Source organism: Pseudophryne corroboree, unplaced genomic scaffold (genome assembly GCF_028390025.1).
Source record: "Pseudophryne corroboree isolate aPseCor3 unplaced genomic scaffold, aPseCor3.hap2 scaffold_350, whole genome shotgun sequence".
Lineage (NCBI taxonomy): Eukaryota > Metazoa > Chordata > Amphibia > Anura > Myobatrachidae > Pseudophryne > Pseudophryne corroboree.
Genome location: NW_026970011.1, coordinates 48,563 through 170,458, shown reverse-complemented (window position 1 = coordinate 170,458; position 121,896 = coordinate 48,563). Strand labels below are relative to the sequence as shown.

Sequence of the window (121,896 nt, the reverse complement as noted above, 5' to 3'; positions counted from 1 at the left end):
TTGTACCTTTGCATTTTTCTCCCAAACGAAAGACACTAGAATGAAAATTTTAAAGCCTCCTGTTAGTGCTTCATCTACACGTTATTGCCCTGAATTTTCCAATGCCTAGCTCTTTGCAAAAGAGAGATATTGGCAAGGAAAAGCTGTATTGTACCTTTGCATTTTTCTCCCAAACGAAAGACACTAGAATGAAAATTTTAAAGCCTCCTGTTAGTGCTTCATCTACACGTTATAGCCCTGAATTTTCCAATGCCTATCTCTTTGCAAAAGAGAGATATCGGCAAGGAAAAACTGTATTGTACCTTTGCATTTTTCTCCCAAACGAAAGACACTAGAATGAAAATTTTAAAGCCTCCTGTTAGTGCTTCATCTACACGTTATAGCCCTGAATTTTCCAATGCCTATCTCTTTGCAAAAGAGAGATATCGGCAAGGAAAAGCTGTATTGTACCTTTGCATTTTTCTCCCAAACGAAGGACACTAGAATGAAAATTCTAAAGCCTCCTATTAGTGCTTCATCTACACGTTATTGCCCTGAATTTTCCAATGCCTAGCTCTTTGCAAAAGAGAGATATTGGCAAGGAAAAGCTGTATTGTACCTTTGCATTTTTCTCCCAAACGAAAGACACTAGAATGAAAATTTTAAAGCCTCCTGTTAGTGCTTCATCTACACGTTATAGCCCTGAATTTTCCAATGCCTATCTCTTTGCAAAAGAGAGATATCGGCAAGGAAAAACTGTATTGTACCTTTGCATTTTTCTCCCAAACGAAAGACACTAGAATGAAAATTTTAAAGCCTCCTGTTAGTGCTTCATCTACACGTTATAGCCCTGAATTTTCCAATGCCTATCTCTTTGCAAAAGAGAGATATCGGCAAGGAAAAGCTGTATTGTACCTTTGCATTTTTCTCCCAAACGAAGGACACTAGAATGAAAATTCTAAAGCCTCCTATTAGTGCTTCATCTACACGTTATAGCCCTGAATTTTCCAATGCCTATCTCTTTGCAAAAGAGAGATATCGGCAAGGAAAAGCTGTATTGTACCTTTGCATTTTTCTCCCAAACGAAGTACACTAGAATGAAAATGTTAAAGCCTCCTGTTAGTGCTTCATCTACACGTTATAGCCCTGAATTTTCCAATGCCTATCTCTTTGCAAAAGAGAGATATCGGCAAGGAAAAGCTGTATTGTACCTTTGCATTTTTCTCCCAAACGAAGTACACTAGAATGAAAATGTTAAAGCCTCCTGTTAGTGCTTCATCTACACGTTATAGCCCTGAATTTTCCAATGCCTATCTCTTTGCAAAAGAGAGATATCGGCAAGGAAAAGCTGTATTGTACCTTTGCATTTTTCTCCCAAACGAAAGACACTAGAATGAAAATTTTAAAGCCTCCTGTTAGTGCTTCATCTACACGTTATAGCCCTGAATTTTCCAATGCCTATCTCTTTGCAAAAGAGAGATATCGGCAAGGAAATGCTGTATTGTACCTTTGCATTTTTCTCCCAAACGAAAGACACTAGAATGAAAATTTTAAAGCCTCCTGTTAGTGCTTCATCTACACGTTATAGCCCTGCGTTTTCCAATGCCTATCTCTTTGCAAAAGAGAGATATCGGCAAGGAAAAGCTGCATTGTACTTTTGCATTTTTCTCCCAAACGAAAGACACTAGAATGAAAATTTTAAAGCCTCCTGTTAGTGCTTCATCTACACGTTATAGCCCTGAATTTTCCAATGCCTAGCTCTTTGCAAAAGAGAGATATTGGCAAGGAAAAGCTGTATTGTACCTTTGCATTTTTCTCCCAAACGAAAGACACTAGAATGAAAATTTTAAAGCTTCCTGTTAGTGCTTCATCTACACGATATAGCCCTGAATTTTCCAATGCCTATCTCTTTGCAAAAGAGAGATATCGGCAAGGAAAAGCTGTATTGTACCTTTGCATTTTTCTCCCAAACGAAGGACACTAGAATGAAAATTTTAAAGCCTCCTGTTAGTGCTTCATCTACACGTTATAGCCCTGAATTTTCCAATGCCTATTTCTTTGCAAAAGAGAGATATCGGCAAGGAAAAGCTGTATTGTACCTTTGCATTTTTCTCCCAAACGAAAGACACTAGAATGAAAATTTTAAAGCCTACTGTTAGTGCTTCATCTACACGTTATAGCCCTGAATTTTCCAATGCCTAGCTCTTTGCAAAAGAGAGATATCGGCAAGGAAAAGCTGTATTGTACCTTTGCATTTTTCTCCCAAACGAAAGACACTAGAATGAAAATTTTAAAGCCTCCTGTTAGTGCTTCATCTACACGTTATAGCCCTGAATTTTCCAATGCCTATCTCTTTGCAAAAGAGAGATATCGGCAAGGAAAAGCTGTATTGTACCTTTGCTTTTTTCTCCCAAACGAAAGACACTAGAATGAAAATTTTAAAGCCTCCTATTAGTGCTTCATCTACACGTTATAGCCCTGAATTTTCCAATGCCTATCTCTTTGCAAAAGAGAGATATCGGCAAGGAAAAGCTGCATTGTACTTTTGCATTTTTCTCCCAAACGAAAGACACTAGAATGAAAATTTTAAAGCCTCCTGTTAGTGCTTCATCTACACGTTATAGCCCTGAATTTTCCAATGCCTAGCTCTTTGCAAAAGAGAGATATTGGCAAGGAAAAGCTGTATTGTACCTTTGCATTTTTCTCCCAAACGAAAGACACTAGAATGAAAATTTAAAAGCCTCCTGTTAGTGCTTCATCTACACGGTATAGCCCTGAATTTTCCAATGCCTAGCTCTTTGCAAAAGAGAGATATCGGCAAGGAAAAGCTGTATTGTACCTTTGCATTTTTCTCCCAAACGAAAGACACTAGAATGAAAATGTTAAAGCCTCCTGTTAGTGCTTCATCTACACGTTATAGCCCTGAATTTTCCAATGCCTATCTCTTTGCAAAAGAGAGATATCGGCAAGGAAATGCTGTATTGTACCTTTGCATTTTTCTCCCAAACGAAAGACACTAGAATGAAAATTTTAAAGCCTCCTGTTAGTGCTTCATCTACACGTTATAGCCCTGCATTTTCCAATGCCTATCTCTTTGCAAAAGAGAGATATCGGCAAGGAAAAGCTGCATTGTACTTTTGCATTTTTCTCCCAAACGAAAGACACTAGAATGAAAATTTGAAAGCCTCCTGTTAGTGCTTCATCTACACGTTATTGCCCTGAATTTTCCAATGCCTAGCTCTTTGCAAAAGAGAGATATTGGCAAGGAAAAGCTGTATTGTACCTTTGCATTTTTCTCCCAAACGAAAGACACTAGAATGAAAATTTTAAAGCCTCCTGTTAGTGCTTCATCTACACGTTATAGCCCTGAATTTTCCAATGCCTATCTCTTTGCAAAAGAGAGATATCGGCAAGGAAAAACTGTATTGTACCTTAGCATTTTTCTCCCAAACGAAAGACACTAGAATGAAAATTTTAAAGCCTCCTGTTAGTGCTTCATCTACACGTTATAGCCCTGAATTTCCCAATGCCTATCTCTTTGCAAAAGAGAGATATCGGCAAGGAAAAGCTGTATTGTACCTTTGCATTTTTCTCCCAAACGAAGGACACTAGAATGAAAATTTTAAAGCCTCCTATTAGTGCTTCATCTACACGTTATAGCCCTGAATTTTCCAATGCCTATCTCTTTGCAAAAGAGAGATATCGGCAAGGAAAAGCTGTATTGTACCTTTGCATTTTTCTCCCAAACGAAGTACACTAGAATGAAAATGTTAAAGCCTCCTGTTAGTGCTTCATCTACACGTTATAGCCCTGAATTTTCCAATGCCTATCTCTTTGCAAAAGAGAGATATCGGCAAGGAAAAGCTGTATTGTACCTTTGCATTTTTCTCCCAAACGAAAGACACTAGAATGAAAATTTTAAAGCCTCCTGTTAGTGCTTCATCTACACGTTATAGCCCTGAATTTTCCAATGCCTATCTCTTTGCAAAAGAGAGATATCGGCAAGGAAATGCTGTATTGTACCTTTGCATTTTTCTCCCAAACGAAAGACACTAGAATGAAAATTTTAAAGCCTCCTGTTAGTGCTTCATCTACACGTTATAGCCCTGCATTTTCAAATGCCTATCTCTTTGCAAAAGAGAGATATCGGCAAGGAAAAGCTGCATTGTACTTTTGCATTTTTCTCCCAAACGAAAGACACTAGAATGAAAATTTTAAAGCCTCCTGTTAGTGCTTCATCTACACGTTATAGCCCTGAATTTTCCAATGCCTAGCTCTTTGCAAAAGAGAGATATTGGCAAGGAAAAGCTGTATTGTACCTTTGCATTTTTCTCCCAAACGAAAGACACTAGAATGAAAATTTTAAAGCCTCCTGTTAGTGCTTCATCTACACGATATAGCCCTGAATTTTCCAATGCCTATCTCTTTGCAAAAGAGAGATATCGGCAAGGAAAAGCTGTATTGTACCTTTGCATTTTTCTCCCAAACGAAGGACACTAGAATGAAAATTTTAAAGCCTCCTGTTAGTGCTTCATCTACACGTTATAGCCCTGAATTTTCCAATGCCTATTTCTTTGCAAAAGAGAGATATCGGCAAGGAAAAGCTGTATTGTACCTTTGCATTTTTCTCCCAAACGAAAGACACTAGAATGAAAATTTTAAAGCCTACTGTTAGTGCTTCATCTACACGTTATAGCCCTGAATTTTCCAATGCCTAGCTCTTTGCAAAAGAGAGATATCGGCAAGGAAAAGCTGTATTGTACCTTTGCATTTTTCTCCCAAACGAAAGACACTAGAATGAAAATTTTAAAGCCTCCTGTTAGTGCTTCATCTACACGTTATAGCCCTGAATTTTCCAATGCCTATCTCTTTGCAAAAGAGAGATATCGGCAAGGAAAAGCTGTATTGTACCTTTGCATTTTTCTCCCAAACGAAGGACACTAGAATGAAAATTTTAAAGCCTCCTATTAGTGTTTCATCTACACGTTATAGCCCTGAATTTTCCAATGCCTATCTCTTTGCAAAAGAGAGATATCGGCAAGGAAAAGCTGTATTGTACCTTTGCATTTTTCTCCCAAACGAAGTACACTAGAATGAAAATGTTAAAGCCTCCTGTTAGTGCTTCATCTACACGTTATAGCCCTGAATTTTCCAATGCCTATCTCTTTGCAAAAGAGAGATATCGGCAAGGAAAAGCTGTATTGTACCTTTGCATTTTTCTCCCAAACGAAAGACACTAGAATGAAAATTTTAAAGTCTCCTGTTAGTGCTTCATCTACACGTTATAGCCCTGAATTTTCCAATGCCTATCTCTTTGCAAAAGAGAGATATCGGCAAGGAAATGCTGTATTGTACCTTTGCATTTTTCTCCCAAACGAAAGACACTAGAATGAAAATTTTAAAGCCTCCTGTTAGTGCTTCATCTACACGTTATAGCCCTGCATTTTCAAATGCCTATCTCTTTGCAAAAGAGAGATATCGGCAAGGAAAAGCTGCATTGTACTTTTGCATTTTTCTCCCAAACGAAAGACACTAGAATGAAAATTTTAAAGCCTCCTGTTAGTGCTTCATCTACACGTTATAGACCTGAATTTTCCAATGCCTAGCTCTTTGCAAAAGAGAGATATTGGCAAGGAAAAGCTGTATTGTACCTTTGCATTTTTCTCCCAAACGAAAGACACTAGAATGAAAATTTTAAAGCCTCCTGTTAGTGCTTCATCTACACGATATAGCCCTGAATTTTCCAATGCCTATCTCTTTGCAAAAGAGAGATATCGGCAAGGAAAAGCTGTATTGTACCTTTGCATTTTTCTCCCAAACGAAGGACACTAGAATGAAAATTTTAAAGCCTCCTGTTAGTGCTTCATCTACACGTTATAGCCCTGAATTTTCCAATGCCTATTTCTTTGCAAAAGAGAGATATCGGCAAGGAAAAGCTGTATTGTACCTTTGCATTTTTCTCCCAAACAAAAGACACTAGAATGAAAATTTTAAAGCCTACTGTTAGTGCTTCATCTACACGTTATAGCCCTGAATTTTCCAATGCCTAGCTCTTTGCAAAAGAGAGATATCGGCAAGGAAAAGCTGTATTGTACCTTTGCATTATTCTCCCAAACGAAAGACACTAGAATGAAAATTTTAAAGCCTCCTGTTAGTGCTTCATCTACACGTTATAGCCCTGAATTTTCCAATGCCTATCTCTTTGCAAAAGAGAGATATCGGCAAGGAAAAGCTGTATTGTACCTTTGCTTTTTTCTCCCAAACGAAAGACACTAGAATGAAAATTTTAAAGCCTCCTATTAGTGCTTCATCTACACGTTATAGCCCTGAATTTTCCAATGCCTATCTCTTTGCAAAAGAGAGATATCGGCAAGGAAAAGCTGCATTGTACTTTTGCATTTTTCTCCCAAACGAAAGACACTAGAATGAAAATTTTAAAGCCTCCTGTTAGTGCTTCATCTACACGTTATAGCCCTGAATTTTCCAATGCCTAGCTCTTTGCAAAAGAGAGATATTGGCAAGGAAAAGCTGTATTGTACCTTTGCATTTTTCTCCCAAACGAAAGACACTAGAATGAAAATTTAAAAGCCTCCTGTTAGTGCTTCATCTACACGGTATAGCCCTGAATTTTCCAATGCCTAGCTCTTTGCAAAAGAGAGATATCGGCAAGGAAAAGCTGTATTGTACCTTTGCATTTTTCTCCCAAACGAAAGACACTAGAATGAAAATTTTAAAGCCTCCTGTTAGTGCTTCATCTACACGTTATAGCCCTGAATTTTCCAATGCCTATCTCTTTGCAAAAGAGAGATATCGGCAAGGAAATGCTGTATTGTACCTTTGCATTTTTCTCCCAAACGAAAGACACTAGAATGAAAATTTTAAAGCCTCCTGTTAGTGCTTCATCTACACGTTATAGCCCTGCATTTTCCAATGCCTATCTCTTTGCAAAAGAGAGATATCGGCAAGGAAAAGCTGCATTGTACTTTTGCATTTTTCTCCCAAACGAAAGACACTAGAATGAAAATTTTAAAGCCTCCTGTTAGTGCTTCATCTACACGTTATTGCCCTGAATTTTCCAATGCCTAGCTCTTTGCAAAAGAGAGATATTGGCAAGGAAAAGCTGTATTGTACCTTTGCATTTTTCTCCCAAACGAAAGACACTAGAATGAAAATTTTAAAGCCTCCTGTTAGTGCTTCATCTACACGTTATAGCCCTGAATTTTCCAATGCCTATCTCTTTGCAAAAGAGAGATATCGGCAAGGAAAAACTGTATTGTACCTTTGCATTTTTCTCCCAAACGAAAGACACTAGAATGAAAATTTTAAAGCCTCCTGTTAGTGCTTCATCTACACGTTATAGCCCTGAATTTTCCAATGCCTATCTCTTTGCAAAAGAGAGATATCGGCAAGGAAAAGCTGTATTGTACCTTTGCATTTTTCTCCCAAACGAAGGACACTAGAATGAAAATTTAAAAGCCTCCTGTTAGTGCTTCATCTACACGTTATAGCCCTGAATTTTCCAATGCCTAGCTCTTTGCAAAAGAGAGATATTGGCAAGGAAAAGCTGTATTGTACCTTTGCATTTTTCTCCCAAACGAAAGACACTAGAATGAAAATTTAAAAGCCTCCTGTTAGTGCTTCATCTACACGGTATAGCCCTGAATTTTCCAATGCCTAGCTCTTTGCAAAAGAGAGATATCGGCAAGGAAAAGCTGTATTGTACCTTTGCATTTTTCTCCCAAACGAAAGACACTAGAATGAAAATTTTAAAGCCTCCTGTTAGTGCTTCATCTACACGTTATAGCCCTGAATTTTCCAATGCCTATCTCTTTGCAAAAGAGAGATATCGGCAAGGAAATGCTGTATTGTACCTTTGCATTTTTCTCCCAAACGAAAGACACTAGAATGAAAATTTTAAAGCCTCCTGTTAGTGCTTCATCTACACGTTATAGCCCTGCATTTTCCAATGCCTATCTCTTTGCAAAAGAGAGATATCGGCAAGGAAAAGCTGCATTGTACTTTTGCATTTTTCTCCCAAACGAAAGACACTAGAATGAAAATTTTAAAGCCTCCTGTTAGTGCTTCATCTACACGTTATTGCCCTGAATTTTCCAATGCCTAGCTCTTTGCAAAAGAGAGATATTGGCAAGGAAAAGCTGTATTGTACCTTTGCATTTTTCTCCCAAACGAAAGACACTAGAATGAAAATTTTAAAGCCTCCTGTTAGTGCTTCATCTACACGTTATAGCCCTGAATTTTCCAATGCCTATCTCTTTGCAAAAGAGAGATATCGGCAAGGAAAAACTGTATTGTACCTTTGCATTTTTCTCCCAAACGAAAGACACTAGAATGAAAATTTTAAAGCCTCCTGTTAGTGCTTCATCTACACGTTATAGCCCTGAATTTTCCAATGCCTAGCTCTTTGCAAAAGAGAGATATTGTGCTTCCTAGCTGTTTTTTATAAAATCACTTAATTAAATCTAACTCTGATTACGTCAGAGAAGGCCAGGTACCCTACACCATAAGAGGGGGTTTGAAATTTTGACTTGTCTACTTAAAGATCACCAAAATCTGATGACAAGGTCAATTACATCCCTGGGTGGGATTGAACCTCCAACCTTTTGGTTAATAGCCCATGTAAGTGCAAGAAATCCTGAAGCACTCACTCATCATGGGAAAGTACCAATGTGTATCTTGATTATTGACTTTTTAAAGTTTTTCTAGGAAACGTTCTAGATGAATGATTATTAGCCTTTGTCAGTATTGACTTTTGCAAGGTGTCTCTGTGGCGCAATCAGTTAGTGTGTAAGGCTATTAACCAAAAGGTTGGTGGTTCAATCCCACCCAGGGACTTAATTGACCTTGTTATCAGATTTTGGTGATCTTTAAGTAGACAAGTCAAAATTTCAAACCCACTGTTATGGTGTAGGGTACCTGGCCTTCTCTGATGTTTAGATTTGATTCAGTGATTTTATAAAAACAGCTAGGAAGCACAATTTAGCAGTGGGTTGCAGAGAAAAAGAAATATGCTGGCAGAAAAATCCAATTGAGTGATTAAACAGCTCTTCATTTTCTGGCTTTATTTTTATACTAACAAATTTGTTCTCTGAAAAGTGTCCACAAAGCCAAGTCTCTGATTAACACCTTTGTAGGGATGGTTTTTCACCTATTACTAAATTAAACTTGCTTCATTGGAAAGGCAGCAAGATGCATCCTCATTTCAATGTCTACTGAAATAATACAGGTTGACACCAGGAAACATTAACGCCACTGCATCCTTGCTGCTTTCGCATGTGGAAGTCTGTTTAATGTGAAAACAAGGTGATATCTAATTAGCACACAGGTAAGGAATTAAGAAAATCTTTATTTAAGGGTGAAGATGTTTCTCACAAAATCGTTGCCCCAATGCATCATTGAAATTCAAGCTGGAAAGATGATTTTAATATATCACTTGTACATTTTGCATTGCTCTTCTGGTGACAATGTAGTTTGTTTTTGTCAATTACCATTTTAATAATCGGGTAAAGAAAATTAATTGGATTTTTGAAAGAAAACAATACTGTCAATATACTATTAAAACAAATTAAAATGGTAAAAGTTATTGTACTTTAAGTAAAAATAAAAGAGCAAAAATATCAATCCCAGTTTTTGATTACTTTAATTAACAAAAAAAAATGCACATAGCAGAGGATAGTTTCGATCAATCAACCTCTGGGTTATGGGCCCAGCATGCTTCCATTGCACTACTCTGCTGCTCATGGAAGTGTAAGAGATCCTGAAGACTAAATTGATTAAAGGCCTAAAAGTACTGGACTATAAGGAAAGACTTACTAGGCTGAATATTTATACACTAGAAAAGAGGTGCCTAAGAGGAGATATTATTAATATCTTCAAATATGTAAAGATACATAACAAAGAGTTATCAGAGGAATTATTTATTAAACGAACACGTGGTCACTCGCTGCGACTGGAGGAAAGTTCAGAACGCAATGGAGGAAAGGTTTCTTCACTGTTAGGGCAATCAGGATGTGGAATTCCCTGCCAGGGAAGGTGGTAATGGCGGACTCTGTAATTGGATTTAAAAAAGGAATGGATACATTTCTGAATGAAAAAGCTATCCAAGGTTATAATACTTAAAATATCAACATGGTTAATCCGGGGGTAACATGAGTTATAGTAGCTAACTAGTCATAAAACATTATTCAGCAAGTATGTAGAATCATCACAACTTAAAACAGGTTGAACACGATGGGCAATTTGCCTCTATTCAACCTCAAAAACTATGTTACTATATTACTATGTTATTGTAGTATACAGAACACCACAATGCAATGAGCAGTGATAGTGAGCACTGATGAGGATACTAGAACTGACACTGAGCAGCAAGATGCAGCACTGGACTATTAGTAATGTACTGTAGTATGCTGAGCACCACAATGCAGCACAAGACAATGAGCAGTGATACTGAGCACTGATGAGGATACTACTGAGAACTGACACTGAGCAGGAGAGACACACTACTAGTATTACTGAGCAGCAATAAGTAACCACTGATACTGAGCACTGATATTGAGATTTCCACTGAGAGAACATAGCCACGTCCTCTCCGCTCTCTCTTCAATGCACGAGTAAAAATGGCAGCAACGCGCAGCTCTTTATATGGAATCCGAATCTCGCGAGAATCCGACAGCGGGATGATGACATTTTCCCTTGTTCAGGTTTTCCGAGTCAGGCGGGAACAACCGAGCCTGCCTCGGACCAGTGTAAACAACGTGGAGTTCGTGGGGAATTCGGTTCTCGGAGAACCGAACCCGCTCCTCTCTACCTTATACCCATCAATTTTTTTATTTTCAATCTAAGCCCCTGCAGTTTTCTGTAAGCATCTGCTTCGCTATGATGATCAACAAGTCACAAGGGCAAACACTCAGGGTTTGAGGCGTAGATCTTAGGACCAGCTGCTACAAGCATGGCAGAGGTGTCACTATCACTGGTGACACCCAGAGAGGTGGCGAGGGAGATTGTAATGCAGTGCGCGCAGATAAGCAGCGCAATGGTAAAAAGGAGGCATGGTTTCATAGGTAGGGGCGTGGCCTGGTGGCCTGAATCTACATTTTGTTGCTCCGGGTGTCCCGGGGGTTGGGGGCTGCACCCGGGGACAAGTGTGTGAGCGGTGCTGGCTCCTGCACAGTGACAGGGCATGGCCACCCAGCATGACGCCTCCCTTCTTGACCATGCTGTAATTGCAGTCGCACTGCAGTTCAGCGTGATCATAAAAAATGGTGTAGGCTCCTGCTGGTGCAGACTGTATGTGCGCGCAGGAAGCCGCCACCATTTTTGTGATCACAGCGGCTGAATGTGATGTCATACAGCCGCTGTGACCACGCCCCCTGTGTCTCCTCCGTTGCAGACCCCATTTTGAAGCCTTGCCCCCGCACCGCTCCATCCCTGACTTGGAAATGGAGTGTTGCTGACCCACCTCTCCCCCCCTTCCCCGCCCCGATTGACAGGCAGAGGCGATCACATTCTCTGCGGGGTGCCGCAGAAAATGCAGGCACATGCGTATGCTCTTAGCAATTTTTGCAGTTGGATCGCTTATTGTGATTGCAATCCAACCTGAATCAGGCCCTATTACCTATCACAATGCGCTGCGGGCAGTACAAAATTGGGTTAATATAGGAGAAAAACCCCCAGACCTGTGCTCCTTAACTGTACCTGGTGGCTAGTGGAGCGGCTGCCCAGTAATCAGTGTCCACCGCAGTGCGCACACGGCCCACCCCCTACGGCCTCGCTCCCCTTCATCAGCGGCCTCGTGATCCGGAAGGGTGGTGTGTGTGTGACTGACCTTAGGATGAAACCAGAGCCTCCGCTGCAGTGACCCAGCAACCAGGGCACGGGAGTATACAGCGCCGCTGGGAGTGATGAAGCTGCAGTAAAGATGTCTATTAGACCTAGCCTGCTGCAGCCCTTGTAGATTCTCATAAAACAAGTTCTTCTTTTCTTGTCAAAATTAATAGCTAAGAATAGGCTGCCTGAGGCAGGCCCCTGTTAATTGGCCTGCTACTGAAGGCACCAACTACAAACTGAGCTCCCTGTTCATGGAAGCGGGGTTATAGAGGAGAATGCACTGAGCTTCTTGGGAACAGTCAAAAGCTTTGAGCCGGTTGGTGCCTCAGATCAAGATCCTACTCTACACCCCAATGTGAATCCTTGTGGAGTCCAGTGTACCCCACAGAAGAAATTAATGTGTCACACCCATTGGCAGCAACCTTAGAATAGCTGCTGACGGGCACAATTGAGAAAGGAAGGGGGGGGGGACATTTGAATCCAGCACATAGATGCAATTCAAATATGTAATTTGTACCTTCCTATTTTAAAATATAATGGATGAGCCTCACCCTGTGAGAACAATCTTCATGATCAAGAGATCTAATATGTAAAATAAGTATGAGTTGGGATAGGGCTGGGGAGGGTGGCAGCTCGGGCAGCCCCTCCCCCGTCAAGTTAAGGAGATTCAACTGAGGAAGCACAAGGGAACTCTCGTCTGGGGACAACAACTGCAGGGAGACCACATCTTTTCAGATGAACATGGGAGGGCGGAAGGCTGCCTAATACTGAAGCACCATCAAATATCAAACCATATCCAACAACTAGTACAAGCATTCCTGGGGGAAGGTCTGCAGCAGACGGATTTGCATACGGTGATGTCATCCAAGCAGTGGGCCAAAGTTGGCTGGAACCCTCATCTGCATATAAAAAGAGAAAAGGGGCATGCAGGGCATGGCGGCCTTTTGCAGTGCTTGGATGACCCCTAGTTCGCATTAAACACCCCCACCCTCCTTTGGTGTGGGGCTCATGTTGGCCATGCCCCATCCCCTGAAGCATTCATGCTGATTTCTTGCAGCAGCTGGGCACTGTAACAGCTCCAGAGCTGCTCTGTAAGGCAAGTAAAAGGGTGTGGGCCCTGCAGCACCACCTGTAGTTCGCATTGTGCGTTGGAAGGCACAAAGTAAGCAGACGGGAGGAGAAGTCAGGATAGTACACAAGGGCATCCTTTTCTCTTAGTCCGTAGAGGATGCTGGGGTCACATTAAGAACCATGGGGTATAGACGGGATCTGCAAGAGACATGGGCACTTTAAGACTTTCAAAGGGTGTGAACTGGCTCCTCCCTCTATGCCCCTCCTCCAGACTCCAGTTATAGGAACTGTGCCCAGGGAGACGGACATTTCGAGGAAAGGATTTATTGTTAAACTAAGGTGAGCATCTTACCAGCTCACACCTTAAGCATGCCGCAGAACGTGGCATTCAACAGAACACAAGCCAACGGCATGAACAATTGCAGCAAAAAGCTGACCAGAACCGTAACACAACATGTGTATAACCACAAGTAATAACTGCAGACACCGTATGGACTGGGACGGGTGCCCAGCATCCTCTACGTACTAAGAGAAAAGGATTTACCGGTAGGTATTAAAATCCTATTTTCTCATACGACCTAGAGGATGCTGGGGTCACATTAAGAACCATGGGGTTATACCAAAGCTCTTGAACGGGTGGGAGAGTGCGTACGACTCTGCAGCACCGAATGACCCAACTTGAGGTTATCATCAGCCAAGGTATCAAACTTGTAAAACTTAGCAAAAGTGTTTACTAAATAGCTGCTCGGCAAAGTTGCAATGCCGAGACTCCCCGACCAGCTGCCCAGGATGAACCCACCTTTCTAGTAGAATGGGTCTTCACCTAATTCAGTAACGGCAATCCTGCCGTGGAATGAGCATGCTGAATCTTACCACAGATCCAGCGCATAATGGTCTGCATGGAAGCAGGACACCCAATCATGTTGGGAGCATACAGGACAAACAGAGCCTCTGTTTTCCTAATCTGAACCGTTCTGGTGACATAAATTTTCAAAGTTCTGACCACAGCCAGAGACTTTGACTCAACGAAGGTGTCAGTGGCCAAAGGCACCATGTGGAAAGATGAACCACCTTCGGCAGAAATTGTTGACGTGTCCTCAATTCTGCTCTATCTTCATGAAAGATCAAATAAAGGCTCTTGTGATACTGCATGGTTTGTACTGTTTTCCATGTGCTCCCAGATCTTTCAAGCAAGTAGCATGGTCAAGAAAGTTCTGTTTGAAAAGAAACAAACATTTACTGTCATTGTTATGCAAATAAACTTACATTAAAGCTAACAAGAAAGCACACTCGTTCTGTCTTTAAACTGATAAAAGAAACCCCAATAATATGGGGCATGCAAAAATTGAGATAAAACTCAGTTTTGCTCCTCTCCACGGAAATCTTTAATAAAAGGCGAAATATTTGTTAGTTCTGAAGAGAAACCAGAGCATGACCAAGATTCCACCTGTCGCCTGAGTGCCATGCCAGCAGTTCTCATTCAGCTCAAAGTGAGCACCCAATTTGAATGAAAGAAAGCAGATTTCTCACCAGGCTTCCCCTTGCTATAAACATGGTTTGTACTCTTTTCCATGTGCTCCCAGATCTTTCAAACAATTAGTGTGGTCAAGAAAGTTCTGTTTGAAAAGAAACAAACATTTACTGTCATTTCTATGCAAATGAGCTTACATTAAAGCACACTCGTTCTATCTTTAAACCAATAAAATAAAACCCCAATAAGATGGGGCATGCAAAAATTGAGATAAAACTCAGTTTTGCTCCTCTCCACGGAAATCTTTAGTAAAAGGCGAAAGATTTGTTCGTTCTGAAGAGAAACCACAGCATGACCAAGATTCTACCTGTCGCCTGAGTGCCATGCCAGCAGTCCTCATTCAGCTCAAAGTGAGCACCCAATTTGAAAGAAAGAAAGAAAGCAGATTTCTCACCAGGCTTCCCCTTGCTATAAACATGGTTTGTACTCTTTTCCATGTGCTCCCAGATCTTTCAAGCAATTAGTATAGTCAAGAAAGTTCTGTTTGAAAAGAAACAAACATTTACTGTCATTTCTACGCAAATGAGCTTACATTAAAGCACACTCGTTCTATCTTTAAACTGATAAAAGAAACCCCAATAAGACGGGGCATGCAAAAATTGAGATAAAACTCAGTTTTGCTCCTCTCCATGGAAATCTTTAGTAAAAGGCGAAAGATTTGTTCGTTCTGAAGAGAAACCAGAGCATGACCAAGATTCCACCTGTCGCCTGAGTGCCATGCCAGCAGTCCTCATTCAGCTCAAAGTGAGCACCCAATTTGAAAGAAAGAAAGCAGATTTCTCACCAGGCTTCCCCTTGCTATAAGCATGGTTTGTACTCTTTTCCATGTGCTCCCAGATCTTTCAAGCAATTAGTATGGTCAAGAAAGTTCTGCTTGAAAAGAAACAGACATTTATTGTCATTGTTATGCAAGTAAACTTACATTAAAGCTAACAAGAAAGCACACTCGTTCTGTCTTTAATCCGATAAAAGAAACCCCAATAATATGGGGCATGCAAAAATTGAGATAAAACTCAGTTTTGCTCCTCTCCACGGAAATCTTTAGTAAAAGGCGAAAGATTTGTTCGTTCTGAAGAGAAACCAGAGCATGACCAAGATTCCACCTGTCGCCTGAGTGCCGTGCCAGCAGTCCTTATTCAGATCAAAGTGAGCGCCCAATTTGAAAGAAAGCAGATTTCTCACCTGTCTTCTCCTTGCTATAAGCATGGTTTGTACTGTATTCCATGTGCTCCCAGATCTTTCAAGCAAGTAGCATGGTCAAGAAAGTTCTGTTTGAAAAGAAACAAACATTTACTGTCATTTCTATGCAAATGAGCTTACATTAAAGCACACTCATTCTATCTTTAAACCGATAAAAGAAACCCCAAAAAGATGGGGCATGCAAAAATTGAGATAAAACTCGGTTTTGCTCCTCTCCACGGAAATCTTTAGTAAAAGGCGAAAGATTTGTTCGTTCTGAAGAGAAACCAGAGCATGACCAAGATTTTTATCTGAAAATATGTGTTCTCCCTGCAGTTGTTGTCCCCAGATGAGAGTTCCCTTGTGCTGCCTCAGTTGAATCTCCTTTACTTGACAGGGGGATGCTCGAGCAGCGACCCTCCCCAGCTCTAGCCCAACTCCTACTTACCTGCCAGGTGAGATACTATGATCATGAAGGTGCTTCTCCCAGGGCAAGGCTCACCCATTGCACTCTGGGTGTGCTGCTTCTGCGATTTCCCCAAATGTGGGAAACTTGACTGCATAATTTGTGTTTCCCCTGGTCGGCTCTCGTATAATTCAGATCTCTTTGTCTCAGGTCTCTCTCCAGCCTAGTTTGCTGTCTGTTTCTACTTCTCTTTTCTTGAGCAGCTCCCTTCTATGCCCTTGCGCACTATCCTGACTTCTCCCGTCTGCTTACTTCGTGCCTTCCAACGCACAATGCAAACTACAGGTAGTGCTGCAGGACCCACACCCTTTTACTTGCCTTACAGAGCGTCTCTGGAGCAGTTACAGTGCCCAGCTGCTGCAAGAAATCAGCTTGAATGCTTCAGGGGCTGGGGAATAGCCAACATGAGCCCCACACCGAAGGAGGGTGGAGGTGTGTAATGCGAACTAGGGGTCATCCAAGCGCCGCAAAAGGCCGCCATGCCCTGCACGCCCCTTGTCTCTTTTCATATGCAGACGAGGGTTGAAGCCAACTTTGACCCACTGTTTGGATGACATCACCATATGCAAATCCATCTGCTGCAGGCCTTCCCCCAGGAATGCTTGCACTAGTTGTTGCATTTGGTTTGTTGTTTGGGGGTGCTTCAGTATTAGGCAGCCTTCTGCCCTCCCATGTTCATCTGAAAATATGTGTTCTCCCTGCAGTTGTTGTCCCCAGATGAGAGTTCCCTTGTGCTGCCTCAGTTGAATCTCCTTTACTTGACAGAGATGTGCCTGAGCAGCGGCCCTCCCCAGCCCTATCCCAAATCATACTTATTTTGCATAGGCGATACCATGGTCATGAAGATTGTTCTCCCAGGGTGAGGTTCATTCATTGCATTCTGGGTATGCTGACCCCTGTGATTTCCCCAAATGTGGGAAACTCGACTGCATTATTTGTGGTAGTGGGGGACTGTGTTTGTGCTTTCCTCTGGTCAGCTCTGGTAAAAATCAGATTTCTTTATCTCAGATCTTCCTCTAGCCTTGTTCTTCTTTCGAGAGTTCCCTTGTGCTGCCTCAGTTGGATCTCTTTCACTTGACAGGGGGGTGCCCGAGCAGCGACCCTCCCCAGCTCTAGCCCAACTCCTACTTACCTGCCAGGTGAGATACTATGATCATGAAGGTGCTTCTCCCAGGGCAAGGCTCACCCATTGCACTCTGGTTGTGCTGCCCCTGTGATTTCCCCAAATGTGGGAAACTTGACTGCATAATTTGTGTTTCCCTTGGTCGGCTCTAGTATAATTCAGATCTCTTTGTCTCAGGTCTCTCTCCAGCCTAGTTTGCTGTCTGTTTCCACTTCTCTTTTCTTGAGCCGCTCCCTTCTATGCCCTTGCGCACTATCCTGACTTCTCCCGTCTGCTTACTTCGTGCCTTCCAACGCACAATGCAAACTACAGGTAGTGCTGCAGGGCCCACACCCTTTTACTTGCCTTACAGAGCAGCTCTGGAGCAGTTACAGTGCCCAGCTGCTGCAAGAAATCAGCTTGAATGCTTCAGGGGCTGGGGCATAGCCAACATGAGCCCCACACCGAAGGAGGGTGGAGGTGTGTAATGCGAACTAGGGGTCATCCAAGCACCGCAAAAGGCCGCCATGCCCTGCACGCCCCTTTTCTCTTTTCATATGCAGACGAGGGTTGAAGCCAACTTTGACCCACTGCTTGGATGGCATCACCATATGCAAATCCATCTGCTGCAGGCCTTCCCCCAGGAATGCTTGCACTAGTTGTTGCATTTGGTTTGTTGTTTGGGGGTGCTTCAGTATTAGGCAGCCTTCTGCCCTCCCATGTTCATCTGAAAATATGTGTTCTCCCTGCAGTTGTTGTCCCCAGATGAGAGTTCCCTTGTGCTGCCTCAGTTGAATCTCCTTTACTTGACAGAGATGTGCCTGAGCAGCGGCCCTCCCCAGCCCTATCCCAAATCATACTTATTTTGCATAGGAGAGACCATGGTCTTGAAGATTGTTCTCCCAGGGTGAGGTTCATTCATTGCATTCTGGGTATGCTGACCCCTGTGATTTCCCCAAATGTGGGAAACTCAACTGCATTATTTGTGGTAGTGGGGGACTGTGTTTGTGCTTTCCTCTGGTCAGCTCTAGTAAAAGTCAGATTTCTTTGTTTCAGTTCTTCCTCTAGCCTTGTTCTTCTTTCGAGAGTTCCCTTGTGCTGCCTCAGTGTGTATGGTTATTAATCAAAAGGTTGGTGGTTCAATCCCACTAAGGGACGTAATTGACCTTGTTATCAGATTTTGGTGATATTTAAGTAGACAAGTCAAAATTTCAAACCCCCTGTTATGGTGTAGGGTACCTGGCCTTCTCTGATGTAATCAGAGTTAGATTTGATTCAGTGATTTTATAAAAACAGCTAGGAAGCACAATTTAGCAGTGGGTTGCAGAGAAAAAGAAATATGCTGGCAAAAAAATCCAATTGAGTGATTAAACAGCTCTTCATTTTCTGGCTTTATTTTTATGCTAACAAATTTGTTCTCTGAAAAGTGTCCACAAAGCCAAGTCTCTGATTAACACCTTTGTAGGGATGGTTTTTCACCTATTACTAAATTAAACTTGCTTCATTGGAAAGGCAGCAAGATGCATCCTCATTTCAATATCTACGGAAATAATACAGGTTGACACCAGGAAACATTAACGCCACTGCATCTTTGCTGTTTTCTCATGTGGAAGTCTGTTTAATGTGAAAACAAGGTGATATCTAATTAGCACACAGGTAAGGAATTAAGAACATCTTTATTTAAGGGTGAAGATGTTTCTCACAAAATCGTTGCCCCAATGCATCATTGAAATTCAAGCTGGAAAGATGATTTTAATATATCACTTGTACATTTTGTATTGCTCTTCTGGTGACAATGTAGTTTGTTTTTGTCAATTACCATTTTAATAATCGGGTAAAGAAAATTAATTGGATTTTTGAAAGAAAACAATACTGTCAATATACTATTAAAACAAATTAAAATGGTAAAAGTTATTGTACTTTAAGTAAAAATAAAAGAGCAAAAATATCAATCCCAGTTTTGGATTACTTTAATTAACAAAAAAAAATGCATATAGCAGAGGATAGTTTCAATCTGCCTACCTCTGGGTTATGGACCCAGCATGCTTCCATTACAGTACTCTGTTGCACATGTAAGTGCAAGAGGTCCTGAAGCACTCACTTATCATGGGAAAGTACCAATGTGTTTCTTCATTGGTTGATGGAAGAAACATCTTACAAAAACTCTCCACATTATTGACTTTTTAAAATGTTTCTAGGAAACGTTCTAGATGAATGCTTATTAGCCTTTGTCAGTATGTACTTTTGCAAAGTGTCACTGTGGCGCAATCAGTTAGTGTGTATGGTTATTAACCAAAAGGTTGGTGGTTCAATCCCACCCAGGGACGTAATTGACCTTGTTATCAGATTTTGGTGATCTTTAAGTAGACAAGTCAAAATTTCAAACCCCCTGTTATGGTGTAGGGTACCTGGCCTTCTCTGATGTAATCAGAGTTAGATTTGATTCAGTGATTTTATAAAAACAGCTAGGAAGCACAATTTAGCAGTGGGTTGCAGAGAAAAAGAAATATGCTGGCAAAAAAATCCAATTGAGTGATTAAACAGCTCTTCATTTTCTGGCTTTATTTTTATGCTAACAAATTTGTTCTCTGAAAAGTGTCCACAAAGCTAAGTCTCTGATTAACACCTTTGTAGGGATGGTTTTTCACCTATTACTAAATTAAACTTGCTTCATTGGAAAGGCAGCAAGATGCATCCTCATTTCAATGTCTACTGAAATAATACAGGTTGACACCAGGAAACATTAACGCCACTGCATCCTTGCTGCTTTCGCATGTGGAAGTCTGTTTAATGTGAAAACAAGGTGATATCTAATTAGCACACAGGTAAGGAATTAAGAAAATCTTTATTTAAGGGTGAAGATGTTTCTCACAAAATCGTTGCCCCAATGCATCATTGAAATTCAAGCTGGAAAGATGATTTTAATATATCACTTGTACATTTTGTATTGCTCTTCTGGTGACAATGTAGTTTGTTTTTGTCAATTACCATTTTAATAATCGGGTAAAGAAAATTAATTGGATTTTTGAAAGAAAACAATACTGTCAATATACTATTAAAACAAATTAAAATGGTAAAAGTTATTGTACTTTAAGTAAAAATAAAAGAGCAAAAATATCAATCCCAGTTTTGGATTACTTTAATTAACAAAAAAAAAATGCATATAGCAGAGGATAGTTTCAATCTGCCTACCTCTGGGTTATGGACCCAGCATGCTTCCATTACAGTACTCTGCTGCACATGTAAGTGCAAGAGGTCCTGAAGCACTCACTTATCATGGGAAAGTACCAATGTGTTTCTTCATTGGTTGATGGAAGAAACATCTTACAAAAACTCTCCACATTATTGACTTTTTAAAATGTTTCTAGGAAACGTTCTAGATGAATGCTTATTAGCCTTTGTCAGTATGTACTTTTGCAAAGTGTCGCTGTGGTGCAATCAGTTAGTGTGTATGGTTATTAACCAAAAGGTTGGTGGTTCAATCCCACCCAGGGACGTAATTGACCTTGTTATCAGATTTTGGTGATCTTTAAGTAGACAAGTCAAAATTTCAAACCCCCTGTTATGGTGTAGGGTACCTGGCCTTCTCTGATGTAATCAGAGTTAGATTTGATTCAGTGATTTTATAAAAACAGCTAGGAAGCACAATTTAGCAGTGGGTTGCAGAGAAAAAGAAATATGCTGGCAAAAAAATCCAATTGAGTGATTAAACAGCTCTTCATTTTCTGGCTTTATTTTTATGCTAACAAATTTGTTCTCTGAAAAGTGTCCACAAAGCCAAGTCTCTGATTAACACCTTTGTAGGGATGGTTTTTCACCTATTACTAAATTAAACTTGCTTCATTGGAAAGGCAGCAAGATGCATCCTCATTTCAATGTCTACTGAAATAATACAGGTTGACACCAGGAAACATTAACGCCACTGCATCCTTGCTGCTTTCGCATGTGGAAGTCTGTTTAATGTGAAAACAAGGTGATATCTAATTAGCACACAGGTAAGGAATTAAGAAAATCTTTATTTAAGGGTGAAGGTGTTTCTCACAAAATCGTTGCCCCAATGCATCATTGAAATTCAAGCTGGAAAGATGATTTTAATATATCACTTGTACATTTTGTATTGCTCTTCTGGTGACAATGTAGTTTGTTTTTGTCAATTACCATTTTAATAATAGGGTAAAGAAAATTAAGTGGATTTTTGAAAGAAAACAATACTGTCAATATACTATTAAAACAAATTAAAATGGTAAAAGTTATTGTACTTTAAGTAAAAATAAAAGAGCAAAAATATCAATCCCAGTTTTGGATTACTTTAATTAACAAAAAAAAATGCATATAGCAGAGGATAGTTTCAATCTGCCTACCTCTGGGTTATGGGCCCAGCATTTTTCCATTGCAGTACTCTGCTGCACATGTAAGTGCAAGAGATCCTGAAGCACTCACTCATCATAGGAAAGTACCAATGTGTTTCTTCGTTGGTTGATGGAAGAAACATCTTACAAAAACTCTCCAGATTATTGACTTTTTAAAGTTTTTCTAGGAAACGTTCTAGATGAATGCTTATTAGCCTTTGTCAGTATGTACGTTTGTAAAGTGTCTCTGTGGCGCAATCTGTTAGTGTGTTTGGTTATTAATCAAAGGGTTGGTGGTTCAATCCCACCCAGGGATGTAATTGACCTTGTTATCAGATTTTGGTGATCTTTAAGTAGACAAGTCAAAATTTCAAACCCCCTTCTTATGGTGTAGGGTACCTGGCCTACTCTGATGTAATCAGAGTTAGATTTGAATCAGTGATTTTATAAATAAAACAGCTAGGAAGCACAATTTAGCAGTGGGTTGCAGAGAAAAAGAAATATGCTGGCAGAAAAATCCAATTGAGTGATTAAACAGCTCTTCATTTTCTGGCTTTATTTTTATGCTAACGAATTTGTTCTCTGAAAAGTGTCCACAAAGCCAAGTATCTGATTAACATATTTGTAGGGATGGTTTTTCACCTATTACTAAATTAAACTTGCTTCATTGGAAAGGCAGCAAGATGCATCCTCATTTCAATATCTACGGAAATAATACAGGTTGACACCCGGAAACATTAACGCCACTGCATCCTTGCTGCTTTCTCATGTGGAAGTCTGTTTAATGTGAAAACAAGGTGATATCTAATTAGCACACAGGTAAGGAATTAAGAAAATCTTTATTTAAGGGTGAAGATGTTTCTCACAAAATCGTTGCCCCAATGCATCATTGAAATTCAAGCTGGAAAGATGATTTTAATATATCACTTGTACATTTTGTATTGCTCTTCTGGTGACACTGTAGTTTGTTTTTGTCAATTACCATTTTAATAATCGGGTAAAGAAAATTAATTGGATTTTTGAAAGAAAACAATACTGTCAATATACTATTAAAACAAATTAAAATGGTAAAAGTTATTGTACTTTAAGTAAAAATAAAAGCTAAAATATCAATCCCAGTTTTGGATTATTTTAATGAACAAAAAAAAAATGCATATAGCAAAGGATAGTTTCAATCTGCCTACCTCTGGGTAATGGGCCCAGCATGCTTCCATTGCTGTACTCTGCTGCACATGTAAGTGCAAGAGATCCTGAAGCACTCACTCATCATGCGAAAGTAACAATGTGTTTCTTCATTGGTTGCTGGAAGAAACATCTTACAAAAACTCTCCACATTATTGACTTTTTAAAATGTTTCTAGGAATCATTCTAGATGAATGCTTATTAGCCTTTGTCAGTAAGTACTTTTGCAAAGTGTCGCTGTGGCGCAATCAGTTAGTGTGTAAGGCTATTAACCAAAAGGTTGGTGGTTCAATCCCACCCAGGGACTTAATTGACCTTGTTATCAGATTTTGGTGATCTTTAAGTAGACAAGTCAAAATTTCAAACCCACTGTTATGGTGTAGGGTACCTGGCCTTCTCTGATGTTTAGATTTGATTCAGTGATTTTATAAAAACAGCTAGGAAGCACAATTTAGCAGTGGGTTGCAGAGAAAAAGAAATATGCTGGCAGAAAAATCCAATTGAGTGATTAAACAGCTCTTCATTTTCTGGCTTTATTTTTATACTAACAAATTTGTTCTCTGAAAAGTGTCCACAAAGCCAAGTCTCTGATTAACACCTTTGTAGGGATGGTTTTTCACCTATTACTAAATTAAACTTGCTTCATTGGAAAGGCAGCAAGATGCATCCTCATTTCAATGTCTACTGAAATAATACAGGTTGACACCAGGAAACATTAACGCCACTGCATCCTTGCTGCTTTCGCATGTGGAAGTCTGTTTAATGTGAAAACAAGGTGATATCTAATTAGCACACAGGTAAGGAATTAAGAAAATTTTTATTTAAGGGTGAAGATGTTTCTCACAAAATCGTTGCCCCAATGCATCATTGAAATTCAAGCTGGAAAGATGATTTTAATATATCACTTGTACATTTTGTATTGCTCTTCTGGTGACAATGTAGTTTGTTTTTGTCAATTACCATTTTAATAATCGGGTAAAGAAAATTAATTGGATTTTTGAAAGAAAACAATACTGTCAATATACTATTAAAACAAATTAAAATGGTAAAAGTTATTGTACTTTAAGTAAAAATAAAAGAGCAAAAATATCAATCCCAGTTTTGGATTACTTTAATTAACAAAAAAAAATGCATATAGCAGAGGATAGTTTCAATCTGCCTACCTCTGGGTTATGGACCCAGCATGCTTCCATTACAGTACTCTGTTGCACATGTAAGTGCAAGAGGTCCTGAAGCACTCACTTATCATGGGAAAGTACCAATGTGTTTCTTCATTGGTTGATGGAAGAAACATCTTACAAAAACTCTCCACATTATTGACTTTTTAAAATGTTTCTAGGAAGCGTTCTAGATGAATGCTTATTAGCCTTTGTCAGTATGTTCTTTTGCAAAGTGTTGTTTTGGCGCAATCAGTTAGTGTGTAAGGCTATTAACCAAAAGGTTGGTGGTTCAATCCCACCCAGGGACTTAATTGACCTTGTTATCAGATTTTGGTGATCTTTAAGTAGACAAGTCAAAATTTCAAACCCCCTGTTATGGTGTAGGGTACCTGGCCTTCTCTAATGTAATCAGAGTTAGATTTGATTCAGTGATTTTATAAAAACAGCTAGGAAGAACAATTTAGCAGTGGGTTGCAGAGAAAAGGAAATATGCTGGCAGAAAAATCCAATTGAGTGATTAAACAGCTCTTCATTTTCTGGCTTTATTTTTATACTAACAAATTTGTTCTCTGAAAAGTGTCCACAAAGCCAAGTCTCTGATTAACACCTTTGTAGGGATGGTTTTTCACCTATTACTAAATTAAACTTGCTTCATTGGAAAGGCAGCAAGATGCATCCTCATTTCAATATCTACGGAAATAATACAGGTTGACACCAGGAAACATTAACGCCACTGCATCCTTGCTGCTTTCGCATGTGGAAGTCTGTTTAATGTGAAAACAAGGTGATATCTAATTAGCACACAGGTAAGGAATTAAGAAAATCTTTATTTAAGGGTGAAGCTGTTTCTCACAAAATCGTTGCCCCAATGCATCATTGAAATTCAAGCTGGAAAGATGATTTTAATATATCACTTGTACATTTTGTATTGCTCTTCTGGTGACAATGTAGTTTGTTTTTGTCAATTACCATTTTAATAATCGGGTAAAGAAAATTAAGTGGATTTTTGAAAGAAAACAATACTGTCAATATACTATTAAAACAAATTAAAATGGTAAAAGTTATTGTACTTTAAGTAAAAATAAAAGAGCAAAAATATCAATCCCAGTTTTGGATTACTTTAATTAACAAAAAAAAATGCATATAGCAGAGGATAGTTTCAATCTGCCTACCTCTGGGTTATGGACCCAGCATGCTTCCATTACAGTACTCTGCTGCACATGTAAGTGCAAGAGGTCCTGAAGCACTCACTTATCATGGGAAAGTACCAATGTGTTTCTTCATTGGTTGATGGAAGAAACATCTTACAAAAACTCTCCACATTATTGACTTTTTAAAATGTTTCTAGGAATCGTTCTAGATGAATGCTTATTAGCCTTTGTCAGTATGTACTTTTGCTAAGTGTAGCTGTGGTGCAATCAGTTAGTGTGTAAGGCTATTAACCAAAAGGTTGGTTGTTCAATCCCACCCAGGGATTTAATTGACCTTGTTATCAGATTTTGGTGATCTTTAAGTAGACAAGTCAAAATTTCAAACCCCCTGTTATGGTGTAGGGTACCTGGCCTTCTCTGATGTAATCAGAGTTAGATTTGATTCAGTGATTTTATAAAAACAGCTAGGAAGCACAATTTGGCAGTGGGTTGCAGAGAAAAAGAAATATGCTGGCAGAAAAATCCAATTGAGTGTTTAAACAGCTCTTCATTTTCTGGCTTTATTTTTATGCTAACTAATTTGTTCTCTGAAAAGTGTCCACAAAGCCAAGTATCTGATTAACATATTTGTAGGGATGGTTTTTCACCTATTACTAAATTAAACTTGCTTCATTGGAAAGGCAGCAAGATGTATCCTCATTTCAATATCTACTGAAATAATACAGGTTGACACCAGGAAACATTAACGCCACTGCATCCTTGCTGCTTCCTCATGTGGAAGTCTGTTTAATGTGAAAACAAGGTGATATCTAATTAGCACACAGGTAAGGAATTAAGAAAATCTTTATTTAAGGGTGAAGCTGTTTCTCACAAAATCGTTGCCCCAATGCATCATTGAAATTCAAGCTGGAAAGATGATTTTAATATATCACTTGTACATTTTGTATTGCTCTTATGGTGACAATGTAGTTTGTTTTTGTCAATTACCATTTTAATAATAGGGTAAAGAAAATTAAGTGGATTTTTGAAAGAAAACAATACTGTCAATATACTATTAAAACAAATTAAAATGGTAAAAGTTATTGTACTTTAAGTAAAAATAAAAGCGAAAATATCAATCCCAGTTTTGGATTACTTTAATGAACAAAAAAAAAAATTCATATAGCAAAGGATAGTTTCAATCTGCCTACCTCTGGGTTATGGGCCCAGCATGCTTCCATTGCAGTACTCTGCTGCACATGTAAGTGCAAGAGATCCTGAAGCACTCACTCATCATGCGAAAGTACTAATGTGTTTCTTCATTGGTTGCTGGAAGAAACATCTTACAAAAACTCTCCAGATTATTGACTTTTTAAAGTTTTTCTAGGAAACGTTCTAGATGAATGCTTATTAGTCTTTGTCAGTATGTGCTTTTTGCAAAGTGTCGCTGTGGCGCAATCAGTTAGTGTGTATGGTTATTAACCAAAAGGTTGGTGGTTCAATCCCACCCAGGGACGTAATTGACCTTGTTATCAGATTTTGGTGATCTTTAAGTAGACAAGTCAAAATTTCAAACCCCCTGTTATGGTGTAGGGTACCTGGCCTTCTCTGATATAATCAGAGTTAGATTTGATTCAGTGATTTTATAAAAACAGCTAGGAAGCACAATTTAGCAGTGGGTTGCAGAGAAAAAGAAATATGCTGGCAAAAAAATCCAATTGAGTGATTAAACAGCTCTTCATTTTCTGGCTTTATTTTTATGCTAACAAATTTGTTCTCTGAAAAGTGTCCACAAAGCCAAGTCTCTGATTAACACCTTTGTAGGGATGGTTTTTCACCTATTACTAAATTAAACTTGCTTCATTGGAAAGGCAGCAAGATGCATCCTCATTTTAATGTCTACTGAAATAATACAGGTTGACACCAGGAAACATTAACGCCACTGCATCCTTGCTGCTTTCGCATGTGGAAGTCTGTTTAATGTGAAAACAAGGTGATATCTAATTAGCACACAGGTAAGGAATTAAGAAAATCTTTATTTAAGGGTGAAGGTGTTTCTCACAAAATCGTTGCCCCAATGCATCATTGAAATTAAAGCTGGAAAGATGATTTTAATATATCACTTGTACATTTTGTATTGCTCTTCTGGTGACAATGTAGTTTGTTTTTGTCAATTACCATTTTAATAATAGGGTAAAGAAAATTAAGTGGATTTTTGAAAGAAAACAATACTGTCAATATACTATTAAAACAAATTAAAATGGTAAAAGTTATTGTACTTTAAGTAAAAATAAAAGAGCAAAAATATCAATCCCAGTTCTGGATTACTTTAATTAACAAAAAAAATGCATATAGCAGAGGATAGTTTCAATCTGCCTTCCTCTGGGTTATGGGCCCAGCATTTTTCCATTGCAGTACTCTGCTGCACATGTAAGTGCAAGAGATCCTGAAGCACTCACTCATCATGGGAAAGTACCAATGTGTTTCTTCGTTGGTTGATGGAAGAAACATCTTACAAAAACTCTCCAGTTTATTGACTTTTTAAAGTTTTTTCTAGGAAACGTTCTAGATGAATGCTTATTAGCCTTTGTCAGTATGTACGTTTGTAAAGTGTCTCTGTGGCGCAATCTGTTAGTGTGTTTGGTTATTAATCAAAGGGTTGGTGGTTCAATCCCACCCAGGGATGTAATTGACCTTGTTATCAGATTTTGGTGATCTTTAAGTAGACAAGTCAAAATTGCAAACCCCCTTCTTATGGTGTAGGGTACCTGGCCTACTCTGATGTAATCAGAGTTAGATTTGAATCAGTGATTTTATAAAAAAAACAGCTAGGAAGCACAATTTAGCAGTGGGTTGCGAGAAAAAGAAATATGCTGGCAGAAAAATCCAATTGAGTGATTAAACAGCTCTTCATTTTCTGGCTTTATTTTTATGCTAACAAATTTGTTCTCTGAAAAGTGTCCACAAAGCCAAGTATCTGATTAACATATTTGTAGGGATGGTTTTTCACCTATTACTAAATTAAACTTGCTTCATTGGAAAGGCAGCAAGATGCATCCTCATTTCAATATCTACTGAAATAATACAGGTTGACACCAGGAAACATTAACGCCACTGCATCCTTGCTGCTTTCTCATGTGGAAGTCTGTTTAATGTGAAAACAAGGTGATATCTAATTAGCACACAGGTAAGGAATTAAGAAAATCTTTATTTAAAGGTGAAGATGTTTCTCACAAAATCGTTGCCCCAATGCATCATTGAAATTCAAGCTGGAAAGATGATTTTAATATATCACTTGTACATTTTGTATTGCTCTTCTGGTGACAATGTAGTTTGTTTTTGTCAATTACCATTTTAATAATCGGGTAAAGAAAATTAATTGGATTTTTGAAAGAAAACAATACTGTCAATATACTATTAAAACAAATTAAAATGGTAAAAGTTATTGTACTTTAAGTAAAAATAAAAGCTAAAATATCAATCCCAGTTTTGGATTACTTTAATGAACAAAAAAAAAATGCATATAGCAAAGGATAGTTTCAATCTGCCTACCTCTGGGTTATGGGCCCACCATGCTTCCATTGCAGTACTCTGCTGCACATGTAAGTGCAAGAGATCCTGAAGCACTCACTGATCATGCGAAAGTAACAATGTGTTTCTTCATTGGTTGCTGGAAGAAACATCTTACAAAAACTCTCCAGATTATTGACTTTTTAAAGTTTTTCTAGGAAACGTTCTAGATGAATGCTTATTAGTCTTTGTCAGTGTGTACTTTTCGCAAAGTGTCTCTGTGGCGCAATCGGTTAGTGTGTTCAGCTATTAATCAAAAGGTTGGTGGTTCAATCCCATCCAGGGACGTAATTGACCTTGTGATCAGATTTTGGTAATATTTAAGTAGACAAGTCAAAATTGCAAACCCTCTCTTATGGTGTAGGGTACCTGGCCTTCTCTGATGTAATCAGAGTTAGATTTGATTAAGTGATTTTATAAAAAAAACAGCTAGGAAGCACAATTTAGCAGTGGGTTGCAGAGAAAAAGAAAAATGCTGGCAGAAAAATCCAATTGAGTGATTAAACAGCTCTTCATTTTCTGGCTTTATTTTTATGATAACAAATTTGTTCTCTGAAAAGTGTCCACAAAGCCAAGTATCTGATTAACATCTTTGTAGGGATGGTTTTTCACCTATTACTAAATTAAACTTGCTTCATTGGAAAGGCAGCAAGATGCATCCTCATTTCAATATCTACGGAAATAATACAGGTTGACACCAGGAAACATTAACGCCACTGCATCTTTGCTGTTTTCTCATGTGGAAGTCTGTTTAATGTGAAAACAAGGTGATATCTAATTAGCACACAGGTAAGGAATTAAGAACATCTTTATTTAAGGGTGAAGATGTTTCTCACAAAATCGTTGCCCCAATGCATCATTGAAATTCAAGCTGGAAAGATGATTTTAATATATCACTTGTACATTTTGTATTGCTCTTCTGGTGACAATGTAGTTTGTTTTTGTCAATTACCATTTTAATAATCGGGTAAAGAAAATTAATAGGATTTTTGAAAGAAAACAATACTATTAAAACAAATTAAAATGGTAAAAGTTATTGTACTTTAAGTAAAAATAAAAGAGCAAAAATATCAATCCCAGTTTTGGATTACTTTAATTAACAAAAAAAATGCATATAGCAGAGGATAGTTTCAATCTGCCTACCTCTGGGTTATGGACCCAGCATGCTTCCATTACAGTACTCTGCTGCACATGTAAGTGCAAGAGATCCTGAAGCACTCACTCATCATGGGAAAGTACCAATGTGTTTCTTCATTGGTTGATGGAAGAAACATCTTACAAAAACTCTCCACATTATTGACTTTTTAAAATGTTTCTAGGAATCATTCTAGATGAATGCTTATTAGCCTTTGTCAGTAAGTACTTTCGCAAAGTGTCGCTGTGGCGCAATCAGTTAGTGTGTAAGGCTATTAACCAAAAGGTTGGTGGATCAATCCCACCCAGGGACTTAATTGACCTTGTTATCAGATTTTGGTGATCTTTAAGTAGACAAGTCAAAATTTCAAACCCACTGTTATGGTGTAGGGTACCTGGCCTTCTCTGATGTTTAGATTTGATTCAGTGATTTTATAAAAACAGCTAGGAAGCACAATTTAGCAGTGGGTTGCAGAGAAAAAGAAATATGCTGGCAGAAAAATCCAATTGAGTGATTAAACAGCTCTTCATTTTCTGGCTTTATTTTTATACTAACAAATTTGTTCTCTGAAAAGTGTCCACAAAGCAAAGTCTCTGATTAACACCTTTGTAGGGATGGTTTTTCACCTATTACTAAATTAAACTTGCTTCATTGGAAAGGCAGCAAGATGCATCCTCATTTCAATGTCTACTGAAATAATACAGGTTGACACCAGGAAACATTAACGCCACTGCATCCTTGCTGCTTTCGCATGTGGAAGTCTGTTTAATGTGAAAACAAGGTGATATCTAATTAGCACACAGGTAAGGAATTAAGAAAATCTTTATTTAAGGGTGAAGATGTTTCTCACAAAATCGTTGCCCCAATGCATCATTGAAATTCAAGCTGGAAAGATGATTTTAATATATCACTTGTACATTTTGTATTGCTCTTCTGGTGACAATGTAGTTTGTTTTTGTCAATTACCATTTTAATAATCGGGTAAAGAAAATTAATTGGATTTTTGAAAGAAAACAATACTGTCAATATACTATTAAAACAAATTAAAATGGTAAAAGTTATTGTACTTTAAGTAAAAATAAAAGAGCAAAAATATCAATCCCAGTTTTGGATTACTTTAATTAACAAAAAAAAATGCATATAGCAGAGGATAGTTTCAATCTGCCTACCTCTGGGTTATGGACCCAGCATGCTTCCATTACAGTACTCTGCTGCACATGTAAGTGCAAGAGATCCTGAAGCACTTACTCATCATGGGAAAGTACCAATGTGTTTCTTCATTGGTTGATGGAAGAAACATCTTACAAAAACTCTCCACATTATTGACTTTTTAAAATGTTTCTAGGAATCGTTCTAGATGAATGCTTATTAGCCTTTGTCAGTATGTTCTTTTGCAAAGTGTCGTTTTGGCGCAATCAGTTAGTGTGTAAGGCTATTAACCAAAAGGTTGGTGGTTCAATCCCACCCAGGGACTTAATTGACCTTGTTATCAGATTTTGGTGATCTTTAAGTAGACAAGTCAAAATTTCAAACCCCCTGTTATGGTGTAGGGTACCTGGCCTTCTCTAATGTAATCAGAGTTAGATTTGATTCAGTGATTTTATAAAAACAGCTAGGAAGCACAATTTAGCAGTGGGTTGCAGAGAAAAAGAAATATGCTGGCAGAAAAATCCAATTGAGTGATTAAACAGCTCTTCATTTTCTGGCTTTATTTTTATACTAACAAATTTGTTCTCTGAAAAGTGTCCACAAAGCCAAGTCTCTGATTAACACCTTTGTAGGGATGGTTTTTCACCTATTACTAAATTAAACTTGCTTCATTGGAAAGGCAGCAAGATGCATCCTCATTTCAATGTCTACTGAAATAATACAGGTTGACACCAGGAAACATTAACGCCACTGCATCCTTGCTGCTTTCGCATGTGGAAGTCTGTTTAATGTGAAAACAAGGTGATATCTAATTAGCACACAGGTAAGGAATTAAGAAAATCTTTATTTAAGGGTGAAGATGTTTCTCACAAAATCGTTGCCCCAATGCATCATTGAAATTCAAGCTGGAAAGATGATTTTAATATATCACTTGTACATTTTGTATTGCTCTTCTGGTGACAATGTAGTTTGTTTTTGTCAATTACCATTTTAATAATCGGGTAAAGAAAATTAATTGGATTTTTGAAAGAAAACAATACTGTCAATATACTATTAAAACAAATTAAAATGGTAAAAGTTATTGTACTTTAAGTAAAAATAAAAGAGCAAAAATATCAATCCCAGTTTTGGATTACTTTAATTAACAAAAAAAAATGCATATAGCAGAGGATAGTTTCAATCTGCCTACCTCTGGGTTATGGACCCAGCATGCTTCCATTACAGTACTCTGCTGCACATGTAAGTGCAAGAGATCCTGAAGCACTTACTCATCATGGGAAAGTACCAATGTGTTTCTTCATTGGTTGATGGAAGAAACATCTTACAAAAACTCTCCACATTATTGACTTTTTAAAATGTTTCTAGGAATCGTTCTAGATGAATGCTTATTAGCCTTTGTCAGTATGTTCTTTTGCAAAGTGTCGTTTTGGCGCAATCAGTTAGTGTGTAAGGCTATTAACCAAAAGGTTGGTGGTTCAATCCCACCCAGGGACTTAATTGACCTTGTTATCAGATTTTGGTGATCTTTAAGTAGACAAGTCAAAATTTCAAACCCCCTGTTATGGTGTAGGGTACCTGGCCTTCTCTAATGTAATCAGAGTTAGATTTGATTCAGTGATTTTATAAAAACAGCTAGGAAGAACAATTTAGCAGTGGGTTGCAGAGAAAAAGAAATATGCTGGCAGAAAAATCCAATTGAGTGATTAAACAGCTCTTCATTTTCTGGCTTTATTTTTATACTAACAAATTTGTTCTCTGAAAAGTGTCCACAAAGCCAAGTCTCTGATTAACACCTTTGTAGGGATGGTTTTTCACCTATTACTAAATTAAACTTGCTTCATTGGAAAGGCAGCAAGATGCATCTTCATTTCAATGTCTACTGAAATAATACAGGTTGACACCAGGAAACATTAACGCCACTGCATCCTTGCTGCTTTCGCATGTGGAAGTCTGTTTAATGTGAAAACAAGGTGATATCTAATTAGCACACAGGTAAGGAATTAAGAAAATCTTTATTTAAGGGTGAAGATGTTTCTCACAAAATCGTTGCCCCAATGCATCATTGAAATTCAAGCTGGAAAGATGATTTTAATATATCACTTGTACATTTTGTATTGCTCTTCTGGTGACAATGTAGTTTGTTTTTGTCAATTACCATTTTAATAATCGGGTAAAGAAAATTAAGTGGATTTTTGAAAGAAAACAATACTGTCAATATACTATTAAAACAAATTAAAATGGTAAAAGTTATTGTACTTTAAGTAAAAATAAAAGAGCAAAAATATCAATCCCAGTTTTGGATTACTTTAATTAACAAAAAAAAAATGCATATAGCAGAGGATAGTTTCAATCTGCCTACCTCTGGGTTATGGACCCAGCATGCTTCCATTACAGTACTCTGCTGCACATGTAAGTGCAAGAGGTCCTGAAGCACTCACTTATCATGGGAAAGTACCAATGTGTTTCTTCATTGGTTGATGGAAGAAACATCTTACAAAAACTCTCCACATTATTGACTTTTTAAAATGTTTCTAGGAATCGTTCTAGATGAATGCTTATTAGCCTTTGTCAGTATGTACTTTTGCTAAGTGTAGCTGTGGCGCAATCAGTTAGTGTGTAAGGCTATTAACCAAAAGGTTGGTTGTTTAATCCCACCCAGGGATTTAATTGACCTTGTTATCAGATTTTGGTGATCTTTAAGTAGACAAGTCAAAATTTCAAACCCCCTGTTATGGTGTAGGGTACCTGGCCTTCTCTGATGTAATCAGAGTTAGATTTGATTCAGTGATTTTATAAAAACAGCTAGGAAGCACAATTTGGCAGTGGGTTGCAGAGAAAAAGAAATATGCTGGCAGAAAAATCCAATTGAGTGATTAAACAGCTCTTCATTTTCTGGCTTTATTTTTATGCTAACTAATTTGTTCTCTGAAAAGTGTCCACAAAGCCAAGTATCTGATTAACATATTTGTAGGGATGGTTTTTCACCTATTACTAAATTAAACTTGCTTCATTGGAAAGGCAGCAAGATGCATCCTCATTTCAATATCTACTGAAATAATACAGGTTGACACCAGGAAACATTAACGCCACTGCATCCTTGCTGCTTTCTCATGTGGAAGTCTGTTTAATGTGAAAACAAGGTGATATCTAATTAGCACACAGGTAAGGAATTAAGAAAATCTTTATTTAAGGGTGAAGATGTTTCTCACAAAATCGTTGCCCCAATGCATCATTGAAATTCAAGCTGGAAAGATGATTTTAATATATCACTTGTACATTTTGTATTGCTCTTCTGGTGACAATGTAGTTTGTTTTTGTCAATTACCATTTTAATAATAGGGTAAAGAAAATTAAGTGGATTTTTGAAAGAAAACAATACTGTCAATATACTATTAAAACAAATTAAAATGGTAAAAGTTATTGTACTTTAAGTAAAAATAAAAGCTAAAATATCAATCCCAGTTTTGGATTACTTTAATGAACAAAAAAAAAATTCATATAGCAAAGGATAGTTTCAATCTGCCTACCTCTGGGTTATGGGCCCAGCATGCTTCCATTGCAGTACTCTGCTGCACATGTAAGTGCAAGAGATCCTGAAGCACTCACTCATCATGCGAAAGTACTAATGTGTTTCTTCATTGGTTGCTGGAAGAAACATCTTACAAAAACTCTCCAGATTATTGACTTTTTAAAGTTTTTCTAGGAAACGTTCTAGATGAATGCTTATTAGTCTTTGTCAGTATGTGCTTTTTGCAAAGTGTCTCTGTGGCGCAATCGGTTAGTGTGTTCAGCTATTTATCAAAAGGTTGGTGGTTCAATCCCACCCAGGGACGTAATTGACCTTGTGATCACATTTTGGTGATATTTAAGTAGACAAGTCAAAATTGCAAACCCCCTCTTATGGTATAGGGTACCTGGCCTTCTCTGATGTAATCAGAGTTAGATTTGATTAAGTGATTTTATAAAAAAACAGCTAGGAAGCACAATTTAGCAGTGGGTTGCAGAGAAAAGAAAAATGCTGGCAGAAAAATCCAATTGAGTGATTAAACAGCTCTTCATTTTCTGGCTTTATTTTTATGATTACAAATTTGTTCTCTGAAAAGTGTCCACAAAGCCAAGTATCTGATTAACATCTTTGTAGGGATGGTTTTTCACCTATTACTAAATTAAACTTGCTTCATTGGAAAGGCAGCAAGATGCATCCTCATTTCAATATCTACGGAAATAATACATGTTGACACCAGGAAACATTAACGCCACTGCATCTTTGCTGTTTTCTCATGTGGAAGTCTGTTTAATGTGAAAACAAGGTGATATCTAATTAGCACACAGGTAAGGAATTAAGAAAATCTTTATTTAAGGGTGAAGATGTTTCTCACAAAATCGTTGCCCCAATGCATCATTGAAATTCAAGCTGGAAAGATGATTTTAATATATCACTTGTACATTTTGTATTGCTCTTCTGGTGACAATGTAGTTTGTTTTTGTCAATTACCATTTTAATAATCGGGTAAAGAAAATTAATTGGATTTTTGAAAGAAAACAATACTGTCAATATACTATTAAAACAAATTAAAATGGTAAAAGTTATTGTACTTTAAGTAAAAATAAAAGAGCAAAAATATCAATCCCAGTTTTGGATTACTTTAATTAACAAAAAAAAATGCATATAGCAGAGGATAGTTTCAATATGCCTACCTCTGGGTTATGGACCCAGCATGCTTCCATTACAGTACTCTGCTGCACATGTAAGTGCAAAAGATCCTGAAGCACTCACTCATCATGGGAAAGTACCAATGTGTTTCTTCATTGGTTGATGGAAGAAACATCTTACAAAAACTCTCCACATTATTGACTTTTTAAAATGTTTCTAGGAATCGTTCTAGATGAATGCTTATTAGCCTTTGTCAGTATGTACTTTTGCAAAGTGTCGCTGTGGCGCAATCAGTTAGTGTGTAAGGCTATTAACCAAAAGGTTGGTGGTTCAATCCCACCCAGGGACTTAATTGACTTTGTTATCAGATTTTGGTGATCTTTAAGTAGACAAGTCAAAATTTCAAACCCCCTGTTATGGTGTAGGGTACCTGGCCTTCTCTGATGTAATCAGAGTTAGATTTGATTCAGTGATTTTATAAAAACAGCTAGGAAGCACAATTTAGCAGTGGGTTGCAGAGAAAAAGAAATATGCTGGCAGAAAAATCCAATTGAGTGATTAAACAGCTCTTCATTTTCTGGCTTTATTTTTATGCTAACAAATTTGTGCTCTGAAAAGTGTCCACAAAGCCAAGTATCTGATTAACACCTTTGTAGGGATGGTTTTTCACCTATTATTAAATTAAACTTGCTTCATTGGAAAGGCAGCAAGTGATGTCATCCAAGCATTGGGTCAAAGTTGGCTTCAAACCTCGTCTGCTTATGAAAAGAGAAAAGGGGTATGCAGGGCATGGCGGCCTTTTGCGGTGCTTGGATGACCCCTAGTTCGCATTAAATAATGCAGTCGAGTTTCCCACATTTGGGGAAATCACAGAGGTCAGCATACCCAGAATGCAATGAATGAACCGCACCCTGGGAGAACAGTCTTCATGACCATGGTATCTCCTATGCAAAATAAGTATGATTTGGGATAGGGCTGGGGAGGGCCGCTGCTCAGGCACATCTCTGTCAAGTAAAGGAGATTCAACTGAGGCAGCACAAGGGAACTCTCATCTGGGGACAACAACTGCAGGGAGAACACATATTTTCAGATGAACATGGGAGGGCAGAAGGCTGCCTAATACTGAAGCACCCCCAAACAACAAACCAAATGCAACAACTAGTGCAAGCATTCCTGGGGGAAGGCCTGCAGCAGATGGATTTGCATATGGCGATGTCATCCAAGCAGTGGGTCAAAGTTGGCTTCAACCCTCGTCTGCATATGAAAAGAGAAAAGGGGTGTGCAGGGCATGGCGGCCTTTTGCGGCACTTGGATGACCCCTAGTTCGCATTAAACACCTCCACCCTCCGTCGGTGTGGGGCTCATGTTGGCTATGCCCCAGCCCCTGAAGGATTCAAGCTGATTTCTTGCAGCAGCTGGGCACTGTAACAGCTCCAGAGCTGCTCTGTAAGGCAAGTAAAAGGGTGTGGGCCCTGCAGCACTACCTGTAGTTCGCATTGTGCGAGACCCCTAGTTCGCATTAAACACCCCCACCCTCCTTCGGTGTGGGGCTCATGTTGGCCATGCCCCAGCCCCTGAAGCATTCACGCTGATTTCTTGCAGCAGCTGGGCACTGTAACAGCTCAAGAGCTGCTCTGTAAGGCAAGTAAAAGGGTGTGGGCCCTGCAGCACTACCTGTAGTTTGCATTGTGCATTGGAAGGCACAAAGTAAGCAGACGGGAGGAGAAGTCAGGATAGTGCACAAGGGTATAGACGGGAGGGGCTCAAGAAAAAAGAAGTGGAAACAGACAGCAAACTAGGCTTCCAATGCACAATGCAAACTACAGGTAGTGCTGCAGGGCCCACACCCTTTTACTTGCCTTACAGAGCAGCTCTGGAGCTGTTTAATCACTCAATTGGATTTTTCTGCCAGCATAATTTTTCTCTTACGTCCTAGAGGATGCTGGGGACTCCGTAAGGACCATGGGGGATAGACGGGCTCCGCAGGAGACATGGGCACTTTAAGAAAGACTTTAGATCTGGGTGTGCACTGGCTCATTCTGTCCAGTGCGTCAACAGTGCAGATTTCTTCTTGTTTTTTCTCCCAAATTCTATAACAATGACAGTAAATGTTGTTTCTTTTCAAACAGAACTTTCTTGACCATGCTTCTTTCTTGAAAGATCTGGGAGCACATGGAAAACAGTACAAACCATGCAGTATCACAAGAGCCTTTATTTGATCTTTCATGAAGATAGAGCAGAATTGAGGACACGTCAACAATTTCTGCCGAAGGTGGTTCATCTTTCCACATGGTGCCTTTGGCCACTGACACCTTCGTTGAGTCAAAGTCTCTGGCTGTGGTCAGAACTTTGAAAATTTATGTCACCAGAACGGTTCAGATTAGGAAAACAGAGGCTCTGTTTGTCCTGTATGCTCCCAACAGGATTGGGTGTCCTGCTTCCATGTAGACCATTATGCGCTGGATCTGTGGTAAGATTCAGCATGCTCATTCCACGGCAGGATTGCCGTTACTGAATTAGGTGAAGACCCATTCTACTAGAAAGGTGGGTTCATCCTGGGCAGCTGGTCAGGGAGTCTCGGCATTGCAACTTTGCCGAGCAGCTATTTAGTAAACACTTTTGCTAAGTTTTAAAAGTTTTAGAGTAAAGGAGATTCAACTGAGGCAGAACAAGGGAACTCCCATCTGGGGACAACAACTGCAGTGAGAACACATATTTTCAGATGAATATGGGAGGGCAGAAGGCTGCCTAATACTGAAGCACCCCCAAACGACAAACCAAATGCAACAACTAGTACAAGCATTCCTGGGGGAAGGTCTGCAGAAGACGGATTTGCATACAGTGATGTCATCCAAGCAGTGGGCCAAAGTTGGCTGGAACCCTCATCTGCATATGAAAAGAGAAAAGGGGTATGCAGGGCATGGCGGCCTTTTGCGGCGCTTGGATGACCCTTAGTTCGCATTAAACACCCCCACCCTCCGTCGGTGTGGGGCTCATGTTGGCCATGCCCCAGCCCCTGAAGCACTCAAGCTGATTTCTTGCAGCAGCTTGGCACTGTAACAGCTCCAGAGCTGCTCTGAAAGGCAAGTAAAAGGGTGTGGGCCCTGCAGCACTACCTGTAGTTTGCATTGTGCGTTGGAAGGCACAAAGTAAGCAGACAGGAGAAGTCAGGAGAGTGCACAAGGGCATAGAAGGCAGCGGCTCAAGAAAAGAGAAGTGGAAACAGACAGCAAACTAGGCTGGAGAGAGACCTGAGACAAAGAGATCTGAATTATACGAGAGCCGACCAGGGGAAACACAAATTATGCAGTCAAGTTTCCCACATTTGGGGAAATCGCAGGAGCAGCACACCCAGAGTGCAATGGGTGAGCCTTGCCCTGGGAGAAGCACCTTCATGATCATAGTATCTCACCTGGCAGGTATGTAGGAGTTGGGCTAGAGCTGGGGAGGGTCGCTGCTCGGGTACCCCCCTGTCAAGTGAAGGAGATCAAACTGAGGCAGCACAATGGAACTCTCGAAAGAAGAACAAGGCTAGAGGAAGATCTGAGACAAAGAAATCTGACTTTTACCAGAGCTGACCAGAGGAAAACACAAACACAGTCCCCCACTACCACAAATAATGCAGTTGAGTTTCCCACATTTGGGGAAATCACAGGGGTCAGCATACCCAGAATGCAATGAATGAACCTAACCCTGGGAGAACAATCTTTATGACCATGGTATCTCCTATGCAAAATAAGTATGATTTGGGATAGGGCTGGGGAGGGCCGCTGCTCAGGCACATCTCTGTCAAGTAAAGGAGATTCAACTGAGGCAGCACAAGGGAACTCTCATCTGGGGACAACAACTGCAGGGAGAACACATATTTTCAGATGAACATGGGAGGGCAGAAGGCTGCCTAATACTGAAGCACCCCCAAACAACAAACCAAATGCAACAACTAGTGCAAGCATTCCTGGGGGAAGGTCTGCAGAAGACGGATTTGCATACAGTGATGTCATCCAAGCAGTGGGCCAAAGTTGGCTGGAACCCTCATCTGCATATGAAAAGAGAAAAGGGGTATGCAGGGCATGGCGGCCTTTTGCGGCGCTTGGATGACCCTTAGTTCGCATTAAACACCCCCACCCTCCTTCGGTGTGGGGCTCATGTTGGCCATGCCCCAGCCCCTGAAGCATTCAAGCTGATTTCTTGCAGCAGCTTGGCACTGTAACAGCTCCAGAGCTGCTCTGTAAGGCAAGTAAAAGGGTGTGGGCCCTGCAGCACTACCTGTAGTTTGCATTGTGCATCGGAAGGCACAAAGTAAGCAGACAGGAGGAGAAGTCAGGATAGTGCACAAGGGTGTAGAAGGGAGGGGCTCAAGAAAAAAGAAGTGGAAACAGACAGCAAACTAGGCTGGAGAGAGACCTGAGACAAAGAGATCTGAATTATATGAGAGCCGACTAGGGGAAACACAAATTATGCAGTCAAGTTTCCCACATTTGGGGAAATCGCAGGGGCAGCACACCCAGAGTGCAATGGGTGAGCCTTGCCCTGGGAGAAGCAACTTCATGATCATAGTATCTCACCTGGCAGGTAAGTAGGAGTTGGGCTAGAGCTGGGGAGGGTCGCTGCTCGGGCACCCCCCTGTCAAGTGAAGGAGATCCAACTGAGGCAGCACAATGGAACTCTTGAAAGAAGAACAAGGCTAGAGGAAGATCTGAGACAAAGAAATCTGACTTTTACCCGAGCTGACCAGAGGAAAGCACAAACACAGTCCCCCACTACCACAAATAATGCAGTCGAGTTTCCCACATTTGGGGAAATCACAGAGGTCAGCATACCCAGAACGCAATGAATGAACCTAACCCTGGGAGAACAATCTTCATGACCATGGTATCTCCTATGCAAAATAAGTATGATTTGGGATAGGGCTGGGGAGGGCCGCTGCTCAGGCACATCTCTGTCAAGTAAAGGAGATTCAACTGAGGCAGCACAAGGGAACTCTCATCTGGGGACAACAACTGCAGGGAGAACACATATTTTCAGATGAACATGGGAGGGCAGAAGGCTGCCTAATACTGAAGCACCCCCAAACAACAAACCAAATGCAACAACTAGTGCAAGCATTCCTGGGGGAAGGCCTGCCGCAGATGGATTTGCATATGGTGATGTCATCCAAGCAGTGGGTCAAAGTTGGCTTCAACCCTCGTCTGCATATGAAAAGAGAAAAGGGGCATGCAGGGCATGGCGGCCTTTTGCGGCGCTTGGCTGACCCCTAGTTCGCATTAAACACCTCCACCCTCCGTCGGTGTGGGGCTCATGTTGGCTATGCCCCAGCCCCTGAAGCATTCAAGCTGATTTCTTGCTGCAGCTGGGCACTGTAACAGCTCCAGAGCTGCTCTGTAAGGCAAGTAAAAGGGTGTGGGCCCTGCAGCACTACCTGTAGTTTGCATTGTGCGTTGGAAGGCACAAAGTAAGCAGACAGGAGAAGTCAGGAGAGTGCACAAGGGCATAGAAGGCAGCGGCTCAAGAAAAGAGAAGTGGAAACAGACAGCAAACTAGGCTGGAGAGAGACCTGAGACAAAGAGATCTGAATTATACGAGAGCCGACCAGGGGAAACACAAATTATGCAGTCAAGTTTCCCACAGGAGTATATAGGATACGACCCAGTGGTACCTGACGACATAGATACTAACAGCTATTTAATAACATTACGCTAGAAAGTGATTATTAGCAACATATATATCTATATAAACAACCCCGCCAGGGTTGTGCCTTCAAAAATAATCACACACGGACACGCTTTTTAAACCTTTTTTTCACATCTCTTTATTCTTCTTATGCACATGTATGTTAGTTCTGTGATTTTAACCTTTATGTTTCACTGCAGTTTGGGATAATAATATTAATATTTATCCAATTTTAATACATACTTAATAAAGGTTATATTTTATGATTCATTCATTCTGTCCAGTGCGTCAACAGTGCAGATTTCTTCTTGTTTTTTCTCCCAAATTCTATAACAATGACAGTAAATGTTGTTTCTTTTCAAACAGAACTTTCTTGACCATGCTTCTTTCTTGAAAGATCTGGGAGCACATGGAAAACAGTACAAACCATGCAGTATCACAAGAGCCTTTATTTGATCTTTCATGAAGATAGAGCAGAATTGAGGACACGTCAACAATTTCTGCCGAAGGTGGTTCATCTTTCCACATGGTGCCTTTGGCCACTGACACCTTCGTTGAGTCAAAGTCTCTGGCTGTGGTCAGAACTTTGAAAATTTATGTCACCAGAACGGTTCAGATTAGGAAAACAGAGGCTCTGTTTGTCCTGTATGCTCCCAACAGGATTGGGTGTCCTGCTTCCATGTAGACCATTATGCGCTGGATCTGTGGTAAGATTCAGCATGCTCATTCCACGGCAGGATTGCCGTTACTGAATTAGGTGAAGACCCATTCTACTAGAAAGGTGGGTTCATCCTGGGCAGCTGGTCGGGGAGTCTCGGCATTGCAACTTTGCCGAGCAGCTATTTAGTAAACACTTTTGCTAAGTTTTAAAAGTTTTAGAGTAAAGGAGATTCAACTGAGGCAGCACAAGGGAACTCCCATCTGGGGACAACAACTGCAGTGAGAACACATATTTTCAGATGAACATGGGAGGGCAGAAGGCTGCCTAATACTGAAGCACCCCCAAACGACAAACCAAATGCAACAACTAGTACAAGCATTCCTGGGGGAAGGTCTGCAGACGACGGATTTGCATACAGTGATGTCATCCAAGCAGTGGGCCAAAGTTGGCTGGAACCCTCATCTGCATATGAAAAGAGAAAAGGGGTATGCAGGGCATGGCGGCCTTTTGCGGCGCTTGGATGACCCTTAGTTCGCATTAAACACCCCCACCCTCCTTCGGTGTGGGGCTCATGTTGGCCATGCCCCAGCCCCTAAAGCACTCAAGCTGATTTCTTGCAGCAGCTTGGCACTGTAACAGCTCCAGAGCTGCTCTGTAAGGCAAGTAAAAGGGTGTGGGCCCTGCAGCACTACCTGTAGTTTGCATTGTGCATTGGAAGGCACAAAGTAAGCAGACAGGAGGAGAAGTCAGGATAGTCCACAAGGGTATAGAAGGGAGGGGCTCAAGAAAAAAGAAGTGGAAACAGACAGCAAACTAGGCTGGAAAGAGACCTGAGACAAAGAGATCTGAATTATATGAGAGCCGACCAGGGGAAACACAAATTATGCAGTCAAGTTTCCCACATTTGGGGAAATCGCAGGGGCAGCACACCCAGGTGAGATACTATAATCAGGACGGTGCTTCTCCCAGGGCAAGGCTCACCCATTGCACTCTGGGTGTGCTGCTCCTACGATTTCCCCAAATGTGGGACACTTGACTGCATAATTTGTGTTTCCTCTGGTCGGCTCTCGTATAATTCAGATCTCTTTGTCTCAGGTCTCTCTCCAGCCTAGTTTGCTGTCTGTTTCCACTTCTTTTTTCTTGAGCCCCTCCCTTCTATACCCTTGTGCACTATCCTGACTTCTCCTCCCGTCTGCTTACTTTGTGCCTTCCAATGCACAATGCAAACTACAGGTAGTGCTGCAGGGCCCACACCCTTTTACTTGCCTTACAGAGCAGCTCTGGAGCTGTTACAGTGCCCAGCTGCTGCAAGAAATCAGCTTGAATGCTTCATGGGATGGGGCATGGCCAACATGAGCCCCACACCAAAGGAGGGTGGGGGTGTTTAATGCGATCTAGGGGTCATCCAAGCACCGCAAAAGGCTGCCATGTCCTGCACGCCCCTTTTCTCTTTTCATATGCAGATGAGGGTTGAAGCCAACTTTGACCCACTGCTTGGATAACATCACCATATGCAAATCCATCTGCTGCAGGCCTTCCCCCAGGAATGCTTGCACTAGTTGTTGCATTTGGTTTGTTGTTTGGGGGTGCTTCAGTATTAGGCAGCCTTCTGCCCTCCCATGTTCATCTGAAAATATGTGTTCTCCCTGCAGTTGTTGTCCCCAGATGAGAGTTCCCTTGTGCTGCCTCAGTTGAATCTCCTTTACTTGACAGAGATGTGCCTGAGCAGCGGCCCTCCCCAGCCCTATCCCAAATCATACTTATTTTGCATAGGAGACACCATGGTCATGAAAATTGTTCACCCAGGGTGAGGTTCATTCATTGCATTCTGGGTATGCTGACCCCTGTGATTTCCCCAAATGTGGGAAACTCGCCTGCATTATTTGTGGTAGTGGTGGACTGTGTTTGTGTTTTCCGCTGGTCAGCTCTGGTAAAAGTCAGATTTCTTTGTCTCAGATCTTCCTCTAGCCTTGTTCTTCTTTCGAGAGTTCCATTGTGCTGCCTCAGTTGGATCTCCTTCACTTGACAGGGGGGTGCCCGAGCAGCGACCCTCCCCTGCTCTAGCCCAACTCCTACTTACCTGCCAGGTGAGATACTATGATCTTGAAGGTGCTTCTCCCAGGGCAAGGCTCACCCATTGCACTCTGGGTGTGCTGCCCCTGCGATTTCCCCAAATGTGGGAAACTTGACTGCATAATTTGTGTTTCCCCTGGTCGACTCTCGTATAATTCAGATCTCTTTGTCTCAGGTCTCTCTCCAGCCTAGTTTGCTGTCTGTTTCCACTTCTCTTTTCTTGAGCCGCTCCCTTCTATGCCCTTGCGCACTATCCTGACTTCTCCAGTCTGCTTACTTTGTGCCTTCCAACGCACAATGCGAACTACAGGTAGTGCTGCAGGGCCCACACCCTTTTATTTGCCTTACAGAGCAGCTCTGGAGCTGTTACAGTGCCCAGCTGCTGCAAGAAATCAGCTTGAATGCTTCAGGGGCTGGGGCATAGCCAACATGAGCCCCACACCGAAGGAGGGTGGAGGTGTTTAATGCGAACTAGGGGTCATCCAAGCGCCGCAAAAGGCCGCCATGCACTGCATAACCCTTTTCTCTTTTCAAATGCAGATGAGGGTTCCAGCCAACTTTGGCCCACTGCTTGGATGACATCACCGTATGCAAATTCGTCTCCTGCATACCTTCCCCCAGGAATGCTTGTACTAGTTATTGCATATGGTTTGATATTTGATGGTGCTTCAGTATTAGGCAGCCTTCCGCCCTCCCATGTTCATCTGAAAAGATGTGGTCTCCCTGCAGTTGTTGTCCCCAGACGAGAGTTCCCTTGTGCCTCCTCAGTTGAATCTCCTTAACTTGACGGGGGAGGGGCTTTCCCGAGCAGCCACCCTCCCCAGCCCTATCCCAACTCATACTTATTTTGCATATGAGATCTCTATATCATGAAGATTGTTCTCACAGTGTGAGGTTCATCCATTATATTTTAAAATAGGAAGGTTCAAATTACATATTTGAATTGCATCTATGTGCTGGATTCAAATGTCCCCCCCCCTTCCTTTCTCAATTGTGCCCGTCAGCAGCTATTCTAAGGTTGCTGCCAATGGGTGTGACACATTAATTTCTTCTGTGGGGTACACTGGACTCCACAAGGATTCACATTGGGGTGTAGAGTAGGATCTTGATCTGAGGCACCAACCGGCTCAAAGCTTTTGAATGTTCCCAAGATGCTCAGCGCATTCTCCTCTATAACCCCGCTTCCATGAACAGGGAGCTCAGTTTGTAGTTGGTGCCTTCAGTAGCAGGCCACTTAACAGGGGCCTGCCTCAGGCAGCCTATTCTTAGCTATTAATTTTGACAAGAAAATAAGAACTTTTTTTATGAGAATCTGCAAGGGCTGCAGCAGGCTAGGTCTAATAGACATCTTTACTGCAGCTTCATCACTCCCAGCGGCGCTGTATACTCCCGTGCCCTGGTTGCTGGATCACTGCAGCGGAGGCTCCGGTTTCTTCCTAAGGTCAGTCACACACACACCGCCCTTCCGGATCACGAGGCCGCTGATGAAGGGGAGAGTGGCCGTAGGGGGTGGACCGTGTGCGCACTGGCGTGGACACTGATTACTGGGCAGCCGCTCCACAAGCCACCAGGTACAGTTAAGGAGCACAGGTCTGGGGGTTTTTCTCCCATATTAAACCAATTTTGTACTGCCCGCAGCGCATTGTGATAGGTAATAGGGCCTGATTCAGGTTGGGTTGCAATCACAATAAGCGATCCAACTGCAAAAATTGCTAAGAGCATACGCATGTGCCTGCATTTTCTGCGGCACCCCGCAGAGAATGCGATCGCCTCTGCCTGTCAATCGGGGCAGGGGGGGGTCAGCAACACTCCATTTCCAAGTCAGGGATGGAGCGGTGCGGGGGCAAGGCTTCAAAATGGGGTCTGCAACGGAGGAGACACAGGGGGCGTGGTCACAGCGGCTGTATGACATCACATTCAGCCGCTGTGATCACAAAAATGGTGGCGGCTTCCTGCGCGCACATACAGTCTGCACCAGCAGAAGGCTACACCATTGTTTATGATCACGCTGAACTGCAGTGCGACTGCAATTACAGCATGGTCAAGAAGGGAGGCGTCATGCTGGGTGGCCATGTCCTGTCACTGTGCAGGAGCCAGCACCGCTCACACACTAGTCCCCGGGTGCAGCCCCCAACCCCCGGGACACCCGGAGCAACAAAATGTAGATTCAGGCCACCAGGCCACGCCCCTACCTATGAAACCATGCCTCCTTTTTACCATTGCGCTGCTTATCTGCGCGCACTGCATTACAATCTCTACGCCACCTCTCTGGGTGTCACCAGTGATAGTGACACCTCTGCCATGCTTGTAGCAGCTGGTCCTAAGATCTACGCCTCAAGCCCTGAGTGTTTGCCCTTGTGACTTGTTGATCATCATAGCGAAGCAGATGCTTACAGAAAACTGCAGGGGCTTAGATTGAAAATAAAAAAAATTATGGGTATAAGGTAGAGAGGAGCGGGTTCGCTTCTCCGAGAACCGAATTCCCCACGAACTCCACGTGGTTTACACTGGTCCGAGGCAGGCTCGGTTGTTCCCGCCTGACTCGGAAAACCTGAACAAGGGAAAATGTCATCATCCCGCTGTCGGATTCTCGCGAGATTCGGATTTCATATAAAGAGCTGCGCGTTGCCGCCATTTTTACTCGTGCATTGAAGAGAGAGTGGAGAGGACGTGGCTATGTTCTCTCAGTGAAAATCTCAATATCAGTGCTCAGTATCAGTGGTTACTTATTGCTGCTCAGTAATACTAGTAGTGTGTCTCTCCTGCTCAGTGTCAGTTCTCAGTAGTATCCTCATCAGTGCTCAGTATCACTGCTCATTGTCTTGTGCTGCATTGTGGTGCTCAGCATACTACAGTACATTACTATTAGTCCAGTGCTGCATCTTGCTGCTCAGTGTCAGTTCTAGTATCCTCATCAGTGTTCACTATCACTGCTCATTACATTGTGGTGTTCTGTATACTACAGTAACATAGTAATATAGTAACATATAGTAATTTAGTTTTTGAGGTTGAAAAGAGGCAAATTGCCCATCGTGTTAAACCTGTTTTAAGTTGTGATGATTCTACATACTTGCTGAATAATGTTTTATGACTAGTTAACTACTACAACTCATGTTACCCCCGGATTAACCATGTTGATATTTTAAGTATTATAACCTTGGATAGCTATTTCATTCAGAAATGTATCCATTCCTTTTTTAAATCCAATTACAGAGTCCACCATTACCACCTTCCCTGGCAGGGAATTCCACATCCTGATTGCCCTAACAGTGAAGATCATAGTATCTCACCTGGCAGGTAACTAGGAGTTGGGCTAGAGCTGTGGAGGATTGCTGCTTGGGCACCCCCTGTCAAGTGAAGGAGATCCAACTGAGGCAGCACAAGGGAACTCTCGAAAGAAGAACAAGGCTAGAGGAAGATCTGAGACAAAGAAATCTGACTTTTACCAGAGCTGACCAGAGGAAAGCACAAACACAGTCCCCCACTACCACAAATAATGCAGTCGAGTTTCCCACATTTGGGGAAATCACAGGGGTCAGCATACCCAGAATGCAATGAATGAACCTCACCCTGGGAGAACAATCTTCATGACCATGGTATCTCCTATGCAAAATAAGTATGATTTGGGATAGGGCTGGGGAGGGCCGCTGCTCAGGCACATCTCTGTCAAGTAAAGGAGATTCAACTGAGGCAGCACAAGTGAACTCTCATCTGGGGACAACAACTGCAGGGAGAACACATATTTTCAGATGAACATGGGAGGGCAGAAGGCTGCCTAAAACTGAAGCACCCCCAAACAACAAACCAAATGCAACTACTAGTGCAAGCATTCCTGGGGGAAGGCCTGCAGCAGATGGATTTGCATATGGTGATGTCATCCAAGCAGTGGGTCAAAGTTGGCTTCAACCCTCGTCTGCATATGAAAAGAAAAAAGGGGTGTGCAGGGCATGGCGGTCTTTTGCGGCGCTTGGATGACCCCTAGTTCGCATTAAACACCTCCACCCTCCTTCGGTGTGGGGCTCATGTTGGCTATGCCCCAGCCCCTGAAGCATTCAAGCTGATTTCTTGCAGCAGCTGGGCACTGTAACAGCTCCAGAACTGCTCTGTAAAGCAAGTAAAAGGGTGTGGGCCCTGCAGCACTACCTGTAGTTTGCATTGTGCGTTGGAAGGCACAAAGTAAGCAGACGGGAGAAGTCAGGATAGTGCACAAGGGTATAGAAGGAGGGGCTCAAGAAAAAAGAAGTGGAAACAGACAGCAAACTAGGCTGGAGAGAGACCTGAGACAAAGAGATCTGAATTATATGAGAGCCGACCAGGGGAAACACAAATTATGCAGTCAAGTTTCCCACATTTGGGGAAATCGCAGGGGCAGCACACCCAGAGTGCAATGGGTGAGCCTTGCCCTGGGAGAAGCATCTTCATGATCATAGTATCTCACCTGGCAGGTAAGTAGGAGTTGGGCTAGAGCTGGGGAGGGTCGCTGCTCGGGCACCCCCCTGTCAAGTGAAGGAGATCCAACTGAGGCAGCACAAGGGAACTCTCGAAAGAAGATCAAGGCTAGAGGAAGATCTGAGACAAAGAAATCTGACTTTTACCCGAGCTGACCAGAGGAAAGCACAAACACAGTCCCCCACTACCACAAATAATGCAGTTGAGTTTCCCACATTTGGGGAAATCACAGGGGTCAGCATACCCAGAATGCAATGAATGAACCTAACCCTGGGAGAACAATCTTCATGACCATGGTATCTCCTATGCAAAATAAGTATGATTTGGGATAGGGCTGGGGAGGGCCGCTGCTCAGGCACATCTCTGTCAAGTAAAGGAGATTCAACTGAGGCAGCACAAGGGAACTCTCATCTGGGGACAACAACTGCAGGGAGAACACATATTTTCAGATGAACATGGGAGGGCAGAAGGCTGCCTAATACTGAAGCACCCCCAAACAACAAACCAAATGCAACAACTAGTGCAAGCATTCCTGGGGGAAGGCCTGCAGCAGATGGATTTGAATATAGTGATGTCCTCCAAGCAGTGGGTCAAAGTTGGCTTCAACCCTCGTCTGCATATGAAAAGAATAAAGGGGTGTGCAGGGCATGGCGGCCTTTTGCGGCGCTTGGATGACCCCTAGTTCGCATTAAACACCTCCACCCTCCTTCGGTGTGGGGCTCATGTTGGCTATGCCCCAGCCCCTGAAGCATTCAAGCTGATTTCTTGCAGCAGCTGGGCACTGTAACAGCTCCAGAGCTGCTCTGTAAAGCAAGTAAAAGGGTGTGGGCCCTGCAGCACTACCTGTAGTTTGCATTGTGCGTTGGAAGGCACAAAGTAAGCAGACGGGAGAAGTCAGGATAGTGCACAAGGGTATAGAAGGGAGGGGCTCAAGAAAAAAGAAGTGGAAACAGACAGCAAACTAGGCTGGAGAGAGACCTGAGACAAAGAGATCTGAATTATATGAGAGCCGACCAGGGGAAACACAAATTATGCAGTCAAGTTTCCCACATTTGGGGAAATCGCAGGGGCAGCACACCCAGAGTGCAATGGGTGAGCCTTGCCCTGGGAGAAGCATCTTCATGATCATAGTATCTCACCTGGCAGGTAAGTAGGAGTTGGGCTAGAGCTGGGGAGAGTCGCTGCTCGGGCACCCCCCTGTCAAGTGAAGGAGATCCAACTGAGGCAGCACAAGGGAACTCTCGAAAGAAGAACAAGGCTAGAGGAAGATCTGAGACAAAGAAATCTGACTTTTACCCGAGCTGACCAGAGGAAAGCACAAACACAGTCCCCCACTACCACAAATAATGCAGTTGAGTTTCCCACATTTGGGGAAATCACAGGGGTCAGCATACCCAGAATGCAATGAATGAACCTAACCCTGGGAGAACAATCTTCATGACCATGGTATCTCCTATGCAAAATAAGTATGATTTGGGATAGGGCTGGGGAGGGCCGCTGCTCAGGCACATCTCTGTCAAGTAAAGGAGATTCAACTGAGGCAGCACAAGGGAACTCTCATCTGGGGACAACAACTGCAGGGAGAACACATATTTTCAGATGAACATGGGAGGGCAGAAGGCTGCCTAATACTGAAGCACCCCCAAACAACAAACCAAATGCAACAACTAGTGCAAGCATTCCTGGGGGAAGGCCTGCAGCAGATGGATTTGAATATGGTGATGTCCTCCAAGCAGTGGGTCAAAGTTGGCTTCAACCCTCGTCTGCATATGAAAAGAATAAAGGGGTGTGCAGGGCATGGCGGCCTTTTGCGGCGCTTGGATGACCCCTAGTTCGCATTAAACACCTCCACCCTCCTTCGGTGTGGGGCTCATGTTGGCTATGCCCCAGCCCCTGAAGCATTCAAGCTGATTTCTTGCAGCAGCTGGGCACTGTAACAGCTCCAGAACTGCTCTGTAAAGCAAGTAAAAGGGTGTGGGCCCTGCAGCACTACTTGTAGTTTGCATTGTGCGTTGGAAGGCACAAAGTAAGCAGACGGGAGAAGTCAGGATAGTGCACAAGGGTATAGAAGGGAGGGGCTCAAGAAAAAAGAAGTGGAAACAGACAGCAAACTAGGCTGGAGAGAGACCTGAGACAAAGAGATCTGAATTATATGAGAGCCAACCAGGGGAAACACAAATTATGCAGTCAAGTTTCCCACATTTGGGGAAATCGCAGGGGCAGCACACCCAGAGTGCAATGGGTGAGCCTTGCCCTGGGAGAAGCATCTTCATGATCATAGTATCTCACCTGGCAGGTAAGTAGGAGTTGGGCTAGAGCTGGGGAGGGTCGCTGCTCGGGCACCCCCCTGTCAAGTGAAGGAGATCCAACTGAGGCAGCACAAGGGAACTCTCGAAAGAAGAACAAGGCTAGAGGAAGATCTGAGACAAAGAAATCTGACTTTTACCAGAGCTGACCAGAGGAAAGCACAAACACAGTCCCCCACTACCACAAATAATGCAGTTGAGTTTCCCACATTTGGGGAAATCACAGGGGTCAGCATACCCAGAATGCAATGAATGAACCTAACCCTGGGAGAACAATCTTCATGACCATGGTATCTCCTATGCAAAATAAGTATGATTTGGGATAGGGCTGGGGAGGGCCGCTGCTCAGGCACATCTCTGTCAAGTTAAAGAGATTCAACTGAGGCAGCACAAGGGAACTCTCATCTGGGGACAACAACTGCAGGGAGAACACATATTTTCAGATGAACATGGGAGGGCAGAAGGCTGCCTAAAACTGAAGCACCCCCAAACAACAAACCAAATGCAACTACTAGTGCAAGCATTCCTGGGGGAAGGCCTGCAGCAGATGGATTTGCATATGGTGATGTCATCCAAGCAGTGGGTCAAAGTTGGCTTCAACCCTCGTCTGCATATGAAAAGAAAAAAGGGGTGTGCAGGGCATGGCGGCCTTTTGCGGCGCTTGGATGACCCCTAGTTCGCATTAAACACCTCCACCCTCCTTCGGTGTGGGGCTCATGTTGGCTATGTCCCAGCCCCTGAAGCATTCAAGCTGATTTCTTGCAGCAGCTGGGCACTGTAACAGCTCCAGAGCTGCTCTGTAAAGCAAGTAAAAGGGTGTGGGCCCTGCAGCACTACCTGTAGTTTGCATTGTGCGTTGGAAGGCACAAAGTAAGCAGACGGGAGAAGTCAGGATAGTGCACAAGGGTATAGAAGGGAGGGGCTCAAGAAAAAAGAAGTGGAAACAGACAGCAAACTAGGCTGGAGAGAGACCTGAGACAAAGAGATCTGAATTATATGAGAGCCGACCAGGGGAAACACAAATTATGCAGTCAAGTTTCCCACATTTGGGGAAATCGCAGGGGCAGCACACCCAGAGTGCAATGGGTGAGCCTTGCCCCGGGAGAAGCATCTTCATGATCATAGTATCTCACCTGGCAGGTAAGTAGGAGTTGGGCTAGAGCTGGGGAGGGTCGCTGCTCGGGCACCCCCCTGTCAAGTGAAGGAGATCCAACTGAGGCAGCACAAGGGAACTCTCGAAAGAAGAACAAGGCTAGAGGAAGATCTGAGACAAAGAAATCTGACTTTTACCCGAGCTGACCAGAGGAAAGCACAAACACAGTCCCCCACTACCACAAATAATGCAGTTGAGTTTCCCACATTTGGGGAAATCACAGGGGTCAGCATACCCAGAATGCAATGAATGAACCTAACCCTGGGAGAACAATCTTCATGACCATGGTATCTCCTATGCAAAATAAGTATGATTTGGGATAGGGCTGGGGAGGGCCGCTGCTCAGGCACATCTCTGTCAAGTAAAGGAGATTCAACTGAGGCAGCACAAGGGAACTCTCATCTGGGGACAACAACTGCAGGGAGAACACATATTTTCAGATGAACATGGGAGGGCAGAAGGCTGCCTAATACTGAAGCACCCCCAAACAACAAACCAAATGCAACAACTAGTGCAAGCATTCCTGGGGGAAGGCCTGCAGCAGATGGATTTGAATATGGTGATGTCATCCAAGCAGTGGGTCAAAGTTGGCTTCAACCCTCGTCTGCATATGAAAAGAATAAAGGGGTGTGCAGGGCATGGCGGCCTTTTGCGGCGCTTGGATGACCCCTAGTTCACATTAAACACCTCCACCCTCCTTCGGTGTGGGGCTCATGTTGGCTATGCCCCAGCCCCTGGAGCATTCAAGCTGATTTCTTGCAGCAGCTGGGCACTGTAACAGCTCCAGAGCTGCTCTGTAAAGCAAGTAAAAGGGTGTGGGCCCTGCAGCACTACCTGTAGTTTGCATTGTGCGTTGGAAGGCACAAAGTAAGCAGACGGGAGAAGTCAGGATAGTGCACAAGGGTATAGAAGGGAGGGGCTCAAGAAAAAGTAGTGGAAACAGACAGCAAACTAGGCTGGAGAGAGACCTGAGACAAAGAGATCTGAATTATATGAGAGCCGACCAGGGGAAACACAAATTATGCAGTCAAGTTTCCCACATTTGGGGAAATCGCAGGGGCAGCACACCCAGAGTGCAATGGGTGAGCCTTGCCCTGGGAGAAGCATCTTCATGATCATAGTATCTCACCTGGCAGGTAAGTAGGAGTTGGGCTAGAGCTGGGGAGGGTCGCTGCTCGGGCACCCCCCTGTCAAGTGAAGGAGATCCAACTGAGGCAGCACAAGGGAACTCTCGAAAGAAGAACAAGGCTAGAGGAAGATCTGAGACAAAGAAATCTGACTTTTACCAGAGCTGACCAGAGGAAAGCACAAACACAGTCCCCCACTACCACAAATAATGCAGTTGAGTTTCCCACATTTGGGGAAATCACAGGGGTCAGCATACCCAGAATGCAATGAATGAACCTAACCCTGGGAGAACAATCTTCATGACCATGGTATCTCCTATGCAAAATAAGTATGATTTGGGATAGGGCTGGGGAGGGCCGCTGCTCAGGCACATCTCTCTTTTGCAAAGAGCTAGGCATTGGAAAATTCAGGGCTATAACGTGCAGATGAAGAACTAACAGTAGGATTTAAAATTTTCATTCTAGTATCTTTCGTTTGGGAGAAAAATGCAAAGGTACAATACAGCTTTTCCTTGCCGATATCTCTCTTTTGCAAAGAGATAGGCATTGGAAAATTCAGGGCTATAACGTGTAGATGAAGCACTAACAGGAGGCTTTAAAATTTTCATTCTAGTGTCTTTCGTTTGGGAGAAAAATGCAAAGGTACAATACAGTTTTTCCTTGCCGATATCTCTCTTTTGCAAAGAGATAGGCATTGGAAAATTCAGGGCTATAACGTGTAGATGAAGCACTAATAGGAGGCTTTAAAATTTTCATTCTAGTGTCCTTCGTTTGGGAGAAAAATGCAAAGGTACAATACAGCTTTTCCTTGCTGATATCTCTCTTTTGCAAAGAGATAGGCATTGGAAAATTCAGGGCTATAACGTGTAGATGAAGCACTAACAGGAGGCTTTAAATTTTTCATTCTAGTGTCCTTCGTTTGGGAGAAAAATGCAAAGGTACAATACAGCTTTTCCTTGCCGATATCTCTCTTTTGCAAAGATATAGGCATTGGAAAATTCAGGGCTATAACGTGTAGATGAAGCACTAACAGGAGGCTTTAAAATTTTCATTCTAGTGTCTTTCGTTTGGGAGAAAAATGCAAAGGTACAATACAGCTTTTCCTTGCCGATATCTCTCTTTTGCAAAGAGATAGGCATTGGAAAATTCAGGGCTATAACGTGTAGATGAAGCACTAACAGTAGGCTTTAACATTTTCATTCTAGTGTCTTTCGTTTGGGAGAAAAATGCAAAGGTACAATACAGCTTTTCCTTGCCGATATCTCTCTTTTGCAAAGAGCTAGGCATTGGAAAATTCAGGGCTATAACGTGTAGATGAAGCACTAACAGTAGGCTTTAACATTTTCATTCTAGTGTCTTTCGTTTGGGAGAAAAATGCAAAGGTACAATACAGCTTTTCCTTGCCGATATCTCTCTTTTGCAAAGAGATAGGCATTGGAAATTTCAGGGCTATAACGTGTAGATGAAGCACTAACAGGAGGCTTTAAAATTTTCATTCTAGTGTCTTTCGTTTGGGAGAAAAATGCAAAAGTACAATGCAGCTTTTCCTTGCCGATATCTCTCTTTTGCAAAGAGATAGGCATTGGAAAATGCAGGGCTATAACGTGTAGATGAAGCACTATCAGGAGGCTTTAAAATTTTCATTCTAGTGTCTTTCGTTTGGGAGAAAAATGCAAAAGTACATTACACTTTTCCTTGCCGATATCTGTCTTTTGCAAAGAGATAGGCATTGGAAAATTCAGGGCTATAACGTGTAGATGAAGCACTAATAGGAGGCTTTAAAATTTTCATTCTAGTGTCCTTCGTTTGGGAGAAAAATGCAAAGGTACAATACAGCTTTTCCTTGCCGATATCTCTCTTTTGCAAAGAGATAGGCATTGAAAAATTCAGGGCTATAACGTGTAGATGAAGCACTAATAGGAGGCTTTAAAATTTTCATTCTAGTGTCTTTCGTTTGGGAGAAAAATGCAAAGGTACAATACAGCTTTTCCTTGCCGATATCTCTCTTTTGCAAAGAGCTAGGCATTGGAAAATTCAGGGTTATAACGTGTAGATGAAGCACTAACAGGAGGCTTTAAAATTTTCATTCTAGTGTCTTTCGTTTGGGAGAAAAATGCAAAGGTACAATACAGCATTTCCTTGCCGATATCTCTCTTTTGCAAAGAGATAGGCATTGGAAAATTCAGGGCTATAACGTGTAGATGAAGCACTAACAGGAGGCTTTAAAATTTTCATTCTAGTGTCTTTCGTTTGGGAGAAAAATGCAAAAGTACAATGCAGCTTTTCCTTGCCGATATCTCTCTTTTGCAAAGAGATAGGCATTGGAAAATGCAGGGCTATAACGTGTAGATGAAGCACTAACAGGAGGCTTTAAAATTTTCATTCTAGTGTCTTTCGTTTGGGAGAAAAATGCAAAGGTACAATACAGCATTTCCTTGCCGATATCTCTCTTTTGCAAAGAGATAGGCATTGGAAAATTCAGGGCTATTACGTGTAGATGAAGCACTAACAGGAGGCTTTAAAATTTTCATTCTAGTGTCTTTCGTTTGGGAGAAAAATGCAAAAGTACAATGCAGCTTTTCCTTGCCGATATCTCTCTTTTGCAAAGAGATAGGCATTGGAAAATGCAGGGCTATAACGTGTAGATGAAGCACTAACAGGAGGCTTTAAAATTTTCATTCTAGTGTCTTTCGTTTGGGAGAAAAATGCAAAGGTACAATACAGCATTTCCTTGCCGATATCTCTCTTTTGCAAAGAGATAGGCATTGGAAAATTCAGGGCTATAACGTGTAGATGAAGCACTAACAGGAGGCTTTAAAATTTTCATTCTAGTGTCCTTCGTTTGGGAGAAAAATGCAAAGGTACAATACAGCTTTTCCTTGCCGATATCTCTCTTTTGCAAAGAGATAGGCATTGGAAAATTCAGGGCTATAACGTGTAGATGAAGCACTAACAGGAGGCTTTAACATTTTCATTCTAGTGTCTTTCGTTTGGGAGAAAAATGCAAAAGTACAATACACTTTTCCTTGCCGATATCTCTCTTTTGCAAAGAGATAGGCATTGGAAAATTCAGGGCTATAACGTGTAGATGAAGCACTAATAGGAGGCTTTAAAATTTTCATTCTAGTGTCCTTCGTTTGGGAGAAAAATGCAAAGGTACAATACAGCTTTTCCTTGCCGATATCTCTCTTTTGCAAAGAGATAGGCATTGGAAAATTCAGGGCTATAACGTGTAGATGAAGCACTAACAGGAGGCTTTAAAATTTTCATTCTAGTGTCTTTCGTTTGGGAGAAAAATGCAAAGGTACAATACAGCTTTTCCTTGCCGATATCTCTCTTTTGCAAAGAGCTAGGCATTGGAAAATTCAGGGCTATAACGTGTAGATGAAGCACTAACAGTAGGCTTTAAAATTTTCATTCTAGTGTCTTTCGTTTGGGAGAAAAATGCAAAGGTACAATACAGTTTTTCCTTGCCGATATCTCTCTTTTGCAAAGAGATAGGCATTGGAAAATTCAGGGCTATAACGTGTAGATGAAGCACTAATAGGAGGCTTTAAAATTTTCATTCTAGTGTCCTTCGTTTGGGAGAAAAATGCAAAGGTACAATACAGCTTTTCCTTGCCGATATCTCTCTTTTGCAAAGAGCTAGGCATTGGAAAATTCAGGGCTATAACGTGTAGATGAAGCACTAACAGGAGGCTTTAAAATTTTCATTCTAGTGTCTTTCGTTTGGGAGAAAAATGCAAAGGTACAATACAGCTTTTCCTTGCCGATATCTCTCTTTTGCAAAGAGCTAGGCATTGGAAAATTCAGGGCTATAACGTGTAGATGAAGCACTAACAGTAGGCTTTAACATTTTCATTCTAGTGTCTTTCGTTTGGGAGAAAAATGCAAAGGTACAATACAGTTTTTCCTTGCCGATATCTCTCTTTTGCAAAGAGATAGGCATTGGAAATTTCAGGGCTAAAACGTGTAGATGAAGCACTAACAGGAGGCTTTAAAATTTTCATTCTAGTGTCTTTCGTTTGGGAGAAAAATGCAAAAGTACAATGCAGCTTTTCCTTGCCGATATCTCTCTTTTGCAAAGAGATAGGCATTGGAAAATGCAGGGCTATAACGTGTAGATGAAGCACTAACAGTAGGCTTTAAAATTTTCATTCTAGTGTCTTTCGTTTGGGAGAAAAATGCAAAAGTACAATGCAGCTTTTCCTTGCCGATATCTCTCTTTTGCAAAGAGATAGGCATTGGAAAATGCAGGGCTATAACGTGTAGATGAAGCACTAACAGGAGGCTTTAAAATTTTCATTCTAGTGTCTTTCGTTTGGGAGAAAAATGCAAAGGTACAATACAGCATTTCCTTGCCGATATCTCTCTTTTGCAAAGAGATAGGCATTGGAAAATTCAGGGCTATTACGTGTAGATGAAGCACTAACAGGAGGCTTTAAAATTTTCATTCTAGTGTCTTTCGTTTGGGAGAAAAATGCAAAAGTACAATGCAGCTTTTCCTTGCCGATATCTCTCTTTTGCAAAGAGATAGGCATTGGAAAATGCAGGGCTATAACGTGTAGATGAAGCACTAACAGAAGGCTTTAAAATTTTCATTCTAGTGTCTTTCGTTTGGGAGAAAAATGCAAAGGTACAATACAGCATTTCCTTGCCGATATCTCTCTTTTGCAAAGAGATAGGCATTGGAAAATTCAGGGCTATAACGTGTAGATGAAGCACTAACAGGAGGCTTTAAAATTTTCATTCTAGTGTCTTTCGTTTGGGAGAAAAATGCAAAGGTACAATACAGTTTTTCCTTGCCGATATCTCTCTTTTGCAAAGAGATAGGCATTGGAAAATTCAGGGCTATAACGTGTAGATGAAGCGCTAACAGGAGGCTTTAAAATTTTCATTCTAGTGTCCTTCGTTTGGGAGAAAAATGCAAAGGTACAATACAGCTTTTCCTTGCCAATATCTCTCTTTTGCAAAGAGCTAGGCATTGGAAAATTCAGGGCTATACCGTGTAGATGAAGCACTAACAGGAGGCTTTTAAATCTTCATTCTAGTGTCCATCGTTTGGGAGAAAAATGCAAAGGTACAATACAGCTTTTCCTTGCCGATATCTCTCTTTTGCAAAGAGATAGGCATTGGAAAATTCAGGGCTATAACGTGTAGATGAAGCACTAACAGGAGGCTTTAACATTTTCATTCTAGTGTCTTTCGTTTGGGAGAAAAATGCAAAGGTACAATACAGCATTTCCTTGCCGATATCTCTCTTTTGCAAAGAGATAGGCATTGGAAAATTCAGGGCTATAACGTGTAGATGAAGCACTAACAGGAGGCTTTAAAATTTTCATTCTAGTGTCTTTCGTTTGGGAGAAAAATGCAAAGGTACAATACAGTTTTTCCTTGCCGATATCTCTCTTTTGCAAAGAGCTAGGCATTGGAAAATTAAGGGCTATAACGTGTAGATGAAGCACTAACAGGAGGCTTTAAAATTTTCATTCTAGTGTCTTTCGTTTGGGAGAAAAATGCAAAGGTACAATACAGCTTTTCCTTGCCGATATCTCTCTTTTGCAAAGAGATAGGCATTGGAAAATTCAGGGCTATAACGTGTAGATGAAGCACTAACAGGAGGCTTTAAAATTTTCATTCTAGTGTCTTTCGTTTGGGAGAAAAATGCAAAAGTACAATGCAGCTTTTCCTTGCCGATATCTCTCTTTTGCAAAGAGATAGGCATTGGAAAATGCAGGGCTATAACGTGTAGATGAAGCACTAACAGGAGGCTTTAAAATTTTCATTCTAGTGTCTTTCGTTTGGGAGAAAAATGCAAAAGTACAATGCAGCTTTTCCTTGCCGATATCTCTCTTTTGCAAAGAGATAGGCATTGGAAAATGCAGGGCTATAACGTGTAGATGAAGCACTAACAGGAGGCTTTAAAATTTTCATTCTAGTGTCTTTCGTTTGGGAGAAAAATGCAAAGGTACAATACAGCATTTCCTTGCCGATATCTCTCTTTTGCAAAGAGATAGGCATTGGAAAATTCAGGGCTATTACGTGTAGATGAAGCACTAACAGGAGGCTTTAAAATTTTCATTCTAGTGTCTTTCGTTTGGGAGAAAAATGCAAAAGTACAATGCAGCTTTTCCTTGCCGATATCTCTCTTTTGCAAAGAGATAGGCATTGGAAAATGCAGGGCTATAACGTGTAGATGAAGCACTAACAGAAGGCTTTAAAATTTTCATTCTAGTGTCTTTCGTTTGAGAGAAAAATGCAAAGGTACAATACAGCATTTCCTTGCCGATATCTCTCTTTTGCAAAGAGATAGGCATTGGAAAATTCAGGGCTATAACGTGTAGATGAAGCACTAACAGGAGGCTTTAAAATTTTCATTCTAGTGTCTTTCGTTTGGGAGAAAAATGCAAAGGTACAATACAGTTTTTCCTTGCCGATATCTCTCTTTTGCAAAGAGATAGGCATTGGAAAATTCAGGGCTATAACGTGTAGATGAAGCACTAACAGGAGGCTTTAAAATTTTCATTCTAGTGTCCTTCGTTTGGGAGAAAAATGCAAAGGTACAATACAGCTTTTCCTTGCCAATATCTCTCTTTTGCAAAGAGCTAGGCATTGGAAAATTCAGGGCTATACCGTGTAGATGAAGCACTAACAGGAGGCTTTTAAATCTTCATTCTAGTGTCCATCGTTTGGGAGAAAAATGCAAAGGTACAATACAGCTTTTCCTTGCCGATATCTCTCTTTTGCAAAGAGATAGGCATTGGAAAATTCAGGGCTATAACGTGTAGATGAAGCACTAACAGGAGGCTTTAAAATTTTCATTCTAGTGTCTTTCGTTTGGGAGAAAAATGCAAAGGTACAATACAGTTTTTCCTTGCCGATATCTCTCTTTTGCAAAGAGATAGGCATTGGAAAATTCAGGGCTATAACGTGTAGATGAAGCACTAATAGGAGGCTTTAAAATTTTCATTCTATTGTCCTTCGTTTGGGAGAAAAATGCAAAGGTACAATACAGCTTTTCCTTGCCGATATCTCTCTTTTGCAAAGAGATAGGCATTGGAAAATTCAGGGCTATAACGTGTAGATGAAGCACTAACAGGAGGCTTTAAAATTTTCATTCTAGTGTCTTTCGTTTGGGAGAAAAATGCAAAGGTACAATACAGCTTTTGCTTGCCGATATCTCTCTTTTGCAAAGAGCTAGGCATTGGAAAATTCAGGGCTATAACGTGTAGATGAAGCACTAACAGTAGGCTTTAACATTTTCATTCTAGTGTCTTTCGTTTGGGAGAAAAATGCAAAGGCACAATACAGCTTTTCCTTGCCGATATCTCTCTTTTGCAAAGAGATAGGCATTGGAAAATTCAGGGCTATAACGTGTAGATGAAGCACTAACAGGAGGCTTTAAAATTTTCATTCTAGTGTCTTTCGTTTGGGAGAAAAATGCAAAAGTACAATGCAGCTTTTCCTTGCCGATATCTCTCTTTTGCAAAGAGATAGGCATTGGAAAATGCAGGGCTATAACGTGTAGATGAAGCACTAACAGGAGGCTTTAAAATTTTCATTCTAGTGTCTTTCGTTTGGGAGAAAAATGCAAAAGTACAATGCAGCTTTTCCTTGCCGATATCTCTCTTTTGCAAAGAGATAGGCATTGGAAAATGCAGGGCTATAACGTGTAGATGAAGCACTAACAGGAGGCTTTAAAATTTTCATTCTAGTGTCTTTCGTTTGGGAGAAAAATGCAAAGGTACAATACAGCATTTCCTTGCCGATATCTCTCTTTTGCAAAGAGATAGGCATTGGAAAATTCAGGGCTATTACGTGTAGATGAAGCACTAACAGGAGGCTTTAAAATTTTCATTCTAGTGTCTTTCGTTTGGGAGAAAAATGCAAAAGTACAATGCAGCTTTTCCTTGCCGATATCTCTCTTTTGCAAAGAGATAGGCATTGGAAAATGCAGGGCTATAACGTGTAGATGAAGCACTAACAGAAGGCTTTAAAATTTTCATTCTAGTGTCTTTCGTTTGGGAGAAAAATGCAAAGGTACAATACAGCATTTCCTTGCCGATATCTCTCTTTTGCAAAGAGATAGGCATTGGAAAATTCAGGGCTATAACGTGTAGATGAAGCACTAACAGGAGGCTTTAAAATTTTCATTCTAGTGTCTTTCGTTTGGGAGAAAAATGCAAAGGTACAATACAGTTTTTCCTTGCCGATATCTCTCTTTTGCAAAGAGATAGGCATTGGAAAATTCAGGGCTATAACGTGTAGATGAAGCACTAACAGGAGGCTTTAAAATTTTCATTCTAGTGTCCTTCGTTTGGGAGAAAAATGCAAAGGTACAATACAGCTTTTCCTTGCCAATATCTCTCTTTTGCAAAGAGCTAGGCATTGGAAAATTCAGGGATATACCGTGTAGATGAAGCACTAACAGGAGGCTTTTAAATCTTCATTCTAGTGTCTTTCGTTTGGGAGAAAAATGCAAAGGTACAATACAGTTTTTCCTTGCCGATATCTCTCTTTTGCAAAGAGATAGGCATTGGAAAATTCAGGGCTATAACGTGTAGATGAAGCACTAATAGGAGGCTTTAAAATTTTCATTCTATTGTCCTTCGTTTGGGAGAAAAATGCAAAGGTACAATACAGCTTTTCCTTGCCGATATCTCTCTTTTGCAAAGAGATAGGCATTGGAAAATTCAGGGCTATAACGTGTAGATGAAGCACTAACAGGAGGCTTTAAAATTTTCATTCTAGTGTCTTTCGTTTGGGAGAAAAATGCAAAGGTACAATACAGCTTTTCCTTGCCGATATCTCTCTTTTGCAAAGAGCTAGGCATTGGAAAATTCAGGGATATAACGTGTAGATGAAGCACTAACAGTAGGCTTTAACATTGTCATTCTAGTGTCTTTCGTTTGGGAGAAAAATGCAAAAGTACAATGCAGCTTTTCCTTGCCGATATCTCTCTTTTGCAAAGAGATAGGCATTGGAAAATTCAGGGCTATAACGTGTAGATGAAGCACTAACAGGAGGCTTTAAAATTTTCATTCTAGTGTCTTTCGTTTGGGAGAAAAATGCAAAAGTACAATGCAGCTTTTCCTTGCCGATATCTCTCTTTTGCAAAGAGATAGGCATTGGAAAATGCAGGGCTATAACGTGTAGATGAAGCACTAACAGGAGGCTTTAAAATTTTCATTCTAGTGTCTTTCGTTTGGGAGAAAAATGCAAAAGTACAATACACTTTTCCTTGCCGATATCTCTCTTTTGCAAAGAGATAGGCATTGGAAAATTCAGGGCTATAACGTGTAGATGAAGCACTAACAGGAGGCTTTAAAATTTTAATTCTAGTGTCCTTCGTTTGGGAGAAAAATGCAAAGGTACAATACAGCTTTTCCTTGCCAATATCTCTCTTTTGCAAAGAGCTAGGCATTGGAAAATTCAGGGCTATACCGTGTAGATGAAGCACTAACAGGAGGCTTTTAAATTTTCATTCTATGCCCCAGCCCCTGAAGCATTCAAGCTGATTTCTTGCAGCAGCTGGGCACTGTAACAGCTCCAGAGCTGCTCTGTAAGGCAAGTAAAAGGGTGTGGGCCCTGCAGCACTACCTGTAGTTTGCATTGTGCATTGGAAGGCACAAAGTAAGCAGACGGGAGGAGAAGTCAGGATAGTGCACAAGGGTATAGAAGGGAGCGGCTGAAGAAAAGAGAAGTGGAAACAGACAGCAAACTAGGCTGGAGAGAGACCTGAGACAAAGAGATCTGAATTATACGAGAGCCGACCAGGGGAAACACAAATAATGCAGTCAAGTTTCCCACATTTGGGGAAATCGCAGGAGCAGCACACCCAGAGTACAATGGGTGAGCCTTGCCCTGGGAGAAGCACCTTCATGATCATAGTATCTCACCTGGCAGGTAAGTAGGAGTTGGGCTAGAGCTGGGGAGGGTCGCTGCTCGGGTACCCCCCTGTAAAGTGAAGGAGATCCAACTGAGGCAGCACAAGGGAACTCTCGAAAGAAGAACAAGGCTAAAGGAAAATCTGAGACAAAGAAATCTGACTTTTACCAGAGCTGACCAGAGAAAAGCACAAACACAGTCTCCCACTACCACAAATAATGCAGTCAAGTTTCCCACATTTGGGGAAATCACAGGGGTCAGCATACCCAAAATGCAATGAATGAACCTCACCCTGGGAGAAAAATCTTCATGACCATGGTATCTCCTATGCAAAATAAGTATGATTTGGAATAGGGCTGGGGAGGGCCGCTGCTCATGCACATCTCTGTCAAGTAAAGGAGATTCAACTGAGGCAGCAAAAGGGAACTCTCATCTGGGGACAACAACTGCAGGGAGAACATATATTTTCAGATGAACATGGGAGGGCAGAAGGCTGCCTAATACTGAAGCACCCCCAAACAACAAACCAAATGCAACAACTAGTGCAAGCATTCCTGGGGGAAGGCCTGCCGCAGATGGATTTGCATATGGTGATGTCATCCAAGCAGTGGGTCAAAGTTGGCTTCAACCCTCGTCTGCATATGAAAAGAGAAAAGGGGCGTGCAGGGCATGGTGGCCTTTTGCGGCGCTTGGCTGACCCCTAGTTTGCATTAAACACCTCCACCCTCCTTTGGTGTGGGGCTCATGTTGGCTATGCCCCAGCCCCTGAAGCATTCAAGCTGATTTCTTGCAGCAGCTGGGCACTGTAACAGCTCCAGAGCTGCTCTGTAAGGCAAGTAAAAGGGTGTGGGCCCTGCAGCACTACCTGTAGTTCGCATTGTGCGTTGGAAGGCACAAAGTAAGCAGACAGGAGGAGAAGTCAGGATAGTGCGCAAGGGCATAGAAGGGAGCGGCTCAAGAAAAGAGAAGTGGAAACAGACAGCAAACTAGGCTGGAGAGAGACCTGAGACAAAGAGATCTGAATTATACGAGAGCCGACCAGGGGAAACACAAATTATGCAGTCAAGTTTCCCACATTTGGGGAAATCGCAGGAGCAGCACACCCAGAGTGCAATGGGTGAGCCTTGCCCTGGGAGAAGCACCTTCATGATCATAGTATCTCACCTGGCAGGTAAGTAGGAGTTGGGCTAGAGCTGGGGAGGGTCGCTGCTCGGGTACCCCCCTGTAAAGTGAAGGAGATCCAACTGAGGCAGCACAAGGGAACTCTCGAAAGAAGAACAAGGCAATAGGAAAATCTGAGACAAAGAAATCTGACTTTTACCAGAGCTGACCAGAGGAAAGCACAAACACAGTCCCCCACTACCACAAATAATGCAGTTGAGTTTCCCACATTTGGGGAAATCACAGGGGTCAGCATACCCAAAATGCAATGAATGAACCTCACCCTGGGAGAACAATCTTCATGACCATGGTATCTCCTATGCAAAATAAGTATGATTTGGAATAGGGCTGGGGAGGGCCGCTGCTCATGCACATCTCTGTCAAGTAAAGGAGATTCAACTGAGGCAGCACAAGGGAACTCTCATCTGGGGACAACAACTGCAGGGAGAACACATATTTTCAGATGAACATGGGAGGGCAGAAGGCTGCCTAATACTGAAGCACCCCCAAACAACAAACCAAATGCAACAACTAGTGCAAGCATTCCTGGGGGAAGTTCTGCAGAAGACGGATTTGCATACGGTGATGTCATCCAAGCAGTGGGTCAAAGTTGGCTTCAACCCTCATCTGCATATGAAAAGAGAAAAGGGGCGTGCAGGGCATGGCGGCCTTTTGCGGTGCTTGGATGACCCCTAGTTCGCATTAAACACCTCCACCCTCCTTTGGTGTGGGGCTCATGTTGGCCATGCCCCATCCCCTGAAGCATTCAAGCAGATTTCTTGCAGCAGCTGGGCACTGTAACAGCTCCAGAGCTGCTCTGTAAGGCAAGTAAAAGGGTGTGGGCCCTGCAGCACTACCTGTAGTTTGCATTGTGCATTGGAAGGCACAAAGTAAGCAGACGGGATGAGAAGTCAGGATAGTGCACAAGGGTATAGAAGGGAGCGGCTGAAGAAAAGAGAAGTGGAAACAGACAGCAAACTAGGCTGGAGAGAGACCTGAGACAAAGAGATCTGAATTATACGAGAGCCGACGAGGGGAAACACAAATTATGCAGTCAAGTTTCCCACATTTGGGGAAATCGCAGGGGCAGCACACCCAGAGTGCAATGGGTGAGCCTTGCCCTGGGAGAAGCACCTTCATGATCATAGTATCTCACCTGGCAGGTAAGTAGGAGTTGGGCTAGAGCTGGGGAGGGTCTCTGCTCGGGCACCCCCCTGTCAAGTGAAGGAGATCCAACTGAGGCAGCACAAGGGAACTCTCAAAAGAAGAACAAGGCTCTGAAACAAAGAAATCTGACTTTTACCAGAGCTGACCAGAGGAAAACACAAACACAGTCCCCCACTACCACAAATAAAGCAGTCGAGTTTCCCACATTTGGGGAAATCACAGGGGTCAGCATACCCAGAATGCAATGAATGAACCTCACCCTGGGAGAATAATCTTCATGACCATGGTATCTCCTATGCAAAATAAGTATGATTTGGGATAGAGCTGGGGAGGGCCGCTGCTCAGGCACATCTCTGTCAAGTTAAGGAGATTCAACTGAGGCAGCACAAGGGAACTCTCATCTGGGGACAACAACTGCAGGGAGAACACATATTTTCAGATGAACATGGGAGGGCAGAAGGCTGCCTAATACTGAAGCACCCCCAAACAACAAACCAAATGCAACAACTAGTGCAAGCATTCCTGGGGGAAGGCCTGCCGCAGATGGATTTGCATATGGTGATGTCATCCAAGCAGTGGGTCAAAGTTGGCTTCAACCCTCGTCTGCATATGAAAACAGAAAAGGGGAGTGCAGGGCATGGTGGCCTTTTGCGGCGCTTGTCTGACCCCTAGTTTGCATTAAACACCTCCACCCTCCTTCGGTGTGGGGCTCATGTTGGCTATGCCCCAGCCCCTGAAGCATTCAAGCTGATTTCTTGCAGCAGCTTGGCACTGTAACAGCTCCAGAGCTGCTCTGTAAGGCAAGTAAAAGGGTGTGGGCCCTGCAGCACTACCTGTAGTTTGCATTGTGCATTGGAAGGCACAAAGTAAGCAGACGGGAGGAGAAGTCAGGATAGTGCACAAGGGTATAGAAGGGAGCGGCTGAAGAAAAGAGAAGTGGAAACAGACAGCAAACTAGGCTGGAGAGAGACCTGAGACAAAGAGATCTGAATTATACGAGAGCCGACCAGGGGAAACACAAATTATGCAGTCAAGTTTCCCACATTTGGGGAAATCGCAGGAGCAGCACACCCAGAGTACAATGGGTGAGCCTTGCCCTGGGAGAAGCACCTTCATGATCATAGTATCTCACCTGGCAGGTAAGTAGGAGTTGGGCTAGAGCTGGGGAGGGTCGCTGCTCGGGTACCCCCCTGTAAAGTGAAGGAGATCCAACTGAGGCAGCACAAGGGAACTCTCGAAAGAAGAACAAGGCTAAAGGAAAATCTGAGACAAAGAAATCTGACTTTTACCAGAGCTAACAAGAGGAAAGCACAAACACAGTCTCCCACTACCACAAATAATGCAGTCAAGTTTCCCACATTTGGGGAAATCACAGGGGTCAGCATACCCAAAATGCAATGAATGAACCTCACCCTGGGAGAAAAATCTTCATGACCATGGTATCTCCTATGCAAAATAAGTATGATTTGGAATAGGGCTGGGGAGGGCCGCTGCTCATGCACATCTCTGTCAAGTAAAGGAGATTCAACTGAGGCAGCACAAGGGAACTCTCATCTTGGGACAACAACTGCAGGGAGAACATATATTTTCAGATGAACATGGGAGGGCAGAAGGCTGCCTAATACTGAAGCACCCCCAAACAACAAACCAAATGCAACAACTAGTGCAAGCATTCCTGGGGGAAGGCCTGCCGCAGATGGATTTGCATATGGTGATGTCATCCAAGCAGTGGGTCAAAGTTGGCTTCAACCCTCGTCTGCATATGAAAAGAGAAAAGGGGCATGCAGGGCATGGTGGCCTTTTGCGGCGCTTGGCTGACCCCTAGTTTGCATTAAACACCTCCACCCTCCTTTGGTGTGGGGCTCATGTTGGCTATGCCCCAGCCCCTGAAGCATTCAAGCTGATTTCTTGCAGCAGCTGGGCACTGTAACAGCTCCAGAGCTGCTCTGTAAGGCAAGTAAAAGGGTCTGGGCCCTGCAGCACTACCTGTAGATCGCATTGTGCGTTGGAAGGCACAAAGTAAGCAGACAGGAGGAGAAGTCAGGATAGTGCGCAAGGGCATAGAAGGGAGCGGCTCAAGAAAAGAGAAGTGGAAACAGACAGCAAACTAGGCTGGAGAGAGACCTGAGACAAAGAGATCTGAATTATACGAGAGCCGACCAGGGGAAACACAAATTATACAGTCAAGTTTCCCACATTTGGGGAAATCGCAGGAGCAGCACACCCAGAGTGCAATGGGTGAGCCTTGCCCTGGGAGAAGCACCTTCATGATCATAGTATCTCACCTGGCAGGTAAGTAGGAGTTGGGCTAGAGCTGGGGAGGGTCGCTGCTCGGGTACCCCCCTGTAAAGTGAAGGAGATCCAACTAAGGCAGCACAAGGGAACTCTCGAAAGAAGAACAAGGCTAGAGGAAAATCTGAGACAAAGAAATCTGACTTTTACCAGAGCTGACCAGAGGAAAGCACAAACACAGTCCCCCACTACCACAAATAATGCAGTTGAGTTTCCCACATTTGGGGAAATCACAGGGGTCAGCATTCCCAAAATGCAATGAATGAACCTCACCCTGGGAGAAAAATCTTCATGACCATGGTATCTCCTATGCAAAATAAGTATGATTTGGAATAGGGATGGGGAGGGCCGCTGCTCATGCACATCTCTGTCAAGTAAAGGAGATTTAACTGAGGCAGCACAAGGGAACTCTCATCTGGGGACAACAACTGCAGGGAGAACACATATTTTCAGATGAACATGGGAGGGCAGAAGGCTGCCTAATACTGAAGCACCCCCAAACAACAAACCAAATGCAACAACTAGTGCAAGCATTCCTGGGGGAAGTTCTGCAGAAGACGGATTTGCATACGTTGATGTCATCCAAGCAGTGGGTCAAAGTTGGCTTCAACCCTCATCTGCATATGAAAAGAGAAAAGGGGCGTGCAGGGCATGGCGGCCTTTTGCGGTGCTTGGATGACCCCTAGTTCGCATTAAACACCTCCACCCTCCTTTGGTGTGGGGCTCATGTTGGCCATGCCCCTTCCCCTGAAGCATTCAAGCTGATTTCTTGCAGCAGCTGGGCACTGTAACAGCTCCAGAGCTGCTCTGTAAGGCAAGTAAAAGGGTGTGGGCCCTGCAGCACTACCTGTAGTTTGCATTGTGCATTGGAAGGCACAAAGTAAGCAGACGGGAGGAGAAGTCAGGATAGTGCACAAGGGTATAGAAGGGAGCGGCTGAAGAAAAGAGAAGTGGAAACAGACAGCAAACTAGGCTGGAGAGAGACCTGAGACAAAGAGATCTGAATTATACGAGAGCCGACCAGGGGAAACACAAATTATGCAGTCAAGTTTCCCACATTTGGGGAAATCGCAGGGGCAGCACACCCAGAGTGCAATGGGTGAGCCTTGCCCTGGGAGAAGCACCTTCATGATCATAGTATCTCACCTGGCAGGTAAGTAGGAGTTGGGCTAGAGCTGGGGAGGGTCGCTGCTCGGGTTCCCCCCTGTGAAGTGAAGGAGATCCAACTGAGGCAGCACCAGGGAACTCTCGAAAGAAGAACAAGGCTAGAGGAAGATCTGAGACAAAGAAATCTGACTTTTACCAGAGCTGACCAGAGGAAAGCACAAACACAGTCTCCCACTACCACAAATAATGCAGTCAAGTTTCCCACATTTGGGGAAATCACAGGGGTCAGCATACTCAAAATGCAATGAATGAACCTCACCCTGGGAGAAAAATCTTCATGACCATGGTATCTCCTATGCAAAATAAGTATGATTTGGAATAGGGCTGGGGAGGGCCGCTGCTCATGCACATCTCTGTCAAGTAAAGGAGATTCAACTGAGGCAGCACAAGGGAACTCTCATCTTGGGACAACAACTGCAGGGAGAACATATATTTTCAGATGAACATGGGAGGGCAGAAGACTGCCTAATACTGAAGCACCCCCAAACAACAAACCAAATGCAACAACTAGTGCAAGCATTCCTGGGGGAAGGCCTGCCGCAGATGGATTTGCATATGGTGATGTCATCCAAGCAGTGGGTCAAAGTTGGCTTCAACCCTCGTCTGCATATGAAAAGAGAAAAGGGGCGTGCAGGGCATGGTGGCCTTTTGGGGCGCTTGGCTGACCCCTAGTTTGCATTAAACACCTCCACCCTCCTTTGGTGTGGGGCTCATGTTGGCTATGCCCCAGCCCCTGAAGCATTCAAGCTGATTTCTTGCAGCAGCTGGGCACTGTAACAGCTCCAGAGCTGCTCTGTAAGGCAAGTAAAAGGGTGTGGGCCCTGCAGCACTACCTGTAGTTCGCATTGTGCGTTGGAAGGCACAAAGTAAGCAGACAGGAGGAGAAGTCAGGATAGTGCGCAAGGGTATAGAAGGGAGCGGCTCAAGAAAAGAGAAGTGGAAACAGACAGCAAACTAGGCTGGAGAGAGACCTGAGACAAAGAGATCTGAATTATACGAGAGCCGACCAGGGGAAACACAAATTATACAGTCAAGTTTCCCACATTTGGGGAAATCGCAGGAGCAGCACACCCAGAGTGCAATGGGTGAGCCTTGCCCTGGGAGAAGCACCTTCATGATCATAGTATCTCACCTGGCAGGTAAGTAGGAGTTGGGCTAGAGCTGGGGAGGGTCGCTGCTCGGGTACCCCCCTGTAAAGTGAAGGAGATCCAACTAAGGCAGCACAAGGGAACTCTCGAAAGAAGAACAAGGCTAGAGGAAAATCTGAGACAAAGAAATCTGACTTTTACCAGAGCTGACCAGAGGAAAGCACAAACACAGTCCCCCACTACCACAAATAATGCAGTTGAGTTTCCCACATTTGGGGAAATCACAGGGGTCAGCATACCCAAAATGCAATGAATGAACCTCACCCTGGGAGAAAAATCTTCATGACCATGGTATCTCCTATGCAAAATAAGTATGATTTGGAAAAGGCCTGGGGAGGGCCGCTGCTCATGCACATCTCTGTCAAGTAAAGGAGATTTAACTGAGGCAGCACAAGGGAACTCTCATCTGGGGACAACAACTGCAGGGAGAACACATATTTTCAGATGAACATGGGAGGGCAGAAGGCTGCCTAATACTGAAGCACCCCCAAACAACAAACCAAATGCAACAACTAGTGCAAGCATTCCTGGGGGAAGTTCTGCAGAAGACGGATTTGCATACGGTGATGTCATCCAAGCAGTGGGTCAAAGTTGGCTTCAACCCTCATCTGCATATGAAAAGAGAAAAGGGGCGTGCAGGGCATGGTGGCCTTTTGCGGTGCTTGGATGACCCCTAGTTCGCATTAAACACCTCCACCCTCCTTTGGTGTGGGGCTCATGTTGGCCATGCCCCATCCCCTGAAGCATTCAAGCTGATTTCTTGCAGCAGCTGGGCACTGTAACAGCTCCAGAGCTGCTCTGTAAGGCAAGTAAAAGGGTGTTGGCCCTGCAGCACTACCTGTAGTTTGCATTGTGCATTGGAAGGCACAAAGTAAGCAGACGGGAGGAGAAGTCAGGATAGTGCACAAGGGTATAGAAGGGAGCGGCTGAAGAAAAGAGAAGTGGAAACAGACAGCAAACTAGGCTGGAGAGAGACCTCAGACAAAGAGATCTGAATTATACGAGAGCCGACCAAGGGAAACACAAATTATGCAGTCAAGTTTCCCACATTTGGGGAAATTGCAGGGGCAGCACACCCAGAGTGCAATGGGTGAGCCTTGCCCTGGGAGAAGCACCTTCATGATCATAGTATCTCACCTGGCAGGTAAGTAGGAGTTGGGCTAGAGCTGGGGAGGGTCGCTGTTCGGGCACCCCCCTGTCAAGTGAAAGAGATCCAACTGAGGCAGCACAAGGGAACTCTCGAAAGAAGAACAAGGCTAGAGGAAGAGCTGAGACAAAGAAATCTGACTTTTTCCAGAGCTGGCCAGAGGAAAGCACAAACACAGTCCCCCACTACCACAAATAATGCAGTCGAGTTTCCCACATTTGGGGAAATCACAGGGGTCAGCATACCCAGAATGCAATGAATGAACCTCACCCTGGGAGAACAATCTTCATGACCACGGTATCGCCTATGCAAAATAAGTATGATTTGGGATAGGGCTGGGGAGGGCCGCTGCTCAGGCACATCTCTGTCAAGTAAAGGAGATTCAACTGAGGCAGCACAAGGGAACTCTCATCTGGGGACAACAACTGCAGGGAGAACACATATTTTCAGATGAACATGTGAGGGCAGAAGGCTGCCTAATACTGAAGCACCCCCAAACAACAAACCAAATGCAACAACTAGTGCAAGCATTCCTGGGGGAAGGCCTGCAGCAGATGGATTTGCATATGGTGATGTCATCCAAGCAGTGGGTCAAAGTTGGCTTCAACCCTCGTCTGCATATGAAAACAGAAAAGGGGCGTGCAGGGCATGGCGGCCTTTTGCAGCGCTTGGATGACCCCTAGTTTGCATTACACACCTCCTCCCTCCTTCGGTGTGGGGCTCATGTTGGCTATGCCCCAGCCCCTGAAGCATTCAAGCTGATTTCTTGCAGCAGCTGGGCACTGTAACTGCTCCAGAGCTACTCTGTAAGGCAAGTAAAAGGGTGTGGGCCCTGCAGCACTACCTGTAGTTCGCATTGTGCGTTGGAAGGCACGAAGTAAGCAGACGTGAGAAGTCAGGATAGTGCGCAAGGGCATAGAAGGGAGCGGCTCAAGAAAAGAGAAGTGGAAACAGACAGCAAACTAGGCTGGAGAGAGACCTGAGACAAAGAGATCTGAATTATACGAGAGCCGACGAGGGGAAACACAAATTATGCAGTCAAGTTTCCCACATTTGGGGAAATCGCAGGAGCAGCACACCCAGAGTGCAATGGTTGAGCCTTGCCCTGGGAGAAGCACCTTCATGATCATAGTATCTCACCTGGCAGGTAAGTAGGAGTTGGGCTAGAGCTGGGGAGGGTCGCTGCTCGGGTTCCCCCTGTGAAGTGAAGGAGATCCAACTGAAGCAGCACAAGGGAACTCTCGAAAGAAGAACAAGGCTAGAGGAAGATCTGAGACAAAGAAATCTGACTTTTACCAGAGCTGACCAGAGGAAAGCACAAACACAGTCCCCCACTACCACAAATAATGCAGTCGAGTTTCCCACATTTGGGAAAATCACAGGGGTCAGCATACCCAGAATGCAATGAATGAACCTCACCCTGGGAGAACAATCTTCATGACCATGGTATCTCCTATGCAAAATAAGTATGATTTGGGATAGGGCTGGTGAGGGCCGCTGCTCAGGCACATCTCTGTCAAGTAAAGGAGATTCAACTGAGGCAGCACAAGGGAACTCTCATCTGGGGACAACAACTGCAGGGAGACCACATCTTTTCAGATGAACATCGGAGGGCGGAAGGCTGCCTAATACTGAAGCACCATCAAATATCAAACCATGGCCCTCATTCCGAGTTGATCGCTCGCAAGGCGATTTTAGCAGAGTTACACACGCTAAGCCGCCGCCTACTGGGAGTGAATCTTAGCTTCTTAAAATTGCGACCGATGTATTCGCAATATTGCGATTACAAACTACTTAGCAGTTTCAGAGTAGCTTCAGACTTACTCGGCATCTGCGATCAGTTCAGTGCTTGTCGTTCCTGGTTTGACGTCACAAACACTCCCAGAGTTCGCCCAGACACTCCCCCGTTTCTCCGGCCACTCCTGCGTTTTTCCGGAAACTGTAGCGTTTTTTCCCACACGCCCATAAAACGGCCTGTTTCCGCCCAGTAACACCCATTTCCTGTCAATCACATTACGATCGCCGGAGCGAAGAAAAAGCCGTGAGTAAAAATACTTTCTTCATTGTAAAATTACTTGGCGCAGTCGCAGTGCGAATATTGCGCATGCGTACTAAGCAGAATTTCACTGCGATGCGATGAAATTTACAGAGCGAACGACTCGGAATGAGGGCCCATATGCAACAACTAGTACAAGCACTCCTGGGGGAAGGTCTGCAGCAGACGGATTTGCATACGGTGATGTTATCCAAGCAGTGGGCCAAAGTTGACTGGAACCCTCATCTGCATATGAAAAGAGAAAAGGGGCATGCAGGGCATGGCGGCCTTTTGCAGTGCTTGGATGACCCCTAGTTCGCATTAAACACCCCCACCCTCCTTTGGTGTGGGGCTCATGTTGGCCATGCCCCATCCCCTGATGCATTCAAGCTGATTTCTTGCAGCAGCTGGGCACTGTAACAGCTCCAGAGCTGTTCTGTAAGGCAAGTAAAAGGGTGTGGGCCCTGCAGCACCACCTGTTGCTCGCATTGTGCGTTGGAAGGCACAAATTAAGCAGACGGGAGGAGAAGTCAGGATAGTGCGCAAGGGCATTCTTTTCTCTTAGTCCGGGGGCAAGGCTTCAAAATGGGGTCTGAAACGGAGGAGACACATGGGGCGTGGTCACAGCAGCTTTTCTCTACAGTCTGCACCAGCAGGAGCCTACACCATTTTTTATGATCACGCTGAACTGCAGTGCGACTGCAATTACAGCATGGTCAAGAAGGGAGGCGTCATGCTGGGTGGCCATGCCCTGTCACTGTGCAGGAGCCAGCACCGCTCACACACTAGTCCCCGGGTGCAGCCCCCAACCCCCGGGACACCCGGAGCAACAAAATGTAGATTCAGGCCAGCAGGCCACGTCCCTACCTATGAAACCATGCCTCCTTTTTACCATTGCGCTGTTTATCTGCGCGCACTGCATTACAATCTCCCTCGCCACCTCTCTGGGTGTCACCAGTGATAGTGACACCTCTGCCATGCTTGTAGCAGCTGGTCCTAAGATCTACGCCTCAAGCCCTGAGTGTTTGCCCTTGTGACTTGTTGATCATCATAGCGAAGCAGATGCTTACAGAAAACTGCAGGGGCTTAGATTGAAAATAAAAAAAATTGATGGGTATAAGGTAGAGAGGAGCGGGTTCGGTTCTCCGAGAACCGAATTCCCCACGAACTCCACGTGGTTTACACTGGTCCGAGGCAGGCTCGGTTGTTCCCGCCTGACTCGGAAAACCTGAACAAGGGAAAATGTCATCATCCCGCTGTCAGATTCTCGTGAGATTCGGATTCCATATAAAGAGCTGCGCGTTGCTGCCATTTTTACTCGTGCATTGAAGAGAGAGCGGAGAGGACGTGGCTATGTTCTCTCAGTGGAAATCTCAATATCAGTGCTCAGTATCAGTGGTTACTTATTGCTGCTCAGTAATACTAGTAGTGTGTCTCTCCTGCTCAGTGTCAGTTCTCAGTAGTATCCTCATCAGTGCTCAGTATCACTGCTCATTGTATTGTGCTGCATTGTGGTGCTCAGCATACTACAGTACATTACTAATAGTCCAGTGCTGCATCTTGCTGCTCAGTGTCAGTTCTAGTATCCTCATCAGTGCTCACTATCACTGCTCATTGCATTGTGGTGTTCTGTATACTACAGTAACATAGTAATATAGTATATATAGAGGAGCGGGTTCGGTTCTCCGAGAACCGAATTCCAGACGAACTCCACGTGGTTTACACTGGTCCGAGGCAGGCTCGGTTGTTCCCGCCTGACTCGGAAAACCTGAACAAGGGAAAATGTCATCATCCCGCTGTCGGATTCTCGCGAGATTCGGATTCCATATAAAGAGCTGCGCGTTGCCGCCATTTTTACTCGTGCATTGAAGAGAGAGCGGAGAGGACGTGGCTATGTTCTCTCAGTGGAAATCTCAATATCAGTGCTCAGTATCAGTGGTTACTTATTGCTGCTCAGTAATACTAGTAGTGTGTCTCTCCTGCTCAGTGTCAGTTCTCAGTAGTATCCTCATAAGTGCTCAGTATCACTGCTCATTGTCTTGTGCTGCATTGTGGTGCTCAGCATACTACAGTACATTACTAATAGTCCAGTGCTGCATCTTGCTGCTCAGTGTCAGTTCTAGTATCCTCATCAGTGCTCACTATCACTGCTCATTACATTGTGGTGTTCTGTATACTACAGTAACATAGTAATATAGTAACATATGGTAACATAGTTTTTGAGGTTGAATAGAGGCAAATTGCCCATCGTGTTCAACCTGTTTTAAGTTGTGATGATTCTACATACTTGCTGAATAATGTTTTATGACTAGTTAGCTACTATAACTCATGTTACCCCCGGATTAACCATGTTGATATTTTAAGTATTATAACCTTGGATAGTTTTTTCATTCAGAAATGTATCCATTCCTTTTTTAAATCCAATTACAGAGTCCGCCATTACCACCTTCCCTGGCAGGGAATTCCACATCCTGATTGCTCTAACAGTGAAGATCATAGTATCTCACCTGGCAGGTAAGTAGGAGTTGGGCTAGAGCTGTGGAGGATTGCTGCTCGGGCACCCCCTGTCAAGTGAAGGAGATCCAACTGAGGCAGCACAAGGGAACTCTCGAAAGAAGAGCAAGGCTAGAGGAAGATCTGAGACAAAGAAATCTGACTTTTACCAGAGCTGACCAGAGGAAAGCACAAACACAGTCCCCCACTACCACAAATAATGCAGTCGAGTTTCCCACATTTGGGGAAATCACAGGGGTCAGCATACCCAGAGTGCAATGAATGAACCTCACCCTGGGAGAACAATCTTCATGACCATGGTATCTCCTATGCAAAATAAGTATGATTTGGGATAGGGCTGGGGAGGGCCGCTGCTCAGGCACATCTCTGTCAAGTAAAGGAGATTCAACTGAGGCAGCACAAGGGAACTCTCATCTGGGGACAACAACTGCAGGGAGAACACATATTTTCAGATGAACATGGGAGGGCAGAAGGCTGCCTAATACTGAAGCACCCCCAAACAACAAACCAAATGCAACTACTAGTGCAAGCATTCCTGGGGGAAGGCCTGCAGCAGACGGATTTGCAAATGGTGATGTCATCCAAGCAGTGGGTCAAAGTTGGCTTCTACCCTCGTCTGCATATGAAAATAAAAAAGGGGTGTGCAGGGCATGGCGGCCTTTTGCGGCGCTTGGATGACCCCTAGTTCGCCTTAAACACCTCCACCCTCCTTCGGTGTGGGGCTCATGTTGGCTATGCCCCAGCCCCTGAAGCATTCAAGCTGATTTCTTGCAGCAGCTGGGCACTGTAACAGCTCCAGAGCTGCTCTGTAAAGCAAGTAAAAGGGTGTGGGCCCTGCAGCACTACCTGTAGTTTGCATTGTGCGTTGGAAGGCACAAAGTAAGCAGACGGGGAAGTCAGGATAGTGCACAAGGGCATAGAAGGGAGCGGCTCAAGAAAAGAGAAGTGGAAACAGACAGCAAACTAGGCTGGAGAGAGACCTGAGACAAAGAGATCTGAATTATACGAGAGCCGACCAGAGGAAACACAAATTATGTAATCAAGTGTCCCACATTTGGGGAAATCGTAGGAGCAGCACACCCAGAGTGCATTGGGTGAGCCTTGCCCTGGGAGAAGCACCTTCATGATCATAGTATCTCACCTGGCAGGTAAGTAGGAGTTGGGCTAGAGCTGGGGAGGGTCGCTGCTCGGGTACCCCCCTGTCAAGTGAAGGAGATCCAACTGAGGCAGCACAAGGAAACTCTCGAAAAAAGAACAAGGCTAGATGAAGATCTGAGACATAGAAATCTGACTTTTACCAGAGCTGACCAGAGGAAAGCACAAACACAGTCCCCCACTACAACAAATAATGCAGTCGAGTTTCCCACATTTGGGGAAATCACAGGGGTCAGCATACCCAGAATGCAATGAATGAACCTCACCCTGGGAGAACAATCTTCATGATAATGGTATCTCCTATGCAAAATAAGTATGATTTGGGATAGGGCTGGGGAGGGCCGCTGCTCAGGCACATCTCTGTCAAGTAAAGGAGATTCAACTGAGGCAGCACAAGGGAACTCTCATCTGGGGACAACAACTGCAGGGAGAACACATATTTTCAGATGAAAATGGGAGAGCAGAAGGCTGCCTAATACTGAAGCACCCCCAAACAACAAACCAAATGCAACAACTAGTACAAGCATTCCTGGGAAAAGGTCTGCAGAAGACGGATTTGCATACGGTGATGTCATCCAAGCAGTGGGCCAAAGTTGGCTGGAACCCTCATCTGCATATGAAAAGAGAAAAGGGGTATGCAGGGCATGGCGGCCTTTTGCGGTGCTTGGATGACCCTTAGTTTGCATTAAACACCTCCACCCTCCGTCGGTGTGGGGCTCATGTTGGCTATGCCCCAGCCCCTGAAGCATTCAAGCTGATTTCTTGCAGCAGCTGGGCACTGTAACAGCTCCAGAGCTGCTCTGTAAGGCAAGTAAAAGGGTGTGGGCCCTGCAGCACTACCTGTAGTTTGCATTGTACATTGGAAGGCACAAAGTAAGCAGACAGGAGGAGATTTCAGGATAGTCCACAAGGGTATAGAAGGGAGGGGCTTAAGAAAAAAGAAGTGGAAACAGACAGCAAACTAGGCTGGAGAGAGACCTGAGACAAAGAGATCTGAATTATATGAGAGCCGACCAGGGGAAACACAAATTATGCAGTCAAGTTTCCCACATTTTGGGAAATCGCAGGGGCAGCACACCCAGAGTGCATTGGGTGAGCCTTGCCCTGGGAGAAGCACCTACATGATCATAGTATCTCACCTGGCAGGTAAGTAGGAGTTGGGCTAGAGCTGGGGAGGGTCGCTGCTCGGGCACCCCCCTGTCAAGTGAAGGAGATCCAACTGAGGCAGCACAAGGGAACTCTCGAAAGAAGAACAAGGCTAGAGGAAGATCTGAGACAAAGAAATCTGACTTTTACCAGAGCTGACCAGAGGAAAGCACAAACACAGTCCCCCACTACCACAAATAATGCAGTTGAGTTTCCCACATTTGGGGAAATCACAGGGGTCAGCATACCCAGAATGCAATGAATGAACCTAACCCTGGGAGAAAAATCTTCATGACCATGGTATCTCCTATGCAAAATAAGTATGATTTGGGATAGGGCTGGGGAGGGCCGCTGCTCAGGCACATCTCTGTCAAGTAAAGGAGATTCAACTGAGGCAGCACAAGGGAACTCTCATCTGGGGACAACAACTGCAGGGAGAACACATATTTTCAGATGAACATGGGAGGGCAGAAGGCTGCCTAATACTGAAGCACCCCCAAACAACAAACCAAATGCAACAACTAGTAAAAGCATTCCTGGGAGAAGGTCTGCAGAAGACGGATTTGCATACGGTGATGTCATCCAAGCAGTGGGCCAAAGTTGGCTGGAACCCTCATCTGCATATGAAAAGAGAATAAGGGTTATGCAGGGAATGGCGGCCTTTTGCGGCGCTTGGATGACCCCTAGTTCGCATTAAACACCTCCATTCTCCTTCGGTGTGGGGCTCATGTTGGCTATGCCCCAGCCCCTGAAGTATTCAAGCTGATTTCTTGCAGCAGCTGGGCACTGTAACAGCTCCAGAGCTGCTCTGTAAGGCAAGTAAAAGGGTGTGGGCTCTGCAGCACTACCTGTAGTTCGCATTGTGCGTTGGAAGGCACAAAGTAAGCAGACGGGAGAAGTCAGGATAGTGCGCAAGGGCATAGAAGGGAGCGGCTCAAGAAAAGAGAAGTGGAAGCAGGCAGCAAACTAGGCTGGAGAGAGACCTGAGACAAAGAGATCTAAATTATACGAGAGCCGACCAGCCTACAGTTAGTGCTTCATCTACACGTTATAGCCCTGAATTTTCCAATGCCTAGCTCTTTGCAAAAGAGAGATATCGGCAAGGAAAAGCTGTATTGTACCTTTGCATTTTTCTCCCAAACGAAAGACACTAGAATGAAAATTTTAAAGCCTCCTGTTAGTGCTTCATCTACACGTTATAGCCCTGAATTTTCCAATGCCTATCTCTTTGCAAAAGAGAGATATCGGCAAGGAAAAGCTGTATTGTACCTTTGCATTTTTCTCCCAAACGAAAGACACTAGAATGAAAATTTTAAAGCCTCCTGTTAGTGCTTCATCTACACGTTATAGCCCTGAATTTTCCAATGCCTATCTCTTTGCAAAAGAGAGATATCGGCAAGGAAAAGCTGTATTGTACCTTTGCATTTTTCTCCCAAACGAAAGACACTAGAATGAAAATGTTAAAGCCTACTGTTAGTGCTTCATCTACACGTTATAGCCCTGAATTTTCCAATGCCTAGCTCTTTGCAAAAGAGAGATATCGGCAAGGAAAAGCTGCATTGTACTTTTGCATTTTTCTCCCAAACGAAAGACACTAGAATGAAAATTTTAAAGCCTCCTGTTAGTGCTTCATCTACACGTTATAGCCCTGCATTTTCCAATGCCAATCTCTTTGCAAAAGAGAGATATCGGCAAAGAAAAGCTGCATTGTACTTTTGCATTTTTCTCCCAAACGAAAGACACTAGAATGAAAATTTTAAAGCCTCCTGTTAGTGCTTCATCTACACGTTATAGCCCTGAATTTTCCAATGCCTATCTCTTTGCAAAAGAGAGATATCGGCAAGGAAATGCTGCATTGTACTTTTGCATTTTTCTCCCAAACGAAAGACACTAGAATGAAAATTTTAAAGCCTCCTGTTAGTGCTTCATCTACACGTTATAGCCCTGCATTTTCCAATGCCTATCTCTTTGCAAAAGAGAGATATCGGCAAGGAAAAGCTGCATTGTACTTTTGCATTTTTCTCCCAAACGAAAGACACTAGAATGAAAATTTTAAAGCCTCCTGTTAGTGCTTCATCTACACGTTATAGCCCTGAATTTTCCAATGCCTATCTCTTTGCAAAAGAGAGATATCGGCAAGGAAATGCTGTATTGTACCTTTGCATTTTTCTCCCAAACGAAAGACACTAGAATGAAAATTTTAAAGCCTCCTGTTAGTGCTTCATCTACACGTTATAGCCCTGAATTTTCCAATGCCTAGCTCTTTGCAAAAGAGAGATATCGGCAAGGAAAAGCTGTATTGTACCTTTGCATTTTTCTCCCAAACGAAAGACACTAGAATGAAAATTTTAAAGCCTCCTGTTAGTGCTTCATCTACACGTTATAGCCCTGAATTTTCCAATGCCTATCTCTTTGCAAAAGAGAGATATCGGCAAGGAAAAGCTGTATTGTACCTTTGCATTTTTCTCCCAAACGAAGGACACTAGAATGAAAATTTTAAAGCCTCCTATTAGTGCTTCATCTACACGTTATAGCCCAGAATTTTCCAATGCCTATCTCTTTGCAAAAGAGAGATATCGGCAAGGAAAAGTGTATGGTACTTTTGCATTTTTCTCCCAAACGAAAGACACTAGAATGAAAATTTTAAAGCCTCCTGTTAGTGCTTCATCTACACGTTATAGCCCTGCATTTTCCAATGCCTATCTCTTTGCAAAAGAGAGATATCGGCAAGGAAAAGCTGCATTGTACTTTTGCATTTTTCTCCCAAACGAAAGACACTAGAATGAAAATTTTAAAGCCTCCTGTTAGTGCTTCATCTACACGTTATAGCCCTGAAATTTCCAATGCCTATCTCTTTGCAAAAGAGAGATATCGGCAAGGAAAAGCTGTATTGTACCTTTGCATTTTTCTCCCAAACGAAAGACACTAGAATGAAAATTTTAAAGCCTCCTGATAGTGCTTCATCTACACGTTATAGCCTTGCATTTTCCAATGCCTATCTCTTTGCAAAAGAGAGATATCGGCAAGGAAAAGCTGCATTGTACTTTTGCATTTTTCTCCCAAACGAAAGACACTAGAATGAAAATTTTAAAGCCTCCTGTTAGTGCTTCATCTACACGTTATAGCCCTGAAATTTCCAATGCCTATCTCTTTGCAAAAGAGAGATATCGGCAAGGAAAAGCTGTATTGTACCTTTGCATTTTTCTCCCAAACGAAGGACACTAGAATGAAAATTTTAAAGCATCCTATTTGTGCTTCATCTACACGTTATAGCCCTGAATTTTCCAATGCCTATCTCTTTGCAAAAGAGAGATATCGGCAAGGAAAAGCTGCATTGTACTTTTGCATTTTTCTCCCAAACGAAAGACACTAGAATGAAAATTTTAAAGCTTCCTGTTAGTGCTTCATCTACACGTTATAGTCCTGAATTTTCCAATGCCTATCTCTTTGCAAAAGAGAGATATCGGCAAGGAAAAGTGTATTGTACTTTTGCATTTTTCTCCCAAACGAAAGACACTAGAATGAAAATTTTAAAGCCTCCTGATAGTGCTTCATCTACACGTTATAGCCCTGCATTTTCCAATGCCTATCTCTTTGCAAAAGAGAGATATCGGCAAGGAAAAGCTGCATTGTACTTTTGCATTTTTCTCCCAAACGAAAGACACTAGAATGAAAATTTTAAAGCCTCCTGTTAGTGCTTCATCTACACGTTATAGCCCTGAAATTTCCAATGCCTATCTCTTTGCAAAAGAGAGATATCGGCAAGGAAAAGCTGTATTGTACCTTTGCATTTTTCTCCCAAACGAAAGACACTAGAATGAAAATGTTAAAGCCTACTGTTAGTGCTTCATCTACACGTTATAGCCCTGAATTTTCCAATGCCTAGCTCTTTGCAAAAGAGAGATATCGGCAAGGAAAAGCTGTATTGTACCTTTGCATTTTTCTCCCAAACGAAAGACACTAGAATGAAAATTTTAAAGCCTCCTGTTAGTGCTTCATCTACACGTTATAGCCCTGAATTTTCCAATGCCTAGCTCTTTGCAAAAGAGAGATATCGGCAAGGAAAAGCTGTATTGTACCTTTGCATTTTTCTCCCAAACGAAGGACACTAGAATGAAAATTTTAAAGCCTCCTATTAGTGCTTCATCTACACGTTATAGCCCTGAATTTTCCAATGCCTATCTCTTTGCAAAAGAGAGATATCGGCAAGGAAAAACTGTATTGTACCTTTGCATTTTTCTCCCAAACGAAAGACACTAGAATGAAAATTTTAAAGCCTACTGTTAGTGCTTCATCTACACGTTATAGCCCTGAATTTTCCAATGCCTATCTCTTTGCAAAAGAGAGATATCGGCAAGGAAAAGCTGTATTGTACCTTTGCATTTTTCTCCCAAACGAAAGACACTAGAATGAAAATTTTAAAGCCTCCTGTTAGTGCTTCATCTACACGTTATAGCCCTGAATTTTCCAATGCCTATCTCTTTGCAAAAGAGAGATATCGGCAAGGAAAAGCTGTATTGTACCTTTGCATTTTTCTCCCAAACGAAGGACACTAGAATGAAAATTTTAAAGCCTCCTATTAGTGCTTCATCTACACGTTATAGCCCTGAATTTTCCAATGCCTATCTCTTTGCAAAAGAGAGATATCAGCAAGGAAAAGCTGCATTGTACTTTTGCATTTTTCTCCCAAACGAAAGACACTAGAATGAAAATTTTAAAGCCTCCTGTTAGTGCTTCATCTACACGTTATAGCCCTGAATTTTCCAATGCCTATCTCTTTGCAAAAGAGAGATATCGGCAAGGAAAAGCTGTATTGTACCTTTGCATTTTTCTCCCAAACGAAAGACACTAGAATGAAAATTTTAAAGCCTACTGTTAGTGCTTCATCTACACGTTATAGCCCTGAATTTTCCAATGCCTATCTCTTTGCAAAAGAGAGATATCGGCAAGGAAAAGCTGTATTGTACCTTTGCATTTTTCTCCCAAACGAAGGACACTAGAATGAAAATTTTAAAGCCTCCTGTTAGTGCTTCATCTACACGTAATAGCCCTGAATTTTCCAATGCCTATCTCTTTGCAAAAGAGAGATATCGGCAAGGAAATGCTGTATTGTACCTTTGCATTTTTCTCCCAAACGAAAGACACTAGAATGAAAATTTTAAAGCCTCCTGTTAGTGCTTCATCTACACGTTATAGCCCTGCATTTTCCAATGCCTATCTCTTTGCAAAAGAGAGATATCGGCAAGGAAAAGCTGCATTGTACTTTTGCATATTTCTCCCAAACGAAAGACACTAGAATGAAAATTTTAAAGCCTCCTGTTAGTGCTTCATCTACACGTTATAGCCCTGAATTTTCCAATGCCTATCTCTTTGCAAAAGAGAGATATCGGCAAGGAAAAGCTGTATTGTACCTTTGCATTTTTCTCCCAAACGAAAGACACTAGAATGAAAATTTTAAAGCCTCCTGTTAGTGCTTCATCTACACGTTATAGCCCTGAATTTTCCAATGCCTATCTCTTTGCAAAAGAGAGATATCGGCAAGGAAAAGCTGCATTGTACTTTTGCATTTTTCTCCCAAACGAAAGACACTAGAATGAAAATTTTAAAGCCTCCTGTTAGTGCTTCATCTACACGTTATAGCCCTGCATTTTCCAATGCCTATCTCTTTGCAAAAGAGAGATATCGGCAAGGAAAAGCTGCATTGTACTTTTGCATTTTTCTCCCAAACGAAAGACACTAGAATGAAAATTTTAAAGCCTCCTGTTAGTGCTTCATCTACACGTTATAGCCCTGAATTTTCCAATGCCTATCTCTTTGCAAAAGAGAGATATCGGCAAGGAAATGCTGTATTGTACCTTTGCATTTTTCTCCCAAACGAAAGACACTAGAATGAAAATTTTAAAGCCTCCTGTTAGTGCTTCATCTACACGTTATAGCCCTGAATTTTCCAATGCCTATCTCTTTGCAAAAGAGAGATATCGGCAAGGAAAAGCTGTATTGTACCTTTGCATTTTTCTCCCAAACGAAGGACACTAGAATGAAAATTTTAAAGCCTCCTATTAGTGCTTCATCTACACGTTATAGCCCGGAATTTTCCAATGCCTTTCTCTTTGCAAAAGAGAGATATCGGCAAGGAAAAGTGTATTGTACTTTTGCATTTTTCTCCCAAACGAAAGACACTAGAATGAAAATTTTAAAGCCTCCTGTTAGTGCTTCATCTACACGTTATAGCCCTGCATTTTCCAATGCCTATCTCTTTGCAAAAGAGAGATATCGGCAAGGAAAAGCTGCATTGTACTTTTGCATTTTTCTCCCAAACGAAAGACACTAGAATGAAAATTTTAAAGCCTCCTGTTAGTGCTTCATCTACACGTTATAGCCCTGAAATTTCCAATGCCTATCTCTTTGCAAAAGAGAGATATCGGCAAGGAAAAGCTGTATTGTACCTTTGCATTTTTCTCCCAAACGAAAGACACTAGAATGAAAATGTTAAAGCCTACTGTTAGTGCTTCATCTACACGTTATAGCCCTGAATTTTCCAATGCCTAGCTCTTTGCAAAAGAGAGATATCGGCATGGAAAAGCTGTATTGTACCTTTGCATTTTTCTCCCAAACGAAAGACACTAGAATGAAAATTTTAAAGCCTCCTGTTAGTGCTTCATCTACACGTTATAGCCCTGAATTTTCCAATGCCTAGCTCTTTGCAAAAGAAAGATATCGGCAAGGAAAAGCTGTATTGTACCTTTGCATTTTTCTCCCAAACGAAGGACACTAGAATGAAAATTTTAAAGCCTCCTATTAGTGCTTCATCTACACGTTATAGCCCTGAATTTTCCAATGCCTATCTCTTTGCAAAAGAGAGATATCGGCAAGGAAAAACTGTATTGTACCTTTGCATTTTTCTCCCAAACGAAAGACACTAGAATGAAAATTTTAAAGCCTACAGTTAGTGCTTCATCTACACGTTATAGCCCTGAATTTTCCAATGCCTAGCTCTTTGCAAAAGAGAGATATCGGCAAGGAAAAGCTGTATTGTACCTTTGCATTTTTCTCCCAAACGAAAGACACTAGAATGAAAATTTTAAAGCCTCCTGTTAGTGATTCATTTACACGTTATAGCCCTGAATTTTCCAATGCCTATCTCTTTGCAAAAGAGAGATATCGGCAAGGAAAAGCTGTATTGTACCTTTGCATTTTTCTCCCAAACGAAGGACACTAGAATTAAAATTTTAAAGCCTCCTATTAGTGCTTCATCTACACGTTATAGCCCTGCATTTTCCAATGCCTATCTCTTTGCAAAAGAGAGATATCAGCAAGGAAAAGTGTATTGTACTTTTGCATTTTTCTCCCAAACGAAAGACACTAGAATGAAAATTTTAAAGCCTCCTGTTAGTGCTTCATCTACACGTTATAGCCCTGAATTTTCCAATGCCTATCTCTTTGCAAAAGAGAGATATCGGCAAGGAAAAGCTGTATTGTACCTTTGCATTTTTCTCCCAAACTAAAGACACTAGAATGAAAATGTTAAAGCCTACTGTTAGTGCTAAGCCTACTGTTAGTGCTTCATCTACACGTTATAGCCCTGAATTTTCCAATGCCTAGCTCTTTGCAAAAGAGAGATATCGGCAAGGAAAAGCTGTATTGTACCTTTGCATTTTTCTCCCAAACGAAAGACACTAGAATGAAAATTTTAAAGCCTCCTGTTAGTGCTTCATCTACACGTTATAGCCCTGAATTTTCCAATGCCTATCTCTTTGCAAAAGAGAGATATCGGCAAGGAAAAGCTGTATTGTACCTTTGCATTTTTCTCCCAAACGAAGGACACTAGAATGAAAATTTTAAAGCCTCCTATTAGTGCTTCATCTACACGTTATAGCCCTGAATTTTCCAATGCCTATCTCTTTGCAAAAGAGAGATATCGGCAAGGAAATACTGTATTGTACCTTTGCATTTTTCTCCCAAACGAAAGACACTAGAATGAAAATTTTAAAGCCTCCTGTTAGTGCTTCATCTACACGTTATAGCCCTGAATTTTCCAATGCCTATCTCTTTGCAAAAGAGAGATATCGGCAAGGAAAAGCTGTATTGTACCTTTGCATTTTTCTCCCAAACGAAAGACACTAGAATGAAAATTTTAAAGCCTCCTGTTAGTGCTTCATCTACACGTTATAGCCCTGAATTTTCCAATGCCTATCTCTTTGCAAAAGAGAGATATCGGCAAGGAAAAGCTGTATTGTACCTTTGCATTTTTCTCCCAAACGAAGGACACTAGAATGAAAATTTTAAAGCCTCCTATTAGTGCTTCATCTACACGTTATAGCCCGGAATTTTCCAATGCCTTTCTCTTTGCAAAAAAAAGATATCGGCAAGGAAAAGTGTATTGTACTTTTGCATTTTTCTCCCAAACGAAAGACACTAGAATGAAAATTTTAAAGCCTCCTGTTAGTGCTTCATCTACACGTTATAGCCCTGCATTTTCCAATGCCTATCTCTTTGCAAAAGAGAGATATCGGCAAGGAAAAGCTGCATTGTACTTTTGCATTTTTCTCCCAAACGAAAGACACTAGAATGAAAATTTTAAAGCCTCCTGTTAGTGCTTCATCTACACGTTATAGCCCTGAAATTTCCAATGCCTATCTCTTTGCAAAAGAGAGATATCGGCAAGGAAAAGCTGTATTGTACCTTTGCATTTTTCTCCCAAACGAAAGACACTAGAATGAAAATGTTAAAGCCTACTGTTAGTGCTTCATCTACACGTTATAGCCCTGAATTTTCCAATGCCTAGCTCTTTGCAAAAGAGAGATATCGGCAAGGAAAAGCTGTATTGTACCTTTGCATTTTTCTCCCAAACGAAAGACACTAGAATGAAAATTTTAAAGCCTCCTGTTAGTGCTTCATCTACACGTTATAGCCCTGAATTTTCCAATGCCTAGCTCTTTGCAAAAGAGAGATATCGGCAAGGAAAAGCTGTATTGTACCTTTGCATTTTTCTCCCAAACGAAGGACACTAGAATGAAAATTTTAAAGCCTCCTATTAGTGCTTCATCTACACGTTATAGCCCTGAATTTTCCAATGCCTATCTCTTTGCAAAAGAGAGATATCGGCAAGGAAAAACTGTATTGTACCTTTGCATTTTTCTCCCAAACGAAAGACACTAGAATGAAAATTTTAAAGCCTACAGTTAGTGCTTCATCTACACGTTATAGCCCTGAATTTTCCAATGCCTAGCTCTTTGCAAAAGAGAGATATCGGCAAGGAAAAGCTGTATTGTACCTTTGCATTTTTCTCCCAAACGAAAGACACTAGAATGAAAATTTTAAAGCCTCCTGTTAGTGATTCATCTACACGTTATAGCCCTGAATTTTCCAATGCCTATCTCTTTGCAAAAGAGAGATATCGGCAAGGAAAAGCTGTATTGTACCTTTGCATTTTTCTCCCAAACGAAGGACACTAGAATTAAAATTTTAAAGCCTCCTATTAGTGCTTCATCTACACGTTATAGCCCTGAATTTTCCAATGCCTATCTCTTTGCAAAAGAGAGATATCAGCAAGGAAAAGTGTATTGTACTTTTGCATTTTTCTCCCAAACGAAAGACACTAGAATGAAAATTTTAAAGCCTCCTGTTAGTGCTTCATCTACACGTTATAGCCCTGAATTTTCCAATGCCTATCTCTTTGCAAAAGAGAGATATCGGCAAGGAAAAGCTGTATTGTACCTTTGCATTTTTCTCCCAAACTAAAGACACTAGAATGAAAATGTTAAAGCCTACTGTTAGTGCTAAGCCTACTGTTAGTGCTTCATCTACACGTTATAGCCCTGAATTTTCCAATGCCTAGCTCTTTGCAAAAGAGAGATATCGGCAAGGAAAAGCTGTATTGTACCTTTGCATTTTTCTCCCAAACGAAAGACACTAGAATGAAAATTTTAAAGCCTCCTGTTAGTGCTTCATCTACACGTTATAGCCCTGAATTTTCCAATGCCTATCTCTTTGCAAAAGAGAGATATCGGCAAGGAAAAGCTGTATTGTACCTTTGCATTTTTCTCCCAAACGAAGGACACTAGAATGAAAATTTTAAAGCCTCCTATTAGTGCTTCATCTACACGTTATAGCCCTGAATTTTCCAATGCCTATCTCTTTGCAAAAGAGAGATATCGGCAAGGAAAAGCTGTATTGTACCTTTGCATTTTTCTCCCAAACGAAGGACACTAGAATTAAAATTTTAAAGCCTCCTATTAGTGCTTCATCTACACGTTATAGCCCTGCATTTTCCAATGCCTATCTCTTTGCAAAAGAGAGATATCAGCAAGGAAAAGTGTATTGTACTTTTGCATTTTTCTCCCAAACGAAAGACACTAGAATGAAAATTTTAAAGCCTCCTGTTAGTGCTTCATCTACACGTTATAGCCCTGAATTTTCCAATGCCTATCTCTTTGCAAAAGAGAGATATCGGCAAGGAAAAGCTGTATTGTACCTTTGCATTTTTCTCCCAAACTAAAGACACTAGAATGAAAATGTTAAAGCCTACTGTTAGTGCTAAGCCTACTGTTAGTGCTTCATCTACACGTTATAGCCCTGAATTTTCCAATGCCTAGCTCTTTGCAAAAGAGAGATATCGGCAAGGAAAAGCTGTATTGTACCTTTGCATTTTTCTCCCAAACGAAAGACACTAGAATGAAAATTTTAAAGCCTCCTGTTAGTGCTTCATCTACACGTTATAGCCCTGAATTTTCCAATGCCTATCTCTTTGCAAAAGAGAGATATCGGCAAGGAAAAGCTGTATTGTACCTTTGCATTTTTCTCCCAAACGAAGGACACTAGAATGAAAATTTTAAAGCCTCCTATTAGTGCTTCATCTACACGTTATAGCCCTGAATTTTCCAATGCCTATCTCTTTGCAAAAGAGAGATATCGGCAAGGAAATACTGTATTGTACCTTTGCATTTTTCTCCCAAACGAAAGACACTAGAATGAAAATTTTAAAGCCTCCTGTTAGTGCTTCATCTACACGTTATAGCCCTGAATTTTCCAATGCCTATCTCTTTGCAAAAGAGAGATATCGGCAAGGAAAAGCTGTATTGTACCTTTGCATTTTTCTCCCAAACGAAAGACACTAGAATGAAAATTTTAAAGCCTCCTGTTAGTGCTTCATCTACACGTTATAGCCCTGAATTTTCCAATGCCTATCTCTTTGCAAAAGAGAGATATCGGCAAGGAAAAGCTGTATTGTACCTTTGCATTTTTCTCCCAAACGAAGGACACTAGAATGAAAATTTTAAAGCCTCCTATTAGTGCTTCATCTACACGTTATAGCCCGGAATTTTCCAATGCCTTTCTCTTTGCAAAAAAAAGATATCGGCAAGGAAAAGTGTATTGTACTTTTGCATTTTTCTCCCAAACGAAAGACACTAGAATGAAAATTTTAAAGCCTCCTGTTAGTGCTTCATCTACACGTTATAGCCCTGCATTTTCCAATGCCTATCTCTTTGCAAAAGAGAGATATCGGCAAGGAAAAGCTGCATTGTACTTTTGCATTTTTCTCCCAAACGAAAGACACTAGAATGAAAATTTTAAAGCCTCCTGTTAGTGCTTCATCTACACGTTATAGCCCTGAAATTTCCAATGCCTATCTCTTTGCAAAAGAGAGATATCGGCAAGGAAAAGCTGTATTGTACCTTTGCATTTTTCTCCCAAACGAAAGACACTAGAATGAAAATGTTAAAGCCTACTGTTAGTGCTTCATCTACACGTTATAGCCCTGAATTTTCCAATGCCTAGCTCTTTGCAAAAGAGAGATATCGGCAAGGAAAAGCTGTATTGTACCTTTGCATTTTTCTCCCAAACGAAAGACACTAGAATGAAAATTTTAAAGCCTCCTGTTAGTGCTTCATCTACACGTTATAGCCCTGAATTTTCCAATGCCTAGCTCTTTGCAAAAGAGAGATATCGGCAAGGAAAAGCTGTATTGTACCTTTGCATTTTTCTCCCAAACGAAGGACACTAGAATGAAAATTTTAAAGCCTCCTATTAGTGCTTCATCTACACGTTATAGCCCTGAATTTTCCAATGCCTATCTCTTTGCAAAAGAGAGATATCGGCAAGGAAAAACTGTATTGTACCTTTGCATTTTTCTCCCAAACGAAAGACACTAGAATGAAAATTTTAAAGCCTACAGTTAGTGCTTCATCTACACGTTATAGCCCTGAATTTTCCAATGCCTAGCTCTTTGCAAAAGAGAGATATCGGCAAGGAAAAGCTGTATTGTACCTTTGCATTTTTCTCCCAAACGAAAGACACTAGAATGAAAATTTTAAAGCCTCCTGTTAGTGATTCATCTACACGTTATAGCCCTGAATTTTCCAATGCCTATCTCTTTGCAAAAGAGAGATATCGGCAAGGAAAAGCTGTATTGTACCTTTGCATTTTTCTCCCAAACGAAGGACACTAGAATTAAAATTTTAAAGCCTCCTATTAGTGCTTCATCTACACGTTATAGCCCTGAATTTTCCAATGCCTATCTCTTTGCAAAAGAGAGATATCAGCAAGGAAAAGTGTATTGTACTTTTGCATTTTTCTCCCAAACGAAAGACACTAGAATGAAAATTTTAAAGCCTCCTGTTAGTGCTTCATCTACACGTTATAGCCCTGAATTTTCCAATGCCTATCTCTTTGCAAAAGAGAGATATCGGCAAGGAAAAGCTGTATTGTACCTTTGCATTTTTCTCCCAAACTAAAGACACTAGAATGAAAATGTTAAAGCCTACTGTTAGTGCTAAGCCTACTGTTAGTGCTTCATCTACACGTTATAGCCCTGAATTTTCCAATGCCTAGCTCTTTGCAAAAGAGAGATATCGGCAAGGAAAAGCTGTATTGTACCTTTGCATTTTTCTCCCAAACGAAAGACACTAGAATGAAAATTTTAAAGCCTCCTGTTAGTGCTTCATCTACACGTTATAGCCCTGAATTTTCCAATGCCTATCTCTTTGCAAAAGAGAGATATCGGCAAGGAAAAGCTGTATTGTACCTTTGCATTTTTCTCCCAAACGAAGGACACTAGAATGAAAATTTTAAAGCCTCCTATTAGTGCTTCATCTACACGTTATAGCCCTGAATTTTCCAATGCCTATCTCTTTGCAAAAGAGAGATATCGGCAAGGAAATACTGTATTGTACCTTTGCATTTTTCTCCCAAACGAAAGACACTAGAATGAAAATTTTAAAGCCTACTGTTAGTGCTTCATCTACACGTTATAGCCCTGAATTTTCCAATGCCTAGCTCTTTGCAAAAGAGAGATATCGGCAAGGAAAAGCTGTATTGTACCTTTGCATTTTTCTCCCAAACGAAAGACACTAGAATGAAAATGTTAAAGCCTACTGTTAGTGCTTCATCTACACGTTATAGCCCTGAATTTTCCAATGCCTAGCTCTTTGCAAAAGAGAGATATCGGCAAGGAAAAGCTGTATTGTACCTTTGCATTTTTCTCCCAAACGAAAGGCACTAGAATGAAAATTTTAAAGCCTCCTGTTAGTGCTTCATCTACACGTTATAGCCCTGAATTTTCCAATGCCTAGCTCTTTGCAAAAGAAAGATATCGGCAAGGAAAAGCTGTATTGTACCTTTGCATTTTTCTCCCAAACGAAGGACACTAGAATGAAAATTTTAAAGCCTCCTATTAGTGCTTCATCTACACGTTATAGCCCTGAATTTTCCAATGCCTATCTCTTTGCAAAAGAGAGATATCGGCAAGGAAATACTGTATTGTACCTTTGCATTTTTCTCCCAAACGAAAGACACTAGAATGAAAATTTTAAAGCCTCCTGTTAGTGCTTCATCTACACGTTATAGCCCTGAATTTTCCAATGCCTATCTCTTTGCAAAAGAGAGATATCGGCAAGGAAAAGCTGTATTGTACCTTTGCATTTTTCTCCCAAACGAAAGACACTAGAATGAAAATTTTAAAGCCTCCTGTTAGTGCTTCATCTACACGTTATAGCCCTGAATTTTCCAATGCCTATCTCTTTGCAAAAGAGAGATATCGGCAAGGAAAAGCTGTATTGTACCTTTGCATTTTTCTCCCAAACGAAGGACACTAGAATGAAAATTTTAAAGCCTCCTATTAGTGCTTCATCTACACGTTATAGCCCTGAATTTTCCAATGCCTATCTCTTTGCAAAAGAGAGATATCAGCAAGGAAAAGTGTATTGTACTTTTGCATTTTTCTCCCAAACGAAAGACACTAGAATGAAAATTTTAAAGCCTCCTGTTAGTGCTTAATCTACACGTTATAGCCCTGAATTTTCCAATGCCTATCTCTTTGCAAAAGAGAGATATCGGCAAGGAAAAGCTGTATTGTACCTTTGCATTTTTCTCCCAAACGAAAGACACTAGAATGAAAATTTTAAAGCCTACTGTTAGTGCTTCATCTACACGTTATAACCCTGAATTTTCCAATGCCTAGCTCTTTGCAAAAGAGAGATATCGGCAAGGAAAAGCTGTATTGTACCTTTGCATTTTTCTCCCAAACGAAAGACACTAGAATGAAAATTTTAAAGCCTCCTGTTAGTGCTTCATCTACACGTTATAGCCCTGAATTTTCCAATGCCTAGCTCTTTGCAAAAGAGAGATATCGGCAAGGAAAAGCTGTATTGTACCTTTGCATTTTTCTCCCAAACGAAGGACACTAGAATGAAAATTTTACAGCCTCCTATTAGTGCTTCATCTACACGTTATAGCCCTGAATTTTCCAATGCCTATCTCTTTGCAAAAGAGAGATATCGGCAAGGAAAAACTGTATTGTACCTTTGCATTTTTCTCCCAAACGAAAGACACTAGAATGAAAATTTTAAAGCCTACTGTTAGTGCTTCATCTACACGTTATAGCCCTGAATTTTCCAATGCCTAGCTCTTTGCAAAAGAGAGATATCGGCAAGGAAAAGCTGTATTGTACCTTTGCATTTTTCTCCCAAACGAAAGACACTAGAATGAAAATTTTAAAGCCTCCTGTTAGTGCTTCATCTACACGTTATAGCCCTGAATTTTCCAATGCCTATCTCTTTGCAAAAGAGAGATATCGGCAAGGAAAAGCTGTATTGTACCTTTGCATTTTTCTCCCAAACGAAGGACACTAGAATGAAAATTTTAAAGCCTCCTATTAGTGCTTCATCTACACGTTATAGCCCTGAATTTTCCAATGCCTATCTCTTTGCAAAAGAGAGATATCAGCAAGGAAAAGTGTATTGTACTTTTGCATTTTTCTCCCAAACGAAAGACACTAGAATGAAAATTTTAAAGCCACCTGTTAGTGCTTCATCTACACGTTATAGCCCTGCATTTTCCAATGCCTATCTCTTTGCAAAAGAGAGATATCGGCAAGGAAATGCTGTATTGTACCTTTGCATTTTTCTCCCAAACGAAAGACACTAGAATGAAAATTTTAAAGCCTCCTGTTAGTGCTTCATCTACACGTTATAGCCCTGCATTTTCCAATGCCTATCTCTTTGCAAAAGAGAGATATCGGCAAGGAAAAGCTGCATTGTACTTTTGCATATTTCTCCCAAACGAAAGACACTAGAATGAAAATTTTAAAGCCTCCTGTTAGTGCTTCATGTACACGTTATAGCCCTGAATTTTCCAATGCCTATCTCTTTGCAAAAGAGAGATATCGGCAAGGAAAAGCTGTATTGTACCTTTGCATTTTTCTCCCAAACGAAAGACACTAGAATGAAAATTTTAAAGCCTCCTGTTATCATCTACACGTTATAGCCCTGAATTTTCCAATGCCTATCTCTTTGCAAAAGAGAGATATCGGCAAGGAAAAGCTGCATTGTACTTTTGCATTTTTCTCCCAAACGAAAGACACTAGAATGAAAATTTTAAAGCCTCCTGTTAGTGCTTCATCTACACGTTATAGCCCTGCATTTTCCAATGCCTATCTCTTTGCAAAAGAGAGATATCGGCAAGGAAAAGCTGCATTGTACTTTTGCATTTTTCTCCCAAACGAAAGACACTAGAATGACAATTTTAAAGCCTCCTGTTAGTGCTTCATCTACACGTTATAGCCCTGAATTTTCCAATGCCTATCTCTTTGCAAAAGAGAGATATCGGCAAGGAAATGCTGTATTGTACCTTTGCATTTTTCTCCCAAACGAAAGACACTAGAATGAAAATTTTAAAGCCTCCTGTTAGTGCTTCATCTACACGTTATAGCCCTGAATTTTCCAATGCCTAGCGCTTTGCAAAAGAGAGATATCGGCAAGGAAAAGCTGTATTGTACCTTTGCATTTTTCTCCCAAACGAAAGACACTAGAATGAAAATTTTAAAGCCTCCTGTTAGTGCTTCATCTACACGTTATAGTCCTGAATTTTCCAATGCCTATCTCTTTGCAAAAGAGAGATATCGGCAAGGAAAAGCTGTATTGTACCTTTGCATTTTTCTCCCAAACGAAAGACACTAGAATGAAAATTTTAAAGCCTCCTGTTAGTGCTTCATCTACACGTTATAGCCCTGCATTTTCCAATGCCTATCTCTTTGCAAAAGAGAGATATCGGCAAGGAAAAGCTGCATTGTACTTTTGCATTTTTCTCCCAAACGAAAGACACTAGAATGACAATTTTAAAGCCTCCTGTTAGTGCTTCATCTACACGTTATAGCCCTGAATTTTCCAATGCCTATCTCTTTGCAAAAGAGAGATATCGGCAAGGAAATGCTGTATTGTACCTTTGCATTTTTCTCCCAAACGAAAGACACTAGAATGAAAATTTTAAAGCCTCCTGTTAGTGCTTCATCTACACGTTATAGCCCTGAATTTTCCAATGCCTATCTCTTTGCAAAAGAGAGATATCGGCAAGGAAAAGCTGTATTGTACCTTTGCATTTTTCTCCCAAACGAAAGACACTAGAATGAAAATTTTAAAGCCTACTGTTAGTGCTTCATCTACACGTTATAACCCTGAATTTTCCAATGCCTAGCTCTTTGCAAAAGAGAGATATCGGCAAGGAAAAGCTGTATTGTACCTTTGCATTTTTCTCCCAAACGAAAGACACTAGAATGAAAATTTTAAAGCCTCCTGTTAGTGCTTCATCTACACGTTATAGCCCTGAATTTTCCAATGCCTATCTCTTTGCAAAAGAGAGATATCGGCAAGGAAAAGCTGTATTGTACCTTTGCATTTTTCTCCCAAACGAAGGACACTAGAATTAAAATTTTAAAGCCTCCTGTTAGTGCTTCATCTACACGTAATAGCCCTGAATTTTCCAATGCCTATCTCTTTGCAAAAGAGAGATATCGGCAAGGAAATGCTGTATTGTACCTTTGCATTTTTCTCCCAAACGAAAGACACTAGAATGAAAATTTTAAAGCCTCCTGTTAGTGCTTCATCTACACGTTATAGCCCTGCATTTTCCAATGCCTATCTCTTTGCAAAAGAGAGATATCGGCAAGGAAAAGCTGCATTGTACTTTTGCATATTTCTCCCAAACGAAAGACACTAGAATGAAAATTTTAAAGCCTCCTGTTAGTGCTTCATGTACACGTTATAGCCCTGAATTTTCCAATGCCTATCTCTTTGCAAAAGAGAGATATCGGCAAGGAAAAGCTGTATTGTACCTTTGCATTTTTCTCCCAAACGAAAGACACTAGAATGAAAATTTTAAAGCCTCCTGTTATCATCTACACGTTATAGCCCTGAATTTTCCAATGCCTATCTCTTTGCAAAAGAGAGATATCGGCAAGGAAAAGCTGCATTGTACTTTTGCATTTTTCTCCCAAACGAAAGACACTAGAATGAAAATTTTAAAGCCTCCTGTTAGTGCTTCATCTACACGTTATAGCCCTGCATTTTCCAATGCCTATCTCTTTGCAAAAGAGAGATATCGGCAAGGAAAAGCTGCATTGTACTTTTGCATTTTTCTCCCAAACGAAAGACACTAGAATGACAATTTTAAAGCCTCCTGTTAGTGCTTCATCTACACGTTATAGCCCTGAATTTTCCAATGCCTATCTCTTTGCAAAAGAGAGATATCGGCAAGGAAATGCTGTATTGTACCTTTGCATTTTTCTCCCAAACGAAAGACACTAGAATGAAAATTTTAAAGCCTCCTGTTAGTGCTTCATCTACACGTTATAGCCCTGAATTTTCCAATGCCTAGCTCTTTGCAAAAGAGAGATATCGGCAAGGAAAAGCTGTATTGTACCTTTGCATTTTTCTCCCAAACGAAAGACACTAGAATGAAAATTTTAAAGCCTCCTGTTAGTGCTTCATCTACACGTTATAGTCCTGAATTTTCCAATGCCTATCTCTTTGCAAAAGAGAGATATCGGCAAGGAAAAGCTGTATTGTACCTTTGCATTTTTCTCCCAAACGAAGGACACTAGAATGAAAATTTTACAGCCTCCTATTAGTGCTTCATCTACACGTTATAGCCCTGAATTTTCCAATGCCTATCTCTTTGCAAAAGAGAGATATCGGCAAGGAAAAACTGTATTGTACCTTTGCATTTTTCTCCCAAACGAAAGACACTAGAATGAAAATTTTAAAGCCTACTGTTAGTGCTTCATCTACACGTTATAGCCCTGAATTTTCCAATGCCTAGCTCTTTGCAAAAGAGAGATATCGGCAAGGAAAAGCTGTATTGTACCTTTGCATTTTTCTCCCAAACGAAAGACACTAGAATGAAAATTTTAAAGCCTCCTGTTAGTGCTTCATCTACACGTTATAGCCCTGAATTTTCCAATGCCTATCTCTTTGCAAAAGAGAGATATCGGCAAGGAAAAGCTGTATTGTACCTTTGCATTTTTCTCCCAAACGAAGGACACTAGAATGAAAATTTTAAAGCCTCCTATTAGTGCTTCATCTACACGTTATAGCCCTGAATTTTCCAATGCCTATCTCTTTGCAAAAGAGAGATATCAGCAAGGAAAAGTGTATTGTACTTTTGCATTTTTCTCCCAAACGAAAGACACTAGAATGAAAATTTTAAAGCCTCCTGTTAGTGCTTCATCTACACGTTATAGCCCTGAATTTTCCAATGCCTATCTCTTTGCAAAAGAGAGATATCGGCAAGGAAAAGCTGTATTGTACCTTTGCATTTTTCTCCCAAACGAAGGACACTAGAATGAAAATTTTAAAGCCTCCTATTAGTGCTTCATCTACACGTTATAGCCCTGAATTTTCCAATGCCTATCTCTTTGCAAAAGAGAGATATCGGCAAGGAAAAGTGTATTGTACTTTTGCATTTTTCTCCCAAACGAAAGACACTAGAATGAAAATTTTAAAGCCTCCTGTTAGTGCTTCATCTACACGTTATAGCCCTGCATTTTCCAATGCCTATCTCTTTGCAAAAGAGAGATATCGGCAAGGAAAAGCTGTATTGTACCTTTGCATTTTTCTCCCAAACGAAAGACACTAGAATGAAAATGTTAAAGCCTACTGTTAGTGCTTCATCTACACGTTATAGCCCTGAATTTTCCAATGCCTAGCTTTTTGCAAAAGAGAGATATCGGCAAGGAAAAGCTGTATTGTACCTTTGCATTTTTCTCCCAAACGAAAGACACTAGAATGAAAATTTTAAAGCCTCCTGTTAGTGCTTCATCTACACGTTATAGCCCTGAATTTTCCAATGCCTATCTCTTTGCAAAAGAGAGATATCGGCAAGGAAAAGCTGTATTGTACCTTTGCATTTTTCTCCCAAACGAAGGACACTAGAATGAAAATTTTAAAGCCTCCTATTAGTGCTTCATCTACACGTTATAGCCCTGAATTTTCCAATGCCTATCTCTTTGCAAAAGAGAGATATCGGCAAGGAAAAGTGTATTGTACTTTTGCATTTTTCTCCCAAACGAAAGACACTAGAATGAAAATTTTAAAGCCTCCTGTTAGTGCTTCATCTACACGTTATAGCCCTGCATTTTCCAATGCCTATCTCTTTGCAAAAGAGAGATATCGGCAAGGAAAAGCTGTATTGTACCTTTGCATTTTTCTCCCAAACGAAAGACACTAGAATGAAAATGTTAAAGCCTACTGTTAGTGCTTCATCTACACGTTATAGCCCTGAATTTTCCAATGCCTAGCTTTTTGCAAAAGAGAGATATCGGCAAGGAAAAGCTGTATTGTACCTTTGCATTTTTCTCCCAAACGAAAGACACTAGAATGAAAATTTTAAAGCCTACTGTTAGTGCTTCATCTACACGTTATAGCCCTGAATTTTCCAATGCCTAGCTTTTTGCAAAAGAGAGATATCGGCAAGGAAAAGCTGTATTGTACCTTTGCATTTTTCTCCCAAACGAAAGACACTAGAATGAAAATTTTAAAGCCTCCTGTTAGTGCTTCATCTACACGTTATAGCCCTGAATTTTCCAATGCCTATCTCTTTGCAAAAGAGAGATATCGGCAAGGAAAAGCTGTATTGTACCTTTGCATTTTTCTCCCAAACGAAGGACACTAGAATGAAAATGTTAAAGCCTCCTATTAGTGCTTCATCTACACGTTATAGCCCTGAATTTTCCAATGCCTATCTCTTTGCAAAAGAGAGATATCGGCAAGGAAATACTGTATTGTACCTTTGCATTTTTCTCCCAAACGAAAGACACTAGAATGAAAATTTTAAAGCCTCCTGTTAGTGCTTCATCTACACGTTATAGCCCTGAATTTTCCAAAGCCTATCTCTTTGCAAAAGAGAGATATCGGCAAGGAAAAGCTGTATTGTACCTTTGCATTTTTCTCCCAAACGAAGGACACTAGAATGAAAATTTTAAAGCCTCCTATTAGTGCTTCATCTACACGTTATAGCCCTGAATTTTCCAATGCCTATCTCTTTGCAAAAGAGAGATATCGGCAAGGAAATACTGTATTGTACCTTTGCATTTTTCTCCCAAACGAAAGACACTAGAATGAAAATTTTAAAGCCTCCTGTTAGTGCTTCATCTACACGTTATAGCCCTGAATTTTCCAATGCCTATCTCTTTGCAAAAGAGAGATATCGGCAAGGAAAAGCTGTATTGTACCTTTGCATTTTTCTCCCAAACGAAAGACACTAGAATGAAAATTTTAAAGCCTACTGTTAGTGCTTCATCTACACGTTATAGCCCTGAATTTTCCAATGCCTAGCTTTTTGCAAAAGAGAGATATCGGCAAGGAAAAGCTGTATTGTACCTTTGCATTTTTCTCCCAAACGAAAGACACTAGAATGAAAATTTTAAAGCCTCCTGTTAGTGCTTCATCTACACGTTATAGCCCTGAATTTTCCAATGCCTATCTCTTTGCAAAAGAGAGATATCGGCAAGGAAAAGCTGTATTGTACCTTTGCATTTTTCTCCCAAACGAAGGACACTAGAATGAAAATTTTAAAGCCTCCTGTTAGTGCTTCATCTACACGTTATAGCCCTGAATTTTCCAATGCCTATCTCTTTGCAAAAGAGAGATATCGGCAAGGAATAGCTGTATTGTACCTTTGCATTTTTCTCCCAAACGAAGGACACTAGAATGAAAATTTTAAAGCCTCCTGTTAGTGCTTCATCTACACGTAATAGCCCTGAATTTTCCAATGCCTATCTCTTTGCAAAAGAGAGATATCGGCAAGGAAATGCTGTATTGTACCTTTGCATTTTTCTCCCAAACGAAAGACACTAGAATGAAAATTTTAAAGCCTACTGTTAGTGCTTCATCTACACGTTATAGCCCTGCATTTTCCAATGCCTATCTCTTTGCAAAAGAGAGATATCGGCAAGGAAAAGCTGCATTGTACTTTTGCATTTTTCTCCCAAACGAAAGACACTAGAATGAAAATTTTAAAGCCTCCTGTTAGTGCTTCATCTACACGTTATAGCCCTGCATTTTCCAATGCCTATCTCTTTGCAAAAGAGAGATATCGGCAAGGAAAAGCTGCATTGTACTTTTGCATTTTTCTCCCAAACGAAAGATACTAGAATGAAAATTTTAAAGCCTCCTGTTAGTGCTTCATCTACACGTTATAGCCCTGAATTTTCCAATGCCTATCTCTTTGCAAAAGAGAGATATCGGCAAGGAAAAGCTGTATTGTACCTTTGTATTTTTCTCCCAAACGAAAGACACTAGAATGAAAATTTTAAAGCCTCCTGTTAGTGCTTCATCTACACGTTATAGCACTGCATTTTCCAATGCCTATCTCTTTGCAAAAGAGAGATATCGGCAAGGAAAAGCTGCATTGTACTTTTGCATTTTTCTCCCAAACGAAAGACACTAGAATGAAAATTTTAAAGCCTCCTGTTAGTGCTTCATCTACACGTTATAGCCCTGAATTTTCCAATGCCTATCTCTTTGCAAAAGAGAGATATCGGCAAGGAAAAGCTGTATTGTACCTTTGCATTTTTCTCCCAAACGAAAGACACTAGAATGAAAATGTTAAAGCCTACTGTTAGTGCTTCATCTACACGTTATAGCCCTGAATTTTCCAATGCCTATCTCTTTGCAAAAGAGAGATATCGGCAAGGAAAAGCTGTATTGTACCTTTGCATTTTTCTCCCACACGAAAGACACTAGAATGAAAATTTTAAAGCCTCCTGTTAGTGCTTCATCTACACGTTATAGCCCTGAATTTTCCAATGCCTATCTCTTTGCAAAAGAGAGATATCGGCAAGGAAAAGCTGTATTGTACCTTTGCATTTTTCTCCCAAACGAAGGACACTAGAATGAAAATTTTAAAGCCTCCTATTAGTGCTTCATCTACACGTTATAGCCCTGAATTTTCCAATGCCTATCTCTTTGCAAAAGAGAGATATCGGCAAGGAAAAACTGTATTGTACCTTTGCATTTTTCTCCCAAACGAAAGACACTAGGATGAAAATTTTAAAGCCTCCTGTTAGTGCTTCATCTACACGTTATAGTCCTGAATTTTCCAATGCCTATCTCTTTGCAAAAGAGAGATATCGGCAAGGAAAAGCTGTATTGTACCTTTGCATTTTTCTCCCAAACGAAAGACACTAGGATGAAAATTTTAAAGCCTCCTATTAGTGCTTCATCTACACGTTATAGCCCTGAATTTTCCAATGCCTATCTCTTTGCAAAAGAGAGATATCGGCAAGGAAAAGTGTACTGTACTTTTGCATTTTTCTCCCAAACGAAAGACACTAGAATGAAAATTTTAAAGCCTCCTGTTAGTGCTTCATCTACACGTTATAGCCCTGCATTTTCCAATGCCTATCTCTTTGCAAAAGAGAGATATCGGCAAGGAAAAGCTGCATTGTACTTTTGCATTTTTCTCCCAAACGAAAGACACTAGAATGAAAATTTTAAAGCCTCCTGTTAGTGCTTCATCTACACGTTATAGCCCTGAATTTTCCAATGCCCATCTCTTTGCAAAAGAGAGATATCGGCAAGGAAAAGCTGTATTGTGCCTTTGCATTTTTCTCCCAAACGAAAGACACTAGAATGAAAATGTTAAAGCCTACTGTTAGTGCTTCATCTACACGTTATAGCCCTGAATTTTCCAATGCCTAGCTCTTTGCAAAAGAGAGATATCGGCAAGGAAAAGCCGTATTGTACCTTTGCATTTTTCTCCCAAAAGAAAGACACTAGAATGAAAATTTTAAAGCCTCCTGTTAGTGCTTCATCTACACGTTATAGCCCTGAATTTTCCAATGCCTATCTCTTTGCAAAAGAGAGATATCGGCAAGGAAAAGCTGTATTGTACCTTTGCATTTTTCTCCCAAACGAAAGACACTAGGATGAAAATTTTAAAGCCTCCTATTAGTGCTTCATCTACACGTTATAGCCCTGAATTTTCCAATGCCTATCTCTTTGCAAAAGAGAGATATCGGCAAGGAAAAACTGTATTGTACCTTTGCATTTTTCTCCCAAACGAAAGACACTAGAATGAAAATTTTAAAGCCTCCTATTAGTGCTTCATCTACACGTTATAGCCCTGAATTTTCCAATGCCTATCTCTTTGCAAAAGAGAGATATCGGCAAGGAAAAGCTGTATTGTACCTTTGCATTTTTCTCCCAAACGAAAGACACTAGAATGAAAATGTTAAAGCCTCCTGTTAGTGCTTCATCTACACGTTATAGCCCTGAATTTTCCAATGCCTATCTCTTTGCAAAAGAGAGATATCGGCAAGGAAAAGCTGTATTGTACCTTTGCATTTTTCTCCCAAACGAAGGACACTAGAATGAAAATTTTAAAGCCTCCTATTAGTGCTTCATCTACACGTTATAGCCCTGAATTTTCCAATGCCTATCTCTTTGCAAAAGAGAGATATCGGCAAGGAAAAACTGTATTGTACCTTTGCATTTTTCTCCCAAACGAAAGACACTAGGATGAAAATTTTAAAGCCTCCTGTTAGTGCTTCATCTACACGTTATAGTCCTGAATTTTCCAATGCCTATCTCTTTGCAAAAGAGAGATATCGGCAAGGAAAAGCTGTATTGTACCTTTGCATTTTTCTCCCAAACGAAAGACACTAGGATGAAAATTTTAAAGCCTCCTATTAGTGCTTCATCTACACGTTATAGCCCTGAATTTTCCAATGCCTATCTCTTTGCAAAAGAGAGATATCGGCAAGGAAAAACTGTATTGTACCTTTGCATTTTTCTCCCAAACGAAAGACACTAGAATGAAAATTTTAAAGCCTCCTATTAGTGCTTCATCTACACGTTATAGCCCTGAATTTTCCAATGCCTATCTCTTTGCAAAAGAGAGATATCGGCAAGGAAAAGCTGTATTGTACCTTAGCATTTTTCTCCCAAACGAAAGACACTAGAATGAAAATTTTAAAGCCTCCTGTTAGTGCTTCATCTACACGTTATAGCCCTGAATTTTCCAATGCCTATCTCTTTGCAAAAGAGAGATATCGGCAAGGAAAAGTGTATTGTACTTTTGCATTTTTCTCCCAAACGAAAGACACTAGAATGAAAATTTTAAAGCCTCATGTTAGTGCTTCATCTACACGTTATAGCCCTGCATTTTCCAATGCCTATCTCTTTGCAAAAGAGAGATATCGGCAAGGAAAAGCTGCATTGTACTTTTGCATTTTTCTCCCAAACGAAAGACACTAGAATGAAAATTTTAAAGCCTCCTGTTAGTGCTTCATCTACACGTTATAGCCCTGAATTTTCCAATGCCTATCTCTTTGCAAAAGAGAGATATCGGCAAGGAAAAGCTGTATTGTACCTTTGCATTTTTCTCCCAAACGAAAGACACTAGAATGAAAATGTTAAAGCCTACTGTTAGTGCTTCATCTACACGTTATAGCCCTGAATTTTCCAATGCCTAGCTCTTTGCAAAAGAGAGATATCGGCAAGGAAAAGCTGTATTGTACCTTTGCATTTTTCTCCCAAACGAAAGACACTAGAATGAAAATTTTAAAGCCTCCTGTTAGTGCTTCATCTACACGTTATAGCCCTGAATTTTCCAATGCCTATCTCTTTTCAAAAGAGAGATATCGGCAAGGAAAAGATGTATTGTACCTTTGCATTGTTCTCCCAAACGAAGGACACTAGAATGAAAATTTTAAAGCCTCCTATTAGTGCTTCATCTACACGTTATAGCCCTGAATTTTCCAATGCCTATCTCTTTGCAAAAGAGAGATATCGGCAAGGAAAAGCTGCATTGTACTTTTGCATTTTTCTCCCAAACGAAAGACACTAGAATGAAAATTTTAAAGCCTCCTGTTAGTGCTTCATATACACGTTATAGCCCTGAATTTTCCAATGCCTAGCTCTTTGCAAAAGAGAGATATCGGCAAGGAAATGCTGTATTGTACCTTTGCATTTTTCTCCCAAACGAAAGACACTAGAATGAAAATTTTAAAGCCTCCTGTTAGTGCTTCATCTACACGTTATAGCACTGCATTTTCCAATGCCTATCTCTTTGCAAAAGAGAGATATCGGCAAGGAAAAGCTGCATTGTACTTTTGCATTTTTCTCCCAAACGAAAGACACTAGAATGAAAATTTTAAAGCCTCCTGTTAGTGCTTCATCTACACGTTATAGCCCTGAATTTTCCAATGCCTATCTCTTTGCAAAAGAGAGATATCGGCAAGGAAAAGCTGTATTGTACCTTTGCATTTTTCTCCCAAACGAAAGACACTAGAATGAAAATGTTAAAGCCTACTGTTAGTGCTTCATCTACACGTTATAGCCCTGAATTTTCCAATGCCTATCTCTTTGCAAAAGAGAGATATCGGCAAGGAAAAGCTGTATTGTACCTTTGCATTTTTCTCCCAAACGAAAGACACTAGAATGAAAATTTTAAAGCCTCCTGTTAGTGCTTCATCTACACGTTATAGCCCTGAATTTTCCAATGCCTATCTCTTTGCAAAAGAGAGATATCGGCAAGGAAAAGCTGTATTGTACCTTTGCATTTTTCTCCCAAAAGAAAGACACTAGAATGAAAATTTTAAAGCCTCCTGTTAGTGCTTCATCTACACGTTATAGCCCTGAATTTTCCAATGCCTATCTCTTTGCAAAAGAGAGATATCGGCAAGGAAAAGTGTATTGTACTTTTGCATTTTTCTCCCAAACGAAAGACACTAGAATGAAAATTTTAAAGCCTCCTGTTAGTGCTTCATCTACACGTTATAGCCCTGCATTTTCCAATGCCTATCTCTTTGCAAAAGAGAGATATCGGCAAGGAAAAGCTGCATTGTACTTTTGCATTTTTCTCCCAAACGAAAGACACTAGAATGAAAATTTTAAAGCCTCCTGTTAGTGCTTCATCTACACGTTATAGCCCTGAATTTTCCAATGCCTATCTCTTTGCAAAAGAGAGATATCGGCAAGGAAAAGCTGTATTGTGCCTTTGCATTTTTCTCCCAAACGAAAGACACTAGAATGAAAATGTTAAAGCCTACTGTTAGTGCTTCATCTACACGTTATAGCCCTGAATTTTCCAATGCCTAGCTCTTTGCAAAAGAGAGATATCGGCAAGGAAAAGCTGTATTGTACCTTTGCATTTTTCTCCCAAACGAAAGACACTAGAATGAAAATTTTAAAGCCTCCTGTTAGTGCTTCATCTACACGTTATAGCCCTGAATTTTCCAATGCCTATCTCTTTGCAAAAGAGAGATATCGGCAAGGAAAAGCTGTATTGTACCTTTGCATTTTTCTCCCAAACGAAGGACACTAGAATGAAAATTTTAAAGCCTCCTATTAGTGCTTCATCTACACGTTATAGCCCTGAATTTTCCAATGCCTATCTCTTTGCAAAAGAGAGATATCGGCAAGGAAAAACTGTATTGTACCTCTGCATTTTTCTCCCAAACGAAAGACACTAGAATGAAAATTTTAAAGCCTCCTGTTAGTGCTTCATCTACACGTTATAGCCCTGAATTTTCCAATGCCTATCTCTTTGCAAAAGAGAGATATCGGCAAGGAAAAGCTGTATTGTACCTTTGCATTTTTCTCCCAAACGAAAGATACTAGAATGAAAATTTTAAATCCTACTGTTAGTGCTTCATCTACACGTTATAGCCCTGAATTTTCCAATGCCTAGCTCTTTGCAAAAGAGAGATATCGGCAAGGAAAAGCTGTATTGTACCTTTGCATTTTTCTCCCAAACGAAAGACACTAGAATGAAAATTTTAAAGCCTACTGTTAGTGCTTCATCTACACGTTATAGCCCTGAATTTTCCAATGCCTAGCTCTTTGCAAAAGAGAGATATCGGCAAGGAAAAGCTGTATTGTACCTTTGCATTTTTCTCCCAAACGAAAGACACTAGAATGAAAATTTTAAAGCCTCCTGTTAGTGCTTCATCTACACGTTATAGCCCTGCATTTTCCAATGCCTATCTCTTTGCAAAAGAGAGATATCGGCAAGGAAAAGCTGCATTGTACTTTTGCATTTTTCTCCCAAACGAGAGACACTAGAATGAAAATTTTAAAGCCTCCTGTTAGTGCTTCATCTACACGTTATAGCCCTGAATTTTCCAATGCCTATCTCTTTGCAAAAGAGAGATATCGGCAAGGAAAAGCTGTATTGTACCTTTGCATTTTTTTCCCAAACGAAAGACACTAGAATGAAAATGTTAAAGCCTACTGTTAGTGCTTCATCTACACGTTATAGCCCTGAATTTTCCAATGCCTATCTCTTTGCAAAAGAGATATATCGGCAAGGAAAAGCTGTATTGTACCTTTGCATTTTTCTCCCAAACGAAAGACACTAGAATGAAAATTTTAAAGCCTCCTGTTAGTGCTTCATCTACACGTTATAGCCCTGAATTTTCCAATGCCTATCTCTTTGCAAAAGAGAGATATCGGCAAGGAAAAGCTGTATTGTACCTTTGCATTTTTCTCCCAAACGAAGGACACTAGAATGAAAATTTTAAAGCCTCCTATTAGTGCTTCATCTACACGTTATAGCCCTGAATTTTCCAATGCCTATCTCTTTGCAAAAGAGAGATATCGGCAAGGAAAAACTGTATTGTACCTTTGCATTTTTCTCCCAAACGAAAGACACTAGGATGAAAATTTTAAAGCCTCCTGTTAGTGCTTCATCTACACGTTATAGTCCTGAATTTTCCAATGCCTATCTCTTTGCAAAAGAGAGATATCGGCAAGGAAAAGCTGTATTGTACCTTTGCATTTTTCTCCCAAACGAAAGACACTAGAATGAAAATTTTAAAGCCTCCTGTTAGTGCTTCATCTACACGTTATAGTCCTGAATTTTCCAATGCCTATCTCTTTGCAAAAGAGAGATATCGGCAAGGAAAAGCTGTATTGTACCTTTGCATTTTTCTCCCAAACGAAAGACACTAGAATGAAAATTTTAAAGCCTCCTGTTAGTGCTTCATCTACACGTTATAGCCCTGAATTTTCCAATGCCTATCTCTTTGCAAAAGAGAGATATCGGCAAGGAAAAGCTGTATTGTACCTTTGCATTTTTCTCCCAAACGAAAGACACTAGAATGAAAATTTTAAAGCCTCCTGTTAGTGCTTCATCTACACGTTATAGCCCTGCATTTTCCAATGCCTATCTCTTTGCAAAAGAGAGATATCGACAAGGAAAAGCTGTATTGTGCCTTTGCATTTTTCTCCCAAACGAAAGACACTAGAATGAAAATGTTAAAGCCTACTGTTAGTGCTTCATCTACACGTTATAGCCCTGAATTTTCCAATGCCTATCTCTTTGCAAAAGAGAGATATCGGCAAGGAAAAGCTGTATTGTACCTTTGCATTTTTCTCCCAAACGAAGGACACTAGAATGAAAATTTTAAAGCCTCCTATTAGTGCTTCATCTACACGTTATAGCCCTGAATTTTCCAATGCCTATCTCTTTGCAAAAGAGAGATATCGGCAAGGAAAAACTGTATTGTACCTTTGCATTTTTCTCCCAAACGAAAGACACTAGAATGAAAATTTTAAAGCCTCCTGTTAGTGCTTCATCTACACGTTATAGCCCTGAATTTTCCAATGCCTATCTCTTTGCAAAAGAGAGATATCGGCAAGGAAAAGCTGTATTGTACCTTTGCATTTTTCTCCCAAACGAAAGACACTAGAATGAAAATTTTAAATCCTACTGTTAGTGCTTCATCTACACGTTATAGCCCTGAATTTTCCAATGCCTAGCTCTTTGCAAAAGAGAGATATCGGCAAGGAAAAGCTGTATTGTACCTTTGCATTTTTCTCCCAAACGAAAGACACTAGAATGAAAATTTTAAAGCCTCCTGTTAGTGCTTCATCTACACGTTATAGCCCTGAATTTTCCAATGCCTATCTCTTTGCAAAAGAGAGATATCGGCAAGGAAAAGCTGTATTGTACCTTTGCATTTTTCTCCCAAACGAAGGACACTAGAATGAAAATTTTAAAGCCTCCTGTTAGTGCTTCATCTACACGTAACAGCCCTGAATTTTCCAATGCCTATCTCTTTGCAAAAGAGAGATATCGGCAAGGAAATGCTGTATTGTACCTTTGCATTTTTCTCCCAAACGAAAGACACTAGAATTAAAATTTTAAAGCCTCCTGTTAGTGCTTCATCTACACGTTATAGCCCTGCATTTTCCAATGCCTATCTCTTTGCAAAAGAGAGATATCGGCAAGGAAAAGTTGCATTGTACTTTTGCATTTTTCTCCCAAACGAAAGACACTAGAATGAAAATTGTAAAGCCTCCTGTTAGTGCTTCATCTACACGTTATAGCCCTGCATTTTCCAATGCCTATCTCTTTGCAAAAGAGAGATATCGGCAAGGAAAAGCTGTATTGTACCTTTGCATTTTTCTCCCAAACGAAAGACACTAGAATGAAAATGTTAAAGCCTACTGTTAGTGCTTCATCTACACGTTATAGCCCTGAATTTTCCAATGCCTATCTCTTTGCAAAAGAGAGATATCGGCAAGGAAAAGCTGTATTGTACCTTTGCATTTTTCTCCCAAACGAAAGACACTAGAATGAAAATTTTAAAGCCTCCTGTTAGTGCTTCATCTACACGTTATAGCCCTGAATTTTCCAATGCCTAGCTCTTTGCAAAAGAGAGATATCGGCAAGGAAAAGCTGTATTGTACCTTTGCATTTTTCTCCCAAACGAAAGACACTAGAATGAAAATTTTAAAGCCTCCTGTTAGTGCTTCATCTACACGTTATAGCCCTGAATTTTCCAATGCCTATCTCTTTGCAAAAGAGAGATATCGGCAAGGAAAAGCTGTATTGTACCTTTGCATTTTTCTCCCAAACGAAGGACACTAGAATGAAAATTTTAAAACCTCCTATTAGTGCTTCATCTACACGTTATAGCCCTGAATTTTCCAATGCCTATCTCTTTGCAAAAGAGAGATATCGGCAAGGAAAAGCTGTATTGTACCTTTGCATTTTTCTCCCAAACGAAGTACACTAGAATGAAAATGTTAAAGCCTCCTGTTAGTGCTTCATCTACACGTTATAGCCCTGAATTTTCCAATGCCTATCTCTTTGCAAAAGAGAGATATCGGCAAGGAAATGCTGTATTGTACCTTTGCATTTTTCTCCCAAACGAAAGACACTAGAATGAAAATGTTAAAGCCTCCTGTTAGTGCTTCATCTACACGTTATAGCCCTGCATTTTCCAATGCCTATCTCTTTGCAAAAGAGAGATATCGGCAAGGAAAAGTTGCATTGTACTTTTGCATTTTTCTCCCAAACGAAAGTCACTAGAATGAAAATTGTAAAGCCTCCTGTTAGTGCTTCATCTACACGTTATAGCCCTGCATTTTCCAATGCCTATCTCTTTGCAAAAGAGAGATATCGGCAAGGAAAAGCTGTATTGTACCTTTGCATTTTTCTCCCAAACGAAAGACACTAGAATGAAAATGTTAAAGCCTACTGTTAGTGCTTCATCTACACGTTATAGCCCTGAATTTTCCAATGCCTATCTCTTTGCAAAAGAGAGATATCGGCAAGGAAAAGCTGTATTGTACCTTTGCATTTTTCTCCCAAACGAAAGACACTAGAATGAAAATTTTAAAGCCTCCTGTTAGTGCTTCATCTACACGTTATAGCCCTGAATTTTCCAATGCCTATCTCTTTGCAAAAGAGAGATATCGGCAAGGAAAAGCTGTATTGTACCTTTGCATTTTTCTCCCAAACGAAGGACACTAGAATGAAAATTTTAAAACCTCCTATTAGTGCTTCATCTACACGTTATAGCCCTGAATTTTCCAATGCCTATCTCTTTGCAAAAGAGAGATATCGGCAAGGAAAAGCTGTATTGTACCTTTGCATTTTTCTCCCAAACGAAGGACACTAGAATGAAAAATTTAAAGCCTCCTGTTAGTGCTTCATCTACACGTTATAGCCCTGAATTTTCCAATGCCTATCTCTTTGCAAAAGAGAGATATCGGCAAGGAAAAGCTGTATTGTACCTTTGCATTTTTCTCCCAAACGAAAGACACTAGAATGAAAATTTTAAAGCCTACTGTTAGTGCTTCATCTACACGTTATAGCCCTGAATTTTCCAATGCCTATCTCTTTGCAAAAGAGAGATATCAGCAAGGAAAAGCTGTATTGTACCTTTGCATTTTTCTCCCAAACGAAGGACACTAGAATGAAAATTTTAAAGCCTCCTATTAGTGCTTCATCTACACGTTATAGCCCTGAATTTTCCAATGCCTATCTCTTTGCAAAAGAGAGATATCGGCAAGGAAAAACTGTATTGTACCTTTGCATTTTTCTCCCAAACGAAAGACACTAGAATGAAAATTTTAAAGCCTCCTGTTAGTGCTTCATCTACACGTTATAGCCCTGAATTTTCCAATGCCTATCTCTTTGCAAAAGAGAGATATCGGCAAGGAAAAGCTGTATTGTACCTTTGCATTTTTCTCCCAAACGAAAGATACTAGAATGAAAATTTTAAATCCTACTGTTAGTGCTTCATCTGCACGTTATAGCCCTGAATTTTCCAATGCCTAGCTCTTTGCAAAAGAGAGATATCGGCAAGGAAAAGCTGTATTGTACCTTTGCATTTTTCTCCCAAACGAAAGACACTAGAATGAAAATTTTAAAGCCTACTGTTAGTGCTTCATCTACACGTTATAGCCCTGAATTTTCCAATGCCTAGCTCTTTGCAAAAGAGAGATATCGGCAAGGAAAAGCTGTATTGTACCTTTGCATTTTTCTCCCAAACGAAAGACACTAGAATGAAAATTTTAAAGCCTCCTGTTAGTGCTTCATCTACACGTTATAGCCCTGCATTTTCCAATGCCTATCTCTTTGCAAAAGAGAGATATCGGCAAGGAAAAGCTGTATTGTACCTTTGCATTTTTCTCCCAAACGAAGGACACTAGAATGAAAATTTTAAAACCTCCTATTAGTGCTTCATCTACACGTTATAGCCCTGAATTTTCCAATGCCTATCTCTTTGCAAAAGAGAGATATCGGCAAGGAAAAGCTGTATTGTACCTTTGCATTTTTCTCCCAAACGAAGGACACTAGAATGAAAAATTTAAAGCCTCCTGTTAGTGCTTCATCTACACGTTATAGCCCTGAATTTTCCAATGCCTATCTCTTTGCAAAAGAGAGATATCGGCAAGGAAAAGCTGTATTGTACCTTTGCATTTTTCTCCCAAACAAAAGACACTAGAATGAAAATTTTAAAGCCTACTGTTAGTGCTTCATCTACACGTTACAGCCCTGAATTTTCCAATGCCTATCTCTTTGCAAAAGAGAGATATCAGCAAGGAAAAGCTGTATTGTACCTTTGCATTTTTCTCCCAAACGAAGGACACTAGAATGAAAATTTTAAAGCCTCCTATTAGTGCTTCATCTACACGTTATAGCCCTGAATTTTCCAATGCCTATCTCTTTGCAAAAGAGAGATATCGGCAAGGAAAAACTGTATTGTACCTTTGCATTTTTCTCCCAAACGAAAGACACTAGAATGAAAATTTTAAAGCCTCCTGTTAGTGCTTCATCTACACGTTATAGCCCTGAATTTTCCAATGCCTATCTTTTTGCAAAAGAGAGATATCGGCAAGGAAAAGCTGTATTGTACCTTTGCATTTTTCTCCCAAACGAAAGATACTAGAATGAAAATTTTAAATCCTACTGTTAGTGCTTCATCTGCACGTTATAGCCCTGAATTTTCCAATGCCTAGCTCTTTGCAAAAGAGAGATATCGGCAAGGAAAAGCTGTATTGTACCTTTGCATTTTTCTCCCAAACGAAAGACACTAGAATGAAAATTTTAAAGCCTACTGTTAGTGCTTCATCTACACGTTATAGCCCTGAATTTTCCAATGCCTAGCTCTTTGCAAAAGAGAGATATCGGCAAGGAAAAGCTGTATTGTACCTTTGCATTTTTCTCCCAAACGAAAGACACTAGAATGAAAATTTTAAAGCCTCCTGTTAGTGCTTCATCTACACGTTATAGCCCTGCATTTTCCAATGCCTATCTCTTTGCAAAAGAGAGATATCGGCAAGGAAAAGCTGCATTGTACTTTTGCATTTTTCTCCCAAACGAAAGACACTAGAATGAAAATTTTAAAGCCTCCTGTTAGTGCTTCATCTACACGTTATAGCCCTGAATTTTCCAATGCCTATCTCTTTGCAAAAGAGAGATATCGGCAAGGAAAAGCTGTATTGTGCCTTTGCATTTTTCTCCCAAACGAAAGACACTAGAATGAAAATGTTAAAACCTACTGTTAGTGCTTCATCTACACGTTATAGCCCTGAATTTTCCAATGCCTAGCTCTTTGCAAAAGAGAGATATCGGCAAGGAAAAGCTGTATGGCACCTTTGCATTTTTCTCCCAAACGAAAGACACTAGAATGAAAATTTTAAAGCCTCCTGTTAGTGCTTCATCTACACGTTATAGCCCTGAATTTTCCAATGCCTATCTCTTTGCAAAAGAGAGATATCGGCAAGGAAAAGCTGCATTGTACTTTTGCATTTTTCTCCCAAACGAAAGACACTAGAATGAAAATTTTAAAGCCTCCTGTTAGTGCTTCATCTACACGTTATAGCCCTGAATTTTCCAATGCCTATCTCTTTGCAAAAGAGAGATATCGGCAAGGAAAAGCTGTATTGTGCCTTTGCATTTTTCTCCCAAACGAAAGACACTAGAATGAAAATGTTAAAACCTACTGTTAGTGCTTCATCTACACGTTATAGCCCTGAATTTTCCAATGCCTAGCTCTTTGCAAAAGAGAGATATCGGCAAGGAAAAGCTGTATGGCACCTTTGCATTTTTCTCCCAAACGAAAGACACTAGAATGAAAATTTTAAAGCCTCCTGTTAGTGCTTCATCTACACGTTATAGCCCTGAATTTTCCAATGCCTATCTCTTTGCAAAAGAGAGATATCGGCAAGGAAAAGCTGTATTGTACCTTTGCATTTTTCTCCCAAACGAAGGACACTAGAATGAAAATTTTAAAGCCTCCTATTAGTGCTTCATCTACACGTTATAGCCCTGAATTTTCCAATGCCTATCTCTTTGCAAAAGAGAGATATCGGCAAGGAAAAGCTGTATTGTACCTTTGCATTTTTCTCCCAAACGAAAGACACTAGAATGAAAATTTTAAATCCTACTGTTAGTGCTTCATCTACACGTTATAGCCCTGAATTTTCCAATGCCTAGCTCTTTGCAAAAGAGAGATATCGACAAGGAAAAGCTGTATTGTACCTTTGCATTTTTCTCCCAAACGAAAGACACTAGAATGAAAATTTTAAAGCCTCCTGTTAGTGCTTCATCTACACGTTATAGCCCTGAATTTTCCAATGCCTATCTCTTTGCAAAAGAGAGATATCGGCAAGGAAAAGCTGTATTGTACCTTTGCATTTTTCTCCCAAACGAAGGACACTAGAATGAAAATTTTAAAGCCTCCTGTTAGTGCTTCATCTACACGTAATAGCCCTGAATTTTCCAATGCCTATCTCTTTGCAAAAGAGAGATATCGGCAAGGAAAAGCTGTATGGCACCTTTGCATTTTTCTCCCAAACGAAAGACACTAGAATGAAAATTTTAAAGCCTCCTGTTAGTGCTTCATCTACACGTTATAGCCCTGAATTTTCCAATGCCTATCTCTTTGCAAAAGAGAGATATCGGCAAGGAAAAGCTGTATTGTACCTTTGCATTTTTCTCCCAAACGAAGGACACTAGAATGAAAATTTTAAAGCCTCCTATTAGTGCTTCATCTACACGTTATAGCCCTGAATTTTCCAATGCCTATCTCTTTGCAAAAGAGAGATATCGGCAAGGAAAAGCTGTATTGTACCTTTGCATTTTTCTCCCAAACGAAAGACACTAGAATGAAAATTTTAAATCCTACTGTTAGTGCTTCATCTACACGTTATAGCCCTGAATTTTCCAATGCCTAGCTCTTTGCAAAAGAGAGATATCGACAAGGAAAAGCTGTATTGTACCTTTGCATTTTTCTCCCAAACGAAAGACACTAGAATGAAAATTTTAAAGCCTCCTGTTAGTGCTTCATCTACACGTTATAGCCCTGAATTTTCCAATGCCTATCTCTTTGCAAAAGAGAGATATCGGCAAGGAAAAGCTGTATTGTACCTTTGCATTTTTCTCCCAAACGAAGGACACTAGAATGAAAATTTTAAAGCCTCCTGTTAGTGCTTCATCTACACGTAATAGCCCTGAATTTTCCAATGCCTATCTCTTTGCAAAAGAGAGATATCGGCAAGGAAATGCTGTATTGTACCTTTGCATTTTTCTCCCAAACGAAAGACACTAGAATGAAAATTTTAAAGCCTCCTATTAGTGCTTCATCTACACGTTATAGCCCTGAATTTTCCAATGCCTATCTCTTTGCAAAAGAGAGATATCGGCAAGGAAAAGTTGCATTGTACTTTTGCATTTTTCTCCCAAACGAAAGACACTAGAATGAAAATTGTAAAGCCTCCTGTTAGTGCTTCATCTACACGTTATAGCCCTGCATTTTCCAATGCCTATCTCTTTGCAAAAGAGAGATATCGGCAAGGAAAAGCTGTATTGTACCTTTGCATTTTTCTCCCAAACGAAAGACACTAGAATGAAAATGTTAAAGCCTACTGTTAGTGCTTCATCTACACGTTATAGCCCTGAATTTTCCAATGCCTATCTCTTTGCAAAAGAGAGATATCGGCAAGGAAAAGCTGTATTGTACCTTTGCATTTTTCTCCCAAACGAAAGACACTAGAATGAAAATTTTAAAGCCTCCTGTTAGTGCTTCATCTACACGTTATAGCCCTGAATTTTCCAATGCCTAGCTCTTTGCAAAAGAGAGATATCGGCAAGGAAAAGCTGTATTGTACCTTTGCATTTTTCTCCCAAACGAAAGACACTAGAATGAAAATTGTAAAGCCTCCTGTTAGTGCTTCATCTACACGTTATAGCCCTGAATTTTCCAATGCCTATCTCTTTGCAAAAGAGAGATATCGGCAAGGAAAAGCTGTATTGTACCTTTGCATTTTTCTCCCAAACGAAAGACACTAGAATGAAAATTTTAAAGCCTCCTGTTAGTGCTTCATCTACACGTTATAGCCCTGAATTTTCCAATGCCTATCTCTTTGCAAAAGAGAGATATCGGCAAGGAAATGCTGTATTGTACCTTTGCATTTTTCTCCCAAACGAAAGACACTAGAATGAAAATTTTAAAGCCTCCTGTTAGTGCTTCATCTACACGTTATAGCCCTGCATTTTCCAATGCCTATCTCTTTGCAAAAGAGAGATATCGGCAAGGAAAAGCTGCATTGTACTTTTGCATTTTTCTCCCAAACGAAAGACACTAGAATGAAAATTTTAAAGCCTCCTGTTAGTGCTTCATCTACACGTTATAGCCCTGAATTTTCCAATGCCTATCTTTTTGCAAAAGAGAGATATCGGCAAGGAAAAGCTGTATTGTACCTTTGCATTTTTCTCCCAAACGAAGGACACTAGAATGAAAATTTTAAAGCCTCCTATTAGTGCTTCATCTACACGTTATAGCCCTGAATTTTCCAATGCCTATCTCTTTGCAAAAGAGAGATATCGGCAAGGAAAAACTGTATTGTACCTTTGCATTTTTCTCCCAAACGAAAGACACTAGAATGAAAATGTTAAAGCCTCCTGTTAGTGCTTCATCTACACGTTATAGCCCTGAATTTTCCAATGCCTATCTCTTTGCAAAAGAGAGATATCGGCAAGGAAAAGCTGTATTGTACCTTTGCATTTTTCTCCCAAACGAAAGACACTAGAATGAAAATTTTAAAGCCTCCTGTTAGTGCTTCATCTACACGTTATAGCCCTGAATTTTCCAATGCCTATCTTTTTGCAAAAGAGAGATATCGGCAAGGAAAAGCTGTATTGTACCTTTGCATTTTTCTCCCAAACGAAGGACACTAGAATGAAAATTTTAAAGCCTCCTATTAGTGCTTCATCTACACGTTATAGCCCTGAATTTTCCAATGCCTATCTCTTTGCAAAAGAGAGATATCGGCAAGGAAAAACTGTATTGTACCTTTGCATTTTTCTCCCAAACGAAAGACACTAGAATGAAAATGTTAAAGACTCCTGTTAGTGCTTCATCTACACGTTATAGCCCTGAATTTTCCAATGCCTATCTCTTTGCAAAAGAGAGATATCGGCAAGGAAAAGCTGCATTGTACTTTTACATTTTTCTCCCAAACGAAAGACACTAGAATGAAAATTTTAAAGCCTCCTTTTAGTGCTTCATCTACACGTAATAGCCCTGAATTTTCCAATGCCTATCTCTTTGCAAAAGAGAGATATCGGCAAGGAAATGCTGTGTTGTACCTTTGCATTTTTCTCCCAAACGAAAGACACTAGAATGAAAATTTTAAAGCCTCCTGTTAGTGCTTCATCTACACGTTATAGCCCTGAATTTTCCAATGCCTAGCTCTTTGCAAAAGAGAGATATTGGCAAGGAAAAGCTGTATTGTACCTTTGCATTTTTCTCCCAAACGAAAGACACTAGAATGAAAATTTTAAAGCCTCCTGTTAGTGCTTCATCTACACGTTATAGCCCTGAATTTTCCAATGCCTATCTCTTTGCAAAAGAGAGATATCGGCAAGGAAAAGCTGTAATGTACCTTTGCATTTTTCTCCCAAACGAAGGACACTAGAATGAAAATTTTAAAGCCTCCTGTTAGTGCTTCATCTACACGTTATAGCCCTGAATTTTCAAATGCCTATCTCTTTGCAAAAGAGAGATATCGGCAAGGAAAAGCTGTATTGTACCTTTGCATTTTTCTACCAAACGAAAGACACTAGAATGAAAATTTTAAAGCCTCCTGTTAGTGCTTCATCTAAACGTTATAGCCCTGAATTTTCCAATGCCTATCTCTTTGCAAAAGAGAGATATCGGCAAGGAAAAACTGTATTGTACCTTTGCATTTTTCTCCAAAACGAAAGACACTAGAATGAAAATTTTAAAGCCTCCTGTTAGTGCTTCATCTACACGTTATAGCCCTGAATTTTCCAATGCCTAGCTCTTTGCAAAAGAGAGATATCGGCAAGGAAAAGCTGTATTGTACCTTTGCATTTTTCTCCCAAACGAAGGACACTAGAATGAAAATTTTAAAGCCTCCTGTTAGTGCTTCATCTACACGTTATAGCCCTGAATTTTCCAATGCCTCTCTTAGCAAAAGAGAGATATCGGCAAGGAAAAGCTGTATTGTACCTTTGCATTTTTCTCCCAAACGAAAGACACTAGAATGAAAATTTTAAAGCCTCCTGTTAGTGCTTCATATACACGTTATAGCCCTGAATTTTCTCATGCCTATCTCTTTGCAAAAGAGAGATATCGGCAAGGAAAAGCTGTATTGCACCTTTGCATTTTTTTCCCAAACGAAAGACACTAGAATGAAAATTTTAAAGCCTCCTGTTAGTGCTTCATCTACACGTTATAGCCCTGAATTTTCCAATGCCTATCTCTTTGCAAAAGAGAGATATCGGCAAGGAAAAGCTGTATAGTACCTTTGCATTTTTCTCCCAAACGAAAGACACTAGAATGAAAATTTTAAAGCCTCCTGTTAGTGCTTCATCTACACGTTATAGCCCTGAATTTTCCAATGCCTATCTTTTTGCAAAAGAGAGATATCGGCAAGGAAAAGCTGTATTGTACCTTTGCATTTTTCTCCCAAACGAAGGACACTAGAATGAAAATTTTAAAGCCTCCTATTAGTGCTTCATCTACACGTTATAGCCCTGAATTTTCCAATGCCTATCTCTTTGCAAAAGAGAGATATCGGCAAGGAAAAACTGTATTGTACCTTTGCATTTTTCTCCCAAACGAAAGACACTAGAATGAACATTTTAAAGCCTCCTGTTAGTGCTTCATCTACACGTTATAGCCCTGAATTTTCCAATGCCTATCTCTTTGCAAAAGAGAGATATCGGCAAGGAAAAGCTGCATTGTACTTTTACATTTTTCTCCCAAACGAAAGACACTAGAATGAAAATTTTGAAGCCTCCTTTTAGTGCTTCATCTACACGTAATAGCCCTGAATTTTCCAATGCCTATCTCTTTGCAAAAGAGAGATATCGGCAAGGAAATGCTGTATTGTAACTTTGCATTTTTCTCCCAAACGAAAGACACTAGAATGAAAATTTTAAAGCCTCCTGTTAGTGCTTCATCTACACGTTATAGCCCTGAATTTTCCAATGCCTATTTCTTTGCAAAAGAGAGATATCGGCAAGGAAAAGCTGTATTGTACCTTTGCATTTTTCTCCCAAACGAAAGACACTAGAATGAAAATTTTAAAGCCTCCTGTTAGTGCTTCATCTACACGTTATAGCCCTGAATTTTCCAATGCCTATCTTTTTGCAAAAGAGAGATATCGGCAAGGAAAAGCTGTATTGTACCTTTGCATTTTTCTCCCAAACGAAGGACACTAGAATGAAAATTTTAAAGCCTCCTATTAGTGCTTCATCTACACGTTATAGCCCTGAATTTTCCAATGCCTATCTCTTTGCAAAAGAGAGATATCGGCAAGGAAAAACTGTATTGTACCTTTGCATTTTTCTCCCAAACGAAAGACACTAGAATGAAAATTTTAAAGCCTCCTGTTAGTGCTTCATCTACACGTTATAGCCCTGAATTTTCCAATGCCTATCTCTTTGCAAAAGAGAGATATCGGCAAGGAAAAGCTGCATTGTACTTTTACATTTTTCTCCCAAACGAAAGACACTAGAATGAAAATTTTAAAGCCTCCTTTTAGTGCTTCATCTACACGTAATAGCCCTGAATTTTCCAATGCCTATCTCTTTGCAAAAGAGAGATATCGGCAAGGAAATGCTGTATTGTACCTTTGCATTTTTCTCCCAAACGAAAGACACTAGAATGAAAATTTTAAAGCCTCCTGTTAGTGCTTCATCTACACGTTATAGCCCTGAATTTTCCAATGCCTAGCTCTTTGCAAAAGAGAGATATTGGCAAGGAAAAGCTGTATTGTACCTTTGCATTTTTCTCCCAAACGAAAGACACTAGAATGAAAATTTTAAAGCCTCCTGTTAGTGCTTCATCTACACGTTATAGCCCTGAATTTTCCAATGCCTATCTCTTTGCAAAAGAGAGATATCGGCAAGGAAAAGCTGTAATGTACCTTTGCATTTTTCTCCCAAACGAAGGACACTAGAATGAAAATTTTAAAGCCTCCTGTTAGTGCTTCATCTACACGTTATAGCCCTGAATTTTCAAATGCCTATCTCTTTGCAAAAGAGAGATATCGGCAAGGAAAAGCTGTATTGTACCTTTGCATTTTTCTCCCAAACGAAAGACACTAGAATGAAAATTTTAAAGCCTCCTGTTAGTGCTTCATCTAAACGTTATAGCCCTGAATTTTCCAATGCCTATCTCTTTGCAAAAGAGAGATATCGGCAAGGAAAAACTGTATTGTACCTTTGCATTTTTCTCCCAAACGAAAGACACTAGAATGAAAATTTTAAAGCCTCCTGTTAGTGCTTCATCTACACGTTATAGCCCTGAATTTTCCAATGCCTAGCTCTTTGCAAAAGAGAGATATTGGCAAGGAAAAGCTGTATTGTACCTTTGCATTTTTCTCCCAAACGAAAGACACTAGAATGAAAATTTTAAAGCCTCCTGTTAGTGCTTCATATACACGTTATAGCCCTGAATTTTCTCATGCCTATCTCTTTGCAAAAGAGAGATATCGGCAAGGAAAAGCTGTATTGTACCTTTGCATTTTTCTCCCAAACGAAAGACACTAGAATGAAAATTTTAAAGCCTCCTGTTAGTGCTTCATCTACACGTTATAGCCCTGAATTTTCCAATGCCTATCTCTTTGCAAAAGAGAGATATCGGCAAGGAAAAGCTGTATAGTACCTTTGCATTTTTCTCCCAAACGAAAGACACTAGAATGAAAATTTTAAAGCCTCCTGTTAGTGCTTCATCTACACGTTATAGCCCTGAATTTTCCAATGCCTATCTTTTTGCAAAAGAGAGATATCGGCAAGGAAAAGCTGTATTGTACCTTTGCATTTTTCTCCCAAACGAAGGACACTAGAATGAAAATTTTAAAGCCTCCTATTAGTGCTTCATCTACACGTTATAGCCCTGAATTTTCCAATGCCTATCTCTTTGCAAAAGAGAGATATCGGCAAGGAAAAACTGTATTGTACCTTTGCATTTTTCTCCCAAACGAAAGACACTAGAATGAACATTTTAAAGCCTCCTGTTAGTGCTTCATCTACACGTTATAGCCCTGAATTTTCCAATGCCTATCTCTTTGCAAAAGAGAGATATCGGCAAGGAAATGCTGTATTGTAACTTTGCATTTTTCTCCCAAACGAAAGACACTAGAATGAAAATTTTAAAGCCTCCTGTTAGTGCTTCATCTACACGTTATAGCCCTGAATTTTCCAATGCCTATTTCTTTGCAAAAGAGAGATATCGGCAAGGAAAAGCTGTATTGTACCTTTGCATTTTTCTCCCAAACGAAAGACACTAGAATGAAAATTTTAAAGCCTCCTGTTAGTGCTTCATATACACGTTATAGCCCTGAATTTTCTCATGCCTATCTCTTTGCAAAAGAGAGATATCGGCAAGGAAAAGCTGTATTGTACCTTTGCATTTTTCTCCCAAACGAAAGACACTAGAATGAAAATTTTAAAGCCTCCTGTTAGTGCTTCATCTACACGTTATAGCCCTGAATTTTCCAATGCCTATCTCTTTGCAAAAGAGAGATATCGGCAAGGAAAAGCTGTATAGTACCTTTGCATTTTTCTCCCAAACGAAAGACACTAGAATGAAAATTTTAAAGCCTCCTGTTAGTGCTTCATCTACACGTTATAGCCCTGAATTTTCCAATGCCTATCTTTTTGCAAAAGAGAGATATCGGCAAGGAAAAGCTGTATTGTACCTTTGCATTTTTCTCCCAAACGAAGGACACTAGAATGAAAATTTTAAAGCCTCCTATTAGTGCTTCATCTACACGTTATAGCCCTGAATTTTCCAATGCCTATCTCTTTGCAAAAGAGAGATATCGGCAAGGAAAAACTGTATTGTACCTTTGCATTTTTCTCCCAAACGAAAGACACTAGAATGAACATTTTAAAGCCTCCTGTTAGTGCTTCATCTACACGTTATAGCCCTGAATTTTCCAATGCCTATCTCTTTGCAAAAGAGAGATATCGGCAAGGAAATGCTGTATTGTAACTTTGCATTTTTCTCCCAAACGAAAGACACTAGAATGAAAATTTTAAAGCCTCCTGTTAGTGCTTCATCTACACGTTATAGCCCTGAATTTTCCAATGCCTATTTCTTTGCAAAAGAGAGATATCGGCAAGGAAAAGCTGTATTGTACCTTTGCATTTTTCTCCCAAACGAAAGACACTAGAATGAAAATTTTAAAGCCTCCTGTTAGTGCTTCATCTACACGTTATAGCCCTGAATTTTCCAATGCCTATCTTTTTGCAAAAGAGAGATATCGGCAAGGAAAAGCTGTATTGTACCTTTGCATTTTTCTCCCAAACGAAGGACACTAGAATGAAAATTTTAAAGCCTCCTATTAGTGCTTCATCTACACGTTATAGCCCTGAATTTTCCAATGCCTATCTCTTTGCAAAAGAGAGATATCGGCAAGGAAAAACTGTATTGTACCTTTGCATTTTTCTCCCAAACGAAAGACACTAGAATGAAAATTTTAAAGCCTCCTGTTAGTGCTTCATCTACACGTTATAGCCCTGAATTTTCCAATGCCTATCTCTTTGCAAAAGAGAGATATCGGCAAGGAAAAGCTGCATTGTACTTTTACATTTTTCTCCCAAACGAAAGACACTAGAATGAAAATTTTAAAGCCTCCTTTTAGTGCTTCATCTACACGTAATAGCCCTGAATTTTCCAATGCCTATCTCTTTGCAAAAGAGAGATATCGGCAAGGAAATGCTGTATTGTACCTTTGCATTTTTCTCCCAAACGAAAGACACTAGAATGAAAATTTTAAAGCCTCCTGTTAGTGCTTCATCTACACGTTATAGCCCTGAATTTTCCAATGCCTAGCTCTTTGCAAAAGAGAGATATTGGCAAGGAAAAGCTGTATTGTACCTTTGCATTTTTCTCCCAAACGAAAGACACTAGAATGAAAATTTTAAAGCCTCCTGTTAGTGCTTCATCTACACGTTATAGCCCTGAATTTTCCAATGCCTATCTCTTTGCAAAAGAGAGATATCGGCAAGGAAAAGCTGTAATGTACCTTTGCATTTTTCTCCCAAACGAAGGACACTAGAATGAAAATTTTAAAGCCT

At 41.1% G+C, this 121,896-nt stretch overlaps 40 non-coding genes and 11 pseudogenes across 40 annotated transcripts; 7 read left to right on the top strand and 44 right to left on the bottom strand.

Moving 5' to 3' along the window:
• Positions 1-14,211: 14,211 nt before the first annotated feature.
• LOC135020738 (U5 spliceosomal RNA) lies at positions 14,212-14,327 on the bottom strand. The gene has a single exon (XR_010218092.1). It is a non-coding gene; the product is annotated as a U5 spliceosomal RNA (small nuclear RNA).
• A 275-nt stretch (positions 14,328-14,602) lies between these two features.
• LOC135020729 (U5 spliceosomal RNA) lies at positions 14,603-14,718 on the bottom strand. The gene has a single exon (XR_010218082.1). It is a non-coding gene; the product is annotated as a U5 spliceosomal RNA (small nuclear RNA).
• A 278-nt stretch (positions 14,719-14,996) lies between these two features.
• On the bottom strand, positions 14,997-15,112 carry LOC135020736 (U5 spliceosomal RNA). The gene has a single exon (XR_010218090.1). It is a non-coding gene; the product is annotated as a U5 spliceosomal RNA (small nuclear RNA).
• Positions 15,113-15,398: 286 nt separating this feature from the next.
• On the bottom strand, positions 15,399-15,514 carry LOC135020704 (U5 spliceosomal RNA). The gene has a single exon (XR_010218058.1). It is a non-coding gene; the product is annotated as a U5 spliceosomal RNA (small nuclear RNA).
• A 270-nt stretch (positions 15,515-15,784) lies between these two features.
• On the bottom strand, positions 15,785-15,900 carry LOC135020710 (U5 spliceosomal RNA). The gene has a single exon (XR_010218064.1). It is a non-coding gene; the product is annotated as a U5 spliceosomal RNA (small nuclear RNA).
• Positions 15,901-16,044: 144 nt separating this feature from the next.
• Positions 16,045-16,207, top strand: LOC135020568 (U1 spliceosomal RNA). The gene has a single exon (XR_010217981.1). It is a non-coding gene; the product is annotated as a U1 spliceosomal RNA (small nuclear RNA).
• A 671-nt stretch (positions 16,208-16,878) lies between these two features.
• On the top strand, positions 16,879-17,042 carry LOC135020408 (U1 spliceosomal RNA). Its single transcript, XR_010217836.1, has one exon. It is a non-coding gene; the product is annotated as a U1 spliceosomal RNA (small nuclear RNA).
• Positions 17,043-17,194: 152 nt separating this feature from the next.
• On the top strand, positions 17,195-17,346 carry LOC135020632 (U1 spliceosomal RNA; annotated as a pseudogene).
• Positions 17,347-18,028: 682 nt separating this feature from the next.
• Positions 18,029-18,192, top strand: LOC135020377 (U1 spliceosomal RNA). The gene has a single exon (XR_010217806.1). It is a non-coding gene; the product is annotated as a U1 spliceosomal RNA (small nuclear RNA).
• An 18,091-nt stretch (positions 18,193-36,283) lies between these two features.
• On the bottom strand, positions 36,284-36,462 carry LOC135020693 (U1 spliceosomal RNA; annotated as a pseudogene).
• Positions 36,463-38,765: 2,303 nt separating this feature from the next.
• On the bottom strand, positions 38,766-38,928 carry LOC135020575 (U1 spliceosomal RNA). Its single transcript, XR_010217988.1, has one exon. It is a non-coding gene; the product is annotated as a U1 spliceosomal RNA (small nuclear RNA).
• A 152-nt stretch (positions 38,929-39,080) lies between these two features.
• On the bottom strand, positions 39,081-39,244 carry LOC135020429 (U1 spliceosomal RNA). Its single transcript, XR_010217857.1, has one exon. It is a non-coding gene; the product is annotated as a U1 spliceosomal RNA (small nuclear RNA).
• A 702-nt stretch (positions 39,245-39,946) lies between these two features.
• Positions 39,947-40,081, bottom strand: LOC135020600 (U1 spliceosomal RNA; annotated as a pseudogene).
• Positions 40,082-40,233: 152 nt separating this feature from the next.
• Positions 40,234-40,397, bottom strand: LOC135020451 (U1 spliceosomal RNA). The gene has a single exon (XR_010217879.1). It is a non-coding gene; the product is annotated as a U1 spliceosomal RNA (small nuclear RNA).
• Positions 40,398-42,758: 2,361 nt separating this feature from the next.
• LOC135020698 (U1 spliceosomal RNA) lies at positions 42,759-42,914 on the top strand. Its single transcript, XR_010218052.1, has one exon. It is a non-coding gene; the product is annotated as a U1 spliceosomal RNA (small nuclear RNA).
• A 674-nt stretch (positions 42,915-43,588) lies between these two features.
• Positions 43,589-43,752, top strand: LOC135020484 (U1 spliceosomal RNA). Its single transcript, XR_010217909.1, has one exon. It is a non-coding gene; the product is annotated as a U1 spliceosomal RNA (small nuclear RNA).
• Positions 43,753-43,904: 152 nt separating this feature from the next.
• Positions 43,905-44,067, top strand: LOC135020543 (U1 spliceosomal RNA). The gene has a single exon (XR_010217966.1). It is a non-coding gene; the product is annotated as a U1 spliceosomal RNA (small nuclear RNA).
• Positions 44,068-47,361: 3,294 nt separating this feature from the next.
• On the bottom strand, positions 47,362-47,525 carry LOC135020397 (U1 spliceosomal RNA). Its single transcript, XR_010217826.1, has one exon. It is a non-coding gene; the product is annotated as a U1 spliceosomal RNA (small nuclear RNA).
• A 691-nt stretch (positions 47,526-48,216) lies between these two features.
• LOC135020550 (U1 spliceosomal RNA) lies at positions 48,217-48,358 on the bottom strand (annotated as a pseudogene).
• Positions 48,359-48,510: 152 nt separating this feature from the next.
• On the bottom strand, positions 48,511-48,674 carry LOC135020757 (U1 spliceosomal RNA). The gene has a single exon (XR_010218110.1). It is a non-coding gene; the product is annotated as a U1 spliceosomal RNA (small nuclear RNA).
• A 692-nt stretch (positions 48,675-49,366) lies between these two features.
• Positions 49,367-49,508, bottom strand: LOC135020548 (U1 spliceosomal RNA; annotated as a pseudogene).
• A 152-nt stretch (positions 49,509-49,660) lies between these two features.
• On the bottom strand, positions 49,661-49,824 carry LOC135020756 (U1 spliceosomal RNA). Its single transcript, XR_010218109.1, has one exon. It is a non-coding gene; the product is annotated as a U1 spliceosomal RNA (small nuclear RNA).
• A 692-nt stretch (positions 49,825-50,516) lies between these two features.
• Positions 50,517-50,658, bottom strand: LOC135020555 (U1 spliceosomal RNA; annotated as a pseudogene).
• A 152-nt stretch (positions 50,659-50,810) lies between these two features.
• Positions 50,811-50,974, bottom strand: LOC135020753 (U1 spliceosomal RNA). Its single transcript, XR_010218107.1, has one exon. It is a non-coding gene; the product is annotated as a U1 spliceosomal RNA (small nuclear RNA).
• A 692-nt stretch (positions 50,975-51,666) lies between these two features.
• LOC135020583 (U1 spliceosomal RNA) lies at positions 51,667-51,808 on the bottom strand (annotated as a pseudogene).
• Positions 51,809-51,960: 152 nt separating this feature from the next.
• LOC135020752 (U1 spliceosomal RNA) lies at positions 51,961-52,124 on the bottom strand. The gene has a single exon (XR_010218106.1). It is a non-coding gene; the product is annotated as a U1 spliceosomal RNA (small nuclear RNA).
• A 691-nt stretch (positions 52,125-52,815) lies between these two features.
• On the bottom strand, positions 52,816-52,957 carry LOC135020547 (U1 spliceosomal RNA; annotated as a pseudogene).
• A 152-nt stretch (positions 52,958-53,109) lies between these two features.
• On the bottom strand, positions 53,110-53,273 carry LOC135020751 (U1 spliceosomal RNA). The gene has a single exon (XR_010218105.1). It is a non-coding gene; the product is annotated as a U1 spliceosomal RNA (small nuclear RNA).
• A 9,418-nt stretch (positions 53,274-62,691) lies between these two features.
• LOC135020622 (U1 spliceosomal RNA) lies at positions 62,692-62,854 on the bottom strand. Its single transcript, XR_010218010.1, has one exon. It is a non-coding gene; the product is annotated as a U1 spliceosomal RNA (small nuclear RNA).
• A 152-nt stretch (positions 62,855-63,006) lies between these two features.
• Positions 63,007-63,170, bottom strand: LOC135020457 (U1 spliceosomal RNA). The gene has a single exon (XR_010217885.1). It is a non-coding gene; the product is annotated as a U1 spliceosomal RNA (small nuclear RNA).
• A 674-nt stretch (positions 63,171-63,844) lies between these two features.
• Positions 63,845-64,007, bottom strand: LOC135020531 (U1 spliceosomal RNA). Its single transcript, XR_010217955.1, has one exon. It is a non-coding gene; the product is annotated as a U1 spliceosomal RNA (small nuclear RNA).
• Positions 64,008-64,159: 152 nt separating this feature from the next.
• LOC135020705 (U1 spliceosomal RNA) lies at positions 64,160-64,323 on the bottom strand. Its single transcript, XR_010218059.1, has one exon. It is a non-coding gene; the product is annotated as a U1 spliceosomal RNA (small nuclear RNA).
• Positions 64,324-65,024: 701 nt separating this feature from the next.
• LOC135020542 (U1 spliceosomal RNA) lies at positions 65,025-65,160 on the bottom strand (annotated as a pseudogene).
• A 142-nt stretch (positions 65,161-65,302) lies between these two features.
• Positions 65,303-65,466, bottom strand: LOC135020441 (U1 spliceosomal RNA). Its single transcript, XR_010217869.1, has one exon. It is a non-coding gene; the product is annotated as a U1 spliceosomal RNA (small nuclear RNA).
• A 674-nt stretch (positions 65,467-66,140) lies between these two features.
• LOC135020559 (U1 spliceosomal RNA) lies at positions 66,141-66,303 on the bottom strand. The gene has a single exon (XR_010217973.1). It is a non-coding gene; the product is annotated as a U1 spliceosomal RNA (small nuclear RNA).
• A 152-nt stretch (positions 66,304-66,455) lies between these two features.
• On the bottom strand, positions 66,456-66,619 carry LOC135020465 (U1 spliceosomal RNA). The gene has a single exon (XR_010217893.1). It is a non-coding gene; the product is annotated as a U1 spliceosomal RNA (small nuclear RNA).
• Positions 66,620-67,293: 674 nt separating this feature from the next.
• On the bottom strand, positions 67,294-67,456 carry LOC135020525 (U1 spliceosomal RNA). Its single transcript, XR_010217949.1, has one exon. It is a non-coding gene; the product is annotated as a U1 spliceosomal RNA (small nuclear RNA).
• A 152-nt stretch (positions 67,457-67,608) lies between these two features.
• On the bottom strand, positions 67,609-67,772 carry LOC135020398 (U1 spliceosomal RNA). Its single transcript, XR_010217827.1, has one exon. It is a non-coding gene; the product is annotated as a U1 spliceosomal RNA (small nuclear RNA).
• Positions 67,773-68,446: 674 nt separating this feature from the next.
• LOC135020506 (U1 spliceosomal RNA) lies at positions 68,447-68,609 on the bottom strand. The gene has a single exon (XR_010217931.1). It is a non-coding gene; the product is annotated as a U1 spliceosomal RNA (small nuclear RNA).
• Positions 68,610-68,761: 152 nt separating this feature from the next.
• LOC135020456 (U1 spliceosomal RNA) lies at positions 68,762-68,925 on the bottom strand. The gene has a single exon (XR_010217884.1). It is a non-coding gene; the product is annotated as a U1 spliceosomal RNA (small nuclear RNA).
• Positions 68,926-69,599: 674 nt separating this feature from the next.
• Positions 69,600-69,762, bottom strand: LOC135020522 (U1 spliceosomal RNA). Its single transcript, XR_010217947.1, has one exon. It is a non-coding gene; the product is annotated as a U1 spliceosomal RNA (small nuclear RNA).
• A 152-nt stretch (positions 69,763-69,914) lies between these two features.
• LOC135020652 (U1 spliceosomal RNA) lies at positions 69,915-70,078 on the bottom strand. Its single transcript, XR_010218033.1, has one exon. It is a non-coding gene; the product is annotated as a U1 spliceosomal RNA (small nuclear RNA).
• Positions 70,079-70,752: 674 nt separating this feature from the next.
• LOC135020500 (U1 spliceosomal RNA) lies at positions 70,753-70,915 on the bottom strand. The gene has a single exon (XR_010217925.1). It is a non-coding gene; the product is annotated as a U1 spliceosomal RNA (small nuclear RNA).
• Positions 70,916-71,067: 152 nt separating this feature from the next.
• LOC135020430 (U1 spliceosomal RNA) lies at positions 71,068-71,231 on the bottom strand. Its single transcript, XR_010217858.1, has one exon. It is a non-coding gene; the product is annotated as a U1 spliceosomal RNA (small nuclear RNA).
• Positions 71,232-71,929: 698 nt separating this feature from the next.
• On the bottom strand, positions 71,930-72,065 carry LOC135020611 (U1 spliceosomal RNA; annotated as a pseudogene).
• A 151-nt stretch (positions 72,066-72,216) lies between these two features.
• Positions 72,217-72,380, bottom strand: LOC135020453 (U1 spliceosomal RNA). The gene has a single exon (XR_010217881.1). It is a non-coding gene; the product is annotated as a U1 spliceosomal RNA (small nuclear RNA).
• Positions 72,381-75,618: 3,238 nt separating this feature from the next.
• On the bottom strand, positions 75,619-75,782 carry LOC135020355 (U1 spliceosomal RNA). Its single transcript, XR_010217786.1, has one exon. It is a non-coding gene; the product is annotated as a U1 spliceosomal RNA (small nuclear RNA).
• Positions 75,783-76,452: 670 nt separating this feature from the next.
• Positions 76,453-76,615, bottom strand: LOC135020678 (U1 spliceosomal RNA). The gene has a single exon (XR_010218043.1). It is a non-coding gene; the product is annotated as a U1 spliceosomal RNA (small nuclear RNA).
• Positions 76,616-76,767: 152 nt separating this feature from the next.
• LOC135020403 (U1 spliceosomal RNA) lies at positions 76,768-76,931 on the bottom strand. The gene has a single exon (XR_010217831.1). It is a non-coding gene; the product is annotated as a U1 spliceosomal RNA (small nuclear RNA).
• A 695-nt stretch (positions 76,932-77,626) lies between these two features.
• Positions 77,627-77,768, bottom strand: LOC135020668 (U1 spliceosomal RNA; annotated as a pseudogene).
• A 152-nt stretch (positions 77,769-77,920) lies between these two features.
• Positions 77,921-78,084, bottom strand: LOC135020426 (U1 spliceosomal RNA). The gene has a single exon (XR_010217854.1). It is a non-coding gene; the product is annotated as a U1 spliceosomal RNA (small nuclear RNA).
• Positions 78,085-121,896: the final 43,812 nt, after the last annotated feature.